Source organism: Cetorhinus maximus, chromosome 12 (genome assembly GCF_964194155.1).
Source record: "Cetorhinus maximus chromosome 12, sCetMax3.hap1.1, whole genome shotgun sequence".
Lineage (NCBI taxonomy): Eukaryota > Metazoa > Chordata > Chondrichthyes > Lamniformes > Cetorhinidae > Cetorhinus > Cetorhinus maximus.
The window spans coordinates 54127838-54249733 of record NC_135890.1 but is presented as its reverse complement, the minus strand read 5'-3'; the positions used below and the strand labels follow the sequence as shown (position 1 = coordinate 54249733).

Below are 121896 nucleotides of genomic sequence, written 5' to 3'. Positions count from 1 at the left end.
TTGGAAGCATGTTCAGACATGAGTTATTCCTTTGTGCAGAAATCATAGACGGTCACCCAACTTTTGTCAGCCATCTTTGATGCACATTGCCCAATTTTTAACATCAATTCCAAAAAGTCCACATTGACTGAAATCCATATCTAGAAAGTTAGGAATATAATACCCTTATTGGGCTTGACATGCCTCACTATTCTATCTGTAACTTGTAGTAATCCTCTAACTCACAGATATTCACTCTGAAACCAGAATCACAGGGCACTGTACAATATACTGTCAGGATCCCCAGTCGATGCCACTTTTAACAGGCCTGATCTCCCTCCCGGTCTCCTCAGACTCTGGTTTAGACTCAGGTTCTGTCTGAAGGTGACAACTCTAAAATGGAAGCCTTAGTCAGTCTGATTTGTATTTGGACTTCACACATCAAAACTGGACCGGCCCAGACTGGCCTGCACCAAACCTAGAGATTGGACATAGAGCAGTGAGCTGGGTGTTTAGGGCAGCTCGCACAGGGCATAACCCTAAAGTCAGCTCAGCACTGAATCACTTGCTGAACACAGACTTGACGAAGGAGAGATTCCACGGAAATATAGGAATGATAGTACAGGAGGAGGCCATTCATCCCCAGTGCCAATATTGGCACTCTCTCCTGTAATCCCATTCCCCTCAGATACTTTTATATTTCTCCTTTTCAAATATTTATCCCACTCCCTTTTTAAGGATGTTCTAGTTTCTCCCTCAACAGCCACTGTGGTGCAGTATCTCACTGTCTATTACCCCTTAGATCAAAACCCTTCCTCCTCCCTTCCCCTCATTTCCTCCAATGAGGATCCTTGGTCTCTATCTCCGTGTTTCTTGGTCACTCACTGGTGGGTCAATCTCTCCCTGTCTAGCTACTGCAAGGTTTGCAGATTTTTTTCATTCCTTTTACAGGTTGCTCCATTTCTTGTTGATAGTCCCACTCAGCACCCTGTTGCTACTCCTGACTCTGCAGAAAATGCTGTCTCCTATGTCCATCCCATTCCCCAGTCTCCTCTCAATCCCCTTATTACACACCCTGACTCCCCAATCTCCCTCTCACCCCATTTCCATCTCACATTTTCCCAATGCCCCCATCTCTCACCCTCAATTCTCTCTCTTCTGCTCCCATGTCCCTTCTCTCCTCATCCTGATCGCCATTCCCTGGTCTCTATTTCCATGCACCCATCCCTATTCCTCAGGCTAAGTCCCTTCCCCTGACTCCTGACTCCAGGCACACTTATTCCTGGCACACCAGCAGTCCTGGCTCTCTGTGATGATGGGTGACACTAAAAGTAGCAGAGCATTATTCAATCATCAGTTATAAAAATGGTTTAAAGGATTCAACCCCTTATGCTGTGCAGGGAAAACTTGGCATGTGTCACATTGAATCTCATGTGGATGCATCTCAATGACAACAAAGCTGTACTCCAGAACACGACCACATAACCTGAACTGACAATTGCTGCACTGTCAGAGGTGCCATCTACTAGACCTTGCGTTCTGCAATTCCCTCCCTAATCTCCTCTACTTTTCCAGCTCCTTCTACTGCTGCATCAGCTGGACTCAGTTGGCAGCACACGTGAGGACATAAGTTCAAGGTGAGGGGCAGAAGGTTTAGGGGGAATGTGAGGAAAAACTTTTTTGCCCAGAGAGTGGTGACAGACTGGAATGCACTGCCTGGGAGGGTGGTGGAAGCAGGTTGCCTCACATCCTTTAAAAAGTACCTGGATGAGCACTTGGCACGTCATAACATTCAAGGCTATGGGCCAAGTGCTGGTAAATGAGATTAGGTAGGTAGGTCAGGTGTTTCTCATGTGTCGGTGCAGACTCGAAGGGCCTCTTCTGCACTGTGTGATTCTGTGCCCCTGAATATCAGGGTTCAAGTCCCACTCGAGGGCTTGGGCACAAAAATCAAGGCTGGCACTCCAGTGTCGTACTGAAGGAGCACTGTACAGTCAGAGGTGCCATCTTTAGGGTAAGATGTTAAAGTGCGGGCCCATCTGCCTGCTCGGGTGGATGTGAAAGATCCCAAGGCAAGGTTTTGAAGAAGTGCAGGGGAGTTATCCCCAGTGTCCTAGCTGATACATATCCCTCAATCAACATCATAAAATAACAGATTATCTGGTTGTTATCATATTGCTGTGTTGCTGTGTTTGTGGGAACTCGCTGTGTGTAAATTGGCTGCTGCATTTCCTACATCACAGCAGTGACTATGCTTCAAAAAGCACTTTATTGGTTGTGAAACCTTTTGAGTCATCCAGTGCTGTGAAAAGCGCTATATAAATGCAAGTCTTTCTTAGTTCCAAACATTTGATTCCTCCTTCCAAATATCTCCACCTCTATGGCAGAGTGACCATTAATTTGGCTTTGTCTCCATGGCGCACCTTGGGGCGTTATTTTTGTAAGTTAAAGCCACTGTATAAGTGCAGATTTTTGTAAGGGGAACTGATTGTTAAATACATTTGATGTTGCCCAAAGTACAAAACGGTCTCATATGCCACAAACTAACAGTTCAGGAGTTAAATCTAGATAAACAATAGTGGGTGGCGCAGAGGAAGCAGCAGAGGGTGCTCGTCTAGAATTGGGTCTAAGGTACAGTACATTGTTGGGGGTTGAGTGAGAGGGAGTGAGGCTACACCTTTTGCGTTTGCTGTATCCGGATGCATTTGATATTCCGAGCTGTGTATAAATCGGCAAAACGCCCCTTCTCCAGCCCAGTAATTCGGACAGAATTATATAGGCATTGATTTTAAAAAAAAAACTTCAGAGGACATAGGATGCGAAATCCCTGTAATAATAAAACATTAGGGGTTGGGTGGGGGAAAATAAAAACCTCTTGATGTCTTACATTTATCCTTCTTTAAATGTAGAAATCGAAGCTTTGAAATAGCTTGATGAATGAGCATTGGAGCGTTTGTCATCGAGTGAGGGTGGGGAAGCGAGAAATAGCCAGAGTGGAAACCCTCCCACTGAGAGCAGACAAGGCAAGAGGCAAGCGGCCGGTGGATGTGACTCCCACACAAGGGGAGCTTTGTGCAGTGGGCGAGAACATTGCATCCCCTCCTCAATCCACAAGAGCTCCTTTCTCTCTCTCTCTGTGCCTCGCTCTCCATGGATGCAGCAGCCGTGTTCTGTGCATGCGGCAGATCCCTCGCTAACCTGAGCTGCGTTTTTCTGATTTATTTATTTATTTTTTGCATTGCCGCCCTCCGTCCCACGTTACTGGCGATGCAACGAGTTTAAGCGAGGGGGGTTGGGTGGACGAGGGGGGTGGCGTTGGGTGGGATCCAAGTCTGTTTCTCTTTCAGGGGGAGGAGGCTGATTTGGGCGATTCGTGACCGAAGGAATGGGAGCTGTCGCCTTGGAAAGCCCCCCAGATGCTGCTGCATTGTTGCAAGCTTGCTGAGCGGCTCCATCCTTATGGGGGGACAGGAACCCTGAAGACCATGTGAAGCTGATCCCCCGCCACCACTCTATCCCCCTTTCCCCCACCCCCCTGCCCCCTTCCCCAGCCAGCCAGCCCCTCTGTCTCTCTCCCTCCCCCCCACTGCCCCCTCTCCCCCACCCCCCCGGCCTAGCCTCAGACATGCTGTGGAGGGGGTTGTGCCCCCGCTCCCGGATCCCGGTCGGGGTGGCTCTCTGTGTCTTTGTGCTCTGCTGGCTGTACGTCTACCCGGTCTACAGGATTCCCGACGAGAAGGAGATCGTCAACGAGATCCTGCAGCAGGCAAAGTGGAAGAGGAATCAGACAGCCATCGCCGCATTCAGGTAGGACGGGGAGGAGGTGGGGGTGGGGAGGTGTTGAGACAGGGGAGGGGGTGGGGGGAGATTCAGCAGATAATGGTACAGTAATGGGCTGAGGAAGGTAAAATGAGACTAGGAAAATCAGAGCAGCTCTCAGTCTGCATTAGATAGAGTAAAAAACAAGTCTCTCTCACACACAAATATATATATATAAAATATAACTGCACATATACATCTATCAAACACGTGCATACATATATGTAACATATCTATATGTACAACACTCAAGTGTATATAACATACAAACACATAACACACTTATATACAGCACGTATATATATAACAGGTACAGATATATAACATACAAAAATGTAAAACACACCTCTATATAATCTCAGTCACACATATATGTATAAACATGCATGCACATACACACATATATATATATATAAAACGCACACACTGGACCTTGCACTGAGTCTAAGATCATTAACAGAGCAACCAGTTCTCAGTAAAGAGCCCCATATCTCCACACATGTTGTTCTCTGTCTGTAACCAGAAGAATTCTTTCACTCGCCAGAATTCAGGCTGTCTGAGAGGCAAAACCAGCTGACACTCACAATGTATCTCAAAGAGGCTTTAACCTTACTCCGAGCCCACCATGGCGAGCCTCCTGGGCTGGTGAGATGGATTGATTTTAGTTTAGCTGTGACTCTACCCCCTGGAACATTTAATTGTTCACCCTACTCCTTTTAGTTAAAACCACCTGGCTTTCTAGTTGCAGAAGGTCACTAATTAAAAACTCAGGAAATTGTTGATAATTGAGCTTCTTTTTTAGTAAATTAGAGATCTTGCGTTTAGATGACCTGCTGAATATATATCTGTGTCTGGTAAATCTTCACCTAATTCATACTATATATAAACGGAGGGAGCAGTGACTGGGCCTCGTACAAGAACGTACTGACAGCACCAAGCACACTGAGTGAAGAAGTTACATATATTTGGCTGTGCATATGCTACAGAGCTGAGACTGTATAGCTCAACAATCAGAAGCCAGTCCCAAGTTATACTGTTGATTGTGCCTTACCGTCAGTTGTGCCCCCTCCGCCCTACCCTCCTCCCCCAGATAGGAGAGTAGTCAGTACATGTAAGTTTGAATGCATGCTTAGATGTCAGGCTGGGGCTACATTTTGATATGAAAAAGAGGCAGCAGGAATCTCCTTAGGCAATGAAAAGAAGAACCTTGCGTTAAAGTAGCCCTTCTCATGGCCTCCGGACATTACAAAGCATTTTACAGCCAATCAAGTACTAATGAAGTGTCATCAGTATTGTAATGTAGGAAACACGGCAACCAAGTAGCACACAGCAAGGCCTTACAATCAGCAATGTGATAATGAGCAGATCATCTGTTATAGATAAAAGCAAAATACTGTGGATGCTGGAAATCTGAGATGAAAACAGAAAAGGCTGGAAATGCTCAGCAGGCCTGGCATCATCTGTGGAGGGAGAAAGAGAGTTGACGTTTCAGGTCGATGACCTTTCATCAGAATTATGTCAGAAAAGGAGGCTAAAGCAAAATACTGGGGATGCTGGAAATTTGAAATAAAAACAGAAAGTGCTGGAAAAACTCAGCAGGTTTGCTGAGTATTCCAGCACTTTTTGTTTTTATTTCATCTGGTATGGATCTTGGTTGAAGCATAAATATTGGCCAGAACACCAGGAAAAACTCCCTTGCTCCTCTTTGAATAGTGTTTTGGGATCTTATACCCACCTGAGAGGGCAAACAAGACTGGGTTTCACATCATATCTGAAAGATGGCACCTCCGGCAGTGCAATTTGCCCTCAGTATTACACTGACGTGTCAGCCTAAATTTTTTCTCAACTCTCTGGAGGAAGGACCCCATACGCAGGGAGAGCACAGTAAGAATGGATGGGGTATCTTTGTCATCCACACAGGAGACACAGAGCCTTAGTGGCAATCAGCCAGAACAACCTTGGCACAATTCAGAGTTTCCCTTGTTGATGTCTTGTAACATCCCAGGAAGGGAATTCATATTTTTTTATTCAAACCAGCACAAGATATGTTGCAAAATAGATTATATTTTTCCACAAGGATGATCAACTCTTTAAGGTTGACAGGGCTCATAGCCATCTCAGGCCATATACTGTAGCCCCATTCTAATTAGAAATTAGTCTGGCCCACCTACCACCTAAGTCCCAATAGTGTCATCTTAACCCTGCCCTCAATGACCCAACAATTCTAACCTACCTGTGAGGGCTTCTTGCCCAGGTGTTTGTTTAATACTGAAGGCCCCCATGTATCTCCCATGGGAAACTCTAAGGTAGCTTCCAGACGTCACCTGTACTTTGCAAATGTGGAAATTTTGAATTGTTTGTTCATAATTTTGCGAGTAGTTGCTGAACCTATAAGCAGTTTTATTCCTGTGTAACTGAGAGGGACCAAAAAAGCAAGAACAACAAGGATTGACTTAAGACCATCAGAATTGCAGGACAGAAAAGGACCAAGTCCGCCTTCTGCCAGCCTGGTAGTCACATGATTTAAAAAAAACTCCTTTCACAAGATGTGGGCATCACTGGCTATGCCAGCATTTATTGCCCATTCCTACTTTCCCTTGAGAAGGTGGCGGTGAACCACTGCAGTCCCTGTGGTGTAGGTACACCCACAGTGCTATTAGGAATGGAGTTGTAGATGGTACACACTGCTGCCACTGTGCGTCAGTGGTGGAGGGAGTGAATGTTTAAACAACGGTAATGAAGTTATTGACTAATCATAGCAATCAATCTCGATCAATTAGTTTACAATTGGTCTACAACAGACCCGGTCATAAGGTGAGGAAAACCCCAGTGGTGCAGAGTGGTGGGAAACATAGGTCCAAAGTCATCTGTTCCTCACAAGCATGTTACACTTACCACCTGTTATGTCTAAATTTACTTATATACCGAATCCCAAGATGTGATTTTCTCAAAGAAATGTATCTAATTTGCATTTGAATGACTCAATACTCGCTCTTTCTCCCCTCTCCCCAGGGAGCTTGTTCCAAAGATTGACCTCTCACTCATTGAAATGAGAGACTTGAATTTGCTGGAAACCTGTGCCGTAGTAACAATACATTAAGGTGCCATTGTATAACGCCTGTAAGTTCCAAAACTAGAATGGAGTAAGTGAGTCCTGCCATGAGTTGCAATGCACCATAATTTGTTGGGACATTTTGTGCCACTCTACCATTAGGCTCGCTTTAGCTGAGAAAAGTTTGTGCTGGACACCCAGTCCACCGTAGCAGCCATTGATGATTGCCAATTTACTTGATTTACACAATTATTTGCCCTAAAACCACTGCGAATGAAAAGTAATGGGTGGCCTGGTATTGACACCAAGCTACCAAAGGAGATATGAGGACAGGAGACCAAAACATTGGTCAAAGAGATAGATTTTAATGAATGTCTTAAAAGGAGTAGAGAGAGAGAGGTGGAGAGGTTTAGGGAGGGAATTCCAGGGCTTATAGCACAGGCAGCTGAGGGCACAGCTACCAGTTGAGCAATTAAAATCAGGAACACACAAGAGGCCAGAGGAGTGCAGAGATCTCGGGGAAGACGGGGGTTGGAGAGCTGGAAGAGATTACAGAGGAAGGGTGGAGCGAGGCAATGGAAGGATTTGTAAACAAGGATGAGAATTTTAAAATCAAGATGTTGCTGGACTGGGAGTCAGTATAGGTCAGCGAACGCAGGGGTGATGGCTGAAAGGAACTTGGTGCGAGATAAGATATGGGCAGCAAAGTTTTAGATGAGTTTAAGATTACGGAGGTGCAAGGTGGAATGCCTGCCAGAGTGCATTGGAATAATTAATTTCAGGCGTAACCCTTCCTATCAACACTGTGGGTGTACCTACACCAGATGGACTGCAGCAGTTTAAGAAGGCAGCTCACCACCTCCTTTTCAAGGGCAATTAGGATGAGCAACAAATGCTGGCCAAGCCAGCGACTCTCACATTCCATGAATGAATAAAAAAAACACAAGCATGGATGAGCGTTCTAATAGCAGATACGCTGAGGCACTGATGGAGACACACAGTGTTCAGTAGTGGAAGTAGACATCTTGGTGATGGTGCTGATATGAAATCAGAAATTCAGCTCAGGGTCAGACGTCAAGCTTGAGAATGATCTGGCTCAGGCTGAGACTTTGGGCAGGGAGAGGGATGGAGTTGATGGCTGAGGAACAGAGTTTGTGGCAGGGACTGAAGACAATGGCTTCAGTCTTTCCAATATTTAGTTGGAGGAAATTACTGATGATTCAATTAGATAAACAGCATAACAAATCAAAGGCAGTGGAGGGGTTGAGAGAAGCCGTGCTGAGGTAAAGGTCGATACTGTCAGTATACGTGTGGAAATAGCTTTTGTGTTTTCAGATGATGTCACCAAACAACACCATGTAGATGAGAAATAGGAGGGGGAGCCAAGGACAGATGCTTGGCGGTCTCCAGAGGTAATGGTGCAGGAGCTGGAGGAGTAACCATTGCCGGTAATTCTCTGCCTTTGTCTGGATAAATAAGAGTGGACCCAACCCTTTAACCCCACCTTCCCTGAAGTTCCGCCAGTCATGTAGAGGAAGTCTGAGGAAGTCCCCGTGATGATAAGAACACAAAAATGGGAGGGTAAGTTTTAAAGAAGCAATTGAACATTTATTCAGAGTAATATTGAGCAGTTAGCAACCAGCATCGGTGTGATATTGGATCAGAACGAAAAAATGCTGTAACACTTCATCAGGGGAAATCAGACAAATGAGGCAGCTACTAAAAATTGAACCTTCTTAAAACCAGCAGACTCAATAGGTGAAGTACATGTCATGTACATTCAAGTAGCATTGACAGATGAACATTCTCCCCTCTACATAAAGTAACATTGATAGTAAGGGTCCACACTCAATCCCCAGTCCCCCACATGTAGCAGCATTGATGGGTGGCAATGCAGCAAGGAAGGTGGACAAAGCCTAAGAGTGGTCACACTGCGTTGAGGTTGCCATTTATACAGTAATGCATAGCTTAGTAAATAGTCCGAGCATTTTTTCTGCAACAACAATTTAAATTGAAATGTAGTTAAAAAATAAAGGCTTGGATTATTATGTCTTTTATGATCTTGGGACATTGGCAAGCACCTCACAAGCCAGTGAAATACTTTTGAAGCCTGGCCGCTGCTGTATTGTAGTGAAATTTGGCAGCAACTTTGCGCAAAACAAGTTCCCACATACAGCAATATGTTGCTTGAGGGGTAAATGTTGACGAGGAGAACTTACCTGCTTTTCTTTAAATAGTGCCATGAGATCTTTTACAATCACCTGAGAGGGCAAACAGGGCCTCCATCTAATGTCTCATCTGATGGTCATACCTCTGACAGTGTAGCACTCCCTCAGTGTCTACATTGGAATGTTGGCTTAGATTGTGTGCGCAGGTTTCTGGAGTGGGGCTTGAACCCACAACTGTTCAGCAGTGAAAGTGATGTCCACTGAGCCATGGCTGACACCTCTGACTAGTATTGATCCATTGCATTCAGAACCAACACCCTTGAAGGAACTTCATAGCTCCTCCACTCCGCCAGACATATAATAACCACCACCCCCCTTCCCCCATCACCCCTGGCCCATACTGATTAGATCCCTCAAGCACTTTAATATTTGGTAATTTCATTTGTTTTCATAAATTCATCAATCATTGTAGTCTCAAATGGCATCATGTTGTGATCATTCATGCTTAAAGACATAGCCCTTTTATATTGAAAATTTCTTTACCCCTGTTACTCATAATCAATTCCAAGATGCTTTCTTCCCTCACTGGCACTTTCATGTACTGAATCAAGAAGCAATCTTCCTTACTCTTTAGAATGATCATCCCTTTCTTACCATTTGAGATATTATTGTGCCACTCAATTTCTGCTAACTTAAGATCCAACTATTACAATTGTTTCCTTACTACTTTATTTCAGCATATAGATCGAGATCAAGGTTTTCACACTGGCGTGGTAATCTACAGCATATCTCGGTAATACTTTGCCTTAATTCATTCTATCCAAAGTAGAATGTTTCCTTTTTTATATCCTCTCTCAATGCTGGAGTTTATATAAACGTCCGCGGTGTTAAGGTGGTGAAGGATAAAACTGGAGCCAATCTTTACACACTTTTGGAAGCATTGGTTTACAGAGATACACATTACACATGCACACCTCTTCACCCAACAAACCACATTTTCAATCTGTTCCTCTTTATAGGAACATAAGTAATTCCAATTAATGCCTACAGTTACAATCCCTGAAGAGACCAATAATTTTTAAAAAGAGATATGAATTTTTCAGTGACCGACAGAAAGCATTGTAGGATAAGATTTCATGTGTTAAGACTTTTACTGTAACAAACACACTAATATCAGCAGAGACTAAATATTACTTAGTAGGCAACTAATACACGAAACTACAGAAAATCTACTCTCCCCATTAACTAATTAACACAGCTGACTGCTCCGCACTATCTTTATGTTACACCACACTCTTGGCAGATATGTAGCCGAGCAGATAAAGTCCCAAACTCCTCCCAGCATTTCAGTAGGCACCCATCTCCCTGCCACATTTGGATGAGACTTTCAGTGTCCCTTTGAAAGTCCCTTCATTCAATCTCCTGAATTTAATCAAACTGATTTCCGGCAGCAAGGCATTGTCTGGCGACACTTTGGTCTTTAAATCTACAAGTCCTGTCCCTTCTCGCAGGGAATTCATTCTCACCAGCATTCTGCTTGGTATAACACAACAATAGTCTTTTTCCCTCTGCTTCTCACAGTTTCTCTCTCTCTCTCCTCTCTCTCCAGGGCCTCTCTGTCTGACTGAGTGTGAAAGTCTGTGTCCAGCAAGATTAGCTGCCCATCTTTTGTGCAAAGGTGTGAAAACTTGAGTTTCTATAGCTTTCGACCTGGGCCTCTGTCCTCATGACAACCAAATCACATGGACTTGCCTCCAGGCAGAGTTCAACGTGGAGCACTATCCCCCATTCTAGAAATTCTGTTCTACCTTAAATTAGAAGAGACAGTTTAAACATAACCATCTTATAAATCTTGGATTCCTAACACTTCAACCTGCATACAATTAAATACAATGAATTAATTTACAATGAACAGATTTCCCTTCTCACTCTCTTTAAATAAAAATTGGAGTTTATGTGTAAAACCAAAATTTCAAAACAAATTAAATCAAAAGATTCCATATTCTGTACAAAGCATTATATCATGGGACACCCCTCCTCTCGGACAGCTAACAATTTCTTTGCACATGCATGCTTTTTTGTAAAACAATTCAGCAGTTGATGACATGCATCCGCTCACTTAATTTGAAAGATTTTCTTTCCAATATTTGTTTCAAGCCAGCAGGGTCAATCCATAACTGTTTCTCACTCACACATTTTATAGAGTGTATATTATCCCATAAGGAACAATTATCTACATATTAGATGGGTATATACGGTACACCCATTGTATGGAATCTCACTTAAAATATTTGACAAATAGCATCCCATATCCACTGCCTCCACAGGAACCAGTGTTTCAGCAGCCAGAGTACTATTAATAATCCTTTCGATTTTATTAGTTTCCCGAGCTAAAGGACAACATTTCCCATTTTTGCCCATATGAAATATAAAACCAGCTGCACTAGAATACCCATCAGGAAAACATCACTAAAAGTGACTAATTTCATGTTCCTTGGGTCACCAACGGATAGAAACTTAGGTATGCATTTATGCAGATTTAATTTTAAAAATGTTTTATTTGCACTTAAAATATTCTCTACTTTAGGGTGTTTCATTGTTGTACTTAACTCCAACAGACCAAAACTCATCTAGTCTGAGGGCACAATCAGTTCGACTGATTAAACTTCACAGTTACTCTCTCTTCTTTAGAAATAACCTCATCATTCTGTATTGACCTGGTATGATTATTTGGGAAGGGAGTAACACTCTCTAAATAAGATTGTTGATTTAAAGCCATTCCAGGCCTACTTTGAGGGTCTTATGGTGCAGTGGGTAGCATCCCTGCCTCTGAGCGAGAAGCTCTGGCTTCAAGTTCCACTCCAGGACTTGATGGCCAAAGAAGGTGCTTTCATAACGTGGTTGGACAAGTTGATTATCAGCATGTAAACCCTTCCAATAAACTTATGGATGGTGGTATGAGTGGGAGAGATTCCTGGTCGGACATGCTTGATGTAGAGAGGTGTCCCTCAAGCTACAGCCTCTGGTGACTTCTTCCAGGAAAAAACTAGCAATGGAAACAGATATAAGTATGTATTTTGACTGCCTCATGAGTCATTAGATGTGGAAAGCTTATGTTTAAGACCTACTCTGCTTAAAATCTAAACCAGCATATTTAAAAACCATTTTAAATCCTACTCTAATCCTTTCTCGAATTCCACAGTACCACCCTATTAGAAATCATCAACATGCATCATCATGATGCCTGAACATTTTCCTTTTTGATACCGATAAGACATTGCAGGATCTGCTTTTAGTTGAACACAGTCTATTTGCAGCAAAACAGATCTCGCTGATAACTACCACATCCTGGAGGGATCATTCAAGCCATAGATGCATATCTTTTGTTTCTATAGTTTTCCAGTTGTATCTGTTCCTCTTCAGGGGATGGGGGATGGAAGGGGTGTTCAGATACACTTCTGCCTAAAAAGTATTGCCCTGCAGAAACATGGCTTTTGTGTTGATTGATCTAAATTCCCATGATTATGTAGCCAAAGGAGCTAAAAATATTTTAAAGATTACTTTTGCAGCTAGGAGAGTCCACTGTAACATTTGTATCACCCAGTTGCACTTCAAAACCTCTAGCAACTAGCTTCACTTTAGCCTTATAAGTCCTGTTTGCAAGGATTTCTTCAGTACAGACCCACCTATGTGGCAAAGCTGGTTGAGTTTTATCTGGTACTTCAGAATAAACTTCAAACTCTCTCCAACTATCTAACTCCAATTGTTCTGCCTCTCTTAATCGGTTATCCTCGAGCTTATTGGTAGTCACCCAAACTTCACGGTCACGAGGATTTCTGCTTCTGGTTCAGTTCCGAGATTGTACTGTAGCCTTTGTTTCATTGTCTAATCAATTCAAGCTATAGCTTCTACTTGCACTTTTATTCCTGTCAGGCCTATTGCTATGAGACCCCCCTCTAGCAGTATCGTGGACTCTTTCTCCAGTACATGCTTGTTTCCTGATCTAAGAGTCATTTCCAAACCCACTATCAGAATTTGTATTGCACTTTCCATTCTTTTACCCTATTCTGCCAGTTCATGGACCTCACTACTTGGCCATCATCCTGAGCATACAACCAATATTTAAACTTCCCAATAGCTTTTCCTGCGCTTCCCACAATTATCACACCCCTTCATTCACTAGACCCCTCTGGGATATATGTCACCTAAGTATGCATTATGGGTGGCTGGCCTGTGGATGTGTTAGCCCTATAATGCATGTCATGATGACTCACATTACCATTATCAAACCATCTATCTATTGAATTCTTTTCCTCAAGACTTCATCATTAAACACAGGAGCAATTGAAGTACAAGATGCCTCATTTATTTCTATCAGCTGCTCAGAGTCCAAGATTTTGTAATTAATTCCAATTACCAATGAGGAATGAACCTAAACAGTGTGATTTTCATGGTTGATAAGTATTGTCTTACCATCACGACCTATCCCATTACTAGGGCCTATCTATTCCCCATGACCCTCTTTTACAGTATACAAAATCTCCTGAATTACAGTCTGTTTCCGATGGTCACATTACATGCCTCAGTGCTCTCTGACTATTCTCCAAGTTCTCAGCCTTGATGAAAGCCCTTGTATGAAATACATTATATAAGCAAGGAAAATGGAACTAATTGTTGTACCTTCTAGAGCCGGAGGACTATCATACAGAACAGAAGGCAATTTGGGATTTTGCCCATAGACTAATTGATAGGGTCTATATCCTCCAAACATCTGGAGTGAATTCTTTGCATGAATGATCAGCTAAGATTTTATGCAGCATTTTGTCGATTACTGTGTGATTCCTTTCACAGAGAATTTCAGCTGTGGTATGCAACACCATGACATTCATGTTTTCACATGTCTCTGAACTGGTCATTGGCAAGTTCCCCTTCATTATGAGTCAGAAGTTTCACTAATGCCCCTAGAGTTTATCCATCTCTCCATGATTTGAGCTATAATCACCCTTTGGTCCTTACTAAGTGTCATTGTAGAAAGACTAAATATGATTGCCGGATCTACATTACGATTAGATCCATGACAACTACTTTGTTAAAGTCGTGTGCCAAGGGAAGGCTTACATCAGGACGAAGCAGCTTCCTCCGGCAATTTTTACAGATTTCACAAGTCTCATTTCTTGCTTCATTATTGGAAAGTGAATGTTGCATCAAGACCACCATTATTGTCCATCCCTAATTGCCTTTGAGAAGGCTGGTTTCTTGAACTGCTGCAGTACGTGTGGTGCAGGTACTTCCAGAATGCTCTTAAGGAGGGAGTTGCACGATGTTGACCCAGCGACAGTGAAGGAACATTGATGTAGCTCCAAGTTAGGATGGTGTGTGGCTTGGAGGGGAGCTTGCAGGTGGCGGTTCCCATGGGTCTGCTATCTTGCTCTTCTAGGTGGCAGGTTTGTAAGGTGTTGTTGAAGGAGGCTTGGTGAGCTACCCAGGTGCATCTTGTAGATGGTGCATATTGCACCCACTGTGCGCGGTGATGAGGGAGTGAATGTTTAAGGTGGTGGATGGGTTGTCAGTCAAGTGGGCTACTTTGCCCTAGATGGAGTCTAGCTTCTTTAGTATTGTTGGAGCTATACCTATCCAAGCAATTGGAGAATACAGCTGACTTATGCCTTATAGATGGTGGACAGGCTTTGGGGAGTCAGGGGATGAGTTGCTTGTTGTTTGGCAAGTTGCCGTTGTGTATCTTGCATATGGTACACGCTGCTGCCATTGTGTGCTGATGGTGGATTGAGTTGAACTTCTTGAGAGTTGTGGGAGCTGCACTCATCCAAGCAAGTGGGGAGTATTCCATCACACTCCTAACTTGTGCCTTGTAGATGGTAGGCAGAATTTGGGGAGTCAGGAGGTGAGTTACTCGCTGTAGAATTCCCAATCCTTGACTAGCTCTTGCAGCCATTGTATTTATATTTCTGGTGCAGTTAAATTTCTGGTTAATGGTAACCCTCAGGATGTTGATAGTGGGGGATTCAGCGATGGTAATGCCATCGAATGACAAGGAGAAATGGTTAGACTTTTTCTTATTGGTGATGGACATTGCCTGGCACTTGTGTGGCGCAAATATTACTTACCACTTAGCAGCCCAAGCCTGAATGTTGTCCAGGTCTTGCTGCATGTGAGCATGGACTGCTTCAGTATTTGAGGACTGTGAATGGTATTGAACTATGCAATCATCAGTGAACATCCCCACTTCTGACTTTATGTTGGAGGAAAGGGCATTGATGAAGTAGCTGAAGATGATTAGGCCCTAGAATACTACCCTGAGGACAGGGTAAATGACAAATCAACTGTCTTTTAAAAAATAATTGCCTTATCATGCTCCATGTCAAGTTCCAATTGTTCCTTTTTCACAGAAGGTTTACTCAACAGCACAGGTATCTCACTGGAGGCTACACCATTGCTGATAAAACAGCTTACTCCAGCTATTTTACATGTAATTATAACTCTTGTTAGTGACCTCAAGTTGTTGTCATTGCGAAATCTAAAGCATGTTCCTTAACCTTGCACTGAATCAAGATAACATTTTAATCAAATCTGTCCCACATACTGTTGAAGTACAAGTTCTGTCTAGTACTGCATGGTTAAGAGAGTCTGCGACTAACACGTAAAGACTAAAGCTCCTTGTGACCTGTATAATTTGTTTGGATTCATCATTATCTTCATCCTCTTCCTCAGAATTCTCTTTGTTGTGTGTCATTTCGAGGTATGCCTCTTTGCTTTAGGCAGCTCATCGCATAATGGTACTTTGAGTCACACCTGAATCACTGATTAACTGGTCCTTGGGCATTCCTGGGGTTCATTAGTCTATTATTGTTGTTCCAATTTCGTCTTCTGCTGTAATAGCAAGATCTGCTAAAGATGCTTTTATCTTCATTCTGTTTGTTTTTAATCTTTCAATTGCATTGGCACTTGCATCTGGCATCAGGGCCATTTCAAAATCTGGCAATCATTTAGGTTCTCGACTCTTTGCATCATCACAGAGTCTTATTTGTTCTGAAAAAAATGACTTTTTCCCTGTGAGTTTTTTTAAAGTAGCAGACTTCAGATCCTTTCCTGAGAACTGAACAGGAGTTAGAATCAATAGCTTATAGTCAATAGTCAATGAGACACCTTAGCAGAACCCAGTAATTTAAATGTTAGTGGCATTCCAGGAATCCTCAAATTGAATTTTGACAATATTTTATATAATCTTTCAAGTCCATGATATATTTTTCAACAAAATGGCCATCTGTTTTCCAAAATTTATCAAAATCTGAGCATGCCTTATAGGCACTGAAGAGATTATTTTTCATGAAGATCTCAGCCAAGAAATCTAATAGCAGGTCCAAACCTTCATTACTATCCAACTGATGGGCATCCATCTCACAAGGTACATACTTATGACTTTACTCCTTGTAGGAAGCAGCAAGTTGGAAAGGACCCGTGTCCAAATATCCACTTCATTCTTCCACTTGTCATATGGTTCTGAATCACAAGACATTGGAGCGTACTCACACCCTAACAATTTACACTTGCTGTCTACTATTTTCCACAATGGCCATTAGGGTTTCAGTTTTCTGTTTGAAAATGTTTTCCAACCTTCACCTTTATACAACCATCCTCTGCTACCACATTATATTCCAGAAAGCCAGGTGGTAAAGGACAGAACTGCAGCCAATCTTTACACACTTTTATAAGCATTTATTTAGAGATACACATTACAAAGGCGGACCCAACAACCACAGTTTCAGCATTTTCCTTTTAATAGGGGCTCAAGTGAATCCCCAGTTAATGCCCACCACTTGAATACAATTAAACATAATTAATATACAATCGATATCAAAGTCCCTTCTGAACAATTTATATGCTTCCAGCTATGCATCTCAACTTTTGGAATCATTCCACCAGGTCTCTGTGATGCTAATGATGTCCAGTCTATGCAAGACATTTCAGGTCACGTATCTTAATTACCAGGCCTCCTGTATTAATGCAAGCACATCTTCATTGTTTTTTTCTCTTTTCCCATTTGCTTCATGACCATTTTTACTTGGTTTATTACCCAGCATTGGAATTAAATTTATTAAACTTAATTTGTGTTTTTATTGATACACCTTAATGTTTGCTCCAATCAGTACAATTACTCCCTTCCACCTACCTAAAGAAGGGAAATCCTGGAGGGACTGTCCCATCATTCAGGTCAAGCAAGAAAGCCTGTATAAACAGTCTTACGTTCATTCATGACACAGAGCCAGAAGTTCCCTAATACCATTAAGTCCTGTTGTAGCAATTTTGCTGAAGATGGAAAGCCAGCGGTTTGTTCTGTATTTTCCTGATTTTTGAATTATTGATTTTCAGTGTAAAGTGCACCCTTTTTATTTACAGTTGGCTGACTGCTGCATCTAATTGAGATTGAGGGACAGAGAGACCATGAAGGGAAGACAGATAACGAATGCTGAAAAATTAGGCAGAATCTTATTAGAAATTGCCATTCCTTCAATGGAAAAGTCAAAATGTCCAATCACCCTCATCACATTTTGGGTTTCACTTGCATAGTCCGGGGAGAATATTGTCAGTTTTACCCTTATGCAGGTTTCTGTAGCTTTGAGGTGATGACGAAGACTCCAGGGTTGATTAATTGAAAAGGTCATATAATTTGAGAAAGCATCTTTGTCAACCAACATGAAAGAAAAAAAAGTACTTGAATTTATAAAGCATCTTTCGCATCCTCAGGACACTCCAAAGAGCTCCACTGTCAATGGATTACTTTTGTACTGGTGTCATGTCGTCAACTTGGCAGCCAATTTGCACACAGCTAGTCCAAAGGCGGAAAAGAGAGAGTAGGGATAAAGGATGATTCTCAGGTTGGCAGGCTGTGACTAGTGGGATACTGCAAGGATCAGTGCTTGGGCCCCAGCTATTCACTATCTATATCAATGATTTGGATGTGGGCAACAAATCTAATATTTCCAAGTTTGCTGATGACACAAAACTTGATGCGAGTGTGAGTTGTGAGGAGGATGCAAAGAGGCTTCAAAGAGATTTCGAAAAACTAAGTGAGTGGGCAAGAACATGGCAGATGGAATGTAATGTGGAAAAATGGGAAGTTATCCACTTTCGTAGGAAAAACAAAAATGGCAGAGTATTTTTTAAATGAGGAGAGATTGGGAAGTGTTGATGTCCAAAGGGACCTGGGTGTCCTCGTGCATGAGTCACTGAAAGGTAACATGCAGGTCCAGCAAGCAATTAAAAGGCAAATGGTGTGTTAGCCTTTATTGCAAGAGGATTTGAGTAGAGGAGTAAAGAAGTCTTGTTGCAGTTGTATAGAGCCTTGGTGAGATCACACCTGGAGAATTGTATGCAGATTTGGCCTCCTTACCTAAGGAAGAATGTATTGCCCATAGAGGGAATGCAACGAAGGTTCACCAGGCTAATCCCTGGGATGGCAGGATTGTCCTATGAGGAAAGATTGAGGTAACTGGGCCTGTATACTCTAGAGTTTAGAAGAATGAGAGGTGATCTCATTGAAGTGTACAAAATTCTTACAAGGGATGTTTTCCCTGGTTGGGGATCTAGAACCAAGGGACACAGTCTCAGAATAAGAGGAAGGCTGTTTAGAACTGAGATGAGGGGGAATTTCTTCAGAGAGTAGTGAATCTTTGTAATTCTGTACCCCAGAGGGCTGTGGAGGCTCAGTCATTGAGTATGTTCAGAGCAGAGGTTGATAGATTTCTATATACCAATGATATCAAGGGATGTGGGGATAGTGCGGGAAGATGGCTTTGAGGTAGAAGATCAGCCATGATTTAGTTAAACGGCGGAGCAGGCAACAGGGGCTGAATGGCCTACTCCTGCTCCTATATTCCTATGTTCCAATAAACAGCCTTAAATAATACTGAACCAAGATGACAATTTGGCTCCTTTGTATTCAGTTAATCTGGGTAAAATACCCATTGTTGGTTAATTAAATCAGGAAAGGCATTTGTCCATACATAGTCACTCACTTGCTAGAGGTTTCCATATCAAAGGGGTTACACTTTGGTCAGAATGATGACTTTTACACACATGTACGCACACTCTGGCAGAGATGTCACAGCAGCAGAACAAACCTACCTCCCTTGTAACCTAATGCAGTACTTAACTTTGGAACAACTCTACTCTTATAGTATAAGAAGCATTTGATAATTGATAATAGTCAATGCGAAAATTGTAATTCAAGGGAAACTAAGTAAGCACACAAAGGAAAGAAAGAATAGATGAATATGTCATGAGGTTAGATGAAGGGTGGGAGGATGCTCATGTGGTGCATAAGCACTGGCATAGACCAGTTAGGCTGAATGGCCTGTTTCTGACCTGGAAAATACTTTGCAGTATTTTATAACTTTGTAGTCTATTCATTCATATGTTTTCTGCAAAACAGACTAGCGGTTTGGTACTCATGTATCACCTGGCTAGAGAGCTTTTAAGTTAACCTTCTATAAAGGTAGGATTGCATGGGTTGGCACATGTGAGTTTGTCCCATATTCGCTTGAGTTTTGCATTATTGATTTTCAGTGTAAATTGCACCTTTTAAATTACAGTTGGCTCACTCCTACATTTAATTGAGATTGAGTCCATGAATAGAAGGCAGATAATGAATAGAAGAATATGTGATGTGATGTGTGAGACTATATTAACCAGTGTGCAGTGTGTGAGACTGTATTAGCCAGTACACCCTACAAGGGCTCCGTGTTACCATCCCTGGATGACATTACTGTCTATCTCGATATTTGGCAGTGAAGTGTGGCTGGTAGTGGTGAACGTGAGAGAATACCTAATGCAAAACCTGACAAATTGTATGAAGCCTGGGGAATTATGATCAAACTGTATGCTCCTACACACTTTCTAATCCTACAGCGAAATCTAGTCACCTAGGCAATAATCACAGACAGCAGAAAGAGCGCGGCCAATAATGAGGTCCCTCTTCATCGGCTGGGATTTCCCGCTCCTGATTGCGGCGGTTGTCGTGCCGGGTTCGAGAGCTAAATCTCGCAAGAAGGCCCAGAACCAGAACGATAACATAAGAAAGCGATGATGTGCTTCAGCCGTCAATGGTGGGCCATGTTTCCCATCGCCGATCATTGCTGACGTCACCACATTGGTTTCAGGGGGTCTCAAAACAAGTCTCAACAGGTGCCACAGCAGGGTTAAGGTGTCCGGAGCGGGGGGGCTTTTACTGTGCTGCAGGGCAAGGGCTCCACTGGGGAAGGGCCAAACAGGACTGAGGGAAGGGAAGGGGATACAGGGTGAGGGCTCCACTGGGGACAATGAGTGGGGAAAATTGCACTGAGACACATGACTTGGGGGGTGGTTGGGGGGGGCACTAAAGGGCACCCAAGTGAACTGATAGTTCCAAAATGAGGACAGAGGCACAACTGAGCCAGGTTAGCAGTTGTTCAGTTGAGATGCAGGGAGTCAGGAAAGTGAAGCAATAATGCCCATTCATACAACGCTGATCCCTCAAAGTGGCAATGATGGTTCCCCTAGTTTTAACCCTCGTTTGCAGCCTTCAGATTCACCAGAGTATTATGGAACGGCAGAACTATTGGACGACTGGACAAGCTTGAGAACCCTCTGGGAAATGTGGCCATTCACCACTCAGAGGAGAGGCCTCCAGACCCCCTAAATTAATCTCATGTACTCACTGAACATTAACCCTCATGTTTACTCCAAACAGCGCAGTCTTGGAGTGCAGTTAATGATCATCTCAGCACCTCGGCTGAAAGTAGAACATCCAGCCGCCTTGTCGAAACTGTCGCTAGTCGGCCATGTGGGCTGGGGGTGGGGTTTGTGTTGAACGTTCATGCGCACCCCTCACTGGGCACCATTTCAGGGGCCAGTGCTCTCTGGCATGCGTGAAAAGGCCTTGAGCCCACTGTCACAGACAGAAAGTGGGCCTTTGGCAACAAATACCGACTCTTGCGTCTTTCTCATTGATACTGCAGTGAGGGGAGCATCAGGAAGTTGGATCCTGGTGTTATTGCTGCCTGCTTATTGCTTATAGGCAGGAGAGAAGAATGTGAAGAAGGTGACAGAGGCGCCTGGCTTGCCAAAGGGAGGAGCAGAGCCCTCAAGACCAAGGGGCAGCAGGTCCTCCACCAGACGCAGAGAATGATCCTCAGAGAACCGTAATTCGTGGGCGCCTCGCTAGACCCAGGGTGTATAGTCGTCACATGTGTTATCTGCAGATGAGTGAGAACCAGTGTCGCAGACGCCTCCACATGTCAAGGGATCCAGTGACCCATGTTTGCCACATTCTGCAGGGTTTGGCGCCATGGGGACTTGAAGGGCACACACTGCCAGTGGCTGTGAAAGTGACCACCACAAGCAACTTCTAAGCCAGTGGCTCCTTCCAAGGCTTCACTGGGGACCTCTGCGGCATCTCCCGAGCATCTACCCACAAATACATCCAGGAGATCACTGAAGCCCTTTTTGCAAAGGCCCACAATTTTGTCCACTTCAAAAGAGATCAAGCAAGCCAGGACGCGAGAGCATTAGGCTATGCAGAGTCTCCCGGTTTCCCACAGGTGCAGGGTGCCATCGACTGCACTCATGTGGCTATGAAAGCTCCCTGGCAACAGGCAGTCCAGAACATCAACTGGAAAGGCGACCACTCGCTAAATGTGCAGCTGGTTTGCAACCATAACAAACGTACTGTGCAGGTGTGGGCCAGATTCCCAGGTAGCGTCCACGCCTCGTACATCCTGAGTAGGCCTCAGATCCCTGACATCTTCGAGGGACCATACACGATGCAGGATTATCTCCTTGGAGACAAGGGTTATCTGCAAAGGACGTGGCTGATGATGCCTCTGCAGTGGTCTCAGACTCCTGCTGAGAGGAGGTACAACAAGGCTCATACCACAACCCGGACATTGGTGGAACATACCATAGGGATCCTGAAAATGTGATTCTGATGACTGGACAGATCAGGCGGAACACTTTGGTACATTCCCCCATGCGTCTCATGCATCATCGTGGTTTGATGCGCCCTACACAACTTGGCACTACAAACGGCAGGAGGACTTGGCAGGTGAGGAGGATCTTGAAGGTGGTGACAGTGATGAGGTCTTGAAAGCCGAGGATGCAGGCAAAGAGGCCATTGCATGGGCCGGATGAAGCAGGCGTGCTTTTGAGGCCCTCATTGCTAGCAGATTTCAGGAGGAGGATGACAAGATGCACTGAGGATCCTCCCGGACAACTCTCCTTCGTCATGGGTTAGCATGATCATGAACTTCCAAATGACAGTGCATCGTTGCACAGAACGTTCACATAGCCCTGGTGCTATGAAGGATGAGCAAGCCTCGAGGGCATGTGTCCGAATTGAGATGAGGTGCTACCTCAATGATGGTGTTCCAGCATCAGACATCACAAAGTGCTGCCTCTTCACGCGTCTATTTGCACATTTCAAGGAAAGTCCTGGCCATTATCTTCTGGGTCTCTTCCTCAAGGGCACAATGGGTAACTGAGATGAAGGGGTTTGTGCAATTTTTGGTGTTAGTGGTGAGAGAATGAATCCTCAAATATGGTGGAGCTGTAGCCTCCATTCAGCTGCATATTGACAAAGCACCAATGGGACAGTCATCAATCAGAATACGTGAAACATGGCAGCTGCCTGGAACTGAGCAAGTCCCAAGCAGTTTGTAGGCATTTGTATATTTGTGTTGTGATTAGGTTAGCATGTAAATCTGGCTACAGGGTTGTAGTGTTATGTTACAGGGCTAATAATCCAGAGAAAGTTAGCTCAAATTCCACCATGGCAATTTGGAATAAAAACAGAAAATGCTGGGAAAAATGCAGCAGGTCTGGCAGCATCTGTGGAGAGAGAAACAGAGTTAATGCTTTGAGTCCGTATGACTCTTCTTCAGAGCTAAAGGGAAGTAGAAATGTGATGGATTTTGTACTGTTTAAGAGGGGGTGGAACAGGTGGAACAAGATAGAAGGTCAGGGATAGGTGGGAGCTAAGGAGAGATTGACCAAGATATCACAGACACAAGACAAAGGGAGTGTTAATGGTAGTTGTAAAGAGTAAAGAAGGTGCTGATAGTGGCATTAAGGTAAGAAAGCAGAATGTGTTAATAGCAGAACAAGGGTCAGCACTCGTGGAAGCACAACATAGAAACAAGTGACAGGTGGCCCTGTGTGTGTGAGTTTGGTGGGTGGGGGCAGTTTTGGGGAAAGAAGATAGAGAAATAAATTTTTTAAATTATATAAAAAAGAATAAATAAAATTTTTAAAAATTGCATAAAAATGGAGGAGAGACCTCATGCTTAAGGGGAGACAGTGGCATAGTGGTATTGTCACTAGACTCGTATTCCAGAGACCCAGGGTAATGCTCTAGGGACCCACATTCAAGTCCCACCACAGTAGATGGTGAAATTTGAATTCAGTAAAAAAAATCTGGAATTAAAAGCCTGATGATGACCACAAAACCATTGTCGATTGTCATAAAAACCCATCTGATTGACTAAAATCCTTTAGGGAAGGAAATCTGCCGTCCTTACCTGGTCTGGCCTGCATGTGACTCCAGACCCACAGCAATGTGGTTGACTCTTAAGTGCCCTATGAAATGGCCTAGCAAGCCACTCAGTTTAAGGGCAATTAGGGATGGGCAGTAAATGCTGGCCTTGCCAGTGATGCCCCCAGCCCATGAATGAAAACAAACTCAGTGTTAAGTTCATTCAGTCTGCAAGCATGATCCAGACCTCCCTGTCGCTTGCCATTTTAACACACCACCCTGCTCTCATGCCCACATGTCTGTCGTTTGCCTGCTGCATTGTTCCAGTGAAGCCCAATGCAAACTGGAGGAACAGCACCTCTTCTGATTGGGTATGTTACAGCCTTCTGAACTTAACATTTGAGTTCAACAGCTTCAGACCGTGAACTCTCTCCTCCATTTTTATCCATTTTAATAATGTTTATTTATTTTTTTATATAAAAAAAATTATTTTCCTATCCCTTTTCCCCAATTCCTCCCCTGCCCAACAAACAGAGCCATCTGTCACTTGTTCTTATGTTGTGCTTTCACAGAGCGCTGACCCTTGTTCTGCTATTAACACATTCTGCTATCTTACCATTATGTCACTATCAGCACCTTCTTTGGTCTTTAACACTCCCTTTGTCCTATGTCCATGACATCTTTGTCAAATTTCTCCTTGGCTCCCACCTATCCCTGACTTATTTTGCTCCACCTGCTCCACCCTCTCTTAAACAGTATAAAATCCATCATATTTATATTTCTCTTTAGCTCTAAAGAGCCATACAGACTTGAAACGTTAACTCTGTTTCTCTCTCCACAGATGCTGTCAGACCTGCTGAGTTTTTCCAATATTTTCTGTTTTTATTTCAGGACCAGAAACTTACCTGTGTCAGGTGGGCCGGGTGGGAGCGGACGAGGAGCCGATCACGGGTGGCCATCGGCTTTGAGCCGCCATTTTATGGGGTGGATCAATTAAGGCCCGCTCAGCGCTACTTGTGCGGTCGGTGGGAGGAGGGAGAGTTGGGGCCTGTTTGCATGCGCGAAAGAAGGCAGAAATCTCCCTGAGGCACGGAGCTGCCTTGGGGAGATTAAGTTGGTAATGGAAATCTTCAATAAAGGACCTGAAAAATTATTTAAACATGTACCCTCATGTAACAGTGCCACATGAGCTGGGACGTGTTTGCACAGTGAGCAAAATTTATTTAATTATTTTATTAAACCTTCAGGAAACTTCATCCCACCCGTGGATGACGTTTCCTGAAAAACGCGAAGGCCGCCTGGGCTCTTAACCTGCCTGCCAACCTTAAGGTTGGACGGGCAGCGTTGGTAACAATTTTAATTGGTTTTTTAGTGGCCTTTATAGGCCATTGACAGCTTGGCGGGCATGTGCCCGCCAAACGAAAGCTCTAAATGACGCGTGATGACGTTGGGATGCACACCCGATGTCATCATGCGTCATTTTGAGCGTCGGTGTGTCCTGCCTGCCCCCACACGCCGTCGGCAATATTTGGGTCCAGATTTCCAGCATTTTGCTTTTATCTATGTTAATTTGAAAACTTAAATTCCAGTTTAAATTAAGTGTTTATGAAGCTGTTGGATTGTCGTTAAAAACCCCAACTGATTCCCCTTAGGGAAGGAAACCTGTGTCCATTCTTGGACAGGCCTATATGTGTCACACCAGGCAGTCGAGATTTCTGATGTCAGGATAATGCCAAAACAGTGCCCGAGAGGAACACCCGCATGAGGCACCTTCTCAAGAAGGCCGAGTGCTAGTTTGCTGCAGAAGCAAAAGTCCCTCTGTTTGATATGATTGCTTTCTGTCACATACGGAAAACATAATGACTGCTCTGGGCTGACTAGAACTGGTGAGCTGATTATCTTCCTTCCTTCCTAAAGCACATAGCTGCTCTTTTCCTGCTCCCTTTCCTGCCAGGGAATAATGGAAAATCTCACCACGATGCAGCTTGACTGTGAATGGTTGATCACAAAATTTATCAAAAGGTTTTGTATTCACAAAATACAGCGAAAGAAAGTTTTAAGCATTTTACAGATCAGAACTTCAAAGCTCCATATTTGGGTCAAGAAACCAAACAGAGCATCTGTGGGTATTTTGTGATGCATTCAAAATGGGTACACCAGCTGCATTTACTCTGTTGTATCTCAGAATCGTGAAGTGTTCAGGAAAACTAAAGATACATATAAAGAATGGCAAGCTCTGGGATGAGCTGTGCTATTATTCCGGTTCAGAGGAAGATTTTAATAAAAGGCCCTGAATATTTAAGCAGAACCTTCAATTGACACCAACTGCTGTTGAAGTGATATTTCCCATAGAAGGTCATTCTTTACAGATGTTTGTAGGCCTCCAGAATGAAAGTCACAACCTAAAAAGATAAATGTTAAAAAGCTGAAACCCCATAGTACATGACGATATCTATCCAAAGGTGAAATGTGGACAAACCAAACTCTGTACATGCAATGTACATGTTATTTCTGTTCCAAAAGCTAGTAAGAAACATTCTTCATTGTTAATGGGCAGGCAATTCTCTTTTATTCTTTAATGGGACCTGGGTTGCTGGCTAGGCCAGCATTTTCATTGCCCATCTCTAATTATCCTTGAGAAGGTGGTGGTGAGCTGCCTTCTTGAACTGCTGCAGCCTATGAGGTGTAGGTACACCCATAGTGCTGTTAGGAAGGGAGTTCCAGGATTGTGACTCAGTGACAGTGAAGGAACAGCGATATAGTTACAAGTCAGGATGGTCTGTAGCTTGGGGGGCAACTTATAGGTGGTGGTGTTTCCGTGCATCTGCTGTCCTTGTCCTTCAAGGTGGTAGAGGTCACAGGTTTGGAAGGTGCAGTCAAAGGAGACTTGGTGAGTTGCTGTAATGTATTTTATAGATGGTACACACTGCTGCTACTGTGCCTCAGTGGTGGAGAGACTGAATGTTTTGCAAGTTTCAGTTCAAATAAAAACATGTGCCCCTCCATCATCACCTCAGTAAATATTACAATAAGTGCAGGAAGTTGGTATATCAAAGCATCTACAGAGTCTCTTGGTGTAACAGGATTGGGAAAAAAATTGTAGCGAAATGTTCAAAGGGGAAATAACTTAACTGCCACTAATTATTTAAGCTGAACTTTCCTCCCTCACCCTCCCCTCCCCCCAACACACACACACCCCCCCCTCCCCCCCGCCATTCCCCCCCCCCCCCCCCCCCCCCCCGCCCACTGCCACTGTGCCCCCATAAAATATCGCTGAACATCAGAACATTCAAGTAAGAATTTATAGTTTTTAAACTTGACTAAGTCAGGTGGAGTGACAATAGTTACCCAGATCCCCTAAGCAAATTGTATTAGTCCTTTGGAGGAGCAAAAGGTTTTGAATGAAACCCTTTAAATAAAGCAGAAATTACTGTAATTGTGGTGCACACACATGGGAAGACATAGTTCAAAGGAATAAATGGTACAAAAAGCCCGCTACTGAAATGCAGCAAGCTGTGATTTTACATGGCAAACTGTTGCATCCGGTGTATGGGCAGCCAGCTGTTCATCTCACATTAACAGTCTGTGTCGAGCGCCAATTTTTGTAGTAAATTGTAGTTGATTTGGCAATTTGATTACACACTTTGACCATACTCAACAAAGGGTTTTATTTTCCGAGCCATTCCTGACAAGGCAGCAGAAACTCAATCTGCAGACCACAGTTATGCCTCCAGAAATTACTTTGCAGATTTGACGAACATCTTATAACTGAAACACAGGAGAAAGAAAGTGGAGACCATAACATTTTATTTGCTCAAAAGAACAAGTCAGTGGGTAAGCTTAAATTTTACCACTGTGCTTAACCAGCTGAAAACACAGCCATGTAGCACTAGCCCCATAATGTTACTGGCCAGCGAAACGGGTCGACTGCTAGGACTGGGTGGGGGTCATGTGTTGACATGCGTTGCGTGGAGAGGGCATGGTAAGGCCTTTTGCCCTTATTTTTAAAAGGTTCCTGAATCCAGGCTATGGTTTACGACTCCTTTGAGGGTCTGTGAACCACGAGCCATGGAGAAGTCTACGAAAATTGCAGCAGACTAGGAGATGCATACTGCCACAATAGAGACGGTATAGTCAGAAAATGCCTATTTAATTTTGACACAGTTGTTGGTATCAGAATTCCATTTCTTTACAGAGTTAAGTCTTTCCTTCCATTTATCTAGACTTGGGAACAACAAAATGGTTTAAATAGTTTGAAAATAGGTTGGCGGGTTTTCATCCAATTTTGACTATCCAAAAGATAGCTTCATTCTTGATCTTACAGGAGTGATCAAGTGCAACATTTTTATAAACCATAGTGACGCCACCGGTATTCACCTTGGGTGTGAGGCACTTTGGGATATCCTGAAGTTCTGAAAGTGCTTAATAAATTTAAGCTTTTTCTTCATGGTTCCGAATGAAAAGCCTGGCATTATTTTGAAGCCAAATGCCTTCAAAGAATCCCAGAAGACTTTTGCTTTACGCTGTTGCCAGAGGAGGAATTTTATTATCCGGCAGCTACCTGTTCACTTTCCCCTGGCATGAGATGCAGCGTGAAAAATTCCAGCAATTCAACTGGTGACACAACAGGCGCTGAGACAAAAAAAGACCCCTCCTTTAACCTCATCCTTAACTTTTCCAAAACAATGCACGCAATCTGTGCTATGGCTTCGTCAGATGGTTAATTGCAAACTAATTATTTTGTTCGTTACCTCCTCTCAGATCCATTACAATGCAAAATCAAGGCACAGTAGGGTTGCCAACTCTCCAGGAATTAAAGATCAATCTCCAGGTCACTGCTGGGTGCAACCCTGGAGAAAAATCATCGGGACATTAAAAACAATTTTTTTTTGTAATTTTCTTTGGACGTTTCTCTTTACCAGATGCAAAAATGTTGAAAATGGCCACAAAAAAAACGGCTGCTTGGCTGACAGTCGAGCATCACCCAATTGGGTATTGAGTCTTTTTGGTTGCCAACTAGCATAGGAAGGCAGTAGATCACAAGGATGGATGTGTTGGGCATCTAATGACTGGAGCATGGGGGCAAGTCATGTGATGGAACCTCCAGGAATACATTTAATCACAGGTGGCAACCCTAAGCGTACGGGATCAGAGTAAAATCACTTTAGCTGTTCCTCCTTCAGCCTGACAAAGGCTTCATGCCTGTATCTACCAGAGGCTGTAAGGACATTTCTTGTATCTCCGCATGTATACGAAGGCTACACATCAACCTCACGTAGAGTCTCTAGTGAGCTGGGCTGCGACCAATCTACGCAGGCCACTTTGCCCATCACTGGAACAAAGTGAAAGACATTAAGAGCCGGATTTTAGCGGAAGTCTAAAGCCTCAAGAGTCATTTAAAAGTGGGGGCAGGACCTGATTCCGGGGTTCCCAGCCCCATTCTCAGTGCCACCAATTTTCGGCGGCACAGGATAAGGGTGCAGGTGGCGAGCCCGCACCCTGCACTCCTGACCTGGTCGTCTCAATTGTGGCGGTATGCATCTCCTAGCCTGCTGCAATTTTCGTGGAGTCGGGCAAGCTTCTCCATGACTTGTGGTTCACAGACCCTCAAAGGAGTCGTAAACCATAGTCTGGATTCGGGAACCTTTTGAAAGGGAGGGTCAAAAGGCCTTACCGTGCCCCCTCCATGCAACTCATGCCAACACATGACCCCCACCCACCCCCATAGCCCCTCATACCCTCCATGCCAACTCATGGCACTTCTGTGCCCATTCATCCAGTATGCACTCTATACAGAACCAATGTACCCTAAAGTAACAATGGGATGTGTGGAATTGCTTACAAAAGCACCCATTCATAATTTTCTCGTTTGACAGCTATGGCTACAACGCTATAAAAGTGTCAATCAACCAGACCTTTAAAGTATCAGTAACAGAAGCTACTAGCACTTGACATCTCTTTATCTTGTGCAAATAAACATTGTGCCATTGGCCAACGTGATCACAGAAAAACAAGCTTATTATAATATCATAAAGCTGTCAACCTTCTCACCAGCTGTGTCAACAAAGTAAGTTAATACTTTTATGGGAGTATGGGTTCTCAGCCAAGCATGCATAATGAGTAAAAGTATCAATAAAATTCATCCCAACAAGCTATATTTTTATTTTACCTCCTATTTTTAAAAATCCAATCCATTATCACTATTGCCTCCCTCCTTTACTTCTACAATGGCAGCACCCTCTTCTCAAGTGAAGATGGATGCAAAATATTCAATTAGCACCACAGCCTCCACAAGGATATTTCCTTTTTGATCCCTAACTACCCCAGCCCTTTCATAGCCTGCCTTTTTATTGTTGATATGTTTATAAAAGACTCTTGGGTTCCCTTTTAAATTAGCTGTCCAGGGAAAGCCCTGTGCCGGGAGCAAGGATTTATGAAATTTGCTGTCACGTCTCCATGTATGATGCCTGTTTCCCATTTCATTGTAGGAGGCTACTCGATCAATGTTGCGATGCCCAGCGACTGTTTGCTGTAACAAAGCTGAACTCTCCCTTGGGAAAGAGCCTCAGGTTTGATGGAGAGTTCCTCTACTCGCTCACTGTCAACAATGAAATCTTCTCCATGTTTCCACAGGTTAACAATCAATGTTTTGACTTCAGCCCTAAACTCAGTCAAAATGTTCTTAGAAAAAGAGATAAACTAGGGACTAAAGTGGATATGTAAACTTTACATATTTACAGAGATGAAAGTTATTCCAATTTGTAAAACAAGATGTTCCTAGGCATGTTTTAATATTGCCAACAGGGCACAATTCTTTTTGTTGTGTAAAGTGAGTCTTAAACAAATGATAGTATGAAGGATTTTAAACCTGGAATAGTGCATGAAGCATTTTATACCTGGCATTGCATATAAGCGATTTCAAATGACATCTTAATCATGGTATCAAGGATCTTAATTATGGTATAATCTCTGAAGGACCTGAAAGCAAAAATAACATTGTGTAAAGGAAATGCTTTTAGAATTTCCCTGAAAAGCTACCGGGCCTTAAAGGTCAAAGGATACTAAAGATCTAAAGGAGGACAAGCTGAATCCAGTAATTGAAAGCAGCTCTCTTTGTTGCTAGGATACACCATTCCAGTTGCCACTAAAAAAGTGCTCGGTGGTGGGAAATGGCGGAATTTTGAAGGAGAGTGATTGTGGCAGGCAGATTGACAAGGCAGATTTTGTCATGCGGTAAGTGGCTTTTTTTTTAATGATTCTTGTCTGCAGTTAAGAAATAACTCCTGCTCTTGAATTTCAACTCTAGCCCTGCCTGTGTTTTCTTTCCTTCTGCACACCTTTTCTAATACATTTGATGTTTCTGTTTAATATATCCCTGTCTGAACTGTTAAAGTGGATCCTGAACTAAAGTAACGGTGATAGAATCAAAGCAAAGGTGTTGGGGGAGGACTGTATATACGGCACATAGAATTAATAAAACCCAACAAAGCCTGTGCCACACAAGACTGCAAATGCTGGAAATCAGAAATAAAAATAGAAATGTTAGAAATACTCAGTGGGTCTGGCTGTATCTGTGGTGAGAAAAAGGAGAGAATTTTATGGGGTGGGTGGGTGTATTTCTCCCCCCTTACCCCTACCGTCCCGGTAGAAAAGTCAGTCAGCAGCTCGCCAACTTTAAAACCAGCTGCCCCACCACAGCAATATGCTGCGGGCAGCCTTAACAAGCTGAGAATGGGACTTCCACCACTCAGGCACAGGAGTCTGACTGGCTGGCAGCTGAGTAGTCCCAGCAGTGCCAGAACGCAGTAGTGGCCATGCCTGGAACTGCAAGGGAGTCCCGAGAAGAGGATCCTGGGGCGGAATTTTATGACCCCTCCTGCCAGTGGGATTTTCCAGTCCCGCCGAAGTCAATGGACTTTTGAACGACGCGCTGCATTTTCTGGCCCCGCCCCCGCCGCATTGGGACCGTAAAATTCCGTCCCAGGATACTGGACTTTGAGGTAAGTCCAGGGCGTTTGGTCAGGGAGAGATTGGGGACCCAACCAAGGTAGGTAAGGGGAGCGGAGGTCAGGTTTTAGAGGCCAGGGGATGAGGCACAAAGTACCATCTTGGGGGGTGCTCCTGATGGACACAGGGGACACCCTAAGGAAATACCCCTCTTTCCTTCCCGCATTTTACCCCAAGTTGGTAAAACAGTGGGTTGGCCACTTTCCTTCTGCTTTCCCCTGCCCACGGTGTTATGGTGATAGAGGCAGAAAGAGGCCTTTAACTGGCAACCTAAGGGCCTCAATAGCCCTAAGGGTGGGCAAGCTGGCTGATGCCTCACCCGTCCACTGAAATATGGGGCACAGCTCGGGAATGGGCGGGAAGTCAGCTGCTTTATTTTATGTCTCCCCCCCCCCCCCCACCTTATATGTCAGTTGGGGGCGGGGAGAGGGGGGTGTAAAATTTTCCCCAAAGTTAACGCTTCAGGTCGATGACCTTTCATGAGAACTGAAAAAGATGTGAGATGTACCAGGTCTTAAGTAAGTATGAAGGCAGGGAAAGTGGGTGAGGGGAGGGGATGTGATAGGGTGGAAGGCAGGAGAGATTAATTGGCAAAAGGGGTGAAGGTGCAAGGTGAAGGAAGGGAATAATGGGACAAGTAAAGTAACAAAAGATGGGTCTAAAAAAGGTCTAAATGGGGAAAGTAGAATCAGAACTCCAAAAACATGGGAGCAGTGCTTATTATCTGAAATTGTAGAACTCATTGTTGAGTCTGGAAAGCTGTAAACTGCCTAATCAAAATATGTGGGCTGTTTTTTGAGCTAACGTTGAGCTTCATTGGAACAATGTAGCAGGCCGAGGGCAGAGAAGTCAGAGTGGGAGTCAAGCGACAAATTAAAATTACAGGTGACCAGAAGCTCAGGGTCATGCTTATGGACTGAATGGACTTGATTAAAATGTGCTACAACTTTTAATGAGTTGTGTAACTGTGCCCTGATCTCTTTTTTTCCTTTATTCCTTCATGGGATGTGAGCATCACTGGCAAGGCCAGCATTTGTTGCCTATCCCTAATTGCCCTTGAACTGAGTGCTTTGCTAAGCCAATGTAGAAGGTGTTTAAGAGTCAACCACATTGCTGTGGGTCTGGAGTCACATGGAGGCCAGACCAGGTAAAGATGGCAGATTTCCTTTAATGATAGTTTCATGATTACCATTACTGAGGCTAGCTTTCAATTCACTATTTTATCAATTGAATTTAAATTCCATTAGCTGCCATGGTGGGGATTCAAACCAATGCCCTCTGAGCATTAGCCTGGGCCTCTGGATTACTAAAATAAAAGCAAAATACTGCAGATGCTGGAAATCTGAAACAAAAACAGAAAATGCTGGAAAAACTCAGCAGGTCTAACAGCATCTGTGGAGAGAAAAAAATGGAGTTAATGTTTTGAGTCCTTATGAGCCTTCTTCAGAGCTGAAGAAGAGTCATATGGACTCGAAACGATAACTTTCTTTTTCTCTCCACAGATGCTGTTGGACCTGCTGAGTTTTTCCAGCATTTTCTGTTTTTGTTTCCTCTGGATTACTAGCCCAGTGACATTACCATTACACCACTGTCTCCCTCCTTATGTGCCTTGGCTCCATGGATATGACCTCCATATTTGTCTCAGCAAATGCACCATTGCAAACTTCATTGGCCATTGACATTCTGTTTATTTGTAAATGTCTTCCTGTGTTTTATTGCAGTCCTCATCAGGATTACCTATACCCTTCAATTAGGTGCCTACCACAAATTTTAAGATTGTGCTTCTGATTCTCGAGTCCAAATAATTTTGTAAATAGTGAACAACGTGGTTCCCAGCGCCAATCCCTGTGGAATACACTTCCAATTTTCTGCTAGCCTGAGTAACTATCTTTAACCCCTACTTTCTGTTTTGTAGCCAGTTTTATCATCCATTATACGACTTGCTCCCTGACTCCATGTTCTCTGACCTTAGTTATGTGTCTGCTATGTAGTACCTCAGATTAATTCTTTTTTCTTTTGACTGTGCAAAGATATTAGTTATCACAATGTCTCTTATCAAAACAGAAATTACGCTAATTTGTGGCTCGTCCAACAAACAAATTGGTTAGTGAATCAGTTGAAGACCCACTCCTATTTTCCTTCACTGGTTAGATGTCCTGCTTTGCATGCTGAGAGTTGTCATTTGACTGCAAGTTTCTTTTCATTTAGATTTTTCTTCCCTGTTTCAGCTCCTGCCTCTCTCTAGGAATGAGGAAATAACTCATGACTGAAGCCATGGCTCAATGGGTAGCATTGTCTCTCCTGAATCTGAAGGTTGTGGGTTCAAGTCTCATTCCAGAGACTTCAGCACAAAATCCAGGCTTGGAACCCCAGTGCAGTGCTGAGGGAGTGTTTTGTTGATGGAGGTGTGCCCTCTTTCAGATGTGATATTAAACCAAGGCTTTGCCTGTTCGCTCAGGTGAATGTAGACTATCCCGTCCCATTCGAAGGAGAGCCATTATAGCATAACAGGTGGCCATTCTGCCCATTAGACAGTGCTGGCTCTCTATATAGCAATCTAATCAGCTCCATTCCCCTGCTTTATCCCTGTAGCCCTGCGAGTTTACCTTTTCACGTGCATATCCAATTTCCTTTCAAAAGCATTGATTGGCTCCACTTTCACTGTCAGTGGGTTCCAGGTTATCACCATTCACTGCGTAAAAAAGTTCTTTCTCATATTCCCTTTGCATCTCTTCCATGAAACTTTAAATCTGTGTCCCCTAGGCCTTGCACGATTATCTAATGGGAACAGCTTTTCTTTGTCCACCTTGTCATAATCTTGTGCACCTCTATTAAATCTCCTCTCAACCTCCTTTGTTCCAAAGAGAACAGCCCCAGTCTTTCCAATCTAACCTTGTAACTAAAATCCCCCATCCTTGGAACCATTCTGGTAACTCTCCTGTGAATCCTCTCAAGAACCTTCACATCCTTCCTAAAGTGAAGTGACCAGAACAGGATGTAGTACACTAGTTGTTGTCCGACTGGGTTCTTTTCTGTTAACTGCCATTCTATTCTCATATTCTCTCTTATTATCTTCACTTCCCCTCTCAATTATTGTATTTGGCCTGGTTCTTGCCAAAAGAATTCACCTGGCATACATCACTCGCCCTTCCCTTCATTTAATCATAATCTCTACCTCCCTGTTTTTGGATACCTATCCCACTTGTTGTAAAGTACCTAGCCTGTACCTGAAACATTTCTTCCTTAAAGATCACCCATTGTTCCGTTACCTTTTTTCCTGCTGTCTTTGCTTCCATCTTACCCATCCTAGATCCCCTCTTATCCCATTAAAGCTAGCCCTCTATATAAGTTCTATCTTAGATTGTCCTTTGTTCTTCTTTACTAATCAAAACCTTATGATATGATGATCACTCTTACCCAATTGTTCCCCCACAGACATTTGATCTGCTTGGCTCACCTCACTCCACAGCACCAGATCGAGCAAGGCCTCTTTCCTAATAAAAACAGAAAATGCTGGGAATACTCAGCAGGTCTCGCAGTATCTGTGCACAGAAAAACAGAGTTAACGGTTTGAGCCAAATATGACTTTTCTTCAAAACTGATGCTGCTCCTCGGATGCTGCTGAGTATTTCCAGCACTTTCTGTTTTTATTTCAGACTTCCAGCATCCACAGTATTTTGCTTCTATTTTAATGCCTTCTTCCTAGTTGCACTAAGAACATACTGGTTAAGTAAGTTCTCCTGAACATATTTCAGAAATTCCCCCTTCCTTTCCCTTTACTCTAACCTTAAAGTCCTCAAATATCACCACTCTATAATTCTTGCACATCTCTGTGATTTCCCGGCAGATTTGTTCCCTTATCCCCCTCTCATTATTTGGAGGCCTTTATGATATCCCAAGGAGTGTGATCATACCTTTCTTGCTTCTCAACTCTAACCAAATGGATTCTGTCTTTGCCCGCTCAGGGACTTCTTTCTTTTGAACACTATGATATCTTCCCTGCGGAGGTCTTGGGGCGGAGTGGTAGCATCCATACCTCTGGGTTCAAGTACTGCTTCAGGACTTGATGGCCATGGAAGGTGAGTTCATAACGTGGCCAAACAGGTTTATTATCAGCCTGTAAATCCCTCCAATACGCCTGATGAGAGGCAGTAAGAACGGGAGAGTTACCTGGTCAGCCATTATGCAGAAAGCAACGGCCAACCACTGCAGTACTTTGCCAAGCAAAATCATGGACCAATCCAATGGAAGTCCATGTTTGCCAACACCCCCTTAGGGCATGGTACCTGGAGGAAGATGTCTCCCCTAATCAGTACTGCCACACCACCTCCCTTTTTTCCTTCCCCATCTTTTCTGAACACTTTGAATCTGTGAATATTAAACACCCACTCCTCACCGTTTTTAAGCCACATTTCCATTATTGCCACTACGTCAAAGTCCCGCACAGTTATTTGTGCTTGGAGCTCACCAACCTTATCCACCACAGTTTGTTAATTTACACACAGTGGGTGGAATTTTGCGAAAGGGGAGTTTTACGGTCCCGTCGAAGTCAATGGAGTTTAGAATAGCTTGTCGCATTTTTCAGCCACTTTGCAGTGGGGCGGGGCCTTAAAGTTCTGGCCAGTCATTGTAAACCTGACTTTGCATTCCTTGCAGCCCTTCTTAGTCTGCTGCTATGTAATATGATATTACTTTCTTCTTTAGCACTATCCAACACTCTCACTCCTTCCTCTTCCTTGCTTCTCTGTGCTGGTGTCCATCCCCTGTCAATTTAGTTTAGATCCTTCCCAACCAAGGTAAGTAGAATGGGTGTCCTGGACAATATTCAGTGCTCAAACAATATTACAAAAAATAGATTTCTGGTCAGTATCACATTGCTGCTTGTGGGAGCTTGCTGTGTGCAAATTGACTACTGTGCTTCCTACATTAGAACAGTGACTACGCTTCAAAATTACTCCATTGGCTGTAAAGCACCTTGGAACATCCTGTGGAGTGAAGTGCGCCGATGAAAGGGTTGGAGCAGGGATTGTGAATTGGACAGTTTTACCGCTGCTGCTTCAGCCTTGCTTGGTGGCAACTACTTCCTTTGGGGGCTGTTTGGTAAATTTAGTTATTTTAGCTTATGGTTTCCCCACAGGAATCGTAACAAATACTCAAACACAAAACTTTCCCTAACCCCCTGCACCTCGCAGCTCCACGTACTTTTCCCTGCAATTTATTAAAGCCCATCCAGCACTGATTTTAAAACAGGATAAGTCATACGGACTCGAAACGTTGACTGTGTTCCTCTCCGCAGATGCTGTGAGACATGCTGAGTCTTTCCAGCTATTTTTGTTTTTGTTAAGGATTGGATTGATTGAATCCTCTCCAAGACTTGCTTTTAACACATGCCCGTTTTTATCAGTCATTTTCTTCAGAAAGGGAATGTGTATCTTCTTGCCTTCATTCTGGTTGTTGCTTACTGATTCCACACATTTAATCCCTGTGTTCTGCGATCTTGATCACATTGTTTAATCTACACCGATTTTTCTTTGTTCTAATAATGTCAGCATTGTCTCAGAATTTAACTTCGCAAGAAAAGATCTCAAACAGGGACCAGGCTGAGGAAATGCCCCATCTTTTATCTGTCGATTGATTTTAGTTCTCACTTGCCGCGAAGTCCAGCTCCTGTCATATATTTATTTTTAAATTGCTCGTTCTTTTACCCGATCAAACAATCTCAGATTCAGTTTCTTTCTCTCTTGAGTTTTCTTTTCCAGTAACTTTCTGAGGAATAAACACAAGGAGCATTTGCTGAGCTTATATTCATTGAGGTGTGTCCATTAAGCACCGTTGACTACAGAGAAAATATATGTGGGTGAGGGGGAGGGTTAAAGATGGCGTAACTGCTAGAAAAAGCAGTATACGTGATCGGGATTGCTGGCTTACTGGGGATCTGTACAAATGATGTTGTATTAGTTTGCTTTCATAGACGGTTGTATACGCATGTTTAGTTTAGACATTTTTACATAAGTTTGTAAAAAAAAATGAAAGCTGATCTGTTCTTACAATCTAATCAAGGTAATTCTTGGGAATACATCCTGTTGTACTGGATGTCTATATTGCTTGTAGATGTATAGCCAACATATAGGCCCCTACTGTTGAATCGCTGGGTAAGTGCACTAAGCCAATGTGATACTACCAGGACAGTCTTGGTTAGATCCCTGGATTGCACTCAGTAAGCCGTCGAACGGCAGTATATGTGCCTCCCCCATCTGTTTGAAGGACAAAATAAAATCATTCACGATGTCCACTCCTGGTTGCTACCCAATGAGCTTACTGGAAGGAGCATGTTGTGGACATCACATGAAGCAGGATCATGTTGGCTGTGTTTCTGTTGAATACAGTACTGTTCTTCTGCAGCCTTAACAGTGTTGGTCTCATTTAGTGCAATCTACTTCTGTGAAGTTGGATTTTCACCAATGACATCAATGAAAGTAAACCAACAGCCAGGATGAATATTGACTATGACATCAGTCATTGGGAAAGTGCTGGAACCTATTAGTAAGGAAGTTTTAACAATGCACTTAGGAAAACGTAGGCCAGAATTTTACCTTTGGTGTGCGGGCGCATGCCCGACATGCTGGAATGTTAAGTGACGTGTGATGACGTCGGGCGTGTGTCCCGACGTCACCATGCACATTTGCGGTATTTCATTCGGCGGGTGCGCGCCCGCCAATAATTGAAAGGCCTATTAAGGCCATTAAGAAGGTAATTAAATTAAAATTTACGCTGCCCATCCAACCTAACGGTTGGCGGGCAGGCGAAAAGGCCAAGTGGCCTTTACATTTTTTTAGGAAACTTCATCCATGAGCGGGATGAGGTTTCCTAAAGCTAATACAAATTACATAAAAACCTTCTTTTGAATTAAAAACATGTCCCGTCTCATGTGACACAGTCACATGAGGGGACATGTTTCATTGACTTTTTATTGTATTTATTAATTTTTTCAAAAAGCGCTTCAATCTCCCTGAGGCAGCTCTGGGTGGAGGGAGAGTGAAGCGCTCTTTCGCGCGCATGCGTGAACTGCACGCCAGATCCGCTCTGCCTCCTCTCCTTTGCCCCCACAGGCTACTGCTCGTGATCCACACAGGGCGGGCCTTAATTGTCTCGCCCGCGTGAAATCGCGGTGCGGAGCCGATGGTGGGCGGTGGTCGGCTTCCCGACCACCCTCGTCCGCTCCCGCCGAGTCCGCCCGACGCGGGAAAAATTCAGGCAGTATTATGATTAGAACAAGTCGGTATGGTTTTGCGAAAGGGAAATCCTGTTGCCAAATTTCTTAAGAGTTTTTTGAGGATGTAACTAGTAGGGTAGATAAAGGGGAACCAGTAGATGTGGTGTATTTTTATTATACTAAAGGTGTTAAATAAATTTAAGTTGTTGTTTTTGAGAAACCCTAACCTAGACAACTACATGGAAGTTGGGCAGTAACACATAATTAAACGAGTCTTGAGTCTATCTAGGAATGAGTAAAATAACTAGACTTGAGATGGTATTCCAAAGATCTTCACTTTCTCAGATGAGAAAATATCTTTCATAAGATAAAGGTCATAAGACAACTTGATTATAGAATGACGCAGGGAAACCACTAATGCCATTTGCTCTCTCTCGTCATTCCGCTTTGTTTGAAGGACACCCCTCTTTATTTCATTACATTTTGCTGCTTATTTAAAAGGAAAGTGAATTTCGATCCAAATGCTACTTGTATTTTTCAAATAATGGTTGACATCATTCCTAAGAATCATTTATAACTTTATGTCCTCTGTCAGAAAAAGCAAATTAAATTTAACATCGAGTTTCAAGGTTGTCACAAAGAGATGGTCATCAATTTGAACAAAATGAACTGAGATCGGCCATTTAAGTGGGAAAACATAATAGGAGACACTTAATGCTCTCCCCGTGGTGGGTTAGGCGGCATTTAATCAGGTGGAACAGTGGTAGGTAGGAGCCCCGCCACCTTCCCACCTCCACCCCGATTAAGTCCTTGGCGAGAAGGACCATGGTTGGCTTTCCCACCCCGCCGCCAATTAAGGCCTCTAGATGGACAAATAATGTCTGCATAAGGGCCTTACCTTGTCACAGCTGGTATTAACCCAGTAGTGGACACTGGGCTCGCCATATGGGGAGCGCGACAAGCAAACCGGTGTGGGATTTATGGCGGACTCCCAGGTGGGGTCCTTATTCAAAGGCACTCAGTGCCTGAACGAGGGGCCCAGCATCGGGAAGGTTGGGTGACAGAGAGCTACATCTCTGCCCTTGCTGCTGACCGCGCCCCCCCATATAACTCCCAACCCGTGACCCCTCCTCCTGCCATCACACACCTATGGCCTGGGATCCAGCGATGATACAAGGCCTTGTGTGGGTGTTGTACCGACAGCAGCCACTGCCTCCCCAGTGGCATTTGCATTCAATAGAACTGCAGGTCTCTGATTGGCCAGCAGCTCTCAGCAGGGGGGCCTCCACCCCTGGGTCCTTAATTCCAAGGAAGGCACACTGTTACCTAGTTAAGTGTCTAAGTGGCACCTTATTCGGCGGGTCTTCCTTAAGAGAGGTGATGGGGGTCTCGCCCACTGGTGGGTCAGCTCCATTAAATACCACCCAATATCCCACAGGATTTTGAAAGTGTTTTCAGATTTACTTTGGTACAATTACAAAGCAAGGTCTAACCATGTGTTCAATGACTGCTTAGCTAATGTATCGAAAATATATATTAAATCAAATCTAAACTCAAGGGGGTATTCATTTTAGGAAAGAAACAACTTACATTTATATAATACATATCACAACTGGTAATAGGATCCAAGCTGAAACCAAGACATGGAGCTTTTCTTTATTGAGAGAGTTTATTGACTTGTTCAGTCTCACAGCTCATACTCCACCCAGTGTCCCAGCTATCCCTTATTTATATTCTCTTTTGAAACAAAACAAATGATCAATAAATCAAACTAATGAAAGCAGAGGTAAAAAGCCCCTGATGGGGGACTGTAACTAAAACAAAACATCAAAGGAAGCTTAACTAACTAAACCAAAATTTCATTCCCATGGGTATCCCCTATTTATACTCTGTTAGTAAAGCAAATGTCAATAAATTTTTAAAAAATCAATAAATGAGAGAGGATGCGAGCTCCTGGTGGGGCACTGTAACAAAAATAAAAACATCAAAGGAAACTTAACTAAACCAAAATATCATTCCCTGGGGTATGCCCTATTTATACGTGCTCAAAGACAATTAATATCCATCACCTGTTTCTCTTAACCTTAACAATGTAATTAACATTAACAAACCTTAACAATGTAATTGACATTAACAAACCTTAACAATGTAATTGACATTAACAGACCTTAACAATGTAGTTGACAAGACATTAACAACAACTTCAGGATGTTCAAAGCACTTTCCAGTCAGTGAAGTAGTTTTGAAGTGTAGTTACTGTCGTAATGTGGGAAACACAGCAACCAGTTTTCACCCAGCAAGGTCCTACAAACAGTAATGAGATAATGATAAGATAATGGGCAGAATTTTCTGGGTGACGTGCGGGTGCGGGCCCTGCACGCCAGCGCTTAAAATGGCGCATGTTGACGTCGGGTGAGCATCTCAACGTCACTGTGATGTTTAGTTGGGCGCGCGCGCGATGAAGTGCGATGCGCACCCGCCATTAATTAAAGGGCTAGTTAACGCCCTTAACTCGGCAATCGACACCCATTTTGAGGCGCCCGTGCGATCTTCGGCTCGGTGCACGTGCGCAACGGGCAGGCGGTAAGTGACTTTTTAACAAAACTCATCCACGGACGGGATATGTGGGCTCAGAGGGGTTGTCAATGTTTTATGTGAAGTATTTATTGCAGCAAGTATTTTAAACTTGCCTATGTGATTGTTACCAGTTCAGATTGATTTCCAGCAGCTTTCTCTGTACTTTGAACCTTCAGCTCAGCAATCTGCAGTCAGGAATCTTTATCGGGCCTGCAGATTTCCGGAGGCCTCCATTTAGCCTGGGTACGGGTTCTGACATCTTTTCTGGAGGCAGCTCCTCTGAGGACAAAAGGAGGGCTACAATAAGGAGGAGGCCAGGAGTGGACAATCAGCCTCCAGGGAAGCCACCTTTGGGAGGCCAGACACAGGCACCAAGGGGCACGGGGCCAAGAGGTTGTCCAAGGTGGAAGGGGCCGCAGAAGACGCCACTATCCTGCTGCCAGGGTATACAGGCGGCGAAGCAGCTACCTCAATATGACTGAGATGCAGTGCCAAAGGAGGCTCCAACTGTCAAGGGAAACAGTCAACTACATCTGTCAGATGATTGGCCCTGAGATCTCCCCTAACTGTGTGGGTGGACACCCCATGCCAGTGGCTCTGAAGCTCACAGTTGCCCTCCACTTCTGTGCCTCTGGTTCCTTCCAGGGCTCAGTGGGTGATCTTTGCGGTGTCTCCCAATCAGCTGTCCACACTTGTGTCAAGCAGGTTACAGACGCTCTGTTCAGACGGGCATTGATCTTCATCCACTTCCACTGCGACCAGGCAAGTCAGGCACAGCGAGCCAGAGGCTTCGCGGCCATTGCTGGCTTCCCCCGTGTCCAGGGTGCTATAGACTGTACACACGTGGCCATCAAGGCGCCAGCACGTGAGCCCGGTGCCTTCGTCAACAGGAAGGGCTTCCACTCCATGAACGTGCAGATAGTGTGTGATCCCAGGATGCAGATTCTACAAGTCTGTGCAAGGTACCCAGGCAGATCCCATGATGCCTACATCCTCAGACATTCCCAGGTGCCAGGGCTCTTCAGTGCTCCAGCCCGACTGGATGGTTGGCTGCTGGGTGACAAGGGCTATCCCCTCAGAAGGTGGCTCATGATGCCTCTCCGCCATCCAAGAACAGAAGCTGAGCAGCGGTACAATAGGAGCCACGGCACCACAAGGGCTGTGGCGGAGAGAGCCATCGGTCTTCTCAAGATGCGCTTCCGATGCCTGGACCACTCAGGGGGCGCACTCCAGTACCCCCCAGATCGCGTCTCTGTGATTGTGGTAGCATGCTGTGCTCTGCACAATCTTGCGCTGGAAAGGAGGGATGGAATTGACGATGAAGACCTTGACGCCCTGGATGCGGCTGCACATGATGAATCCAGCAATGGCTCAGAGGATGAGGAAGCACAGGGCGATGATGAGGGGCAGCACACCGACCCGCTACTACACCAAGGAGGCAGGGACACCCAGGAGACTTTACTCCAACAAACCTTCAGCTAGTTCCACATACATGGATCAGCAAGACCAGCCTTGCCTGACGCATCCATACGGGGCACTTAGGTGCTACATCTTCCACCTCATCAGCTGCAACTAAAGGCTTAGTACAGAAACATCAATGTCCACTCAAACACTCATGATATGTCTGTGAAACAGACAAATGCAGCACAAAGAAGACACCCTCAGCTGTGGTCACAAATGTGGACTTTATTCCCATCCATCAGATGGTGCCACAAAAGCAAAACAAAACGTTGCTCTGATGTTGACAAAAATAAATTCCCTAATCTAGGGGCAACAGAAAAGCACCAGTGACAAACCCGTGATGTGCCTAACATGCCTTATGCTTATGTTTGCGGGTGCTACGTCTTGGTGCTGCCCCATTGCTCGGAGTGGCTTCTGAGGCAGCCTGCTCACTCTGCTGTCCTATTAGCCTCGATGACCTTGGCGGCCGTTCTCTGGCCCGTGGAGCCTGTGATGGCCCCGCCTGGGAGGGAGTGGCCAGTTCCAGAACTGGCACCTCCCCAGTTGTCGCAGCCTCAACGGATGCAACGGTCATTGGCAAAGGGGCAAGGAGCTGCTTCCCTCACCCGGAGTGCCCTGAGAGGAGCTCACAGCGATGACAGGCAGCTGCTGCACCGACATGAGGTCACATTGGACCTCCCTGTTCACCACAGATGGATGGGCACTGAGCTGGGACACTTGGTGCCCAGAACATCTCCCACATTGGCAATGACCACCTGTGGCCATTAGCGCTGTGAGGGCTTGCAGGTCAGAGTGTAACCCAATCAGATGCTGATCAATCCGTTGGAAGCCCCTCTCCATGAGAGTCGCCAAACTCTCCATGGAGGAAGCCTGATGCTCTGACATGAGGTTCATACCTTCACTGACACTCTGCCTGGATTCCTCCACCACAGAGACCAACTGAAGCACACCCTCATGCAACCCTGCCAGATGCTCCTGCGCACCCAGCCGCTTGTCCTGCAACTGCTGCATGGCAGACATCTCCAGAGGCACATCATCATTGCCGGACTCAGCATGTGCCTGGTCCCCTGCAGTCCTCCGGCTGCTAATGCCATCAGCACTCTCTGTCCGTGCCATCTCCTCCAGCGATTGTGAAGTGCCCTCTCCACTGTGCCCCGGGAAACTAGCCGATGTTATACTCTCCACCGATGTGGTAGTCGCTGCGCTGGTGCCTGGCTCGCTGACATGATGTGACGCTTGTGCCAATTGACGCCCCTCAAGTGTGGAGGGAGGGCTCTGGATGTGTTGGGGGCGGCCATGCAGTGGTGATGCTGAAATTAACAACAACGACAGTGCATCAGTTAGCGTTCAGTCAGTAACACCTTTCATCCCTTTCCCCCCTAGGCTCATAATGCGCTCAACCTTCAAGAACCTAAGGAGACGAACATTGGTGGGGTGGTAAATAGTCAAGAGGAGGCCCAAACATTACACGCGCACACAGACAGGCTGGTCAGATGGCCTAAGGAATGCCACATGGAATGTTATATGGATAAGTGTGAGGTTATGCACTTGGCCAAGACAAACAAGGAACGGGAATACAGGAGAAATGGTAGGATCGTGGAAAGTAAGGACGATTACAGGGACCTTGCTGGGCAGACCCGTTAAGGTATCAGGACAGGAACATAAGGCGTTTAACAAGGTCGAAGCCAGACTTGCCTTTATTAGCCGAGGAATAGAATGTAGGAAAATGGAGGTCATGTTGCAAGTGCAGAAAACGTTGTCGAGGCCACAGCTACACTTCTGTGCTCTCTTGTGACCTGCGCTTCATGGGAGGGATGGCATTGGAGTGGAGAGAGTGCAGAGGTTCCTGACCAGGATGCATGCTGGCCTGGAGAGTTGGAGTGATGAGGAAACATTGCATACACTTGTGACATTTGCCGTGGAGCTCAGGAGATTGACAGGTCACATTATTGACCTTCATACCATTATGAGGGGCATAGAACAGGTGGACAGAAGGCAACATTTCCCCTTGGCGCAGGGATGACTAACGTGGTGGCATTTATTTAAATTGAGTGCCATGAGGTTGACAGGTGAGTTGCTGAGGACCTTTTGGACAGAGTAATGTGGGACGCACTGGCTGAAAAGGTGGTGGAGTTACAAGCCCTCCTAAGGTGCAATAAGTATTTGGATGTGCAGCAGCGATGCCATGGCATGTTAGGCCATGGGGATAGCGGTCACAAATGGGATAAGGCAACTTTGGAAGATGCTAGAGACGCACATCCTCAAGGGGCCGAGGGACCTTTGTGTATGACCCACATGTCTGAGTGTATCAGTCTGTGAATGAGCAGTGTTGCTGCATTAACAATTGCAGCAATCATCGGTGCTTTGGATGGTGGGGAGACAAAGTGGATGGGACTGTGGGCCTCAAATACCTGGCCGCTGCACCCCAGCCTCACCAACACCTGCCGCCCTGGCCACTTGGCTCCTTTCCAGCTCCATGGCCTGTTCTTCGAAGTGGGTCAGTGTGTGCAGCACAGCCTGGCCACCACCAGTGCACAAGCACTCTTGCGTGTTGTGCGCAGTTTTTGCCTGCAGAACAGAGAACACCATTTATTGGGGCTGATCACTCATGTACTCTGCACGCGCAGGCCGCTCCCCAACCACAGTGGCCCATCTGAGGCCTCCAGCAGCTCCTGTCCACACTACTGGTGATCAGTCCCCAGAAGATAGTACGGCTGGTCCCAACCCCCTCCCCCAACGGAGACCTTGGACACATTCGGCGTCCATCACTTTCAATAACGCATGGGTCTTAGCGCCCATGGCAAGGAGGCGCAACTAGGTGCGGCGCCGAGGCTAGCAGATGGCTCTTGGCCACGACACCTTGAGGCTCCCCTTCCACCATCTCATCACCATCAATAAGACATCTGTTGGAGTTCTGAGTATGTGTCCAGCTGCCTCTCCTGCAGGTTGCCCCCAGACGACTCAAATACAACAAACACCAACATATGCTGCAGGGAGAACCCATCTTCTCCTCAACCACTAAGGCTGATGTAAGCATGGTCACTATCTGTTTGCCCACCCAGTGTGCGCCAAATGCCCAATGCAGTAACGACGCTAAGACGTGGGCAGGGGGGGCTTCAAAGGCTAAGGCTACCTGCTGGGTTAAATGGCCAAGGCCAACATGGTACTCACTCTTCCAGAGCGCAACAATTCATTGAAGCGCTTGCGGCACTGGGCCCCTGTTGGACGGACAGCATCTGGGGAGCTGACCACCTCCGCCACCTCTTGCCAGGCCCACTTTGTGACGTGGGGGGCCCTCCTCCTCCCATCCTCAGGATACAGGACCTCTCGCCGTGCTGCCACCTCCTCAACAAGGGCAGCAAGGCAGGCATCAGAGAAGTGAGGGGCACATTGGCCCCCCGCTGGCCTACCCTGCAGCCTGCCCTCCTCCTCTGGCCTGCCCTCCACCGGATCCTGCTGTGCAGAACCCCTGCACCTGGCCATGGTGATCAGCCTAAAGGAGAAAGCCTAGCCTTTCTTTATACAGACTGCCGGTTCCCCATTGGAACCGGCGGTCTGTACATGCCTGCTGCAATTTTAAAAATCCCGCTCTCCACGTGAGTATGAAATGTGCTGGGCGGGCCTTAATTGGCCCACCTGCGCAAAATGGTGGCACGGCCGTTGGCGATTGGCTCCGCGCCCGCCCGTGATTGGGTCAGCCCCGCCCGCCCGACGAATGGAAAATTCAGCCCAATGTGTTCTTTAGTGATGTTAATTGAGGGAAAATATAGGCCAGGACACTGGGGAGAACTCTGCTGCTCTTTTTTGAGTAATGCCATTGGATCTTTTTGCATCCACCTTTGGTCAGAACTTTGTAGGTTCAAGCCTCCTCCAGACACCTGAGTCCAAAATCGAGGCTGATACTGAACATGAAGTGACGCAGATCTGGGAAGATTTCCCCCTATCCTGGCCAATATTGATCCCCGTACATCCTCTCACAGGGATTACCCTCATGTCTGTCCCCTGCAGAAATTCCCCCTGTTTATCCCCGGCAGGATTCTCTTTCCTGTCTGTCTCCACAGGGAATACCCCCTCCCTTTAGACGGTGATGGTGAGCTGCCTTCTTGAACTGCTGCAGTCCATGTGGTGTAGGTACACCCACAGTGTACAGGGAGGGAGTTCCAGGATTTTGACCCAGCGATAGCGGAAGCACGGCGATATATTTCCAAGTGAGGATGGTGAGTGACTTGGAGGGGAATTTCCAGGTGATGATGTTCCCATGCATCTGCTGTCCTTGTCCTTCTAGATGGTAGAGGTTGTGAGTTTGGGAGGTCTTGTGTAGTACTGAGGGTGTGCTGCACTGTCAGAGATGTCACCTTATGGATAAGATGTTAAACCGAGACCCTGTCTGGCCTATCAGGTGGTCATAAAGGACCGCATTACACTATTTAAAAGAAAAACAAAGGAATTATTTCTGGTGTCCAGACCAATATTTATTCATTGATCAACATCAGAAAACAGATTATCAAATTGCTGTTTGTGGGAGCTTGCTGAGCACTAATTGGCTGCTGTGTTTCCTAAACTGAACCAGTGGCAACACTTCAAAAGTACTTCAATGGCTGTAAAAAGCACTTTGAGATGTCCAGTTTTATAAAAAGCTCTATATAAATGCAAGTCTTTCTTCATGATATCTAGTGTACTCAAAAAGCATCAGGGACGTCTAAGTGGATAATAAACCCTTTGAGTATCACCAGAGCTTTACAATGTTAGAGCTTTTCATATATCCCTGTCAAAGTGAGTATAAAATATGAAGATAAACATTATGTTACGGAATCAAGGGAAATATTAGGATGCCCTGGACTGCTTGAGGAAACCACCAGAAGCTGTAAGGCGGAGATGATGGCTTTGTTGTTCTGGAAGAATCAAATCAAATTAATGGAAAGATCTTCTGTATTCAAGCTTATCTGTGACCTTGCCTCTATTTTGTCCTTGTAATTTATCACATCAAGGCCTTTTATAAATGAAAACATTTATAAATCATTTTGAAGTTTAGGCCCTGCGTTTTCATGATGAATTCTCCCTCAATCTCCTGCTGCAACTTTGGCAAAAGCATGATGGGTCACTGGGAAAGAAACCATAAATGCTGAAAATTAATTACAATTAGGTGAACAAGTATTTTAAATGAACAATCTCTAATAATATCTAATGATGGTGTCCGAAATCCAGAAATGCACCATATTGTGAGGAGGCTGTTACCCCAGGTATTGTTTGGTTTACTGTTGCAACCTTTCTCTTGTTTTTCTAAGCTCCAGAGCAAGTTCCTGACACATTCTCCCCACTCCCTATGTCCCCTCCGTGTTGAAGCAAAAACCCAGCCTGTGTCTCCTCTAACTTGTGGCCAGCTAACTGATTAAAATACATTTGTTTTTTAATTGAGAACGCAAGGTGAAGTCCAAATCTCCAATGAGGTTGAAAAATGTGAAGATCGAGATTTGACTTTTGAAGCCTGACAATTGTAGGAGGAAGGAATGGCCATTGGAAACAGAGGGGGTGAAATTGGCCTTTGGCAATGGTCAAGTTATGGGGAAGAAAGTTGGACAAATTTTAAAACAGGCAGCTGATTTGCTATTGGTGCTGTTTGAACTTCTGTGCCAAACTAGAAACTGAACTGGACCACCCCGTAAATACTGTGATCAAAAGAGCAGGTCAGAGGCTGGGAATTCTGTGATGAGTAGCTTACCTCCTGACTCCCCAAAGCCTGTCCACCACCTAGAAGGCACAAGTCTGGAGTGTGATGAAATACTCCCCACTTGCCTGGATGAGTGCAGCTCCAACAACACTCAAGAAGCTTGATGCTATCCGGGACAAAGCAGCCCACTTGATCAGCACCCCATCCAGCACCTTAAACATTCACTCCACCACTGGTGCAGAGTAGCTATAGTAATTTATCACATCAAGTAGTAGAAGGTGCGCTGCAACAACTTGCCACGGCTTCTTTGACAGTACCGTCCAAACCTGTAATCTCTATCACTTACAAGAACATGGGCAGCAGAAGCATGGGAACACCACCGCCTGAAAGTTCCCCTCCAAGTCTCACAAAATCCTGACTTGGAAATATATCTGTTCCTTCACTGTCGCTGAGCCAAAGTGCTGGAACTCCCTCCTTACAGCACCTGGGATTTACCTGCACCCGATGAACTGCAGCTGTTTAAGAAGGTGGCTCAACACCACCTTCTCAAGGACAGCTAGGATTGGGCAATAAATGTTGGCTGTGCCAGTGATGCTCACACCCCATAAATGAATACAACAAAAACCATGGAATTCCACACTTCTGAGGTTCTTGGAGAACATGCAGAAGAGATGTGAGGTGGGTGTTAATGGGAAGGTGCAGAAAGCTGAGAGCATGTGAAGGATGGTACTTTCAAAGATTAGAAGCCACAAGGAAAGGAAGTTCAGCAAATTGCTGACCACAATATGCTTGATAAAATGGAGAAAAGATGCAACAGATACGAGAGGAATCAGACAGCAAACTGTGTCTTGTACATTGTCCTGGGAAGTAAAAAGAATTGAAACCAAATATACTGGCACAATGGGAGATGGGAGGCATGAAACCATTCAATGGCAGCTAAAGTGACATCAGGTATGTGTGGAAGAATCAGATGAGTGAAAACAAAAGTTGGAAATCGGATGGGGAACAGAGAATTCTCCGAAACCCTTCCATTATTTGGCTGACTTGGAAAAGTAAATTATTTGAGGCAAGCCTCCCAGAATCTTGTGGATAATGATCTTTTCCTCAGCTGAGGCACAGGCTGGGAATGAAGTCTAACTTACCCTGTGGTTCCAAATGAGATTGGACCAGTTTGCAGAGCTGGATATGTTGTGGGGTGTTTTACAAGGTACAAGGATGGGAAGAAGCCAGCAGCGAGGAGATGGATAATTTTGCACTGTTAACAAAACGTTGGCAGAGTAGTGTTGAGCAGCGAGTGGTAATGACCTATAATTCTCCGCTTATAAGGGTGGTGGAAGCAGAGACAATCAATGGTTTCAAAAGGAAGTTGGATGTTCACTTGGAGAAAATAAGCTTGGAGGGCAAGAGAAAGGGACTGACTGGATTGCTCAGCAGAGAACTGGTATGGACTTGCTGGTCTCCATCTGTACCGTAATGACTCTATATGATCACTTGATTCAACACTACTGAAGCAGCTAGAATGAGTACATCAGCAATTGGCAAGTCATATAAAAGCATTCAATGGCCCCAGCCAGTGTACACCCTCTCGGCATGTCGAATGCAACAACATGAGCACCTGTGAAGCCAGGTAGAGTGAGCAGGCTCTTTGGGAATGTGTGGAAGAGGCCGCACACAGGTCAAAAATAAGGAAGAGCTTCTATTTATATACAAGTGGTCACCTTAGAGCGCTTTACAGCCTTTTCTGAAGTGCAGTCACTATTGTAATGTAGGAGATAAAAACAGGCACAGCAAGCTGCCACGAACAGCAATGTGATCCGTTTTTTAGTGTTTATTGATAGTAGCCAGGATACCATGAAGTCATCTTAGGAATGTGCTTGCAACAAACGTCTACACTATCATTTCAGATCTAGCACTCTGCATGCTTGGTGTGAACTCTCCACTCTCCATTCTGATCTATTAAACTTAATGTAAATAAAACTGATTCAAGCCCTAGTTTTTTTTAGATAAACACATAGACAGAGAATAATTATTAGCAAACAAAGGCTTGGGTTCATATTCTTTTCAATGTAGACCTTGATATTTTGTTAATTAGTAATTAGACTGACTAAAAAGGATCAGTTTGTACCTAAGTGACAGGATGCAGTCCTTATCCAGTCTTAATCCTAGAGTGAAAATTAGGAAAACCTTCTAGAATTACTAACAAGGAAGTCGAAGACCTAAGCTCAATGCAACAGAAATTTGCACATATGAAAGTGACACACTAAATATGACCCATGCATCTCAAAACCTGTACATGTAAAAGAGATTTGAATACAGATTATAGATATAAATATTCTTCTGATTCATCTGTATCAGTTTTTATTCAAAATCTAAACTTGTTCTTGGGTAGTTTACATGATTTTTCCGTGATGAATGGCAGATTATTAAATATGATTCGATATTATACAGCAGGCAAATGAATGGTCTAACACAAAAACAGAAACAGAAATACCTGGAAAAACTCAGCAGGTCTGGCAGCATCGGCGGAGAAGAGTACAGTTGACGTTTCGAGTGCTCATGACCCTTCAACAGAACTAAGTAAAAATAGGAGAGGGGTGAAATATAAGCTGGTTTAAGGGGGAGGGGAAGGGGAGGGGTGGTTGTTGGGACAAGCAAGCAGTGATAGGAGGAGATAACCAAAAGATGTCACAGACAAAAGAACAAAGAGGTGTTGAAGGTGGTGATATTTAATATCACCACCTTCAACACCTCTTTGTTCTTTTGTCTGTGACATCTTTTGGTTATCTCCTCCTATCACTGCTTGCTTGTCCCAACAACCACCCCTCTCCTTCCCCTCCCCCTTAAACCAGCTTATATTTCACCCCTCTCCTATTTTTACTTAGTTCTGTTGAAGGGTCATGAGGACTCGAAACGTCAACTGTACTCTTCTCCGCCGATGCTGCCAGACCTGCTGAGTTTTTCCAGGTATTTCTGTTTCTGTTTTTGTTTTGGATTCCCAGCATCCGCAGTTTTTTGTTTTTATGAATGGTCTAACAGATGTTCGCAGATTGATAAATCTCACTTCCACATTTACTTCAGCATTTGATGTCATGTTAACATATTACAGCACAATGCTGACACCCCAGGGCTGAGTGATGGCAGAGACTTCAGCACATAATCTAAAGCTGACACTGCAGTGCAGTACTGCACTGTCAGAAGTGCTATATTTGGGATAAGCCTTTAAACTGAGGTCCCGCCTTCCCTCCCAGCTGGATGTAAAAGGCCCCACAGCACTATTTGTAAGAGAGCAGTGTCCTGATCAACATTTATTTGTCAATCAACATTGTCATTTTCTAAACATAATATACCCCTAAATATAATGCACACATGAAGGAAAAATCAAATTCGCTTTACCGCCATAAATAATAAACACCTAGACTTTTACAATGCCATAGTCAAAGTGACCCTTATTGACCAAAGTAGTGAGCAAACCCAATTAAGCTAAAGACAATGTTCCAGACATCACCATCACCAAACCTGGATATGTCCTGTCCCACTGGCAGGACAGACCCAGCAGAGATGGCAGCACAGTGGTATGCAGTCAGGGGGAAGCTGCCCTGGGAGTCCTCAACATCGACTCCGGACCCCATAAAGCCTCATGGGATCAGGTCAAACGTGGACATGGAAATCTCCGACTGATTACCACATACCGTCCCCCCTCAGCTGATGAATCAGTGCGCCTCTATGTTGAACACCACTTGGAGGAAGCACTGAGGGTGGCAAGGGCACAGAATGTACTCTGGTTGGGGGACTTCAGTGTCCATCACCAAGAGTGGCTTGGTAGCACCACGACTGGCTGAGTCCTAAAGGACATAGCTGCTAGACTGGGTCTGTGGCAGGTGGTGGTGGAACCAACAAGAGGGAAATACATACTTGACCTCATGCTCACCAATCTGCCTGCCGCAGATGCATCTGTCCATGACAGATGGTAGGAATGCCCACCGCACAGATCTTGTGGAGACGACGTCCCACCTTCACATTGAGGATACCCTCCATCATGTGTTGCGCTAGCACCGTGCTAAATGGGATAGATTTCAAACAGATCTAGCAACTCGAGACTGGGCAACCATGAGGCGGTGTGGGACATCAGCAGCAGAATTGTACTCGAACACAATCTGTAACCTCATGGCCTGGCATATCCCCCACTCTACCATTACCATCAAGCCAGGGATCAACACTGGTTCAATGAAGAGTGCAAGAGGGCATGCCAGGAGCAGCACCAGGCATACCTAAAAATGAGGTGTCAACCTGGTGAAGCTACAACGCAGGACTACTTGCATGCCAAAGAGCATAAGCAGCAAGAGATAGACGGAGCTAAGTGATTCCACAACCAACGGATCAGATCTAAGCTCTGCAGCCCTGCCACATCTAGTCGGGAATGGTGGTGGACAATTGAATAATTCACTGGAGGAGAAGGGTCCACAAATATCCCCATCCTCAATGATGGAGGAGCCCAGCACACCAGTGCAAAAGATAAGGCTGAAGCATTTGCTACAATCTTCAGCCAGAAGTGCCAAGTGAATGAACCACCTTGGCCTCCTCCAGAAGTCCCCAGCAGCACGGATGCCAGCCTTCAGCCAATTCGATTCACTCCACGTGATATCAAGAAATGGCTGAAGGCACTGGATACTGCAAAGACTATGGGCCCTGACAACAGTCTGGCAATAGTACTGAAGACTTATGCTACAGAACATAAATAATTCCAGATAAATATAAAAAATCTCAAGACTTACCAGTAGCTTCTTGATCATTTGTTTCAAATATTATGTTTATAAATACCAGTTTTGGAAAAACCCAGTTTGATTTGTTACATGTGTAACATGCACTCTAACTTCCAGATAAAGTTTTAAGGAAAAACTATTAAGTAAATTGCTCTATGTCATTGCTGTTTGTGGGAGTTGGCTGTGCATAAATTGATTGTTGTGTTTCCTACTTCAGAACAGTGACTATACTTCCAAAGCACACTTCACTGGCTGTAAAGCACTTTGGGATATCTTGAGGTTGTGAAAGGTGCAAATCCTTTACAAAGTATTTGGGAGAAGTCCTACGATCATTGTGATAAATGATACACTAGGAAAAGAGATATATGAAAAGGGTAATATAGTGAGGCTCTAAAACAATAGAAGCCTCAGGTCAAACTTGTTTCTGGCCATACTACTTCATGATATCACTGCTGCCATTTCCTTCATTGCAGAGATCCTTTCCATGGATGGAAATGGGTTTGAAAATCCCCACCCCCCTCAATGTTTCTGCTTGGTCTAGTCCTGTATTGGCATGGAGACGTTAATATTAATGCTGGGGATCTGTTGCTTACACTGCTCCCTTACATACGTTTCGCTGCACTCTGGAAGTACCTGCTGAGGTGTAGGATCAGTTGTAATCTCTGCTAAACCTCTTCTCCCTTGCTTCAGCTCATCTGCGGCTGAAACCATCATCTGTTGTTACCCCTCAAATCAACTATTCCAGTGCTCTCCTGGTTGGTCTCCCACAACTCACTGACCTACACTGGCTCCTGGCCCATTCACTCCTCAATTTTAAATTCCTGTTTTGAAATCTCTCCGTGGCCTCGACCCTCCCTACCTGTCTAACCTTCTCCAGCATTCCACAATACCTGTGCTTTTCTGATCTTAGCACCTTGCACTTCCTCAATTTGAACGGCCCCGCTATGGCTTCAGCTGCCTAGGTCCTAAGCTCTGAAATTTGATCCCTAACTTAATATGATTTGAAATAAAAGTGGAAACTTTAAGCCCATGCGGCTTCCTTCTGTCTCAGCTGATGCCAGGAGCCTGTGTGTGTTGAGCAGACTGGGCTGTGGTGTGCTGTCACTGGCTCCGAGGGCCTCCCTGCTCACTGCATATTCACTGCTCAGTGCCATCCTTCTGTCAGTGTGCTCCTCACTGCACTCTACCTCCCTCTCTTCCTTTACAACACTTCTTAAAACCTACATCTTTGACCAAGCTTTTGGTCATTTGCTCTAATAGTTCCTAATGCGGCTTGGTGTCACAGTTTATTTGATAATCCTACTATGAAACACCTTGGAATGTTTTACAATAAGGTTTTATATAAATGTTGTCAATTGGGCCTTTTCCATGTTGTTCTAACAAATGCCCATGGGTCACTCAAAGTCATTCAGAACTGCTTGTACTCCAGCCAAGTGCAGCTTCAAATGTTCCTGCCAGACATTCAGGTCGAGATTTTCCGTGCCCGCCAGTGTCGGGTGTGTTCAGTGGCGTGAGCGGACAATATGGTTCGATCGGTTTCATGATGATGTGAAACCAGTTTGCGATCGTCCACTCAGTCAATGTTCCCCGCCATCGGACGTCGGGAACCTCATTGTAATACATCAGCATATTATTATTAGGCCCGCCCGCCGGAATCGTCCCCCTCCACACACCCCCTCTCCCCCCCTGCCACTGGACCGTCCGTTCACGCTGATGTGTTTCACAACAGCACATAAGCGACATGCACCTGGCGAGCTGCACTACCTTGCTTCGGTTAGCACTCTCGGTCATCAGCGCCAGGCTTCACAGTCAGCACCACATCACTTTTACGTGGTCTCATGGCGGGGCTCACGTCAGGTCTCTATCTACCAGATCAACCATATGTGGGTGGCTTTTCAATGGCTGCAGGGCTAGTGCTTGCTTGGCAAAGGGGGAGAAGTGGCCTCAGACAAGGGAAGAGGCGCAGGACGAGAGCTGTATTGGGTATCCCAGGGTGTGTGTGGGGGGCACATGTTGATCTGTGCAAGTGGCCTCAAGATGGTGAGGGCTAAGGAGGCAGTCTCCAGATGAGATGAGGCCAGATGGAGTTGCGAAGGTGTGTGTGAGAATGGGTGGTGATGTCCCTTGAGCTGGCAGTGAGTGAGCTGCCAGTAAATGTGTGATGGGCTTGAGTGTGTGAGTTTAGAGTGATGGGATGGTTGCCATAACCTGGCTGCACAGATGAGATCATTTATCCTCTACCTGCACTGGATGGCCAACCTCTTCTGTGCAGCATTGGCACTGATCACCACTGCCATCGCCTACCAATCCTGGTTGATCACACTGCTGCCATCCTGCAGCCAGAGCAGGGGTAGAGGACATCGAGGTGGGCCTCCACGGCGTCCAAAAGGCGTTCCAGTGATGTGTCACTAAACCCGGGGGTTGCAGACTTTCTGCCTTTCGTGGACATCCTCCGTGCAGCAGTCGTGGGCTGGAAGCACTGAAATGTGTGCGTGCGGCTAGACTTTAAATATGGCGCCTGGCTTGATGGAGCGGCGAGTTACGTGTGGCGGGCGAATGAGAGCCCGCCCACCATTGAAATGGCATGTTTCCCGGGAATGCATAACTAATGCGGTAGGTTTTGGACGATAACGCGTGTAAACCCGCCATTGTGCCCAGGCAGGTAAAACATTTTACCCACCCGCTACCGCTCTTAGCATAAATCTGGGACAATTCCACTGTCACTCTTGTATCAACAACAATTTACTCCAGCTAAATAGTGGGAAGACCCCAAGCCTTGAGCCCCTGCCTCGAACTCCCTATCTGTGTCACCGATTCCTTTGCCCTCCCTGACTCCAGTTCCAGACTGTACTGGAGCATGTGTAATCTCAACGATGCTGAGCTGAACTTCCAAATCCGCATCCTTCTGCCACAAAGACCACCTACATCCACTTCTGTAACATCACCGTCTCTGTACCCGCCTCAGTCCATCTATCGTAACCTCCAGACAACTACAGTGCTGCTTCGCCTGGCCTCCCACCCCCAGCTCTGCATAAAATTCAGTTCATCGAAAACTCTGCTACCTGGACCCTAACTCCCATTACGTCCTGCTCACCCATCACCCTTGCCCTCACTGGCCGACATTGGCTCCCGATATCCCAAAGCCTCAGGTTAAAAATTCTCATTCTCACATTTAAATCGTCCATCCCTATCTCAGTAACATCTTTGGTGTCCTCCTCTTGAACTCATCATTTCTTTTATTTCAGGGGCTAAGCACTGGAATCCCCTCCCTAAGGCTGTCTGACTTCTCTACCACCCTCTTCTTCATTAAGACTCTTGTTAAAATCCACCTCTTTGTGCAAGCATTTGCCCAGGTCCTGAGTATCTCCTACTTTAACCGTTGCACCTCCATGCACTGCCTTGGCCCTTTCTTTACTCTATGTTAAGGGAGTTATATAAATGTATGTTGTTGTAAAGCAATATTGAAGTTTCTTAATTAACTGCTGGCCAGATCTGCCGTGATGTCTTCAGTGTTAATTCACCATAGTGGATTATAATAGTGTGAGATAGCGGTGGTATTACAGGAAGTAATACGTAGGTGACACTTACAGAAGTCAATGTCCTATAAATGTACTTTATACAGTACACTTATTATGGTGTTTTTGTCCACCAGACACACACTCTTTTGTATGTGTGGGGTTAGAAACTGGCATGTCTTTTAATGGTGTAAAACAGATGTAAAGCTAACCAACTTATACTGGGCCAGCCTGTGTCCATTCTGTACATGGATTGTCCCCCCTTTAGGAACCCTTTCCTTTAGAAGCCTCAGGTGGTCCCCCTAAACAGGCATTAGATGCCTTAAAAATGCAAATGAGGTGCCTGTGAAGGATCACATTCGGATGTTAGTCAGCAATGGGCAAGGCGGACATTGAGCCTAAACTCCTCAGGATTCTTCAAGGTTTCCACAGCTGTAATGAAAGTTAAGCTAAATATTCCTCTTTTAAACTGTGTTCCTGTGAAGCTAGGAGGAACAAGAATATAACCCTTCCCTACCCCTTAACATTACCTGAAGGTGATTGCCAGTGAGGCAGATGACCAAACACTGACATCTCCGATTGGGCAAGCTGCTGCTAGAGGCATGACCAGCACCTGTAGCTGTGGGAGCCAAGGTAAATCGTGGCAAGAGCAAGGCCATGTTCTTTGGGAACTGGGCTGACCGATCCTTTATCCCCTTCACTGTCAGGTCAGACTGCCTGAAGGTGCTGGGGAGATGGTTCGGAGGGACCAGGGCATGTGTTAGAAACTGGAAGGAGTGAGTGGCTATGGTAAAAAGAAAACTGGCCATGTGGGAACTCTCCATTGCAGTAAGAACCTGGCCATCAGGTGTGAGGCACTCTCGGTGTTGCAATACGCAGGTCTGGCCCATTCCTCACTCCTGCACTGTAGCCACCCGAGGCATCTTTCGCTTTACCTCGAGATCAAAAGTGGATCATGTTTGCAGGGACACAATGTACAAACCTCTTGATAAAGGGGGAAAAACACGTGTCCAACATCGCCCTCATCCTGATGGCCACCTTTGTGTGTGACTGCATCAAGCCGTACATAGACCCTCGGTACGCAAACACCATGTGTCGCTACATTGCTGAGGTTCTACCTGTCCCCAGTGTTGCAAAGGATGGGTCTGGCCACGCTGCCGCGGACCGCTCCAAGTAGTTGGACCGTGCTGTACCACCTGTCCCTTGTGGAAAAATTTATGCAGAGAAACACTTGACCACAAGTCCATCAGACAGTGGTCAGCACGTATCGTCCTAGAGGCCCTGCGGGCAAAGGAAATGATGGATCCTGTCGGATGGCTCCCCGAGCAGACTCGCAAAGTCATTTGGCAGAATGCCTCATCGCCAGAACTTACCAGCAAGCGCCAAGATGTAGCTTGTCTGGTAATGAGAAAGGCTTCCCCGTCAGATCCTTCCTACACGCCAGGAGTCTCACCCCCTCTGCACGTTGCCCTCGAGGTGGCTGTGGTGGGGAAGAGACCGTTGTTCACCTCCTTGTGGAATGTGCCTTTGCAAAGAAGGTCTGGAGAGAGATGCAGTGGTTTCTGTCGAGGTTCATCCCGAGCAGTTCTGTGACACAGGACTCTGTGCTCTACGGGCTGTTCCCAGGGACACACACCGAGACAAACATCAACTGCAGCTGGAGGATCATCAACTCGGTGAAAGATGCTCTTTGGTCTGCCTGAAACTCGTCGGTCTTCCAGTGCAAAGAGTTGTCCCCGACCGAGTGTTGCAGACTGGCACATTCCAAGGTCCAGGACTATGTGCTGAGGGACACACTAAAGCTTGGGGCAGCCGCCGCAAAGGTGTAGTGGGGAAAGGTCGCTGTCTAAGACCTTTCTGCCACAGGGCACTGAGGGGCTGGGAATTTTATAGACCCCTCAGGCTGTATGACTCACATTAAATGTATGCAGTGAATACTACATGTATCACAATTGCATTGAAGCACCTCAGAGTGCAATATAACCTATGTAGATAACTTAAATACCATTGTACTGTCTGACTGTCTGTAATGACCATGTTGAAATGCCTGCAATATTCATTGATTGTATTGAAGCACCTCATGATCTATGTGGAAAACTTGAATACGATTGCAATTTTTGTGATGGCCATTTTGAAATGCTTTGTAATGCTCTTTCAGATATTTTACAAATAAAGTATATTTTTCCAAAAAAAAGTAGCTGTGTGTGCTGAGACCCAAGGACCAAGTTCCAACAAACCTCAAACCTCTCAGTTCAGGCACAGCACCGAGTCTAGGTCTGAGAAACAGATCCTGACCAACATATACCCTGTTGTGTTCTAATGAAACAAGGGTGGATTCTATCTTGTGGACAAGTAAAGAGCGGGCAGTTCTAGATTATTAAAAGACATCTGTTTCTCTTTGCAGGTGTAACCTTCCTCCTCTATCTAATGAGTACACCAAGGACGCTGGGTACAGGACACACCTAGTGACTGCGAACCCAAGCATCATCGAGAAAAGGTAAGGTGCAGTATTCTTGTGGTAACTGAAAACAGAAAGTCAGAGTGAAGCAGAATTGGTTTGTCCTCCCTGCCTGTGTTGCACCAAGTTGTTCAGTCTTCTTGCTGACCTTCAGTAGGACAACACCAATACCATTGTTTATACTAAGGAGGACAAGGAAAAGCATAGAAGCCCTGGTTGTCTGTGCCTTCAACTCTTAATCAACACAGTGACCTGAAACCAGTCCAGCAGCAGTTAAAATACCATGTCATTAATTATAAATCATCATGCCTTTTGCAACCAATTCTAAACATTAAGCGATAGCAACCCCAGCAATTCAATGAGTGAAAGCAGTAAAATGCCCTCAGGGCAGTTCCATTCCGAAGGATAGCATTTGCTTATTCATTTGTTGAAGAGCAGTGGCTGTTGGCACTGAGTGCAACTTGATTTGATGTTGTTTAGATTTTTTTTCCAGGGGCCTGTATTTTCTTCCTTCCTGTTTTAGGAACACAGCAGTATAGGAGGCCCTTCAGCCCCTCAAGCCTGTTTTGCCATTCAATTATATCATGGCTGATCTGCATCTTAACTCCACCTCCCAGCCTTGGTTCTGTAACCAAGTTAATCAAGTGGAGGTGAAACCATCGTCAGCCATGATATTATTGAAAGGCGGAGCAGGCTTGAAGGGCTGAATGGCCTCCTGCTCCTAAGTCCTATGTGCCTATGTTCCTATGTAACCCTTAATACTCTCAGTTCTGAAATTTTTAATTGATACCCAGCCTCAACAGCTTTGTGAGGGAGAGAGTTCCAGATTTCCACTAGCCCTGTGTGAGAAAATGCCTCCCCACATCACCCATGAACAGCAAGGTCTAACTTGAAGATTATGCCCCTTGTCCTGGACTCACTCAACACGGGAAATAGTTTTTCCCTATGTTAGAAGGAGGACTGTGGTGGGGTTAAGTTTCTCCATTGAGCCCAGTAACTCAGTTGGTATAGAGTAGGAGGATCTCTGATCCGGTCGCTGGTCTACACTGAGCAAATTGCTGTTGACGAGGGAGACCATGGGGCCTTACAGTTGCCATGGGTTCCCATGCCAGTTGGAAGTATGCAATGCTGATGAGACGAGGATGAGTCTCAGTTGCGATGGCTTCCTAGTTTGCAGGCTGCCCAGGATCGGACTTTTCTCTGGTGACTAAACACTCTCAACTCTGAGTTAGAAGTTAGTGGGCTCAGGTCTGGACTTGAGCACATGAACCAGACCAACACTTCAGCGCAGTACTGAAGGAGTGCTGCACTATTGGAGGTGCTTTCTTTTCAATTAGAAATTAAACTTGGACCCCAACAGCCCTCTCAGGTGGATGTAAAAGAACCTGTGACATTGTTACAAAGAAGAGCAGGAGAGTTCCCCTGATGTATATCTATCCCTCAACCATCATCCCTAAAAGCAGATTTCCGATCACTCTATTGCAGTTTGTGGAAGTTGTGGTACATAAATTAGCTGCCAGATTTCCTTCATTGCAACAGGGACTACACTTTGCATGTACTTTATTAGTTGTAAGGTACTTTGGGTCATCCTGAAGCTGTGATAGTCGCTATACAAAGCCAAGTTCCTTCTGTTTTCAAAACAGAAAATGCTGGAAAGACTCAGTAGATCCAGAAACAAAGTTAACATTTCAGATCGATGACCTTTCATCAGAACCCTGATTTCCTGCTCTTCTTTGCAATAGTGTTTTGGAGTTTGAATTCCAGGTCTAATCTGGTACAGATGCAAGTTCACAAATAGGCCAGATTTTGCACTATTATCGCAATTGAGAGGATTGAACAAGGAGTGTTCAGCACTATTTCAGGCCCACAGTGTAAGATGTGACTTCTCACCTGCAACAGGTTGTTCTGCTTTGGACATGAGATTTGTAAGAAATAATAGACAACACTCAAAACCCATAAAAAACACTAGTGTCTTTACTAGATTGTTAGGAATACCAGTTACATCTAATAGCCAAGTAACACAATACATAAATACATTACAAGAAGTTACAGATAACATTCACACATGTGCATTCTGTATTTCATTTAAACTATTGCATCTAATTGCCTGCAAGTGTCAACTGCAGTTCCCACTTAAAGTACCATTACTTCTGTCTGGAATTTTACCATTCCTTCCAACAGTGATGGCCCTGAGTTCTCTGTCGGCTTTACGGACACAGGGAAAGATGGACACCTGGACTGACAGGAGAAGCAGCCCACGTACCGTATCCCCCAAACCAGAGTTAGCTACCTGGGGATGACAGGGAGATGCACTTGATGAGGCTGAAGGTCAGCAGGAATGTTGTTGACTCAGGTGTCCGTGTATACCTGCGGGGTCAGTCACGCCCTGCATTCTGTACAGCCAGTGATTGTGAAGCCCACTGCCCCAAGCCTTCTTGTTAGAGGCATCTTCCAGTCATCCACAAAAGATATCACTGTTGTATTAAGCTAATAAGCTACCACAGAAATAAAATGCAAAGTCACAGACCTGAAACTTGAACACAGATGCTGCCTGACCTGTTGAGTATTTCCAGCATTTTCTGTTTTTATTGCAGATTTCCAGCATGCTTTTGTGAGCTACCACTGCTGTCACATTAATGTGTGACAAATAAAAGCAATTTATATAGCACCTTTCATGAATATGGGATGTCTCAAAGCATTTTACAGCCAATAAAGTATGTTATGAAGTGTAATCAAATGTAGGAACTACAGCAGCCAGTTTACACGCAACAAAATCCCACAAACAGAACCTTTGTTCTAAAATGGGTGTAAGGATAAGCCCAGCAACTACAGACTACTCAGTTTAACCCCAGGAGTAGGGAAGCTTCTAGAAGCAACAATTCCTGACAAATTAACAATACTTGGACAAATGAAGTTAATTAAGGAAAGCCAATTTGTTAAGGGCAAATCAGGTTTAACTGACTTGATCGAGTTTTTTGATAAGGTAACAGAGAGGGTTGATGAGGGTACTGTGGCTGATGTGATGTGGACTTTCAAAAGGCTTTGATGAAGTATCTCAACAGGCTTGTCAGCAAAGATAGATGCCATGGAATAAAAGGGATAATAGCAGCATGGAGGCAAAATTGGCTGATTGACAAGAAACAGGTAGCAGAGGTGAATGGCTGTTTTTTGGACTGGAGGAAGGTTTATAGGGGAGTTCTGAGGAGTTGGCATTAGGACCCTTGCTTATCTTGATGTACATTAATAGCCTAGACTTGGGTTTACAGGGGACAATTTCAAAATTTGAGGATGACACAAAACTTGGAAGCATTGTGATCCTTGAGGATTGTGATAAACTTGACGAGGATATAGACAGGCTGGTGGAATGAGCGGACAAATGGCAGATGAAATTTAATGCAGAGAAGTGTGAAGGAATAATGAAAAGAGGCAATATGAAGTAAAGGGCACAATTCTAAATGGGGTCCAAGAGCAGAGGGAGGGGTTTGGGGGGGGGAATTGAGTGGGGAGAGATTTGATGGCGGTGGGGGGGAGTGGGCGGAGTGAGTATGGAGGGGGAGTTTGTGTGATATATGTGCACAGATCATTGAAGGTGGCAGAGCAGGTTGGGAAAGCGATGAATAAAGCATATAGTATCCTGGGCTTTATAAATGGGGCATAAAGTACAAAAGCCAGGAAGTTATGTTAAACCTGTATAAAATGCTGGTTTGGCCTCAACTGTGCACTGGGGGCAGGTTGGCTCTTGATTGGTAAGGGGATCAAAGGTTACGGGGAGAAGGCGGGAGAATGGGGTTGAGAAACTTATCAGCCATGATTGAATGGCGGAGCAGACTCGATGGGCTGAATGGCCTAATTTCTGCTCCTATGTCTTATGGTCTTATGGGTGGGGAGCATAAAATTAGGTGTGATGCCATGGACATCTTTCTCAACACCTACCCACCTGCTCCCAACCCCACTGCAGTTTTATGCATAGCGGAGGGAAATGTCGGGACAGCCCACCTGCCCTTGGGCCAATTGAGGCCCTTAAGTCACCAATTAATGGCCACTCAAGGGTCTCTTTCCACCCCAGCACCACATGTGAGCCAGATTTGAAGCCCACCAATCCCCACTCCTGGGGCTACCGGCAGGAAAGGGGGTGATTCCTCCTTTACAGGGCCCATTGGAGGGCCTCTCCCCCTCCCAAAGGTCTGGCACCCCCATCTCCCAAGTTTCCCCTCCATCCTGACCTGTGCACCAGGGCCCTCACCCCCATATGCCCCCCCCTCCCCTTTACAGGAGCCCTCTATCCAGGCCCCGCCAAAACCCCACCCCCAAAACTTTCCTCTCCATCCATCTCCTGCGACAATCTCCGCTGCTGACTGGATGCAGTCCCAGCAATGGCCCCTGCTCCCGGTGATGCTGCTGGGACCAGAGAGCTGTCGGCCATTTGATTGGCGGGCAGGTCTGTCCCTGAGCCACTTAATGTCCTTCTGAGCGTTTAATTGCTGGGGGGGCAGCTCGCTGGAACGGGGTTCATTTCACTGTCGACTTTTTCACTGGGCGGGTGCTGTGGGAACCCCAGTGATATGTAAAATCCTGTTTATTTCTGGGTGGCACATTTTAGGAAGGATGTGAAGGGAGCTGCAGAATAGATTTACAAGAATGGTTCCAGGGATGTGGCATCAGTTACATGAATAAATGAGAGAAGTTGGGGCTGTTCTCCTTGGAGAAGAGAAGATTAAGTAAAGATTTGATTGAGGTATTCAAAATCACGAGGGGTCTCGATAGAGTAAATAGAGAGAAACTGTTCCTGTTGGCAGAAAGATCGAGAACCAGAGGGCACAGATTTAAGGTGATTGGCAAAAGAAGCAATGGTGACATGAGGAAAGACACTTTCATGCAGCGAGTGGTTACGACCTGGAATGCACTGCCTGAGAGCATGGTGGAGGCAAATTCAGTCGGGGCTTTCAAAAGAGAATCGGATAATTAAAAGAAAAGATTTGCAGGGCTATGGGAAAATGGTGGGGGAGTGGGCCTAGGTGAGCTGTTCTTGCAGAGAGCCAGCATGGATGCAATGGGCTGAATGTTCTCCTCCTGTGCTGTAGCTGTTCTATGATTCCTATGCTTTTTAGCAGCTTTCTAAATTGTCAGCCACCTTCAAAGATGTGTGTGCGTACACGCCAAAGGAAGAATTTTGCCCTTGTCGGCGGGCGCAGCGGGTGGGTCCAGGGGCGGTCGGGAAGCCGACTGCAGGCCGCAATCGGGCCCTGACCACGATTTCATGCTGGCTGGCCAATAAACTGCCCGCCATGTGTGCTGCAGCGCTCAGCACTGCCGGGGTGGGAGCACGAGGAGCGTGAGCGCTGTAGTTCGCACATGTACGCGGGGGAGCGCGCAGTAAAAGAGAGCCGCCTCAGGGAGCTGAAGGTTTTCAGCACTCAAGATAAAGAAAGGAAAAATAATGAAAACATGTCTCCTCATGTGACTCTGTCAAATGAGCAGGGACATGTTAAATAGGAGCGCAAAATGTTTTCATTTTATTTTTAATCACTGGTCGAAATCTCATCCTGTCCGTGGATGAGGTTTCGCCAAAAATGCAAAAGCCGCTTGGCCTTTTCGCCCACCCGCCAACCGACTGGTTGGACAGGCAGCAAAAAATTGTACTCAATTAATTAACGGTCTTAGTAGGCCGCTTACTTGTCGACGGGCGCGCTGCCAACTCCTGCGCGCGCGCGCCGACTGAAATATTGGACAAGTGCGCGATTCTCGCCTGACATCATCGCGCACCATTTTATGCTCGAGCGTGTCAGGCGCACACACCAAGCGAAAAATCCTGGCTCAAGTCTCTCTGTTCCTGCACCTCCTTTAAAATGGTACCCTTTCCTCATTCCTCCCAGCAAAATACATCACTTCACACTTCTCTGCATTAATCTCCACTACCATGTTATAGGTGCAATATAAATATGACCGTATAGTGGTAACGTCACAGACTCGTTCGTAACCGAAGGATTGTGAATTCAGATCACAGCCATAACAGCTTGAGAATTTGTATTCTGGTTAAGAACAAATTCGAGGAAGAAAAGGTTGGTGTCAGTAAAAATGACTGTGAAAGTGCCACATTGTCGTAAAAATCCAGTTGATTCAATGTCCATTAGGAAAGGAAACCTGCTGTTCTTATCCTATATGTAAGTGCAGTCCCACATTAGTGTGGTTAACTTCGAAGGGGCCTATCAAGGGATGGGAAGTAAATGCTGCCCTTGCCATTGATGTCCATATCCTGAGAATTAATAAAGCAATGAATAAATTAAAGCATGTGAGGGGCAAGTAATGGTAATGCCACTGGACTAGTAATCCAGAGCAAAAACAAAAATACCTGGAAAAACTCAGCAGGTCTGACAGCATCTGCGGAGAGGGATACAGTTGACGTTTCGAGTCCGAATGACCCTTCATCAGAACTAAGACATATAGAAATGAGATGAAATATAAGCTGGTAGAGGGGGGTGGGTGGGACAGGTAGAGCTCGATAGGAGGCCAGTGATAGGTGGAGGCCAAGAAGAGACTGCCAAAGATGTCATAGACAAAAGGACAAAGGGGTGTTGACGGTGGTGATATTATCTAAAGGATGTGCTAATGGGGACATTAAGGGTAGAAAGCAGGTCGAGCAAGTGGCAGATGGGGGTGGGGTGGGGGGAAGGGATCGAAATGGGCTAATAGGTGGAGATGAAACAATAGATCGAAATAAATTTAAAAATAGGAGGGAAAAAAATATATTTGTAAAATTTTTTTTTAATTATTGTAAAAAGGGGGCTCGGAAAGAGGGTGGGGATGGAGGAGAGAGTTCATGATCTGAAATTGTTGAACTCAATATTAAGTCCGGAAGGCTGTAAAGTGCCTAGTCGGAAGATGAGGTACTGTTCCTCCAGTTTGCGTTGAGCTTCACTGGAACAATGCAGCAGGCCGAGGACGGACATGTGGGCATAAGAGCAGGGTGGTGTGTTGAAATGGCAAGCGACAGGGAGGTCTGGGTCATGCTTGCGGACAGACTGAAGGTGTTCTGCAAAGTGGTCACCCAGTCTGCGTTTGGTCTCTCCAATGTAGAGGAAACTGCATTGGGAGCAGCGAATGCAGTAGACTAAATTGAGGGAAGCGCAAGTGAAGTGCTGCTTCACTTGAAAGGAGTGTTTGGGCCCTTGGACAGTGAGGAGAGGGGAAGTAAAGGGGCAGGTGTTGCACCTTCTGCGGTTGCATGGGAAGGTGCCGTGGGAGGGGGTTGAGGTGTAGGGGGTGATGGAGGAGTGGACCAGGGTGTCCCGGAGGGAACAATCCCTGTGGAAAGCCGCCGGGGGTGGTGAAGGGAAGATGTGTTTGGTGGTGGCATCATGCTGGAGTTGGCGGAAATGGCGGAGAATGATCCTTTGAATGCGGAGGCTGGTGGGGTGATAAGTGAGGACAAGGGGACCCTATCATGGTTCTGGGAGGGAGAGGAAGGCTAATCCAGAGGCCCAGGCTATTGTCCTGGGAACAAGGATTCAAATCCCACCACGGCAGCTGGTGGAATTTAAGGCCATGAAACCATTGTTGGTGTCGTAAAAACACCATCTGGTTCACTAATGTCCTTCAGGCAAGGAAATCTGCCATCCTTATCCATTCTGACCTACATCTGACTCCAGATCCACAGCAACGTGGTTGACTTTCAACACTGCCCTGTGAAATGGTGTGGCAAGCCACTTTATGCAAGGAAAATTAGGGAGGGGCAACAAATGCTGGCCTTCCAAGCGACATCCACATCCCACGAAAGAATAAATTAAAGATGTGGGCTCTTCCAGGCCTCACACGGGAAATGCTACAATGCTCAGTCACACAGTAAATGCATAAACAACACTTCTCCACTAACACTTTTGCAGTCTGTAATCTCCAGCAGTTCACACAGACAGCTATTCATGGTCCTGCACCTCACGTTTTTGTGTATTTGGGTGCATTTCAGTGGCTTGTGAATTGCAGTGTTCACTCAGTGCTAATTAACATTTTGATCAGACAATGAAAGTCTGGAGAGGGGTATCCCATGTCACTGACTATCTCAACTATTTGTCATGGAAATACAGAAGTGCTATTGAAGTCTGTAAATTCCTGAAACTTTTTTTTGTCTTGATTGAATTTAAACATTTCTTGTTGTTTGGGGGGGGAGGGGGGGGGAATGAACTGAAGCCATTAATAATGCTTGACCTGCCACCAATTGCTCATTGCTCTTGTTAGTGACAGAATCATGACTGCAGCCATCTAAACCAATGCGTATTGACTTGAATGCAAAGAAAATCCTATTATGAGGGGAAATAAGGGATGGGGGTGGGTCTGAGCTGTGCTGAATTTTTCTTCCCTTCATCATCTGTCATGAACCTTTTATCACTCCCCAAGGACCATAGGCAGCCTGTCATTGTTTCTTAGACAATACATCTCTCAGCAGCAGATACGATAGGCTGATTATCCAGCCTTTGTGCTAAACCTTCCCTCAAACAACCTCCAGGTTCAGAACTGCTGCAAACTGATTCCATCATTGCAAAATCCTGCCTTCCTCAAATTCCAGTGCTGATTTTAAAAAAACTCCCGCTGGGTAAGGAGGCTTTTAATTGATATATAATTTAAACTGCTTATTGCAGACTATAAATGTACACTAATTTACTGAAAACCACTGCTAAGAAACAACTTGTATTCATAAAGCACAATGATATGTCCTCAGGGAGTCCCAAGCACACGGCAACCAATTAATTCACCTTTGAAGTACAGTCACTCTAACTATGAAGGTAAAATTGTTTAAGCACATCAGCACTGAGGAATCCAAATCTATCTATTTTTTGGAGTGGGGGCAGGGGGTGCTTTGCAATACCGAGAACAGGCAAAGGATGATATTGCTGGGGTTTGGAATACTTTAACAAAAACAAAAATAGCTGGAAAAACTCAGCAAGTCTGACAGCATCTGCGGAGAGGAATACAGTTAACGTTTCGAGTCCGTATGACTCTTCATCAGAACTGAAGAGAAATAGAAATGAAGTGAAATATAAGCTGTATAAGGGGGGGTGGGACAGGTGGAGCTGTATAGAGGGCCAGTAACAGGTGGAGGCAAAAGAGAGATTACCAAAGATGTAACAGACAAAAGGACAAAGGGGTGTTGACGGTGGTGATATTAGCTAAAGGATGTGCTAATGGTGACATTAAGGGTAGAAAGCAGGATGAGCAAGTGACAGATGACCCTAGTGGGGGTGGGTGGGGGAAGGGATTGAAATAGGCTAAAAGATGGAGATAAAACAATGGATGGAAAAAAAATTAAAAATAATAATAGAAATAGGTGGGAAAAGAAAAATATATTTTAAAAATATGTAATAATTATTAGAAAAAAGGAGATCAGAAAGGGGGTGGGGATGGAGGAGAGAGTTCATGGTCTGAAGTTGTTGAGCTCAATGTTAAGTCCGGAAGGCTGTAAAGTGCCTAATCGGAAGATGAGGTGTTGTTCCTCCAGTTTGCGTTGAGCTTCACTGGAACATTGCAGCAGGCCAAGGATGGACATGTGGACATGAGAGCAGGGTGGTATGTTGAAATGGCAAGCGACAGGGAGGTCTGGGTCATGCGGACAGACCGAAGATGTTCTGCAAAGCGGTCACCCAGTCTGCGTTTGGTCTCTCCAATGTAGAGGAGGCCGCATTGGGAGCAGCGAATGCAGTAGACTAAATTGAGGGAAGTGCAAGTGAAGTGCTGCTTCACTTGAAAGGAGTGTTTGGGCCCTTGGACGGTGAGGAGGGGGGAAGTGAAGGGGCAGGTGTTGCACTTTCTGCGGTTGCATGGGAAGGTGCCATGGGAGGGGGTTGAGGTGTAGGGGGTGATGGAGGAGTGGACCAGGGTGAGTTTTTCCAGCTATTTTTGTTTTTGTTTCAGATTTCCAGCATTCACAGTATTTTGCTTTTAGCTTTGGAATACTTTACCCTCCTTTGTGAACCTTGATGTTACAGCTCTCCATACATTAAATATGAAGTATTGCAAGCTACTGTTTCATTATAGAACCTCATGGAGAGGGAGAATAGCTGAGCCTGCCGACAGTGCAGAAATCAGAAAGTCCGATTTGTTGCCTTTCCAATTTTTCCAGTCATCAAGATGAGTAACAGGACAATAGGGAGGGATGTCAGTGGGGAACATTGACATTCAAAGCCATTTGTCCAGTTGGCCCACTCCCCTCATTGAGTGAGACGTGCCAGGAGCACTAACTTGTAAAGTTAGCCTCAACTCCAAACTTAGAAGGGGAGTCCTTTCTTAAGCAGTGGGAAGATGTTATTTTCCACACTAACCAACCTTCACACCTGGTTGGGCTATGAAGATTTAAGGGTCAACTTATCATCCTTATCATTACTAGCATGGAAGATCAAATTGTGAATATTGGGGTATGTCTGTTGGATGGAAGATCAAGGGCTACAGATGTGCTATTTCCTGATGTGTTTCCGGCCAAGATGGTTTTGTGCTAGGATGCCAAGTGGAAACTTTCTAATGTCTAGTGCCAAGTAGTCCTAAATGGTAGACAATTTTATACTGTGGCTTCACACCCACTAAGACTGCACCTTGTTTCATGTGGATGTTAACAATGTACAAAATAGGTGTGGGTGTAGATGATACAACCAATCAAGCCAGCTTCACCATTCAATATTGTGTAATACACAGAGGAAGACTCACCATGTGGATTCACTGTCAGCAGCCATTATTGAGCTAACTTTATTTACACCTTCCCAAAAGAGAGGGCAGCAGAGAGAGCAATATAGCAAAATGCTCAGATTTTGCAATATACTACAATATGATCCTGGCTGATCTTTTACAACAATTCCACTGCATAATTACAGCAAGATTTCCTCACTCTTGTACTGTACTCAATCCTCTTGCAATGAAGGCCAACAAACTATTTGCCGTCCTTATTGCTTGCTGTACCTCCATGTTAACGTTCTGTGTTTCATGTGCAAGGACACCCAAATCCTTCTGAACACCAGCATTTAATAGTTCCTCAACATTTAGAAAATATTCCATTTTCTATTCTTCCTACCATTGTGATTAACATTATATTCTATCTGTCAACTTCTTGCCCACTAACTTAACCTGTCTATATTGCTCTCTGCAGATAATCCGTGTCCTCCTCATAGCTTACTTTCCCACCTAGCTTTGTACCATCAGCAAACTTGGATGCACTACATTTGGTTTCTTCATCTAAGTCATTAATATAGATTGTGAATCACTGAGGTTCTAGGACTGATCCTTGCGGCACCCGACTAGCAATAGCATGCCAACCTGACAACGATCCATTTATTCCTACACTCTGTTTTCTGTTTGTTAACTAATCTTCTATCCATGCAAATATATTATCTCCAACCCTATGAGCCCTTAGCTTGTGTAACAACCTTGCCTGTGGCATGTTATCTGATGCCTTTTGAAAGTCCAAATACACTGAATCCATTAGTTCCCCTTTTTCTTACTTGCTAGCTACATCCTCAAAAAATTCTAGTCCATTTGTCAAACATGATTTCACTTTCATAAAACCATATTGACTTTGACTAATCATATTATGAGTTTCTTAGTGCCCTGTTACCACTTCCTTATTGATGGATTCCAGCATTTTCCCAAGAACTGATGCTAGGCTAATTGGCCTGTGTTTTCTCTCTCCCTCCTTTCTTGAATAGCAGCATCGCATTTGCCAACTTTTAATCTGCTGGGACTGTTCCAGAATCTGGGGAATTCTAGAAGATTAAAACCATTGCATCCACTATATCTGCAGCAACCTCTTTTAGAACCCCAGGATGTAGATCCTGGGAATTTGTCAGATTTTAGTCCCACTAATTTCTCCAGTACTTTTTCTTTGCTAATATTAATTACTTTTAAATCCTTCACTTTCTTAGATCCTCTGTTCTCCACCATTTCTGGTAGTGTTTTCTACTGTGAAGAGAGACACTTAACATCTCTGCCATTTCCTTATTCCAACAACAACAGTAACTTATATTTATATAGCAGCTTTAGTGTAATAAAACACCCCAAAATGCTTCAGAGGAGCATTAGAGAACAAAACTGACACCAAATCACATGAGATATTAGGTCAGATGACCTAAAACTTGGTCAAAGAGGTAGGTTTTAAGGAGTGTCTTAAAGGAGGAAAGTGAGGTAGAGAGGCAGAGAGGTTTAGGGTGGATATTGCAGAATTTAGTTGTTCGCTACATCAATCTGCTTGAAACTTTCAATAAACCATAAAATATCGGGAAACAGCAAAGGTGGATAACCCATGATGATATAAATACATATTCTATAGAGAGTTAAATGGTTAGTGCTATTCATTGCTACCTGTAAAATTAACACTTTAGTCAAAGTTGTCCCAACACCAATTAACAATTAGTAGTGAAGGTTCAATATTTCTTTCATTATCTTTCAGATTTCAGAACCTTCTATGGTCCAGGAAATCCTTTGTGGAAAGTATGAAGGTGTATGGTCGCAGCTACATTTACATGCCTGCCTTTTCCATGAAGATGGGGACAGACCCTTCCTTCCGCACATACTACACGTTGTCTGACTTCAGTGCCAACCAAACCATACTCTTCGCCAATCCGGATTTCCTGCGCAATGTTGAGAAGTTCTGGAAGAGCAAGGGAATCTATGCCAAACGCCTGTCCACGGGCCTATTCCTAGTTAGTGTTGCCTTGGGCCTCTGTGAAGATGTGACCCTTTATGGATTTTGGCCATTTTCAATGGACCTGCAAGGGAGGATAATTAGTCACCACTACTATGACAATGTGATGCCTTATTCGGGCTATCATGCCATGCCGGAGGAGTTTCTCCAACTCTGGCTCTTGCATAAAAGCGGTATATTAAAGATGCAGATTGGCAAATGTGAGGAGAACGTGAAGTAATCATCATTGTAGTAGAATGGAGATGTATAATATACAGGTTTCTGGTTTATCCCTTGGAGAATAACCTATCAACTTTCAGAGACAAGACATTTCATTTTGGTATTGAACAATATCCTCAGAGAGAAATGGTGACTGAGAATGAAACCAGAACTTCCTCCCTTCATTGCCATAAACTGTGAATACATTTACTGGAACAAGTGACGGAGTGACCCTGATCCTTACTGACTTGTACTTCCAACACTTGACCTGCACTGTGCATGGAATATCATGTTGAAAAGAGTATAGAGAGATTGGTAGAGTTGAGGGACTGTGTTCATTTAAACCATTTAGTCGGCAAACCCATAGTTTATGAATGCATAGACCGCCAGAAGCCTAGGTAAATATTGTTTTCAGTTGCTGTTGAAAGATTCCCAAATGAACATGGAAGCAGTTGGTAAAATGATCACCATTATACTAGGATTTGTCTTATATTAGATCCAGACTAGTAGACCACCAGTCAGCTCCGTAAAGTTGCACAAACTAAATAAGTTATGCTGAGTTCTTTTACTCACTTTTGTTAATTTATAGGATTCTATTTGCAAGCACCAGTTTAAAGGAATTAGCTTTGTACTTTTTAAACAACATGGGTTTTTTTGAACCAGCATAAGCAAGTCAATCTCAATCAGTTTTTGCCTTAACTTTGCAGATACAGAATAGGCTTCCACCACCTGCGTTTGTCTTTCAACTTTGTTTCATCTTTCCGTTGTGATCTCCTTTTTATTCCTATCCAATATGCTGCAGTCAACAAAAACACCAACTGTGTTATCTGACTGTTTTCCCGACTGTGAGGATTCTGTTGAACGTATAAAAATGGATGAAAATCCAATTGGAGTAACGAGTTACACTTAACTGACAGCAGTTGAATGCAATCATTTACTTTATAGACTAGATATGGCAGAAAGTCTTTATTTGGTTATATATCCTCAAGCTTGAATCTTTAAACAAAAGATCTCTGTTGCATCTGTCTCGTGCGCAGCATAGGCAAGGCTTTAGTCCTGGTGTGGAGACTTGCCAGATGGAAATCCAGCCTGAGATGGGAATAGTGAAGGGTGATACCATGATCCCCCACAGTCTTGTAACCAGAGCCAAATTGGGAGTGAATTGTGGAAAATGACTCCTTACAAGCAGCAATAGTACGATGTACATTTTCAGCAAATCATATTTCAGGCCAAGGATGTGGCCACTTGTTTCACATCATACCATTGATTTATATGGCAAACCATTGGCTTTCCTGTTTTGTTCTTGTGGGAATATTGCCTTTGCTTTCTGGTTGGGTATCTTTGGTTAAAAGAGGCTTGTGGTTGGAATTCCAGGGAAGAGAGATGCCTGGTGTCAATGTTTTTAAAATGTTTTTTCTAACTCAGGTTTAAAACTGTTTCCAGTACTTCACTCCTTCAGTACTGAATACTCTTGTGGCGACGTTTTAGTGACAGATTGGCGTATTATTTGAAGCAAATTCATGTCAAATCCCAGGGAAATAATAGAACTCCTGGAAGCATTTGTTCCATCTCCCAACTAGTAAAATTATTTTGGCTCATTTTCAGAGTTTCAACAAGATATTGTGACATCCAACTCTTTGGCTGCTTTCTAGTGAGCCATCCAAGTTTGGAACACTAAAGCTGGGTGTGACAAATACTTCTGCATGGATACATTTCTGAAGAAATCTTGATTTAAGAAACAAGTTTTGAACTTGCAAAATTTGTTAACAGTTTTGTACATTAGTAGGAGGATTAAGGTGATCTAAATGACTGAGTTCACTTGCCTTATAATACGAAAGGGGTGATCTTAGTGAACACTATAGTCCCATTGCAATCCACTCACTTAGAGAGCTGCTTTTGGTAGTGTCAATACTGTGCTTTCAATCAAGGGGATCTTCAACTTGAATTACAAATGGAAAGGGTTACTGTTGGACTTCTAATTCAGATAGGCACAAGTTGCAATCCCAGGTGTTGGTTATGAGTGCTGTACTTTTAACCCAGAGGCTACAACTTTCCCTTGCCCCACTTTGATATTGTTTGAATTTATTCAATGAGCTGGAGTCAGGCTGTTGGATAGAGCAGAATGCTTCACTTCCAGGGCAAAGGTCAATCCCCATCCTATGAAAGCACACTTCCTGTATGCTAATCATGGAGCAAGAACGAATGAATGGTCAGAAGGAAGTTTATGACCTAGTCTGTCAGAGTGGGAGAAACCTATCAAAAGAGAGCCTCTACATTTAAATTAAAAAAGTGCTGCAAACAATTGTGACCAAAATGTTTAAAGCAAGTGAAAGATCTGCCTGTGCATATTGCAAATTCAGCTGGGTGGATATAATAATGTTACCACAGATAGTGAATGTTAGATGGGTGCCAGTGGATGTGTTGTTTATGAAATGCTGTAGCAAACCATCATAGATTATCCTGTTAAAACTCCCCGTTTGTTCCTTAAAGGTTTTAGAATAGAGCTTGTGGAACTCTAGTGGAAGAATTGCATATCCTGTAGGGTTTTGCTGATTTACCTTGTTAAACAGGGTTGTCCTTAAACTTTGTAACATATTTGAAAAGGGTGAAAGAAAACCATGCTTATCCATGTCTTCGCTCCTGTTGTTCTTTCTTGTAGCTGCCTATTAACAAAGCAACTGCAAACTCCCTAAGTGGGACCAAGGGACTTCATTGCTTCACTTGAGATCCCAACATTATTAAGGTGCATACCAGCATTTCTCTGTGTGCTGATCATTATTGTTTTATGTTTTCTTTTTAAAGGGGCAATTAACAGTGTTATGTGTGCTGTCTGCACAGTTTATATATAAGCCAAATGTTGCAGCAAGATAATGCTGCACCATGAGAATATTTCAGCTAGCTGGCCTGTTCATTTACCACGAACAGCTGACATGATTTCATCTGATTTCATATTTGGCTACCTCAGGTATGTATTTGACTACTAGCTGCCTTAATTATTCTCCCATCTGAAAACAAAAAGGGATGCAAATCTGAGGAATAAATGGACAGAAGATATAAGGGCAAGATTTGAATTGATTGATCTTTGTCATTGTAGTCCAGTTAATTTATGCCATGTTACTATCAATGTATGAACCGCCTTTATTATGATACCCATTCTAATAATATGAAAGTTCCTGGTGTTAATAGGATGCAAGCCAGTTGGTGCAGTCAAAACATAGAGTATTTCTTTTTAGAGAGAGTTTATTGACTTGTTCAGTCTCACAGCTCTCCTCCCACACACCGTGTCCCAGATGTCCCCTATTTATATGCTCTTGAGCAAAAACAATAATCAGTAAAATAAATTAACAATTAAGAGGGGTGACAGCCCCTGATGGGGCGCTCTAACAAAAATAAAACTTTAAAAGAAATCTTAACTAGTTAAATTAAAATGGTGTTCCCAGGGCCAACAATGCACTCCAGTTCCCATGGTGCCCACCGGTCTTTAAAGGCTTCAAGTATACCAGTGGAATCCCCTTAATTAAGTACTTAATTAAACAATGTCCTTCACCTGCATATCCTAACAATATAGTTAACATACCATTAACACCTGGTTCCTCATTATGAACCACAGTGTAACTCTTGTAGAGTCAAAACAATTAACTAAATTAACAATAACAAGGGAGAAATTAAGCACATCCCCTAATTCAGGTCAGCTGTAAAACCAAGGACAAAGTTTAAAGGAAACTTACAAACATTAAACCAAAATGTGATTAAAGGGGTCAACAAAACACCCCGGTCCCCGCGGTGCCCACCGGGCATGGAAGGATGAACCACAGTGTAGTTGCAGACTGGTTCTACGTTGCTAAAGAGTGAATTCCGGGCATTTTCATGTCATTTATCGGAGGTGTAGTTTGAGTTATTCGTGTTTTTATAGTAGATTAACAATTCTATTTTTGTTTTCTTAAACATTTGAGCAAAAATATGTGGATCAAATTTATTTCCAGTTTTGATGAATCCCCTCATGTTTTAATAGATTATGGCATATTTTAACCTCTACTGGTTCAATCAGTTTCACGATAGAAAAATCAGGTAATTGCAGCTGACGTTTGCAGACGTATATGTTAGTGATCTCCTTATCAAGGTTTTCAGTTTAGGACGATGGAGCTTTAGTCATTGTAGTGCTTTAGTTTTGTAAATCAGAAAATAGTATTGTATTTTGTTGAGTTTATGGAAACCTTGTTGCACACATTGAAAACAATTGTGCACCAGCAGACATATGAGATGGATGTCCAGTTATTGGACAGAATTTTTTTTTTAATGTCACAATCACTCTCTGGTTGTTAGCATTTTAAGTGTAGCATGTGGATAATAACAAGATTGCAGAATTGCATGATGACATGATTTGTTAATATTCTCCTATTGTTCATTCTGCCTTTCTTTGTTTTGTTTCTGGAACATTTAGCTCCTTTGCAGCTTGAATTGTTCATGATATTTGTGTCGATGTAGTCTTTTAAAAAGTGCGTACACTTGGAATTGAAACCGTGATTCCACATGCAACCAGGCTGAACGCTCCATATCTACCATTGGTTAAAGTACACTACCAGGGGCCTGAGCTGTTGTCGTGGATGCAAATACATTTTTGAAGGGAGGCAACAAATTTACTTTTGTGCAAAACCCTCCGAAAGAGTAACGGCAAAGATTTTTTGTTGTTGCAAGGTTTTATTGGCGTCTGACTTTAATATTTTACATGTAACATCACTGGTATCAAAATACTTTTTGACACAGTCTAATTTAAATGGAAGAACTTTTATTTCAGAACCAACTGTATTTTAATGGTGTTCATTCATGAACCCCAGATTTATGACCATTCCTCACATTCATCCAGCAGCCTCAAAGAGGGCAATCAGATTTTCTAGCTTTATATTTGAGAGTCACGTTAGTCTGGTAACTGACTGAGTGCAATGTTATTTTCTGAACATTTAGTACATGAGGCAAATTTTTTCTGAAGACTGAGCTTTGGCCTGGGGAAGTTACTGGGAGTTTGTTAAGGAACCCATCCCATTTTCCTGTTTAATTACAGGTGAGGAAAGGCTATTCAGTTTTACTTGGTTGATGCAGAAAGATCCTGTATTCCCTCATTGTAGCACTCAGCTGGCTGTTAAACTGACCCCAGGCGTTTTGCCTCCACTGTTTTTATGCGAGAGTTCTGTTGGAAGAATTCCCTGACTTTAGATCTAAATTTTACCTTTTACCAGTTTGGACCTGTGTCCATGTTGTATAACTTTAGCAATTTAAAGAGATATTCTGAATTTATTTTTTCCGTGCGTGGAAAACTTTGAAACAGGAGTAGGTTATTCGGCTCCTTGAGTCTGTTCTGCCATTAATTTAGACAATTGCTCATCTTTTTCTCAACTCCATTTATCCACCTTACCTAACAAAAATGTATTGATCTCTTGGGGATTTTCAGTTAATCCCCATCCTCAACAGCATATGGGGGAGACAGTTCCAGATTTTAACTACCCTTTGTCTGAAGAATTGTTTCTTGACATCACCTCTGAATGGCCTATAGCTCTAATTTGAAAATTGTGGCTCTTAATCCTGGGCTTGCCTTTAACTATCAAACATTTGGATCAAATTCTACTCCTTGCTCTGTTCCTGGAGGAGCTAACTCATTTATTTCAAAGGGGCTAAAGTTTCATGTTAGAAGAGAGGGATTTGTCCATGAATGAGCCATGAGTTCATACAGTAATGTTGCTAAAAAGAGAGACATGTTGCCGAAGCTTTTCATCTTGCACTCATCAGGACAAATGCAAGAATGCCAAATTTCAAATGACCATAACAATTTATACTATAAGTTTGAAATTTGACATTCTTCTGTTTGTCCCAATGAGTGCAAGATGAAAAGTTTTGGCAACACATCTCTCATTTCAATAATTTGCAAGTTCTGTGCTACCAAATGACTGTACAGTAATGTTGCTCTCAGTTACTTCCAGGCTCACATCTGGCGGTTCATGACTCAATGCGCTCCGGTACCTATGTGAGAAGGTGACTTACAGTCCAGCTTCAACAGATCTCAGCTCAACATAGTGGCTAACAATGTTTATTGACTAACTTTGTAATGAGAGTTTTTATGGATTCAGAATTCTTACTGGTTTAGGCCTTGTAGCTGTCGGTAGGCCCCGTGTTGTGTCAACATGCAATAAACTTCTGCAAGTTATAAAATGTGACTTTAGCTTGTCGAATTTCTTGACTTCATATCAAATAATCGCATGGAATTTACCGCACATTTGACCCAACTGCTCTGTGCTGATATTTATGCTGCATACGACCATTCTATCCTATTCCTTTCTCCCTTGTGTACTTATCTGACTTCCCCTTAAAAGTGTCTATACAATTCCATGTGGTTGGAAATTCCACATGCTCTCACTCTCTGGGTAAAGAGGTTTCTCGTGAATTCCTCATTGGTTTCATTAGTGAAGATCTTTATGATCTCTAGTTTTTGACTGCCCCACAACATCTGTCTATCCTAACAAACCCTTTCATAATCTTAAAAGCCACTTTCAGGTCGCGTCTTAACCTTCTCCTAAGAAAAGATCTCCAGTGTGATAGTTATAACCCCTCAGCTCTTGTACCACGCTGTGAATCATACTTTGCTCTGTCGCCAACTCCTCTGTAGTCTTTCTGTAATTTTTAAAAAAATATTCGTTCCTGGGATACGGGCGTCGTTGGCTGGGTCAGCATTTATTGGCCGTCCCTATTTTCCCTTCAGGAGGTGGTGGTGAGCTGCCTTCTTAAACAGCTGCAGTCCATGTGGTGTAGGTACACCCACAGTGCTGTTAGGGAGGGAGTTCCAGAATTTTGACCCAGCAACAGTGAAGGAACGACGATATATTTCCAAGTCCAGATAGCGTATGGTTTCGAGGGAAACTTGCAGCTGGTGGCGTTCCCATGCATCTGCTGGCCTTGTCCTTTTAGATGGTAAAGGTCACAGGTTTGAAAGGTGCTGTCGAAGGAGATTGGACTGTTCACAGTACTCTAAGTGTGGTCTAGCCTAGGTTTTAAACAAGTCTAACTTCCCTGCCTTTTAATTCTATCTCTCCAGAAATGAAACTCAGTACTTTGTTCAATTTTTAAAAATATAGTGAAGGGGCAGATAATCCTCTGCCTTCCCCCCCTCTCCATGCCAACCCCTCCCCCAACCACTCACCAAGTATCTTAGTAAACTTGTTATTCAATGAGCAACATGTAAGAAGGGTCCCAGGATTGGCTGTATTGTTTTTGCTGAGCCAGAGGTCAGCACTGCTGAAGCAACAGTTTGGTCAAGTGCCCAGATCAGGAAGATGTTCTGTTGCCAGATTGCTGGAGAATGGATATAAGGGAGGAGAGAATTAGTCCAGGATGTGTTTCTCCCTCCATGATTAGTTACCCCAATGATGCTTTGTGGGCATTCGAATGAACAGTGGGTACCTAGGACCAATGGAACCATAAACAAGCAAATGACTTCATGAGTAGAGCTGAGATTTGGGGCTGAATTTTGCGCTGGGGGCAGGATCCCCATTCCCCAGTGCAAATGTCAGAGGTGTGCACACCACCAACACCCACCCCCCCCCCCCCCACCCCCGTCAACTTGGCAGTTTCGTCCCACAGCTATTTAATAGCTGTTGAGCCGTTTATTAGCTTGAGTTGGACCTTGTACCCTCATCCAGGAGGGTCCCGCCTCCAAGAGCTGCTGGCCAATCAAATGGCTGGGAACAGTGGCCACTGCTCAGACTACAGAAACTCCCAGAGGAAAGTGTGCCGTAATGGAACCGGACTTCAAGATAAGGCCTGGGGGTCTTGTCTAGTACACACTGGCAGGCCTTGGCGAGAGCGATGGGAGTTGGGGTGGACAGGGTGGGGAGAGGGGGAATGCTGGGGTGTGGAATACTTTTGGGGTTGGCGGGGGAATCTCAGATAGGCACATTCAGCCCAAAAAGAAGGCACCATCCCCTTTCCTGGCCACCAGCCCGTCTAGTAAAATCTGGTGGGCTGGACAGCTGACATGCACAATAAGGACAGGTGTTAACTCTCAGTAGGATAGGATGGCCTCATTGTGCATGCTTGGCTGAGAGCCCAGACCCATAAAAGGATTTTCTCAGCCGGGGTTCTGTTTTGACAGCTGAAGAGAACTGTTTACTTGATTGAATATTTTAGTGGTTATAATAACTTATTTTTTGTGTGATCTCTTTTGTCAGTGTTTCAATGTTTACACAAGATTAAGAGGTGTGAAGCGTTTGAACCTTCTGTTATTGTTACTTTAATGGTCTGTTTCACACTTTTATAGGGTTGTGGGAACAGCAGTTTTTTTTCCAAAGAAGATTTGTGAATGGGTGTTTTTTTCTGAACAGTTACACGCATGCCATTGTTATTAGATGGTTAATTGGTTCTATACATAGTGTGTACTGGGTGAATGGGCATGGAGGGGTCATTAGGGCTGGGTGGAGGGGCATGAGCTGGCATTGAGTTGGCATGAGGGGGCATAAGGGGCCATGGGGAGTGGTTGAAGGGGGGGGTGCGGGGGAGATGAGGGCTAGAAGGCCGAACAACCTTTATTGCAGATGAGACTTTTAACTAGCCCATCTTGGCACTTGGCTATCCCTGGGCTCATCTCTGATCTGCTTCCAGAGGCAGCAGGCCCAACTATATCCTACAGCATTCCCCACTGCACCACCCCTCCCCCTGCCCCCCACCCCACCTAGAGTGAAAATTGCACCATTCTACCCATCTCAGCAGTGAAAGTTTCTTGGTACATGACTGCAGTGTGGCAGTAAATGTGGCCCCTTGAACGTTCATCCACACAACAATTAGTTCCTGTTTCTTTACAAATAGTATTACAATATAACATCCCTCATTCTTCAAAAGAGAGCCTCTGTATCAATGTAACTGTTCCAACAATGATCTTTTTTATATTATCTAGACTAACGAAGATGAACAATAGACTTATATATTTAAACTATGAATCTTTTATAGCTTGTCAAAGAACTGTCAAAGGATATTAGGTGAGTTGGCATGGAGGGGGTAAGGCAAAAGAATGGTGGGTGGGGGCATGTGTTGGCACCAAGTTGGCATAGGGACTATAAAGAGCCAAGGCAATGTGGGGGGCATAGGGAGTATGAGGGGCTATAGTGAGTGGGTAGAGGGGCATGGGTTGACATGGGGGTATGAGGAGCCATGGGGGTTTTGGTGGAGGGTCATGGGTTGACAATATAATCTGCGAATACTTCCCTGTAAAAGCTACATATAATGATCACAAGGGTGGGGTCCCAGTATGTAAGTGGTGGATCCGCACTGCGGAGTCCAATGCCTTCAGGAGGGAGAGTGAGGGAAGGGAAGAAGGGAGATAAAAAGCTTCATAGTTAGCAGCAATCAGGTATGAAGATGAGAGGTCATGTGTACATCAGCTGTGGCGCTTAGTGGTCCTCAGCTGATCCAGAAAACATTAGGGGTAGGATTTTTAGGTCGCCAGATCAGTGGGCCTGGGATCGACCGGGGAACGGACCACCGACCACGCTCGGCTCCCGCCTGCGATTTCACACTGGTGGGCCAATTAATGGCCCATTTTCATGAAAAATGCAAAGTCCGCTTGGCCGATTCACCCATCCACCAGCCGTAAGGTTGGATGGACCATGGAAAATTGGATACAATTACAACTTTAACGTGCTTAATAGGCCTCTTTAATTGTCGGTGGGCGCGCTTCCAACTTTCACGCGTGCCCACCAACTGAAATATCGCACGAGTGCGGGAGGATGTTGGGACACTCACTTGACGTCACCTCACGCGATTTTGCATCCGATCGGGTGCAGCGCGTGCCTGCACACCAACCTAAAAATTCTGCCCCATGGGCATCTTAAAAGGGGACCATGTGAAGAACATTTTCTACTCAAACATGGAAATAATGTAATTATGGGCTTGAATGGCCTAGCTCTACGTTATTTATAGCTCTTGGTGAGTGAAGCTGATTCGTCTGTCTGCTTGCCATAAGCTCCTTTTCATTCTGTCTCATTGGATTCTCAGATCAACAATGGTCAGATACATCTTGAAGTGCTTAGTCTATAACAGTGTAGGAATTCATTATTTTACAACAATAGCCTTATAATAATACATCTGCTTGAACGTGCTGCTCTGACTCAGTGGGTAGCGCTCTGTTGTCTCTGAGACAGAATCCTGTGGGCTCATAGTCCAACTCCCAACACCTAAGCATATAGCCCAGATTGGAAACACGAAAAGAGAGGCACGCATTTATATAGCTGCTTTCACAATCACAGGACATCCCCATGTGCTTTACAGCCAGTGAAGTACATCTGAAGTGTAGCCAGTGCTGTAACGTAGGAAACATGGCAGACAATTTGTTCACAGCAAGCTCCCACAAACGGCAATGTGAAATTGAGCAGATAATCTGTTTTTGTGACGTTGAATGAGGGATGAATATTGGACAGGACACCATGAATAACTTCTCTGTTCTTCTGCAAAAAATGGTGCCATGGGATCTTTTACATCCACCTGAAAGAGAAAACAGGGCCTTGGTATATTGTCTCATCCAAAAGACAGCACCTCTGACACTGCAGCACTTCTTCAATCCTGCACTGGAGTGTTAGCCTTGATGATGTGCTGGAATGGGGTGATCAGCCTACATCCTTCTTTCTCAGAGATGGGAGGGGCTACGAACTAAGCTATAGCTGACACCTAGGTTGACTCTCCAGTGCAGTAATTAAAGAGGGCTGCTACTGTCGTAGGTGCTACCTTTCTGAAAAGGTTTTAAAGCAGGCTTGCCCAAACTCTTTGCAAGAGGGGCGACATTTCAATTTTTTTCTCACTCAAGGGGCCAATGAGAAAATTTCAGAAAGATACACTTTGGCACAACGTTAAACATGATTTTTTTTAAAGTTGAGATATGAAGAAAAGAAGCAACTTGCTGAGTAAAAATAAAGCAATGCCAAAGCAATAAATTGATAATTTTTAATAAGTAATTAATGAAGATGACCATTAGAGTGTGAGAGGGTCAGAGTGTGTGTCTGGCTCATTCCCAGTCTCAGGGTGCTCACTCACTCACCCTCACCCATTGTGTGATGGGTGTGAGTATGTGCTGGCGTGAGGGGATGGGGGTGAGTGTGAACCCTGAGACTGGGAGTTAGTCAGACACAAACTCATTCTCATTCTCTCTCTCTCACTCTCTCACACACACTCTCTTTCTCTCTCTCACACACTCTCTTTCTCTCTCACACACACTCTCTTTCCCTCTCTCACACACACACTCTCTCTCTCACACACACACTCTCTCTCTCACACACACACTCTCTCTCTCACACACACTCTCTCACACACACACTTCTCTCTCACACACACACTTCTCTCTCTCACACATCTCTCTCACACACTCTCACACACACACTTCTCTCTCACACACTTTCTTACACACACTTTCTCTCACACACACACTCACACACACTCTCTCTCACACACACACACTCTCAAACACACTCTCCCTCACACACACTCTTTCTCTCAAATACACTCTCTCACACACACACTCACTCACATACCCACCCTCTCTCACAGACACATTCACTCCCTCACACATACTGTCTCTCCCTCTCACACACACTCTGTCTCTCTCTCTCTCTCTCTCTCTCTCTGCACATACACACATTCGCTCTCTCTCTCTCATACACACATTCACTCTCTCTCATATTCACACACTGGGAGTGAGTCAGACACATTCACTCACTCACTCTCACACACACACTCACACTCTCTCTCACAGATAGACTCTCTCTCTCTCTCAAAAACACACACACACATACTCTCTCACTCACACATACTCTCTCACACTCTTTCCCTCTCACACACTCCCTCTCATGCGCACTCTCTCTCTCACATACACATACTCTTTCTCTCTCTCTCACACACACTCTCTTTCTCTCACACACACACACACACACTCTCTCACACACATGCAATCTCTTCCTCACACACACACGCACACACTCTCTTTCTCTGTCTCTCTCTCACATACACTCTGTCTCTCTCTGCACACACACACTCCCTCTCTCTCTCATACACACATTCACTCTCTCTCATATTCACACACTGGGAGTGAGTCAGACACATTCACTCACTTACTCTCTTACACACACACACTCTCTCTCTCTCACAGATAGACTCTCTCACAAACACACACACACATACTCTCTCACACACTCTCTTTCCCTCTCACACACTCTCCCTCACACGCACACTCTCTCTCTCTCATACATACTCTTTCTCTCTCTCACGCACATTCTCTTTCTCACGCACATGCAATCTCTTCCTCTGTCTCACACACGCACACACTCTCTTTCTCTGTCTCTCTCTCACACACACACTTCCTCTCTCACACACATTTTCTCTCTCACACACACACTCTCTTTCTCTCTCTCACACACACACTCTCTCTCTCTCTCTCTCATACACACACACACTCTCACAGAAACTGTCACACATACACTCACTCTCTCACATACACACTCTCACTCTCTACACATACACACACTCCTGCTCTCTCTCTCTCACACACAGACACACTTGCTCTTTCTCACACACACTGGGAGTGAGTCAGACACATTCACTCACTTACTCTCATACACACACTCACACTTTCTCTCTCACACGCACATAGGCTCTCTCTCTCTCTCTCACACACACACATCTCTCTCGCGCACACACACATGCACATACACACACTCTCTCACTCACACACACTCTTTCACACAAGCACACACACACATTCTCTCACACTCTCACTCTCTCCCTCACTCACACTCTCTCTCTCTCACACACATTTTCTCTCTCTCACACACATTCTCTGTCTCTCTCTTATACACACACACACACACACTCTCTCACAGACACTGTCACACATACACTCACTCTCTCACATACACACTCTCTCTCTGCACATACACACACTCCTGCTCTCTCTCTCTCACACACACAGATACACTTGCTCTTTCTCACACACTGGGAGTGAGTCAGACACATTCACTCACTTACTCTCATACACACACTCACACTTTCTCTCTCACACGCACAAATATTCCCTCACACACAGACATCTCTCTCACGCACACGCGCGCGCACACACACATGCACACACACTCACTTTCTCCCTCACTCACACTCTCTCTCTCTCACACATATACTCTCTCTCACACACACAATCTCTCTCACACACACATTCTCTCTCTTTCTCTCATGTTGTAATATGCCTTTACGGAATATTAGCATGACATCACTAGAAGGGAAATGTGTCATGCGATCCAGTCTGAGTTTTACATTTGCTTTGAGCAGAGCACACACATACAGCTCTGATGCCTTCAAGCTTTATACCTATGTATAGCTGTTCTCATGTGCCTAGTGTTAATAAATGAACCCACGACTTCTTAACCCAATCCCTTTATGAGTGATTGGTGTTATGAAAGTGTAATAATTTTCATAATATTATTCTGGTTTATTGTAAAGTAGGTTTATGGGTGTGAGTGTAGTTGGTTCTGTCTGTGAGATTTAATTACCTTGGAGTCAGGTAGACTGCAAGCTTGGAATTATCAAAATAAATTAGGTGCAGAAATGTAGTTGAAATGCTAATGAATAAACATGGATGGGGTCTCAAAGGGATGTTAGGATGTTTACAACTAGCCAGATAACCAAGGCTAAGCAGTGTGTTTATTTTTCCCAAGGTTACTGACAATATTGGCAACATGAAAGATTTTTTTTTTGGATGTTGGATAAAGATCCAAAGATATATGGAACAATAGAATTTACATATTAAAGAGAGAGAAACATATATAAAGGAGAATGAAAGGCTATGTTGGGGGGGGGGGGGGTGGGGAGGGGGCTGGATGTAAGGATTGTGTGAAACAGCTTTCTGGAAGCCTCCAGCCATTTGTGCATAAGTCTGCTGTGTCCAGTAAGTAACGTTGGAGACAAGCTTTTGGAATTCCACTGTCAAGTGGGTACTGTGGTAACTTGCTGGCTTGTTTTTTAAATTTAAAATCTATTTTGGACTGTTGCATTAAAGGGTGTGCATAATTGGGAGTCAGGTTAATTAGGAATTTTAGGATTTGTTATTGAAGTAAGTAATTGTAGTCTTTTGTATGTGTTGGAAATCTTTTTTGTTAATAAATATTTTAATTTAATTTTTAAAATCTCTAAAGGTCTTAATGGACTCACTGCTTCTGAATTCAGTGCACACATCTTCTCATAATAAATACAAATTGCAAAACCATTGGGGCAGTATGGACAAATTTCCCTTGTGGATTTGATCCGCCTGGCACACATCATCTGCCAAATAATATTTGGTGCCTTATGTCTTGTACAGTAAATAAGTCCAAGGTATTATATTATTACAATAACATAACATGGTGCTCAGCGGTGGCAAGACAGGTGGCAGCAAGATTAAGTACATGTACGACATGGTGAACAACCTTAGATCATGTTACATGGCATGAGAAGACCCTTGATGTTTTGGTCATACTGCAACATAGTTGCTTTGGAGAGTGTTGAAAACGCAGCATTGTGACTGTGAAGGAAAGCTTTGGAGACACAGAACCGAGCTAATGCTCACACAAAGAGCTTTTAAGCAGACGGATCTCTTGTGGTGAGATTGCAGTGCATAGCCTGTCAGTTCTGTGAGTGGGACAGTGCATTGAGAGTATCAGCACCAGGTTAGCTCAGTCGGGAAAGGCAAATGACCAGGGTGTGGGCCGGATTGATAGTCAGTGAGGGAGTGTCAAATAAAAACAGACAGGAAAATTGTCATAAAAATCAGGCTGGATAAGATTGCGATTATAACCGGGAGTTCCTGAACAACAAAATGAATAAAAAACAAAGACGCCATTATTCCATGGTACGTTCCCACCACAACCCGTCTTCATGGTTGGAGCTTCAGAAAAGTGCATGAAAGCAGCTACAGCGACAGTCATCCCAGGTACTACAGAAGAAGGAAGGTCAAAGGGATATTGTCAAAATGTCCACAAAATTCCCCAGTTTGAATTGGGATGCAGCTGATCTACTGTCTGAATTCAAAATATTTAAGCAGCATACAGAGCTATGGTTTCTTGATTCAGGTGTGCCTGAACCAGACAAGCAAGCCATAAAAATTCACCTAGCAAAAGGGAATGAAGGTCTAGACAGGTCAGGATTAACAGAAAAAGGTCTAAAGGATCCCCAAAAGATATGGACTACATTGGAAGACCAGTTCAGAACCAGGTTAAACTTCTGTATTCATCGACTAGAATTCATGTCATTTCAAGAACAGCCTACAGAATCCATAGACCACTTAATCAGCAGATGCAGAGAAAAGGGTACGCACTATGATTTTTCAAATACAGAATTAGCAGACAGAATTGAGTTGGTGATCGCATCCACTCCCATGGAAGCATTTTAGAAAGATTTGCTAGACAACCCAAAATGTATAGCATCGAAGAGCTACTCAAGGATCCTCACAGGCCGACAAAGCTTACAGGTCCTTAGTACAACCCCAATTGTTGACGCACTCACTAGAACACCCAAACCTAGCAAGACATATGGAAGGTGTGGCCTTCTGCAGGCACCAAGGAAATGCCCAGCTTCCTAACAACCATGCAAGGCATGTGACAGAAAGGGCCATTGGCAGCAACAGTGCATTAGAGCAAAAGATAAAATTGGCAGCTACAAAGAGTGCACTGATCCAAACAGACCGTACGCAACAGGAACTTTCAAGCAACATGAATGACCATCCGATATCCCATAAGAAACATATACATAGGGTGACTGACAAACCAGGAAATGACAATGATGTGCACAATGAGACGAAGAATGGTGAACACAGCTTTCATACCGGGAATCTCATGGGAAACATAAATGCCATCATACCATTAGAAGTGTTTGCCAAGATTTGAATTATCTGCCCAAAGAAAATTCTTAACTATTCGTTATTGGCCAAGTTTGACACAGGCAAGTGCCAACATATTCCCTCTGCAAATTCTAAAAGACATTTACCCACAGATGTGGAAGGCCATGGTGAAACCTACTACTCTGAAACTTTCAGCGTATAACATTTCACTAATTCCTTGTACAGGATCCATTGTCCTGGAGGGCAAGTACAATCAATCCTCCTGGGTATCACAGAGGTTCTACATCATGGAAACTAAAGGCCCAGTTGTTGTAGGTCTACTGGCAAAATTGGTAGTTTCAAGGGAGCTGCAACATTACACTTGCAGGAGAATGCAAGTCCATCAATTGATCCATCACATAAGTGCAGCATCCACTTACAAGACAAATTAAAGGTCGAACTAGGAAAAATGGAGAAAGATGGTTCACACAGATTGGTGCAGCTCAATCACGTGTCGTAAAAAAGGACGGATCATTGAGAGTATGCCTTGATCCATGGGGCAGAATTTTGCCCACGTTGGGTGGGCTTGGCAGGGGCGGGCAGGGATGGCTGAGAAGCCGACTGCCACCTGCGATCGCGGCCAGATCGCGATTTCATGCTGGTGGGCCAATTAAGGTCCGTCCAGCATGAAACGTTTGCTGCAGCATTCAGCGCTGTCTGTGTGGGGGGAGGAGAGCAAGCTCGAACTTTGCACATGTGCATGGGCAGGCACTGGAAAAGCTCCCTGAGACACAAAGCTGCCTCAGGGAGATGAACAGTTTTGAAAATAAAAAATAAAGAAATTTAAGGTGTTAAAAAACATGTCCCCTCATGACTCTGTCACATGAGCAGGCACATGTTAGAAATTGGGATGAAATTTTACTTTTAGTTTTTAATGATGGATTGAAACCTCATCCTGCCCTTGGATGAGATTTCCAAAAAACGCAAAGGCCACCTGGCCTTTTCACCTGCCTGCCAACTGTAAGGTGGACGGGCAGTGAAAAATTAAATCAATTGAATTGTTAATGGCCTAATTAGGCCTTTTAATTGTTGGCGGGCGCGCTGCCAACTCCGGCGTGTGCCCCCTGACCAGAATATCGCGTGAGTGTGCAGTGACGTCGGGACGCTCGCCCGTGTTATTTTATGCTCGAGCGGGCCAGGCGCGCGCCTGCTTGCTCAGCGAAAAATCCTGGCCATGATGTTTAAACACAGCTTTGAAACATTGTTCTTACAAAATACTCACATTAGAAGAGTTAAATCTGAAATCTGCAGATACAAAATTCTGCCTGAAGTTTGGTGTTAAGCATGGTTACTGGTCAGTACATCTTGCGGAGAAGTCCCAAGAGCTTATTACATTTCATAACCCTTTCGGGCTATACTGTTTTCAACTACTTGCTGTTCAGCTATCTGTCAGTCAGGATCTCTTCCAAGCACACATGTACTGCATTACATGCACTATACCAGGATGCATCTGTTTCGCAGATGACAAAGCGGCTGTGGGAAGAAGGAAGCAAGAACATGACCATAATTTGTTCTTCTTGATGCAAGTGGCACTTAATGAAGGATTGGCATTCAATGTGCAGCAGATAATTTCTTTGGTTATACTTATTCCTGTGCTAGCATATGTTCCGGTACAGCTAAAATAGCGGATATCAATGACATGCCAACATGTCAAGACAAGGACGATCGTTGAAGATGTCTAGGTCTCTTTAATTTCTTGCCTCCATACATTCCCAATTTTGCTCAAAAATCTTCATTGCTAAGGGAATTATTGGGAAAGGATGTGCCTTTCTTGTGGTACGAAGATGACCAATAGCTCTTCGGAGTCCTGAAATAGTGTCAGGAAAATATAATAATTTTCATAATGTTATTGAAATTTATTGTAAGATAGGAATAGTGTGTGCCTGTATGTTTGTGTGTGTGTGTGTGTGACTTAATTGAACTAAGACAGTTGGTTTGAAGGCAATTTATGTGTCAGAAGAGAAGCTAGGTTTGAAATGTTAAATAGATAAACATGGCTGAAGTTTTAGAATATGAGGTATAAAGGGAAAATTTGCATTTTTAGATTAACCAGAGTAATTTTAATTTCAAAAGAACTGGAGAAATGTTACACTTAGCAAGAAGAAGCCAAACAGTGTGTTTATTTTTCCCAAAGCTTACTGATAAAATTGGTACTAGAAAGATTTTTGTTATTAGAAAAGTAGAGTTGAAAAGACATATTGGGACAATGAGATTTACATTAAAAAGAGAGGAACCTGTATAAAGGAGATGTGGTTGTGTGTGGGAGGAAGGAATTCTAACAACTGTGAAAAGCCTCCAGCCTCTAAGCCTCAAGTTGCTGTCTACACGAACTGAAGTGAAGAAAACTCACTTTGAATTCGACTGTTCAGGGTATTGTGTTACTTTGCCTGGGTCTTTTAAAATCTATGTGTTTTACTGTTGCCTTAATGGAGGTGTAGCTGGGAGTTAGATTAACTAGGGGAGCTAGGAATTATCATAGTCGTAATTTGTAAACCTATGTATGTGCTTAAAATCATTTTTAAAAATGAATAAAAGTTTAATTTATATTTGTAAGAAACCTATAAGTCTTATTACTACTGAATTCAAGGCACACATCTCAAAATAAATACAAATTGTCAAATAGTTGCAGCAATTGTTTCAAGTTTCCCTTTGGGATTTGAACAGCTCAGCATTTACCATTAGCTGTGCCATAACAACAGTCATTATCAGAAGCATTGACATTGCAATTTTACGACCTTAGGGAGACAACTGCCAGATGCTGTTAGATGCTTCACAGAAAGATCTGGAAACATGCATACTGCAACAAGGCAAACCGATTGCATTTGCTTCAAAATCTCTGTCCATGACACAATCCAACTACTCCAACATTTAACAGGAAACATTAGCTTTAGTGTTTGGGATCTTGTGTTTTCATACCTATCTATTTGGTAAAAGATTTGCGGTAGAGACTGATCACAAGCCACTGGAGATGACTTCGCGAAAACCATTGACCAGTGCACCGCCAAGTTTGCAACGCCTCTTGATAAAGATCCATGGTTATGACTGTGAGATCCGATACTAGCCAGGAAACCTAATGGTTACATCTGATACACTGAGCAGATTGCTTAACCCAGTGAAAACAGATCAATCTACAAGTTGACTTCGATCTACAAGTTAACTTCACTGACATCAAACTTGAAGATTCTCCAAATTGATCTGGTACTTCTTGTGCATTGCAAACGTCAGCAGCTACAAGAAGAAATGGCAAAAGATTCTACACTACAGAAACTGTGGAAAACCATCATCAAAGGATAGATTGATTTAATACAGCATGTCCACAAAAGTTTTGGCCTTTTCAAGGCAAGCTGGGCATCTCCCGGGGAGTCATTTTTAAAGGTAGTCAGGTCATCATACCCAAACCTTTTTGACGTGATATTCTTCAGCAACGTCATCACTCACACATGGGCATAGATCAGATGAGAAGCCCCGCAAGAGAGACAGTCTATTGGCTGGGTATGAACAATGACATTGAAGTCATCATCAAGAAGTGCGAGGCAAGTCAAGAGCATATGCCAAGTCAGCACTAAGCACTATTGATTCTACGTGATGTTCCTACCCATCCTTGCACCAAAATTGCATGTGACCTTTTTCATGTCCATGGCACTGACTTCATTGTAATCGTTGACTACTTTACCAAGTACCCCATTATTCGACAGTTGCATAGTACATCAAGCACAACTGCCGCACACACTCTAAGTGCTATTTTTAGTTTATTTGGTGTGCCTACAGAGTTCATTATGGATAATGGTCCTCAATTTATTGGTAAGCTATTTCAGGATATGTGTGAGAAGTGAAATATCGATCACACTACTTCTTCTCCTCATTACCCCTGATCTAACGACCTAGCTGAATGAATGATTTGTATGGCGAAATCCCTAATTCTCAAATATAGACAGACCAAACAACATCTACACATTACAATGTTACATCTGAGAGCAACACCTTTATATGCAACTATTCCAACAGGGGCAGAACTCATGTTTAACATACCAGTGCACACCAATTTACCTACTCTTCCCTATTCTACTCTCTCACAAACTAGAGAGCAACTTTTAAAACCACAAGAGAAGATGACCAATGTACACAATAAAAATGAAGGCACAGAGTTGCCAAGTTTACAGTTATACAATAAGTTTGCATCCAGATCCCACAGATGGTATGTGGCAATCAGCCAAGGTGACAAGGATTTGTTCAGAACCAAGGTCCTATGAAGTCATTACACGTAAAGGTGCAATGTTGAGGCGTAACTGAGGACAAATCAGATCCATTCCAGCTCCTCGACTACTGTACAGTCCTATTGCATTGAGGACAAGATCCAAAATGCAACCAGGAACCAGATCCAAGAATGACAACCCCACAGACCACTGTGAGCAATTAAAGAAACTTCTAGACAAGGTTACCATCACAAGATCTGAGTGCACCAGCATACTTTTACGCTTTAGAGACTCATGGATTCATCAGTTCGATGCACGTGTGTAATAGAAAATAAACATGAACATGTATTGTAAATAGTCATACTTCTTTGGAAGGGGGAAAGTATACTTATAAAGAAAGGGGGGTGCCTTTAAGGGATATCAGCATGACATCACTAGAAGGGAAGTATGTCATGTGATCCAGTCTTAGTTTCACTCTTGCATTGAGCAGAATACACACATATAGCTATGATGTCATCAAGCTTTATACCTATGCATAATGTTCTCATGTGCCTAGTCTTAATAAATGAACCCACAACATTCCCTTATGAGTGATTGGTGCCTTGTACCTGGTATAGTAAATAAGCTCAAAGTATTATAGCATTATAATAACAACACTTGACACTAATCTTCTGCAAATTACTATAAATCTATGCCTCCTGGTTCTTGATTTCTCTGCTAAAGGAAATATGTCCTTCCCACCCACTCTAGCTAGACCCTTCATAATTTTCTACACCTCAATTAAACATCTGCTCAGCCTCCTCTGTTCTGAAAAATACCAACTGCAGCTTGTCCAATCTTTTCTCCTGGCTAAAATGTTCCATTCTTAATGATATCCTTGTAAATCTCCTCTGTATCTTCTCTAGTCTGATCACATCCTCCCTCTAATATGGTGACCAGACTGTATGCAGTATTCTAGTTGCGGTGTAACTAGTGCTTTATACTTTTCTGATCAGTCTGCCATGTGGGGCTTTGTCAAAATTCTTGAAATGCAAATTTTCTAAAATCCACGCAGATGACATCAAACACTCAACCCTCATTGAACCTCCTGGTTACCTCCTCAAAAAATCCTACCAAGTTAATCAGGCACAACCTTCCCTTAACAAATCCATACTGACTGCCCATGATTAATCTGTCTCCTTCCACATATTGAAATATTCTGTCCCTTAGATCTTTTTCCAATAATTTGCCCATTACTGAAGTAAGGCTGACTGGCCTGTAATTACTCAGCCTATCTCTTTTTCCATTTTTAAATAACAGTACCACATTAGCAGCCCTCAAATATCCTCACATGATGCCTGTAGTCAGAGAGATTTGGAAAATGATGATCAGAGCCTCTGTTATTTCTTCCCTGGTAGCCTGGGATACATTTCTTCCAGTCTGATGATTTATCCACTTTCAAAGATGCTTAAACCCCTTAATATTTCCTCTCTGGCTATGTTTGTCCCATAATATTACACGTTCTTTCTCCTTAATTGCAGTGTCTACATCGTCCCTCTCTCTTGAAAATACAGCTGCTAATATTCATTCTAAATCATGTCCACGCCTTCTGCCTCCATGCACCAGTTATCATCTTGGTCTCTAATTGGTCCTACCCTTCTCTTAATTATCTTCTCATGCTCTTTATAAATTTCTAAAACAACTCTGGGTGTTCCTTGATTTTACTTCTGAATTTCTTTTCATGCCTCCCTTTGCTTTCCTAATTCCCTTTTTAATTTCACCTCTGTATTTTCTATACCCCTCTGGGCTTTCACAAGTATTGAGCTTTTCAGCTCCCCCTTCTTGCCTTATCCTACTTTGTATGCTCTTTGACATCTGGGCTATGGGGTGACGGTGGTGGGAGTGGTCTAGATTTGGAAGTTCCAGCCTCTTTCTTTGTGGGAACATATTTGTTCTGAATTCTTTCGACCTCCCTACATGTCTCCCATTACTCTGACACTGATTTACCTTCAAGTAGCTGGTTCCTTTCCATGTTTTCCAAATCACATATAGAACCATAGAAAAGTTATGGCATAGTAAGCGGCCATTCAGCCCATCATGTTTACGCTGGCCGATTAAAAAAAATAATAAAAAACTAGCTGTCCATTCTAATCCCACCTCCCAGCACATGGTCCATAGCCTTGCAGGTTACAGCACTTTAGGTTTAGACCTTTTAAATGGATTGAGGGTGTTAGGGGAAAATTAAAAATGCTAAAAGAGAACACCGTAAGAATTTACTGAAGAACACTTAAAATCTCCAGGCAGACATGGCTGCTAAGCATATTAAGAGTTGACGATTACCATTTGAACATTACATAGTCTTGAGAGTGAGGATGAAGACATAAGCAGGACATAAAATAGATTAAGTGCACTCCCCTCTCACATAGGGAAGGGACAGATGGTTTTAGCTTAGATATGGGAAGACATACAATGGACAAAGAAGGGGCTTTGATGAAACACAAACAGTCTTTAGCTGTGAGAACCAAGGTCTTTGCGTACGTGTTTTAATTTTGATTGGATAATAATTATATATACCACCTTTAGAATAATTGGTTAGCAAAATCACTTGTTTATGTACTCAATAGGATAGAGTTAGCATGGGACCGGTGTGTCGGTTACCGATTGGATGTATTCAAATGTACTCAAATGTATTATAAGAAAAAGTACAAAAGTAATGAAATGTAATCAATCTGGGAGTTGGGTCTTCATTCTTAGGAATGATTGCGGTTCCCTTGCATATGCTTGAATAAAACCGGTTAAAGGAAGCCTGAGTCTCTGTGGTCGCTGTGTGATCAGGGATTGTAACCTCTCCTCTTCAACTGGCCTATGTGGTAGTTGCTGGATTGGAAGGGGTTCCTTCTTCAGTGGCGTAGTTGGCAGGATTCACCCGGACCTCTGTGAAGGTGGAACAATGATCTGGTGAGTATTTTCATTTTGAAAGATACTCTCCGGTTGTTTGCGTCAGACTAGAATGGAGGTCTAGTAGGGCAAACCCGAACGTTTCGGCCAGGGAGACTCAGGTGGACAGGTGGGGGAACTGTGTGTTCCTGTTTTATTGTGGGGAGGTGGAGTCCTGTTTTATTGTGGGGCGGTGGAGTCCTGTTTTATTGTGGGGCGGTGGAGTCCTGTTTTATTGTGGGGCGGTGGAGTCCTGTTTTATTGTGGGGAGGTGGAGTCCTGTTTTATTGTGGGGCGGTGGAGTCCTGTTTTATTGTGGGGCGGTGGAGTCCTGTTTTATTGTGGGGAGGTGGAGTCCTGTTTTATTGTGGGGCGGTGGAGTCCTGTTTTATTGTGGGGCGGTGGAGTCCTGTTTTATTGTGGGGCGGTGGAGTCCTGTTTTATTGTGGGGCGGTGGAGTCCTGTTTTATTGTGGGGCGGTGGAGTCCTGTTTTATTGTGGGGCGGTGGAGTCCTGTTTTATTGTGGGGCGGTGGAGTCCTGTTTTATTGTGGGGCGGTGGAGTCCTGTTTTATTGTGGGGCGGTGGAGTCCTGTTTTATTGTGGGGCGGTGGAGTCCTGTTTTATTGTGGGGCGGTGGAGTCCTGTTTTGTTGTGGGGCGGTGGAGTCCTGTTTTGTTGTGGGGCGGTGGAGTCCTGTTTTGTTGTGGGGCGGTGGAGTCCTGTTTTACTATGGGGCGGTGGAGTCCTGTTTTACTGTGGGGCGGTGGAGTCCTGTTTTACAGTGGGGCAGTTGAGTCCTGTTTTACTGTGGGGCAGTTGAGTCCTGTTTTATTGTGGGGCAGTTGAGTCCTGTTTTATTGTGGGGCGGTGGAGTCCCAGGAGCTCGGGAGAACTGTGGGTCCCTGTTTTAGTGTATGTGTGTGTCCATTTAATGTGGGTGTGTGTGTGTGGATATGGCCGAACAGACTGAGCTCGAGTTCATTGCAGAATGGGGGGGTGAAGGAACCATGTCCCTTCACCTCGCCAGGAAGCATAGAAAGCTGATCAGCAAAATGAAACAACAAGGGTGGCAGCCGAGTGACCCACCGTTACACTCCAAGGAGGGGTGGAAGCTCAGACTAATGATAAAACTGACAAAGCTACATTACTCATTCTGTGTCTGTATCTGCAACAAACTAAACTAATACAGAAACACCTCGGTGAAGTTGCGCCATTCACAGTGGTAGATCAGTTTCTTAAAGGGGATAATAAAGATGAATGGGATTTAGATGAGGAGGCAGCTAAATATAGTGAGCAATGGGAAGGCTGGGAGAAAGGAGGACACCCACCTCCATATAACGGACCCGTGGTACCTTCTGCCCCGACCTGGATGGCCCCTTATCAGACCGTAGATAAACCAGATCAACAGGTACAAGAAGGGACACAATACCGGTAAAATTTTGGGTGTGCCCAAACGGTGAGGGAACTATTCTAGGGATAGAGACATTGCGACTGCTGGACGCAGTAATAAACTCACGAGATAATACACTAACCTGGGGAAGGGGAAAATACTCAAGCCCAGAATACAACGAGGTGAGCCCCCAGTGGATAGGATCAATAGAAATGGTTAATGTGGAATGGGATACAAAGGGGGAATATGGAGTAATTTGCAGCCTATCTTTGTCATTTTCCATAACTACTCTAAATCTAGCTGAATCATTATCACTATTCCTTTATTACTGTTTGTTTATTACTATATCTTTATTACTATTTGTTTATTACGCTATTCCTTTTTTCCCTTAGGTGCTTATTCGAGAACGAGAGGTGGATTTGGGGGAGCTCTACAGACCAGCTTTAAATTCCTTGGGAAGATCATAGAGGAATTCAGAATCCTGGCAGCAATACAATGGCCGCAGAGGGGTTGAAGTCGGACATTGTTATGCCTTTCCTTCTTCGTGGAAAATGAAAGCAAAGGAGATCAATTTTGGAGCACAGCGGTGATCAACCAAACTGCACCTGGATATGCATCATCCTATTGATAAAGGCATTTTTGCAGGAGTCAAGACAGCCTAAACAGGCCTCTTAATTATGAATGACAGGCCTTGTGTCTATTTTAAATCATTTTGTTGAGATTGGTCAGCAATCAGTAGAATCTGCTCTGCTTAAGTTTCTTCAGATCCCTGCAAACACCAATGAAATGTAAGCATGTATACATTTTCAAAAATGTGATATTAATCATCGCCAGTGGCCAGGGAGAAGAGGGACACGACACAACAGTACTTGTGATCTGCTCCCTCCAACTTGTAGGCAGTCCGTTACTCACCTCTGTTCAAGGAGGTGAGCTGCCTGTGGAGGGTCAGGCCCCAGAAATTCACCTGAATTGAGAAAATCAGTCTGTGGATTAATTCCAGGCCCAGTTAAGGTGCACTGAGAGCTACAGACCTAAAAGTGGACCAGAATCAACTTCTGCCTCTGAGATTCCACAGTGAGGACTCCAACAGCAGCACCTGCATGTAAGGAAAGGAACCAACAGTTGACTTCCAAGTTGCTGCCAGTCTCTATATCTTTGATTAAGTATCAGAAGAACCCTTCAAAGTAAGCAGGCCCACTTGACTGCAACAAGAATTGTAGAATCATAGAATGGTTAGAGTACAGAAGGAGACATTTTGCCAATTGTCCCTGTGCAGGCTCTCTAAATGAGCAACTAAGCTAATCCCACTCCCCTGCCAATTACCTGTAGCCCCGCAAATCTTTTCACTCCAGACATAAGACAAATGAGAATCAGGCTGAATATCGAAAGTTCATAGGGGAGGTGAAAAAAGAAATAAGAGAAGAGAGAGCTCCCTTGTAGACCTACAAATTTTTATTCTTCAGATAGTTAGCCAATTTTAAAAGCCCTGTTCGACCCTGCCTCCGCCGCACTATCAGGCAGTGCATTCCAGATCCTAACCACTTACTGTGCGTAAAAAAAAAAAAAGATTTTCCTCATGTTGCCTCTGGTTCTTTTGTCATTTACCTCAAATTGGTACCCTCTGCTTCTTAACCCTTATGCCAATTGGAACAGATTCTCCTTATCTGCTCTGTCCAGGCCCCTCATGATTTTGAATACCTCCATCAAAAATTCTCTCAACCTCCTCTTCTCCAAGGAGAACAACCCCAGCTTTTCAAATTTATCCACATAACTGAAGTCCCTCATCTCTGGAACAATTCTCATGAATATTTGCTATCTTCACCTCCTTCTTAAAGTGTGATGCCCAGAACTGGATGCAATAGCCAGAGTTTTATCATGGACCCTGGTCTTGGAGTGAAGAGTGAGTCCTGAGCCCGGACTTGCCAGCAGCGGGATCAACTCTGAAGTTTTACCATACGTGATGACTTGACAGAGCTGACATATTTCGTTAAGAAATAGTTAAACTTTATTACGGAGATATTTGCAGTGCTTGTACGCTCAACCAGGGCTCTCGTCAAAAAGCTCCGCCCCCTCCCCCAGATTGTCCATGCTAAGAGCTCACTGGCTGGAGCACCCGTGGTACACCACATGACCTGTGATTGACAGGAGGGAGGGACAATACATCTAGTTGCCACATTTCCTCCCCCTTTAGTTTTTTACAATTACTCATTGCAACACACATTTGAACAATCCAACAAACATATAGACAGTTTCAGGTGATTATAAATCAAGTCTCTGAGATGCTCTTCTTATACGGCTAGAGCGGCCTAGCTCTACAACTGGAGGTTCCTCAACAGGATTGACAGGACCTGGAGCTCCCCAATGAGACATATCATCGGAACACATCAGGATTTGGCAATTCCTCTGAAACATCTGGAACGTCTGTACTAGGTCGATCACACATCTTAGAAGTCAACAGTCGACGTTAATCACAGGTTGATCAATTAATTGTTGGAAAGTCTCTCTGGCACAGATATGATCTATGCTCTTACACACGATTCTACTCCCCACTTGTACTTGGAAAGTCTCTGAAACAATGCCTCCCAGAGCCCAACAGGGTCCACTGCCAAAATTTTGCATGTATACCATGTCACTTACACTGTGCGAGCCTTACTGTGTCTGTGATGGTTAAATTTCTGATTACTCTGCTTCCCCTCTACCTTCTCCTCTAAATTCGGAAATACCAAGTGTAAATGTGTACGCAGACAGCGTTTCATTAATAACTGTGACGGTGTTGAACCGTAGTTGAATGTGGTGTTATATGATAACTGAAGAGAAACCGGGAAAGCCGAGATTCCAGAGTGCCTTCCGATAATTTTTTCATGTCAGACTTAAAAATTTGTACCACTCTTTGGCTAAACCATTCGATGAAGGATGCCAAGGGACTGTTTTAATATGGCGGATTCCATTCAGATGCATGAATTTCTGAAACTCTGTGCTTGTAAAGGCTATACTATTATCAGAAATGACAACTCCAGGTAGACCATGTATGCTGAAACGGTGATGTAGCCTCGCTATAGCTACGTTCGACATTGGCGATTTGACTTGGTATACATCCATCCATTTTGAATGTGCATCTCTAATTAACAAGAACATGGTACCCAAGAATGGTCCTACGCAATCGATATGTAGACTAACCCAGGGTTGAACAGGCTACTCCCATGGATGCAGGGGAGCTGAAACAAGCAACTTCTGTTGTTGCTGACAATGGACATAGTGCATGACCATGCTTTCAATGTCACTGTCGATGCCTGGTCACCAGACATAGCTTCGCGCAAGCATTTTCATCTTCGATATGGCTGGATGCGCACTGTGAAACTCTGTGAAGAGTGGTTCTCTACCTTGTGATGGGACGACAACTCTTGACCCAACAACAAAATTCCATCTTGACAACTTAACTCTGTGTTTCTGACATGGAATGGACTCAATTCTTCAGATACAGGCGAGTTTGGCCATCCATGCAAAAGTCTGTGACTTGCGACAGTACTGGATCTCTGTTCATCCAATTTCTAATTTGTTGCGCGCACACAGGTGAAGAATCTAAGAACTCAATAATAGCACGAATTCTTGTGGAACGGAAGTATTTACAATACTTTCTGGTAATGGGAGACTACTGAGTGCATCTGCATTTGCAATGTGTAAGCCAGGGCAGTATGTAAAGATATACTCATACATAGATAGGGCAGAATTTTGCCCTTGGCGGACGGGCTTGGCGGGGGCGGTCAGGAAGCCGACCACCCTTCGTGATTGGCACCGCACCGCGACTTCACGTTGGCGGGCCAATTAAGCACTGAGCACTGCCTGTGCGGAAGGGGGGAGGAGCGCAAGCCAGCTGAGCGCGGGCTTCGCGTATGCGCACGAGTGGGTGCTGAATACTCTCCCTGAAGCACAGAGCTGCATCAGGGAGATGAAGAGATATAAAAATTATATTAAAATGTAATAAAACGTGTCCAGTCATGTGAACTCAAGGACATGTTATTTATAAAAAATTAAAGTTTTTATTTGCTTTTGGAGACCTCATTCTGCCCATGGATGAGGTTTCCAAAAAAAGCAAAGGCCACTTGGCCTTTTCGCCTGCCCGGGCAGTGAAATATTTTATTTAATTGATAACTTAATGGCCTTAACAGGCCTTTTAATTGTCGGTGGGTGCACTGCCGGCTCTGGCACGCGCCTGCCTATTGAACTATCGTGCAACTGCACGTTGATGTTGGCACGCTCGGCCGATGTCATCACATGTTATTTCGCACTTGATCGGGTTGGGAGCGCGCCTGCACGCCAAGCGAAAAGTTCTGCCCATATTGTCAGAGCCCAGTGTTTGCCACTGGGGGAATGGCCCTGCCCTCGCTGAATAATCCCATTAATGGTTTATGGTCCTACACAATGGCAAAATGTTGTCCGTGTAGGTACTGGTGGAATTTTTTTTACACCGAATACTACTGATAATCTTCTTTTTCTACTTGAGAATAGCCCTTCTCGGCTTGGGAAAGGGTGCTCGAGACATAACCAATGGGCCTTTCTGATCCATTTTCCATTTTATGTGATAACACGGCTCCTACACCATAAGGAGAGGTATCACATATTACTACCAGCTCTTTCGATGCGTCGTAATGTACCAATAAACATGACGAATGCAACAATTTCTTTGCTTTCGCAAAGGCTTCTTCCTGTTGTGAACCCCATGACCAATGGTGGTTCTTTTTTTAACAAGTGTAATGGTGCCAACACAGTTGACAAGTTAGGTAAGAAGTGGTTATAGTGGTTGATCATATCCAGGAAGGACTTGAGTTTGGTTACATTGGATGGTGATGGTGCATCTTTTAGTGCCTGAACTTTCTCTTTTACCGGATGCAAACCCATGGCGTCCACCCTGTGACCCAGGTGAGTAACTTCTGGTGCTTGAAACGTGCATTTTTCCTTCTTTAACCGTGCGCTGGCTTCCATGAACCTTCTTAGCACCTCCTCCAGGTTGGCCATGTGTTCAGCCTTGGATGGCTCAGTGATGAAAACATCATCCAAATATGCTACCGCTTGTGGGAGCCCTTGCAAAAGACTCTGCATTGTTATCTGGAAGATAGTGCATGCAGATGATACTCCAAAGGGTAGGTGAGTGTACTGATAGAGAGCCTTGTGTGTGTTAATAGTCACGTATTCTCTCAGTGTGCTATCCAGCTCTAATTGTTGGTGGGCATGGCTCATATCTAATTTTGTATAGGATTTGCCTCCAGCCAGCTTGGCATCTAAGTCGTCTATCCTTGGAATGTCTAGTTTTGCTGCCTTACTTAGTGTCAATTTATAGTCCCCAAAGATGCGTATGGTGTGGTCAGACTTAACCACTGGAACTTTGGGTGTGGCCCAGTCCAAGAATTGGACATGTTGGACGATACCCAGCTTTTCTAACCGGCACAGCTCTGCATCCACCTTTTCTTTCAATGTATAAGGCACAGGCCTGGCCTTAAAGAAACGTGGGGTCGCCTGAGGATCAACAGGTATCTTGGCCTGCATGCCTTTTAACTTCCTTAATTTATGCTGAGAATCCATGTTGTATTCCCTTAGAAGTTCTGGAATTCCATCTGATTTTAGGTGAAATATCTCAGACCAGTCCAGTTTGATCTTCTGTAGCCAATCCTGACCTAAAAGACTGAGTCCCTCTCCTTTCACTAGTTTAACAGGCAGTTGGGCTGTCTATCAGTTGTAAGAGACTGGGACAGTGGCGATGCCCTTTACTTGAATAGATTCTCCTGTGTAAGTTCTTAATTTAGCAGTTTAGTTTATTGGCTGTCTTCTTTCATTAAGGTACCTGAAAGTGTGCTCTCCTACCACCGTAGTTGAGGCACCAGTATCCACCTCCATTGTCAGTGGCTTCTCATTCGCTTGTACTGTCACCGTAATAGGCTGTGGGTGGGATTTTCCGCACCCGCCCACCGCCGGGATCGTCCGGTCCCGCCACAAGTCAATGGACTTCTGGCTGGGGCACTGCCTCATCCACGGTGGGTCCCGCCCGCGATGGGCCGGAAAATCTTGGCCTCGGTCTTCACAGCAGTGACATTATATGAGGAGTCAATGTCAGGAGCAGCAGCTTCAGTCTTTGCTACATTCATTATCTCCACCATGTTTGTTTGCTCTTTTGCAGACTGCTCAACTTTGTCCAGCATTGCCTAACCACCTGACCCTTCTTATCACAGTAAGGGCATTCTGCCTCTTTGAATTTACAGGTATCAGCTCTGTGATCACCTCCACATCTGTAACAATTTCATTTTGAAACTGATGATGAAGCGTTTCGGTTGGGCTTTTTAATGTTTCTCACAGTGGCCATTGAATCGCGCTTTGATTCTGCAGGCCTGGCTTTTGGGCCACACTCGACAGCAGGTTCCCACCCAACATGAAGTACAGCGCCATTATCCATGTGTTATCCATGCCTGCAAAGTCTCTCCCAGCACTTTCCATGGTGAAGGAGATTTCTAGGGTGCGCTTAAAGTCGATATCGACCTCGGCAATCAATCAGCACTATATACATCATCCTTGACTCCACATACTAACTGGTCCTGCAGCATATAGTTTAAAACATCTCTGAAGTTGCAGTATTCTGTTAACTGTTGGAGGTTCGCTACATAGGTTGCGATGGACTCTCCCAGGGCCCAAACTCTTGAACTAAATTTAAAGCGCTGCATTATCAAGAATGGCTTTGGCTGGAAGCGTGTTTTCACTGGGTCCACTCATTCGCTTTATGACATGGAGTTGGGTACGTTTGGGGCAGTGAGATTATGAATCAAGTTATACGCCTTACTGCCACATATGCCTAAGAGAATCACTTTGCACTTTTTTTGGGGCATTTATTTTGTTTGCTACAAAATAAAACCCAAGGCGATCAACATACTGGCTCCAATCTTCCATAGTCACTTCATATGGATCGATTATTCCAAACAGCGGTGTGGTTGGTGAGTAGTGTTTTTAAATTCAATTTACTCACAGTAATGGGGCGAGGTGCAGAGCCGAAGTTGATTTTACCCTCGGTGCCAAATGACTCAACGAGCTGACTGGTTTCATTAAGAAACAGTTAAACTCTATTACGGAGACATTTGCAGTGTTTGCACGCTCGACCAGGACTCTCGACGAAAAGCTTCGGGCCCCAGATAGCCCGCGCTAAGAGCTCACTGGTCAGAACTCCTGCAGCACATCACATGACCTGTGATTGACAGGAGGGAGGGGCAATACACCCAGTTACCACATCGTAGTCGGCATTTTAATTGGCCATCTATGGGCCTGCTGTCCAATTAAGGATGGCGGCTGACCTCCTGATGCTGCCGGCCCAATCAGAGGGTTGCAGGGCCTCCCTTCCCTAGCCATGACCCTATCTTTGGGCCCTGGAGTTTCCAGCTCTCGTGGCCTAGGCTGCTATAGTGAGGCAATCTCCGTTTAACTGGTGGCCTCCCCAGTTCTCTGTTCCATACTACTCCCTCGTGACTATCGATCTAAAAGAAGAAAGAATTTGCTGTATTTAGCGCTCATCACAATGTTAGGATGACTTATTCACCTCTACAGAGAATAAAGAATTTCTGGAGTGCAGCACAAATGTGCTCATACATCGAGTTAATCAAAATTTATTTGGATTGTGGTTAGGATTCTTCACTATAAAATTAAAAGAAAATAATCCTTGACATTGTATTTAAATATGGGAAAAAAGAGCATTTGGTCTCTTGCCAAATAAATCAGCAAGACAATCAATGTTATCAATCTGGAGCTTTAACCGTGTTTTTCTCTCCACAGATGCTCCCTGACCTGCTGAGTATTTTCAGCATTTTCTGTTTTTATTTAATGATACGTCAATGTTCTGAATTATCCCTTTTTTCTGAAGAGATCATTAGCTATGTCCATATTCCACCCTTGATTCTCTTCCTGGGACCTGCCTTGTGACAGCTGCTCTTTGGGAAGCATGTGTACGTCTTTTCAAATGGTGTTGATACCAAGGGAGCTGCAGCAGTAATTGTGACAACTCCCTTGGGTTCATAGTGCACAACACCTTTATGTTTATGCTTTAAACACTGGGGCAGAATGTCCAGAGGGTTTCCTGGCTTTATTATGTTAAATGCTGGATTTATTATATTTCTTCGTCATAAAGCATTTCAAGAGTGACTATGTACCAAAAGTACTTAATTGGCTGCAAAGCGTCATGAAAGATGTTTTATAAATGCTAGGGTCTTTTTTTCTTTCTTGGAGTTCTACCAACTGGTGCAGGTTAGGTTTCATCTAGATTTCAACTATCTAGGCCCAAAGTTCTGGAATTTCCTTCCTAACCTCTCTGCCTCTCTATCCCTCTCATCCATTAATACATTTCTTAACACCTACCTCTTTTATCAAGTTTTCAGTCATCTATCCTAATATTGTTTGTGGCTTGTGTCAAAATTTGTTGATTCACCCCTGTGAAGAGCCTTTGGGAGTTTTTACTATGTTGAAGGTGCTATAAAAATTCAAGTTGTTGTTATTGTTTGTTGTCCTGGTTTCCCAGTAACACTCTGTTCCTGCATCTCCAGCCTCGTGTTCTGCCCCATTTCCTTCACTACACCATTGGTGACCATGCGTCAACTGATTAGGCCCTAAGATCTGAAATTTCCCCCCTAAAATCGCTTTTCATTTTTAACTCTCTTTCATTCTTTAAGACGCTCCTTAAAACCTACCTATTTGAACAAGCTTTTGGTCACATATCTTAATGTTTCCTTTTGCCTCAGTCTTAATTATTACGTGAAATGTGCCTTGGGATGTTTTCCTATGTTAAAGGTGCTATGTGAATGCAAGTTGTTGTAGAGCATTTTAACAAGATTCGGTTTTTGCATATTTAATCGGGAACGCTCCTATCTTAGAATAGTCTGAGAGCAATGTGTTTGACAAGAAAGTAGTTTTCCTTGACAGCTCTTGAAAAGCTTGGATTACCTCTGGCAAAGAGATTCTATTGCAGTATAATGTATGCTGCAAAATGATCAGATACTCCCAAACAGAAAAAAAAAATAAATAAGAAGGAGGATGAAAAAAATTGAGCATATCATAGAATAGTTGCAGCACAGAGAAAGGCCATTTTGGCCCATTGAATCCATTCTGGCTCTTTGCCCCACTCCCCGGCCCTTTCCCCTAACCGTGCTCCAGGTACTTATCCAATTCCCTTTTGAAAGCCACAACTGAATGTGAATTGTTTCATTGCAAGCATCCTCTGAATTCTGCTGGCACTTTGATGCAATTTTGTTTACTCAATAACTAACCTCAATTGCATTATAATTACTTTAAGGCACTGACCTCAATACCATTGTAGAGTTGAACAAGAGGAACAGACAATTTTCATTTTGTAGACTTGGCAGAAGACAGAGAAGGTCATTTTCTCACTGGTTCTGGTGGCATTGTGTGGAGAGTGTCTCGTCGAAGGAACAAGTTCACTTCTGTTGACCTACATAATGCAAACTTGTTTCAAAATCCTTTGAGGGCCAGTGTGAGCAGTTATGCACCGCGATAATGTAAGATCTATTTTTCATGTTTGTTCACTGTCAGTGCATTGTCAATTGTACAAGCACTAGACATTTGTAATGCATTTCTTTGGCATTTTTCCAGAGCTTCTGAATCTCAAGTATGCCTTTTAACCCAGGTGTATCCAATCTTTGGATTTTGTCGGCTTCAAGTTATAGCTGTATGCAATGGAGACTTAGGAGCTGCATATAAAATTCATGATGATGCTGTCATTAATTTTCATTCATCGCATGTTGCCAATATGTACAACATGTCTATTCAATAAATTAGTTAAATGCTGGAAAAAAGCTGCCACATTCCCCAAAAAGTAGAGAACTCATAAGAGCCCTGAACACAAGTAGTTATATAAAAGCTTAAAGTAAGACTTTGATTTCTACAGCCTTTCACGACCTCAGAACTTTCCAAAATGCGTTACAGACAATGAGGTACTTCTTGAAGCATCGTCACTGTCGTAAAGTGGGAAACGTGGCAGCTAATTTGTACAAATAAGCTCTCATAAACAGCAATGTGATAATGAGCAGATAATCTGTTTTACTGCTGTTGGTTGAGGGATAAATATTAGTCAGGACACTGGAGGTCTGTCTCCTTGTCTTGCCCCATGCTTGATGTACAGTAGTGTCCCTCAAGCTACATAACTAATTGTCTCCCTCTAACAGAGAGAGATGCCTTTGGTCATTCGTGGACTATGATTTATCATGGCTAACTCCCCTGCGCTTCTGTGAAATAGTGCCAAGGAATATTTTACCACATTGGAAGCAGCACAGCAAAATTTCACTAGATTGTTTCTTTTACATCCACTGGGCCAGGATTTTCCCCTTGGCGATTTGGGGGCGGGGCCCGGTCGCCAAGGGGAAAATGACACGGGATGACGTCGGGAGGAACCCCTGACGTCATCCCGGTCCATTTAAATTTTTAGGAAGGCGGGTGAACAGTGAAATCAGCTGTCCGCCCGCCGACCTGTCAATGGCCAATTGAGGCCATTGACAGGGTAATTAAAGTAATTAAAGACCTGCCCGGCCAACTTTAAGGCTGGCGGGCAGGCCAAGAGCCCCAGCGGGCTCCAGATTATTCATGAAACTTCATCCACTGGCAGGATAAAGTTTCATGTCCGTTTTGTAAAAAATTAATAAAGTTTATGTGTTTCTTATTAACATGTCCCATCTCGTGTGACATTGTCACATAAGGGGGACATGTTAATTTTTTAATGTTTCTATTTTTAAAGTTTTCTCCACTGTCAGTATTCTCCCTGAGACAGGACTTTGCCTCAGGGAGAAGTGCGCTCTTTCGCGCGCATGCATGAAAGAGTGCACTTTGACAGATGGGGAATCCCTCCCCCCCCCGCATGGGAAGCGCTATGTGTTTCCCTCCAGGGATGCTGCTGGGCGGGTCTTAATTGGCCTGCCCACTTAAAATGGTGGCGGGCCCCGTTTCAGTGGCGAGGGGCAGCTGCCCGCCCGCTACCGAGCCGGTGGGGCCCGTACGCCATCCGAGGGCAAGATTCTGCCCCTAGGGGTTTGAAATCTCATCGAAAAGACGGTCTGCATTCCTGACAGTGCAGCACTCTCTTGATACTGCACTGGGGTGTTAGCCTGAATTGTGTGCTTAAGTCTCTGGAGGCAGATTTGAACCCATAACCTTCTGACTCGGAGTTGATAGTGCCACCATTGAGCCACAAGTTGAATTCAAGCTGCAGGTATACCTGACATTATGTAATGGGTGAATGAAAATACTCCTAAGTGCCTGAAAGGAACACATCAATGTCACTGTTACGATATTGGGGGCGCATTAATTTCTAGAACATGCTTCCCTGGAATATTGAAGAAAGAAGATAATAAAGAAATTTCATTTATTTAGCATCTTTCATATGCTCAATTCTGGTTTAATAGCCAAATGCTACCAGTCAGGAGGGTTGAGCCTAACAAACGGCTCTCCCTATCAATTCACAAAAGCAGTAGCTTCTGGCCCTGAATTTCCATAGACTTCCAGCCATAGATCTAGAACAAAGTCCGAGAAATTTGGAGCCGTGCCATAAATCAAATATCCTGTATCTCACATTTTGAACATTGTAAATTGCCAAGTTGACAGACTTCAGGATTTCAGCCTAAAATTACATTCCTGATGCGGATATAACCCTATTGTGCCAAGGGCTATTTGACATTTAGCCAAGAGTTTAGCACGGTTTTATGATTCAGAACTGACTCATTCTGTCATTGTTAGATACGGATCTTTGGTGAGACCTCACCTAGAATGCTGTGCACATTTTTGGTCTCCATTTTTAAGAAAGGATATACTTGCATGGGAGGCAGTACAGTGCAAGTTCACCAGATTGGTTCCTGGGAGGAGAGGGTTGTTACATGATAAATGGCTCACTAAATGGGACCTATACTCTCTGGAGTTTAGAAGTATGAGAGGTGTTCTCATTGAAGCATACAAGATTCTGAAGGGGCCTGATAGGGTAGATGAGAAAAGTTGTTTCTCCCTGGTTGGGGAATCTAGAAGGTGGGGGCACAGTCTCAGGATAAGGAGATGATCATTTAGGATTGAGATGAGGAGTAAATTCTTTGCTCAGGTTGTGAATTGTTAGAATTCTCTACTCCAGAGGGTTGTGGATGCTCCATCCTTGAGTACATTTAAGGCCAAGATGAACAGATCCCTCAAGGAGTCAAGGAATGTGGGGAGTGGCAAGAAGGTAGAGGCTGTGAGTACATTGAAAGAGAAGAATGGGTGAGTATGGATCATAAGTGGGTGTGGGGAGTGATGGCATGGAGTATGCTTGAGAAGTCAGAGTGAGTTGGGGTGGGGATGTACCCAGCAGGATGTAGGGTGATGTGCAACTATACTCACCTTTCATAACCCCCAGGAAGAAAATCATGTGATTCAGGGCACTTTTAATAGGCAGGTCCACTACTCACCTGGGCAGCAAAAATCTGACCCATAGAGTGCAAAAGCAAGGAAGCTCTGATGACCCTTTATAAAACACTGGTTCAGTCTCAACTGGAGGATTATGTCCAGTTCTGGGCACCATACTTCAGGAAGGCTGTGAAGGCTTTAGAGAGGGTGCTGAAAAGATACATGAGAATGGTTCCAGGGATGCAGAACTATGTGGACAGATTGGAGAATTTGAGGCTGCTCACCTTACAAAATAGAACATTGAGAGAAGATTTGACCTGGACATCTGCATGACGTGACCTCAACTCCTGTAATTAAAGGACCAATGCAAAGGTAGAATTGGGAGATGGAAGCAAGCAAAGATGAACTACGAGAGTGGATGCAGCATGATCACAGGTTGTGCTGAGTTTCAGTGATGTCTTGGGGTTGAGGATTTGGAGGGAATTCTTCTTCTCTAGCAATGCGAACTTGGCTAGGTCATTAAACTTGTTCCTGCACTGAATCCTGGAGGGTGGAACCACATTTCTGTTGCTGACCTCCTGTGCCAACCCCAGCCATGTCTTTTTGTGGCAGCAGCAGGAATGGGTGCAGGATGGAGTTGGACCTGCCAACCCCGGAAGCAGATCCTAGGTGGGAAAGTGCTGACCTTTGGTCTGCCTTTGTACCCTGGAACTTTGTCCAGTTGCTTTAGAAGCTGTTAGGCCCTCTATCTCTCACTCCTAACACCCCTTCACCTCCTCATAACCCCTCACAAACTCCATGCCAACTCATTTACTCCAGCAAACCCCACCCCGCCCACCACCCCCTGCTCCCTCCTACTCACTCTGCCAACTCCATAGTCACTCAACCAGTATCCAACATGGGTAGACCTCAGAAGCCATGTGGAGATGAAGAAAACCCCCCTAACAATCTAATGCAATGCTCACTCCTCCACACTTGATAAGGGAAAAAAAGCTCCCATTCATAAAATCGATTCAAAACCTTTAGGTCTTCTCACATGATTAATCGGTTATTAAAGCAAATAAAATAAACTTTATATTCAGGTCCTACATCAAAGACAGCTAATCCTTTAATAGATGCTTTAAGCTGTCAATCAAACTATGAACTCCGAACACCAACGCCTGTAAATCAGTTCAGCAGAGGGTCTTATTAATTCTCACTGACAGCTGCAGCCAGTTTTTTTAAGTTTATAGAGCAGGGGATTTAAAATACTTCAGATTGTAGCAATTATACAGACCTTATCAACCCTTCAAGAGTGTCTGCATCTACTCCATCAGCTCGTGACTTCCACACTCTGGGCTAAGGCCTATGTAAGAGCCAAAATAAGTTCTGTTTGAACCCAGCACTGAGTTCAAATGACCCTACTGAAGTCAGGTTTCCCTGCTGTGTGAGTCATGCCCCACCCCCTTCCCCCAGTGGCAAAAACTGGATCTGTTAAAAATGGGAGTGGAATTTTGACATCTGGGCCCTGTTCGCCATTTTTATAGGTCTGTGGAGTCTTCCCGACTCCACAATCATCCGGCCTCATGCCCCTATTTATAAATCCCAGGATCCAATACGTCTTTTTAATCACTTTCTCAATTGGTCCTGCCACCTTCAACAATTTGTGCACATATACTACCCCCCCAGTCCTCTCTGTTCCTGCACCTCCTTTGGAATTGTATCCTTTTTCTTTGCTATTGTCTCTCCTTATTCTTCCTACAAAAATTTAGCATTTCACACTTCTCTGTATTGAATTTCATCTGCCATGTGCCCGCCCATTCCACCAGCCTATCTGTGCCCTCTGTGGTGTCCAGACCAGGAATATACATCCTTTGTCCAAACCAAGGGGAAGAAATAGGAGCTATGTCACATGACCCCCCCCCTTCCCCCACCAACAAGTCGCTAGAACCTGTATTATTGCCTTATGGAGCTGAATCCAGGCAGTCTGTCATCTTTCAACAACAAAGCAGCAGCAGAAACAGAGCTCCGTCCAGGTTTAAATTGCCTGGCCCTCATCTACACTGTTTTCTACTGAACTTCAGCGCCAGAGCCTACTGCAAGACTGATTCATCTCTACGTGTTTCTCCCATCGTGGAAGTCAGCGCTAGTGGGAAAGTGGATCACCGCACATCAGTTTCAGCCTGTTAAGCTCTCTGAAGGAATACACCATTGGACTTTCGATTCTGGACTCTGGGCTCATGTGAAACAATAATCCTTATTTTGTATGTGGTCATTCCCTGTACCGCTTTCTTTCCCTCAACCCTCTTTTATTGTGTAAGTGTACTGGGGTTACGTAGCGACACCCAACCCCTCCCCTTGTTTTGAGTGTGTGTAAAATAAGCTAACCCTCTGATTTTACCCTATATTGAGTTTGATGTGGGGTTATTAATAGAGGATTGGATCACTCCAAAACTGAGGGGCTGGGGAAAATACGCCACCATGTATAAAGGGGGAAGTCAAAAATAAAATAAAACCTCTCTGTTTATGGATGGGTAGGGAAAGGAGAAAACAGGGCTGTTTTAAATTCAACCCCCTCTTGTCTGTAACACTGGGTTTATCCGCACTCCTTTCTTTGAACAAAGGATTAACATTTGCAATTCTCTAGTTCTCAGGCATCACCTCTGTATCAAAGGAGGATTGGACGATTGTGGACAGTGCCTCTGCAATTTCCACCCTTACTGTCCTCAGCATCTTCGAATGCAACCCACCTGATACTGGTGGTTTTTCAACTTTAAAGTACAGCCAGCCTTTCTAATACCTCCTTTTTATCTATTTCAAAAAATCTCGTTCAGTATTTCAGCTGCCTTCCGCTTTTGCTATGACTTTTGCTTCCGCCTTGGTAAAGACAGACGCAAAGTACTTATTTAGTACTTCAGCCACAACCTCTATCCCAATGCATAAATCCCAGGTTTGGTCACTAACCGTCCTCATCTGTCCTCTCACTATCTTTTCACTATTTATATACTTAAAGAAGGTTTTTGCTCCTTATAATTCGGTCCAGCTGGCAAGCTATGATAAGCTAGCATTAGTATGTAGTAATTCTAAGCACTAATTAAGTTTATTCCACATGTGAAATGCAATTGGCAAGTTTTCTGAGGCCTTGGTGACATTTTTTACAGAAGCAGAATCTGCAGTGAACTTTCTAAACAAGGTGCGAATTTAATACCTCAGCCACAACCTCAACACATTTGTGTGACTTAAATCTCCCATTAAGGGTTTCACCCAGCTCTTGATGATCAGAAGGGAAAATTGAATGCTTTACAAGTATTTTACCTTATTGCAACACTTTAGTATGAAGTAAGCAGATTCCGTTTAAGCTTTGGGAGCCTTCACAGAAAGATCTCTGATAAACTGGCTGAGACTCCTCAGATGCAGTGGAGAATGGGGAAATGTAACTCATAATGGAACTCACTGCATCGCATGCAGACATTGAACCTTTAGCAGAGAGCTATCTGAAAAAAAAACCCACATCCTTCAAAAATTGGAAAATGTGAGAGTTCAAAATAATGTCAAAACTTATTGCTAAAACCATAGAACCATAGAACACTACAGCACAGAAAAACAGGCCATTGGCCCTTCTAGTCTGTGCCAAAATATTATTCCGCTAGTCCCATTGACCTGCACCCAGTCCATAACCCTCCAGACCTCTCCCATCCATGTATCTATCCAATTTATTCTTAAAACTTAAGAGTGAGCCCGCATTTACCATGTCAGATGGCAGCTCGTTCCACACTCTCACCACTCTCTGAGTGAAGAAGTTCCCCCTAATATTCCCCCTACACCTTTCCCCTTTCACCCTAAAGCCATGTCCTCTCGTGTTTATCTCTCCTAATCTAAGTGGAAAGAGCCTACTCGCATTTACTCTGTCTATACCTCTCATAATTTTGTAAACTTCTATCAATCTCCCCTTATTCTTCTACACTCCAAGGAATAAAGTTCTAACCTGTTTAATCTTTCCCTGTAACTCAACTCCTGAAGACCCGGCAACATCCTAGTAAATCTTCTCTGCACTCTTTCAATCTTACTGATATCCTTCCTGTAGTTAGGCGGCCAGAACTGCACACAATACTCCAAAGTTGGCCTCACCAATGTCTTATACAACCTCACCACAACATCCCAACTCCTATACTCAATACTTTGATTTATGAAGGCCAGTATGCCAAAAGCTTTCTTTACAACCCTGTCTACCTCTGACGCCACTTTCAGGGAATTATGTATCTGAACTCCCAGATCCCTTTGTTCCTCCGCACTCCTCAGTGCCCTACCATTTACTGTGTATGTCCTACCTTGGTTTGTCCTTCCAAAATGCAACACCTCACACTTTTCTGCATTAAATTCCATCTGCCATTTTCTGGCCCAAATGATACCATGAAGCCATATCCTTCCTGAGGCAGTGATGTGATAGCTAAATTGCCACTCAGGCTCTTATGTCAAACAAAACAATTAAAAAAATTCTTTCATGGGGAGTGGCTGTCACTGGCAAGGTTGGCATTTGTTGCCCATCCCTAATTGCCCTTGAACTGAGTGGCTTGCCACTAAAGCAGATTAATTGAACATTTATTTCATTGGTATTTGTGGGACCTTGCTGAATGCAAACTGGCAGCTGCATTCCTTACATTGAAGTGGTACTATACTTTAAAAGTACTCCATTGGCTGTATAGCCATGAAAGATATCCTGATCACCTGGAGACTGCCTGAATTGCTTTCAATTCTTTTAAGTACCTTTATGGGGTTTAAAGAAACAGAATAAATCAGGCAGTAGGCCATTAAATGCCATTGGGTCCAATGTACATCATGGATTAATGATCCTGCTGGCTGAATCAGAAGCTGTCCATTGGAAGACTACAGAAAAAAATGTGCCATTGAGGGGGAGGGAGCTGCTATCTCGTGGAAAACCTGCATCTGGTATAAAGGGAACATTTTGATTGGTGGGATATGACAAGTGAGGTTCCCCAGGGATCTCTACTGTGGCCTCAGCTTTTCATCATTTCATGATCTCTGGCAATGACATTCAAGCCTTGCATCTTTTCTGAATTACCTGGGAGCATAGCAGCCTGTAGTTCCCCATTACTTTCTCCATGGCAACACCTCAGCCAATCAGAGTTGATTTGCCAACCAATCAGCACCCCTTTTCTCCTGCAGTATAAATTGTTGTGAGCGTTTGAAATTTGGCATTCTTGCATTTGTCCTGATGAGCGTAAGATGACAAGCTTCAGCAACATGTCTCTCTTTTCAGCAATATTCAAGTTCTGTATTACCAACTGATTGGATGAAGAAATAGATAGTTATATATAAAGTTTGCAGATGTCACTAAGTTAGGTGCTAATTTGCGCAGAAAGGAGCAGGAATCTATAAAGGGAGAATAACTGGGAAAAACTGCAGCAGTTAAGAGTTCAATGTGGGAAGGCATGACATCATCCTCTTTAAATCAGAGAAAGAAAAATCAGAATATTTTCTTAATAGCGACAGACCAAAGGAGAAGCAAAGCGATTTGGGTATCCAGGTACACAAGGCACTATATGCCAATGCATGGGTACAAATAAAATCAAAAAAACTAATGTTGGCTTTTATCCCAAGGGAGTTGGAAATCAAAAGTGACGAGATAGTGCTCCTGGTGGAAGTCTTAATCAAACCCTAGTCAGAAGACTGCATTCAGTTCTGGGTCCCAAACCTCAGAGAGGATACATTGGCCATGGAGGGGAACAGCATAGGTTCACCAGAATGATAGCAAGGCTTAAAGAGGGGGGAAGCAAAGTCCCACTGAAGCAGCTGCTGTGGTGTAGTGCAATAGTGAAGAAACCCCCCCTGTACATGGGCGACATGTTATTTTGCCTGCATTTAAATTTTTGGAGAGTGCCCCTGCACACCATAGTTGATTATCTGGTCACCTAATATTTAAACCCCCTCCATGTATTGGCAATGCTGAGTGCCAGAAGCACAAGCATCTTCTTGATGCTCAGGCTACCAAGGTGTTAATATGTGAAGTAAGTCTGATGACATCTTCCTATAATCACTCTATCATTTGGATAATCACACACATATGTGCATGTGTAACTAATGACAGCTTTCAGGATAAGATTATAATGGATAAAATTATAATATTTAAAATAGGGACCATAGCCAGTTTTGACATAATAGTATGTATCTTTAAAAGCCTTTGTTTACACATTTGAAAAGAAATTTCCCAGCAGTTAACTGTAGGATTGAACTGGGTGAGAATGATTGAAAGAAAAATGGAATGCATTTTTAAAAATCTGATAAACAAATGTATGCAGTTCTGGTCACCGTATTATATAAAAAAAAATAGAGGCACTTGAGAAGATTTAAAGGATGTACCAGAAATGCATGGGCATACAGATCAGGAAAGGATTAACAGGCTGGGTCACTTGTAAAAATAGAAGGCTGAGAGGTGACCTAATAGATGTCCTAAAATTTACAAAAGGCTTTGATCGAATGGATACAGCGAGAATGTTTCCACTTGTGGGGAAGAGCAAAACTAGAAGCCATCAATATAAAATAGTCACCAGGAAACCCAATCGGGAATTCAGAAGAAACTCCTTCACTCAGAGAGTGGTGAGGATGTGGAACGCACTACCACAGGGAGTGGTTTGTGAATAGTATAGACACATTTAAAGGGGAAACTAGACAAGCAATTGAGGGAGAAAGGAATAGAGGGTTACAAAGATAGATTTAAATGAGGGAGGAGGCTTGCGTGGAGCTTAAACATGCAGCTTATGAACATACAAACATGCAAGTTAGGAGCAGGAGTAGGCCACTCGGCCCCTCGAGCCTGCTCCACCATTCAATATGACCATGGCTGATTTGATTGTAACCCCAACTCCACATTCCCACCTACCCCCGATAATCTTTCACCCCTTGCTTATCAAGAATCTATCTAGCTCTGCCTTAAAAATATTCAAAGACTCTGCTTCCACTGCCTTTTGAGGAAGCAAGTTCCATCCCCTGAGAGATAAAAATTTCTCCTCATCTCTGTCTTAAATGGGTGACCCCTTATTTTTAAGCAGTGGCGCCTAATACAAGATTCTCCCACAAGAGGAAACATCCTTTTCACACCCACTCTGTCAAGATCTCTCAGGATCTAATATGTTTCAATCAAGTGACTTCTTACTCTTCCAAACTCCAGTGGATACAAGCCTAGCCTGTCCAACCTCTCCTGATAAGACAACCTACCCATTCTAGGTATTATAAGTAAGCCTTCTCTGAATTGCATGGACTGGTTGGGCCGCATGGCCTGTTTCGGTGCCATACATTCAATGTAATCCAATGTAATCTATGTCTCCATATAAAAGAAAAAGTTTACAGATGTGCAAATGCGACAGTGACTACATTGAGTATTAAACTTTCCATATCACCCTCACCCATGAGGGGGGCACATTTCCATGGAGATGGGACTTCCAAAGGGTGGTGTTAAACAAGATAGCTTTCCAATGGGTTCTGGTCATGAATAGGGATAACTAGGGTCTCAGTGCCAGGCCCTGTAAAGAACTGGCCCTAAAATTTGCAATTGCTACAATCCCATTGAATTGTGGGAAAACAAGAAGGAGTTGGTGCTAAGAATCATGGGTAGCTCAAGCAGCATTGTGGGAATATCGGACCTTCCATGGTTAGCATCTGATTCAGTGACCAAAAGTCTGAACACCCAGGTTTGTCAAGGTTCAATAGAACCTTATATAGCTGGCCAGGATTAAAACACCTAGATCTCTGAAGAAAATAATCAGGAAGAAATTTCACAGCACTTGGCTTCAGGCATGAAGGTGACAACATACACCCAAATCTAGATCAGAATTGGGCCTCAGGCCTCATTTTAAAAACCTTAGCAAGCTGCTACAACCTGTCTCTTGTCACAGGCACTCTAGAAGAACTAATTTCAGGCCTTCTACCCACTGACAGTGCCCAGCAGGAATGTTATGATCTCCCCTCCTAGCTCCAATTGAGTTTTTAAAACTGACTAAAACTTATCTCTTCTGTGGCCGTTAGTTTGTAGGCCACATTCATGGCAGGTGAAGCTGATATCAATTTCCAAGGATAATCTCTTCCCTGAGATTATTGATCCATGAAGATAAGCTTGATGTCTTATAAATATATACTTGATGAAGGCTTGGAGGGGTATTTAAATTGTTAAATGCATTGTCATGATACAAGTAGGTAGAATTTTCAAGATGATAGAGTTGAATAGAACTAGAGGACACTGGTATAAAATGAGAAATGGTGAGGGAAATTGGATAAAGCAAATGAGCACGTTGTTGGATTGGTCTCTGTGACATGATTCCAAGAGACTGTAGTGAACACTGGCTCTTCGCAGTTAAAGAAAGTGCCTAATTTTTGAAGCGTGCTGTTAATCATTCTGTAAAATAATTAGTGACTTTGTGTTCTGCAAGGACGTCTCTGCTTGCCTCTGAGTGATTGAAGAATTTCTTTTGGCCGATGACTATTGAATTGGTTGCAAGACCTTTGTGTTTTGCTTCCCCTAAAAATTGGAAATATAGGTGAGGTTAGTACATGGGGATAAGTTCCATACAAATGGGGAAAGGGCACATGGATCTCAGGCCTTTTTCTTGGAATTATAGAATCTTACAGCACAGAAGGAGGCCAATCAGCCTATTCTGCATATGTCCGCTCTTTGGATGATCAAGTCAATTAGTCCCACTTCCCTGCTTTTTCCCCATTGCCCTGCAATTTATTTTTCCTTTTCAAGTATATATCCTATTCCCCTTTCCAAGTTATTAATAAATCTCCTTCCATCATCCTTTTAGACAGTGCATTCAAGATCCTAATAACTTGCTTCACAAAGTAATTCTCGTCATCTCCCCTCTAGAAGTTTGTCCAATTACCTTAAATCTGTGTCCTGTGTTTGCTGACCCTCCCTTGTCAGTGGAGATAGTTTCTCCTTATTTCCTCTACCAAAGCCATTTATGCATTTGAACAGCTGTATTAAATATCTCCTTAACCTTCTCTTCTCTAAAGAGAACAATCCCGGTTTCTCTAGTCCACATGACTGAAATTCCTCATCTCTGGTATCACTCCGGTAAATCTCCTCATCCCCTTTTCAAGGCTTTGATGCCCTTTTTATGGGGACATAACATTATTTACACTGTTGGACAAAGATACATAGAATTATATTGATTATACAGCACATAAACAGGTCATTTGGACCCAAACAGTCAATACATGCATTTATTTAGGAGCTCCACATAAGCTCCTCCTATCCTTCTTCATCTAACTCTATCAGCATAACACTATCTATCTATCTCTGGCAGAGTTAGACAGAGTTTTGATCATCAAGGAAGTCAATGGCTATGGGAGGGGCAGCAAGAAAGTGAAGTTAAGGCTATAATCAAATCAGCCATGACCTTATCGAATAGCGGAGCATACTTAAAGGGCCAAATGGACTGCTCCTATTTCTTATGTTCTTATGTTCTCTATCAAAACTTTTTGCTTCAACTACTCCCTATGCAAGTTCCACATTTTCACCACTATCTGGACAAAGAAGTTTCTTCTGAATTCCCTATTTGATTTCTTGGTGACTATCTTATATTGATGGCCTCATTATCTACTCTATCAAAACCTTTTCAAAGATCTCTCTTGGGTCACCCCTCAATGTTCTGCTTTCAAGGAAAAGGAGACCTGTCATTTCTTGTATCTTCTTTTTTACACCCTCCAGTGCCTCTATATTCTTTTTATAATACTGCACACAATACTCCAAGTGTGGTGTAAAGTCCGATACAAGTTTAGTATAACCTCTACTTCTAGCCCTCTGTAAATAAATCTTAGCGCTTGGTTTACTTATTTAAGGCCTTATTAACCTGTCACTTCTTTTAGGGTTTTGTACTCCCAGGTCCCTTTGCTCGTCAATCCTATTTAGCTTCTTATTTTACAAGTAATATGCAGTCTCCTTATTTTTCTTAATAGAATATGAATCCTCACATTTATTTATGTTAAAATTCATTTTCTATTTATGTGTTCATCTTGCAAGTTTATGAAAGTCTTTTTTTAATTTGTTACAGCCCCCTCAATGTTTATCCCGATGACCAATTTGATGCCATCTGCAAATTTAAATTTTTTGATTCCAAAGTCTAAATTGTTAATATAAATTATGAACAATTAAACAATATTTCGGTGTGAAGATTTTGCACCACTCGTGTCCAGTAGTATTTTTACTGATTATCTTTTGACAACACAGTTGAAGTATGGGAAATTCTGTAACGAAAATGCAAAGATGGAAATGTTTTTAGACCTTCCCTTAACTTTTAGAATAAACATATCAGAACCATCATATCCAGCTGAGTTTAATTCTTCCTGTTAGGGTAAAAAGGCTCTGCCTTTTATTTCTACTTTGCACAGCACATTATTTGTGTTAATATTAGATTTTTTGTTGCAAGATTTGATGAAGCTTAAAAAACAGTGCAGGAATCAAGATGCAGGATTAATCCACACCAGTTATTTCTGCAAACTTTGTGCAACTGACCCATTTAATTGTTTGCTGCGAGCAACCAGTGCTAAGCATGCTGGTGAGTGGCTGGATGCGTGAACTGGGCTGCAAAATTGGAGAGGCTAACACCACTCAAAAGCTAGCTTGTGCTATTTAAAGCCAGACTGTGCATCTTAAAGGGGAAGTGCCTTTTGGCTGCAGCGGATGCAGGAAAAGCTTGCAGAAGAAAATGTGAATGATGATGACAAAATATGGCAGAGCATGTGCTCCAAGATTTTCCAATGCCGCACTAGAGGCCTTGGTCGAGGAGGTGCAGAGGAGGAGAGATATCCTGTACAGGCAAGGAGATCTTTCGCATAAGGTATTCCCTCACACACGTGCAAAACTCACATCCATAACTCAAAGCTTGCACACATTGGTAGCTATTCAACCATGACAGCAGCATCACTCAAATACATTGCACCACACTCACTTTTCCCTCTCTCCTGCAGGACAAGGTGGCACATAATGGGAAGTGGCAGAAGCTAACTGGAGGGGTCAGGCACACCTCCATGGAAAAGATGGTGCTTGCTACAATTGGAGCAGGCATGACTGAGGCCGTGGCCAGAACTGGTGCTGAAGCCACTGAAGCTGATGGTATTCTCATGCCTAATCCATCCTGATACACCCCACTTCTCTTCTTCCCACACTCTCTTCTGATTTGAAAGCTGCAGATGATGTAAATAGGCACCTTGTGCTTTGCCCCTTCCCCTCACAATGTCCCAACCTTTGTGCCACTCCCCGTTCAGACACCTAGCACCTGCCAGCTGGTCAGGCAGTGGTGAAAGAGCAGGAAGACAGTGAGAAATCAGAAATGCTGTCACTCGCTCTCACAGGCAGCAGCTCAGATACTGGCTCTATGCATACTTTAGAGTGTAGCTTCGAGGTGGGATCTGTAGATGATGAGATAATGGGAACGAGTGGCCTGCAGCCAAGGCAAGGAACAAGGGTAGCGTAGGTGCCAGCTAGCCAAAGGGTGAGGTTGCACAGGAGCTCCGCTGTTGAGGACTCAGATGAGAACTTTATTGGGATGATGTGCAGAAAAGACTGATGGGCATACACACAGAAAGACTTGTGAAGGCCTTCAAGTGTTCTGCAACATGACAGGGAGAATGAGTAGAGGTGACACAGAGAAGGGCACGCTGCTCAAAGAGGAAGGTAGTAGAGGAGGGGAAGAAAAGATCTCAGCTTGAGCCCATATCCACCCAGGGTCTTTAGGGAGAAACCACAGCAAGGATCATCTTCGCTTCACCAAGGAGGTATCCGCTACAATGGGCCACTTGTTGCAGCCCAAACCATAACCTTAAAGCAAGGTGAGGACGCTATTGTTGTTTGTGAACGTGACCATGGCGTTGAGCTTTTAAGCATCTGGCTTCTTTAAGACTGGAGTAGGCAGTAATTACAACACCCTGCAGTTTACCAGCTGTTGTCACCGAGCTCTGTACGCAAGGAAAGCTGACAGACGGAGGTGGAGTGAGCATGTGGCTTCAGGAGGATTGGAGGTGCAGGATGACATCGAGTGCAGACAGGCCATTTTGCAGGAGCTGTGTGCAAATTCTGAAGTACTGCAACTGCAAAGGGATTTCACTCCCTTAATATCAAGCTGGTGTGCAGGCATACTCAGTGCATAATGCAACTGAGTGTCCAGTATCTTGGCAACAGTCATATTGCCTTCATTCTGCGGTGGCCTGCTGAACCATTTGCATTTGAGCCACCACAACAAATTAGAGAGTGCCTGCTGGACGACGTAAGGACAGAAGAAATAGGAGCAGGAGTAGACCATATGGCCCCTCGAGCCTGCTCCGCCATTCAATACAATCATGGCTGCTCTTTGGCTTCAAATTCACTTTCCTGCCCACTATCCATATCTTTTGTTTCCCTGAGAGACCAAAAGTCTATCTATCTCAGCCTTAAATTTACTCAATGATGGAGCATCCACAATCCCCTGGGTTAGAAAACTCTGAAGATTCACAAGTCTTTGAGTGAAGAAGCTTCTCTTCATCTCAGTCCTAAATGATCGACCCCTTATCTTAAGACTGTGCACATATGTTATAGATTCCTGCTTAGTGTCTACCTTGCCAAGCCCTTTCAGAATCTTGCATGTTTTAATGCGATCAGATCTCATTCTTTTAAACTCGATATATAACCAATTTACTCAGCATCTCCTCTTATAGGACAACCCACTCATCCCAAGGACCAATCTAGTGAACCTTCACTGTATCGCCTCCAAGCAAATATAACCTTCCTTAGATATGGAGATCAAAACTGTACAAAGGAATCCAAACATGGCCTCAGCAAAGCTCCATACAATTTTAACAAGACTTCTTATTCTTGGCATTTAAATCCCCTTGTAATAAAGGCAAATGTGTCCTTTTCCATTTAAATATTTCCCACTGTTCATTTGCTGCCATACCTTTTAGTCTATGTACCCAATCAATCTTAGCCAGCTATCCCCTCATACCTGTGCAACTTACTTTGTTTTAGTTCAAGAT

At 43.9% G+C, this 121896-nt stretch overlaps 1 protein-coding gene across 1 annotated transcript; it reads left to right on the top strand.

Moving 5' to 3' along the window:
• The first annotated feature begins 3598 nt into the window (after positions 1–3598).
• Positions 3599–78278, top strand: st8sia1 (ST8 alpha-N-acetyl-neuraminide alpha-2,8-sialyltransferase 1). The gene is made up of 5 exons (XM_078553612.1): positions 3599–3786; positions 30031–30175; positions 30666–30775; positions 59148–59240; positions 71620–78278. Exons 1-5 carry the CDS (start codon positions 3605–3607, stop codon positions 72092–72094), a joined length of 1005 nt encoding a protein of 334 aa, XP_078409738.1. The 5' UTR covers positions 3599–3604; the 3' UTR covers positions 72095–78278.
• Positions 78279–121896: the final 43618 nt, after the last annotated feature.

Bases quoted from the DNA above. Each gene is read 5' to 3' on its own strand.
- st8sia1 (XM_078553612.1), top strand. From the start codon at position 3,605: ATGCTGTGGAGGGGGTTGTGCCCCCGCTCCCGGATCCCGGTCGGGGTG. The intron at 30,176-30,665 runs GTTAACAATCAA...CTTTGTTGCTAG, and splicing joins TCTTCTCCATGTTTCCACAG to GATACACCATTCCAGTTGCC. The intron at 30,776-59,147 runs GTAAGTGGCTTT...TTCTCTTTGCAG, and splicing joins AAGGCAGATTTTGTCATGCG to GTGTAACCTTCCTCCTCTAT.